This window comes from Perognathus longimembris, chromosome 11 (genome assembly GCF_023159225.1).
Source record: "Perognathus longimembris pacificus isolate PPM17 chromosome 11, ASM2315922v1, whole genome shotgun sequence".
Taxonomy (NCBI): Eukaryota; Metazoa; Chordata; class Mammalia; order Rodentia; family Heteromyidae; genus Perognathus; species Perognathus longimembris.
The window spans coordinates 45,015,678-45,159,856 of record NC_063171.1 but is presented as its reverse complement, the minus strand read 5'-3'; the positions used below and the strand labels follow the sequence as shown (position 1 = coordinate 45,159,856).

Genomic DNA, 144,179 nt, shown 5'->3' with positions numbered 1-144,179 from the left:
CTTAACTAGATTTTGTTTGTTTGTTTGTTTGTTTGTTTTGGCCAGTCCTGGGCCTTGGACTCAGGGCCTGAGCACCATCCCTGGCTTCTTCCCGCTCAAGGCTAGCACTCTGCCACCTGAGCCACAGCGCCCCTTCTGGCCGTTTTCCATATATGTGGTGCTGGGGAATCGAACCCAGAGCTTCATGTGTAGGAGGCAAGCACTCTTGCCACTAGGCCATATTCCCAGCCCCATAAATTTCGTTTTTTGATTCTAGACTTTTGTAACATTGCCCCTGGAAGTGACCTGTTGGATCCATAGTTTGAATGTTTTTCAAAGACCAACGTGTGAAAGGACTTGTCTTCCGTGTAGCACTAGTGGAAAGTGATTGAACTTTTAGGAGGTAGGGACTAGTGGGAAGTCTTTAAGTCATTGTAGAGGTTGTACCTTGAAAGGAGATCATAGGACCCCAGTCCCCTCCTCTCTCTTTTTATTCTCTGGGTTTTTATGTAAGTAGTTTTCTTCTACCTTGTATTCCTGCCATGTTTTGCTGTTCCACCAGAAGTCCAAAGCCACAGAGCCTACAGAATGAATCCTCCCAAACTATGAAGGTAAAATGCACCTTTATCTTTGAAGTTAGTGATCTCAGGAAATTATCATAGGGGTGAAAAGCTGACTACCACACCTGTGTTCGTGAAGTAGATAGGTGTAGCTAAAGTGTGCCTATGTAAGAGGCTGTGTTCTGCCTTTCTTCTGCTCCTGTCCAGTAAGTCCAAATGAGAGTATTGGACATTGCAAGCCCACTGGGTATTTGTACCCTGAACTGCCAATGCTACCACTGGTTTATAGTGCAGGATCCAGTGGTCCCAGAATGTGCAGAATGAGCATCTTTGTCCCCAGCAAGTTCTACTTTATCACAGGGACTCGCCTTTTATAGCTCCTATCTGCAGAGTCTTCATCCTTTTATGTTGCTCCTTATCCAAGAGCCTGGCACAAATACAGCTCAGATCTTAAAAACTGACTTCCTCATGATCCAGCTCAGCAGACAGTCCTAAACGTAGTTATCATCAATAAGGGCCCCAGGAAGAATACCCTCCTCAGAAATCCTTCAGGTTTGCTCATTAATATAATTTTATGGGTGATTATTTTGTTTTAAAAATTCAACAAAATTAAGGAATTGAGAAAGCTGTCCCTAGCAGGAAGAAGTCATCAAATAAATTCAAAAGGAATAATGTATTTTGAAAACTAATATTGGCCATCATCACTACCACCACCACCACCACCACCATCATCATCATCAAAGTTGAAGGCCAGAACTAATCTGTGCATGCTGAAACTAATGAATGAAACTTGCAGGAGAGCATTTATGATCTTAAATATCTTCTCATGGATACATATTAATTACATATTAAATTTTATGAGATAAAGTAGTATTACTTTACATAGCAACATTGCCAGAGAGAAATTTGACAGATACCATCTTAATCAAATGATGGAAGTCCACATCACCAATGAGACAAGGACACAGCAGGTGACTCCCAATGGATTCACCCAGAAGAATCTCACACCCCTGAACACAATCTGAATGTGATTGCTGTGGAATAGGCAAAGCCCGATTAAGAAGAACTCTAAAAAACTTGGTCTATACTACAAGAAAATATCATCATCAAGAATATAGAGAGACCCAGTAACAGTTGCATGTTAAAGAAAATCAAATAGGTGCAACATTTAAACACACAGCCCTGAGCTTTAGTTTTCTATAAAGAAAAATTGGTAAAATTTGAATAGGTTCTAAATATTGTTAAAAACACACACACAAAAAAGCCAATGTCTGTCTGTCATACACCAATGTATTTAGGGGATGAGAGAGAAAAAATGTAGCAAAATGTTAAGGTTTAGGGCATTTGAGTGAATTGTCTATTCTATATTAATAACTTCTCTGCAAATGATGTCAAAATGAAATCTTAAAATGAATTTGAGCAGTTTCTGAAGTGTCTAAAGATGTGTTGGTTGCCAAACCCATCAGTGGGGAAAATGGTTATTTTCCAAGCAATAGCCAATTCTAGTTTTCTTAGTTATTAGACCACAGCTGGCTTCCCAGTCCTTTGGTAAGTAGAGAACCATCACATGACCTGAATCGGAGCCAGTTCTAAACCTTTCCATGGTTGTTTCAAAATGCTAGGAGAAAAAAAATGGTGATGAGGCAGGCAGAGGGAGCGTGGGGTGGGCTGTGCTTACATTTCAAAAACAACATATGCCCTGGACACTCTCGCCCAGGTTCCACATAGGATATTCTACATGGCTTCTAAGAGGAAGAGACTGGGAGGTCAAGAATCAAGAGCTCCATGAATTACTCTGAATCTGCTCAGTGACAGCTGAGTCAGAAGAAAGCAGAGGAACTGAATGCCTATAACCCTAAAAATAATTCAGAAGTAGCCTGAAGCATTAGACAGTCAGAGAACTCTCTGGCTGTCATCAGGAAGCTCAGAGAAATCTAATTAAACTTTTCTTCACCTTCTGTCTCTCAGAGCCCAGACTAGTGGAGAGGAATAATTCAGGTTCGGCGTGGGTATCTCCTGAGAGGTGAAAATGGTCACAAATGCCAGTAAGGGAGCAGAGGATGTGGAAAAGCCCTGCAATGCTGAGCACCCGAGGCTGGGATCCAGGAAGCACAGGCTTTTTCCCTCCCAGCCTTCTGTATCAGAAATGTCACACTCCAAGTCCATGCTTTTCTCTGAGTCTGCTCAGCAACTAGTGGAACTAATACAAAGCACCCTACTGAGTACCTGTTGTGTTCCAGGCAGGTATTCTAACCATCCTAATGAATGATCTCACCCTGTCTCCACAGCAACACACAGGGGACATTTTCTTTGTCCCATTTTAGAGTTGAAGATACTGAAGTATGAGAGGCAAAGCAATTTGCCAAGTGGTCTTTGAGAAAGAGGAAGAGCAATGGATGAAGTTTACACTCAAACAAGGAAGTCCAACATAACCACATTCATGTCTACTATGAAGTAGCAATAACAGCATCTGTGTTAGTCAGACTAGTCCTGGTGGCACAGTAATTCCTGTTACGGTGCCAAAAATGTCAGGAGGTTTGTTTCTGCTCACAGTATCAGATGTTTAAGTCCATGTGGCCAAATAGCCCTGTTGTTTTGAGTATGTAGTAGCATTGTACACTAAATTGGCATGTTAGCAGACAGGAAGAAGAGAGAGAGAGAGACAGAGATGGAGAGAGAGAGACAGAGACAGAGAGAGAGACAGAGAGAGACAGAGAAAGAGCCCTTATAAGGGCATGCCCTCAATGGTCTAACCTCTAGTTAGGCCCTACCTCCTAACAGCTTCACCATATCCCAGTAACACCATACTCTTGGGGTCCAAGGTTTTAGCCTACAGACTTTGAGGGAGCATATAATATCAGCATATAATATTGAGGACCTCATCTAATCCCAAAGCTCCAACCATCTCCTCTGTGACAGGATTCCTAGTCTCTAGCTCTTCAAGTGCTGCTACATGTGCCGGTAAATGCCCTCCTTTCAGCTGTTGCCTGTTATCTCCTCTGGGATGCCCTAGCTGAAGAGTACATTCAATCTGACCCAAATCTGGCTTGTCATTGCCTTTCTCCTCTTCCCAAAGGAATGCCACATCCAGACATCTCTATCTCTGGCCCTCCTGGGCTCCCTATTCTCCCAATACTGAGGCTTGAAATCTTGGGCTTTGTAATTCCTATCCCATTATTTGATGTCTCTTACACACTTTTTTCCCCTTCTTTTTTTTGCCAGTCCTTGAACTCAGGGCCTGAGAACTGTCCCTGGCTTCCTTTTGCTCAAGGCTAACACTCTACCACTTGAGCCACAGTACCACTTCTGGCTTTTTTTAATTTATGTGGTGCTGAGGAATCCAACCCAGGGCTTCATGCATGCAAGGCAAGCACTCTCCCACTAAGCCATATTCCCAGCCCCCTTTTTCCCCTTCTTTATCTTCCTGTTCTTTACCAGCTCCATAACTATTCCCTAGGTAAGAAAATCCCAGCTCAGAGAAATATACCAATCCTTCCATATCCATCCCTTAGGGCACACTCTACAAACTGTCAAGGGACAATCTGGGAGTTGAAGAATCTTGGTGTGGGTGGGTGGGGGGAGTCATGTTTTGGATACTCACCTTATATAAATCCAATTTTAATGGTTCGTATGAATACTTTTATTTTCAAACAAAGTGAGATGGAGTTAAGAAAATAGTATTTCTTCAGAATCTACCATGAATGGTGAGAGCCCATGCCACTTTCTTCCCTGAACATTATCTAGCTTAACTATTCTAATAACTTTGAAAGAAGTATCTGTAATATGAAATGCATCCTCTTTGCATGCCATATCCAGAGCCTTCTCATCTTCCCAAACTAAAATTCTGTCCCATCAAACATTAGCTCCTCATTTCCTTCCCTCCAGACATGTAACCATTATTCTACTTCCTGTTTCTAAATATAACTTCTTCAGACATGCCATGTAAGTGGTATGAGGACAGAGGAAGAGGTACAAAGTGAAGGAAGGGTGGGAACAGGCCTAACATGACCACTGAGGGAGCTACAAGAAGACAAGGCTAGGAACTTTTCCATCTGTGGGAGAGAGGCCCTAATCCAGGTAGAACAGGGGCCTAGCCATGGCTGTCTCATCTGAGGTAGGGCTTCACAGCCATGGTTACCTCCAGCCTACCTCCCACCGCTTACATCATCAGCTTTCTCAATTCTATGATCAGGAAAGTTCTGAGGCATGGCCTGTGAGACTCAGGTGCTCTTTGGCAGATGCTCCTGTGTCCTGTTTTTATAGATAACTCCAGGGTAGTATGTTTGAAACTGACCAAACCTTTCTGCTTACTCTGGTATTTACTCCCAACTTATTTCTCCCACAAAGTTTTCAGCATGAAGTAATTTCGAAATATGGAAAAAAAAAAAACTACCTGGCCAGAGACCTGTACTATTTCTTTTTCTTCTTTTTGTTGTCTTCGGGGATGATGAACAAAAATCTGTCATATCATTTATGGCAAAATGCTTTTCTCTCTCTTTCATTGACATTCAAAACTGGTCTTAAAAACCATGAAACATGCATGCCCTCCTCAAGGATTCTTCTTGGAAAGCTAGAATCCACTGTTATCTCCACATGACCAGGTGTCATTTTCAGGACCAAGAGATGTATTTTCCTTTTTGAAACAATGAATGAGGTTGAGCTCCAGATTTGTAGAGTAGCTGCTTTAGGCTGCCAACTCTATAGATATTCTCATCTTTGATTCAGGCTGGTATCTGTTTCAGAGCAAAACAGCCAGGAGCAAATACAGGAATAAAAGTACATGCCAAATGGGAACTTTGGCCAAGAAGGAAAATCTTATCTAACTTACAAGGCACTAGAGTGTATTCTTTCAGCAGACCAAATCTAAGGATAGTCTCGAAGTCAAGAAAAAAGGCTGGAGTAGCCTGGAAGCTATGCAGGCACCACCTCTGCTGTCGCATGGGTAGTGCCTGGAAGAGTTGTTTAGGACCAGGTTTATAGAGACACCAAGACAGCAAGAGGTTTGCAGGGAAAATGTCCAAAGGATGAAGGGAAGAAGGAAGGAGAGCCTTCAGACTATGATGAAAGACTGGTTCTTGCAGAGGACAATGGAACAAAGATGAGAGGTTAGGAACAAAAAAATCTTAGACTTCAACTCATTGAGTTTTGTGAACAAATGACTTGAAGCAGAAGAAAGGATCATCCAAAACTCCCAACTCCATACACAGTTGATTATAAGTTTGTGAGGCCTTGGATTTTGTGGCCATTGTCTGAGTTTAGGGTAGTCTTGTAGACCAGTGCCTTAAACTGGGGGGGGGGGGTGTCTTCCCTAACTCTAGGTACTTAGTGTTTGAGCTGAGTTAAATGCAGGATACTTGGATGTTCCTTGGAAAGGTTCAACTGAGGGTGATGAATACCAAAGCATTCATCAAAGGAATCCATCACCCAGAAATGGTCCTGCCTTCCTAACTGTATCTTCCTCAGTCATTAGGTGGGACTAGCTCTAGGGATACCTGGCCTGCAAAATGGTTGGAGAGTCCAGCTGGAACTTCCTGCAGTGGAGATCTGAATGGCACATCACTGTGGATGCCCAGGAACAGTTTGCAGAAAGCCATGCCTAAGGAATCCAGCAGTGACCCCTATGAAAATGCTCATGACTCAGGTACTAGCAACACTGAATCCTACTCGGACCAGTAGCAATGAATTCAGGGTGGATTTGAGTAGAAATTGGTCCTAGCTCTAGATCTGTGCCCGGTATGTTTTAAATTTTTTATTGCTATTATTAAAGGTGATATAAAGAGGGGTTACAGTTACATAAGTCAGGTAAAGAGTACATTTCTTTCTGGACAATGTCATCCCTTACCATGCTGTCTTCCACTTTTTCCCTCCCATCCCTACCCATCATTCATTTTCAACTTAGTGTCTAGCAAATATCACTGCTGCATTTGTTCACCCTTTGTGTCTCCCCTTACCCTCCCAAAGACATAAATGAATAAAGCAGTGCCACTTCTGACCCTAAATGTCTAAGTGCTTTCCTCACACCAACTAACACCCTAACTCTCCAGACACTGATTAGGAATCCCAAGTTTCAAAGCACTATGTAGAGTTAGAACAGTCTTCGGGGCTTAAATATCCACAAGAATACCCACCCCAACCTTGTAAAGCAGCCAACTGACCAACTGGCTAGTTTAATAATTTGCTACAATGGCTCACAGATCTTACATTGATGGATTTGCCATAATGGATACAGCACGGGAATAGCCAGGTGGGAGACATGCTTACCACATATAGGAAGGAGGACACAGCACCACTCCCTTCTCCATGCCCTACTTTCCCAGTGGTTCCCCATATATTCACTAAGCTGGACTCTCTCTGAAATGGAAATGCTATGATATACAATTGGCTGATGGTTAACTCAATCTTCAGCCCTCCTCCTCTTCCCAGACCACAGGAGATGTGTCTGAAAGTTGGGGCCTGCTAATCATCGTCCAACCTTTCTGATAACCAGTTCCTATCCTGAAGCTATCCGTGGACCAACCAAAGATTGTCTCCTTGGAACAGAAGACTCCGATCACACAGAGCATCCCAAGGGATTTAGGAGCTCTGTGCCAGGCACCAAGGGCAAAGAAGGAATATGGATTTTTTTTTTACAATATTACACACACACACACACACACACACACACACACACACACACACCAGTCAGAGCTCCATTAAGTTTATTGTGATAATAACAGTAATAGTAATCACTGTAACTTGCAAAGAACAGAAGTCCATTTTCAGGCTGGTGAAGTGTGAGTGTAATACTTTATTAAGAGAGGGACAGGGCAGCTAATAGCAACCTAGGAACTGGGAACAAACTCATTATTTAGTTATAAGAGTTATAAGAGAATACTTCTACTCAAAGGTCAGTCTGCAAATGGAAGGGCAAAAATCTGTCCCATGTTAACCTGATTCCAAACCCCATATTTTTCTGTATCTTTTAAAAACAAAAGAAGAAGCAATTTTGAGTGACCTTCGCTGCTTTTTCTGTGACATCAGACCAAATTCCCTGGCCTAGGATTCAAGGACTTCCACGGCTGCCTGTCTTCCTTTCTTGCACTCCCTGAGAGATAGCTTCCCCAAGGTTTCAGCCAGGAGCCTTGTCTCCTCCCCTTTCTATATTTCCCACCACCCCAGCTTCACCCTGGCTTATTTCTTCTCCCTGGTGGGGAGAGGAAAAACTAAGGCTTGGAGCATCACTGTAATAGTCATTCAAACCAGTGCATTACTAGTTAGCTTGCTGTAGTTGCTAGGACCTTTTAAGCACTAACAGAGTTGTCCTTACATTCTCTTTGTTCCTTCTCTTAGTAGAGAGCCATGCTGTGGACCTGCTAGATGCTTAGCACGTATGTACTGACCAGATCATTAACTCTGTGACTAAACACCTAGCCAAAGGATATTAAGTACATTTGCGATAGTGAATGCACCACAAAATCTGGTATGACACTACCTTAAACTAGAATTCTTCAATTATTAAGATCATGTCCTTCAACTAGACTAGCAGGGACTTAAGAGCAATAACAAATGTTAAAGTGAGCCACAATCATTTATCTGTGATTGTAATCCAAAAGGCTCTGAGAACAGATGTGGCTTTTCCCCAAAGTTTGAGGCAGGCTCCCCAGGCAACAAACTTGACCTGAACTGATGTGAGACTATTTATAGTCTTTGTTTATCCTCTCAGCATGAATATTCATATATTACACTGCAGAACTATTAATGAGTTGATTGCAGATTGCTGCCCTGCTCGCCACCAATAGCGTTACATAATGTACAGTATCAGAATTGAATTACCTTTCTTAAAGAAAATATATCTGAATTTGAAAACAGGCTTAGCTCTAGAGATTTTGAATAAGGTATTATGTTTTTGAGTTCTGCATCCATCAGTGTATTTCCAGATGGAAGCAACTGATTGATGCAACTGGCTTAAATAATGATCATTTTAAAAAGAATAGGTTGTCATAATATAACCAAGAACTCTAGAAATTATGTGACTTGGCAAGGCTTTATGCAGAATTACATACAATTTATTAAAGCCTTGTATTCTTCTCCTTCCATCCTTGTCTTTACTCTGTCTGTTGGATTCACCCTAGGTTTTCTTCAGTCACTGTAGCAAAGATAGTTGCACAGGGTCTTGTTTGCTTCTGCAGCATGCTTCAATGCTTTGAAACTATGCACTCAATAGTGCTCTTGAACCAAGCCTTTCTCCTATAGTCAGAATTTCTATTTTCCAAATAGAATTTCTATTTCCTAGTAGAAATCCAAGTGGTGACAGTGGAGAAAAGTCAGGAGAGCAGGAAGGGTAGAGAAGAAGTGGATGGAGGAAAAATGTTCTTATTACATATTTCTCACTGTTAAACTGTACAAAACCACTACACTTTGGATGATTTGGGGAACAAGAAATAGAAAACCTATATTGAACTGTCTTGAAGATATATTAGTTCACTAACTGAAAATTCTTGAGTCAGAGCAGACTTCAAAACTGATGAAAAACAGCATGGGAGTTGCTATATGTCTAATTTCTTTCATCTCTACTTTCCTCCTTGACTCCTCAAGACTAGTTTCCTCATGACAGGTAAATGGCTATAGCAGATCCAGGCATCTCATGTCTTTGCCATACCGTCTTGACTGCTGTCACTACTTGAAGTGAAAGGAGGCCAGGAAAGATGGTGTTGTGCTGTTCAATGGAAGCCAAGTTAAGATGTTCCTTAGGAACAGGGATGGGTTAACTTCTCCCTTAAAAGAATATCAATTTGCTACAGCTGCTGTGAGAAAGTGCCATATATTAGTGGCTTGCACAGTAGGAATTTACATGTCATAATTTTGAAGATGACTTGTTTTGGATTGTACAGGGGCTCACAGCTAAGAGTTTTCCCTGAGTGTCAGGGGAGACTTAGAATTTGAAGTTCTGAACACTGTTACTATGAAGACTTTAGAGGCTCTTGGAGATTCATTTGCATTATGAGATGGCCCTGCCCCTTTGGGGGCAAAGGGTAGGATATTATACTTTGATTATGAAAAGTCCCCCAGAGACTATTGAATTGAGACTATTCTATTGAATTCTTGGTCCCTAGCTGGTGTCATTATTTGGGAAGGTTAGTTCTACTTGGACAAAGTAGATCACCGATGCCTTTGAGATTATGTCTAATCCCCAGGCTGTTCTCTCTCAGCTTCCTGTCTACCATGAGCCTTACTCCTCCACATTCCATCATCCCCATCATGTTTTCCCTCATCACAAGGCCTACCATCAGTGGAGCCAAGGACTGAAATTCCTGAAACCATAAGCCAAATTAAGTAATTCTTCCCTGTAAAGTTGTTCTTTTGTGTCTTTTTGGTCACAGCTCAAGAACATAAACTAATATACAAGGTGGCCACAGAGTTGGTCTTTTCTGAGGACGTGAAGGGAAAATGCCTTCCAAGTCTCTTCCATGGTATGTACATGGAAGAATTTCTTTCTAGTACTTTGAGTCTATTTATGACTGATTCCATCTCCAAATGTCCTCTTTTTTATAAGAACACCAGACATATAGGGTTAGAGGTTCATTCTGTTTTAGGACGGCCTTATTGTGACTTAATCTTTTGCTTCTACCATGACCTTATTTCCAAGTTCACATTCTGAGATAATAGAGATTAAAACTTCAATATATGTCGGGGAGAGGGGTTACAATACAATCTGTAATATGTGCTTATTTTCTATGAATAAAGGGCCTCAGCTGGGCCCCTGTGGCTTATGACTGTAATCTTAGTGACTTGGTAGACTGAGATCTGAGTACTATGATTTGAGGCCAACCCTGGTAGGAAAACAATTGGTGAGGATCCTATTTCAAATTAACCATCAAAAGCCAAAAATGGAGGTGTAGCTCAAATGCTAGAGAACCAGCCTTGAGTGAAAAAGCTAAGGGACAGTATCCTGGCCCTGAGTTCAAGCCCTAGTACCTTCCTCCCACCCACCCACCCCACCCCCTAGCCAGCTTCTATGAGGTTTTTAAGTGTGGCTATGGTAGAAAATCATTTTCCCTCCTCCCAAACCACAGCAGATGTGAGATAGGAGCACAACAAGCCCTGAGACATTTTTCTCACCACAAGCTTATCCCTGTCTATGGTTTCCCTGGGTAGCCTCTGACCGTCATGTGCTATTAGCCCTGAAGATCCTCTGAGATTCCTCTGGACATTACCTTGTTAGCCCTCACGGCACCTGCTGGGAGGCAGGAATTTACTTAAAGAAGAAAGTCTCGGAGATTTATAGAAGAAATGCCCAGAAATGAGGACCTTGAATCTGCCCTGCTGTGCCAGGCATTTTTCTTGGCCCAGAATACTCAGCAGCGGAGAGTAGAGATGGTGTGTTTTACATTGGTGGTGTTTGGGTGCCCTAGTGGGAAGACCACCTCATTAGCAGGGTCTGGAAATGACAATGACCCTCCATACAAGCAGAGACACTTAACGTCATCGAAGACAGGGCTTGATGGAGTGCATGGGCCTGCGGGGCATGAAGTTAAGAGGCGTGCCCCCAATCAATGGATCTTCTTCAACTCAACAAAAAGAAAAGGCTGACCTTCAAGTACAAGTTCTGTAGAATTTCTCATGCAGAAGAAAGAACTTGAGATCAGGTATGACACAAGTGTCTGTTTCTTCATGTTGAAGAAGTCACCATCTATTCTAAGGGAAAGCTTTGTGGGGTACCTGCTTTGTTTTGTGGGGTACCTGCTTTGTTTTGTTTTTTAGCAACCCTATTGAGATATAGTTGACATATAATAAATTGCACTTATTTAAAGTAAAGTTTGATAACTACTGATATAAGTACACAAGTGTGACACTACCGCGATAATCAAGCTAATTAATATACCTTTCACCTCAGAGTTTTCTCTCCCCCACCCCCATGCTTAGACAGCCACCAATTTGCTTCTTTTTTGTGTTTATGCTGGTCCTGGGGCTTGAACTCAGAGGTTGGACACTGCCCCTAAGCTTTTGAGCTCAAGGCTCAAGGCTAGCACTCTACCATTTGAACCACAGCTACACTTCTGGGTTTGTTTGTTTGTTGGTGTTAATTGGAGATAAGAGTCTCATGGACTTTCCTGCCTGGACTGGCTTTGAACCAGGATCCTCAGATCTCAGCTTCCTGAGTAGCTAAGATGACAGTTATGAGCCATTGTGCCCTGCCAATCTGATTCTTGACACTATAGATTAGATGGTTTTTCAGGACTTCTTTATAAGTGAAATTGTATAATATATACTCTTTTGAGGGGTCCAGCTTTTTTCATATTAAGGTAGCTATGACATTGTGTGTACTAATAATTTATTCCTTTATATTATAGAGTAACAGTTAACTGCATGTCTATTAACTACTATTTATGCTCATATGTTAATGGATGTTTGGGTTATTTTCAGTTTGGAGCCACCATATGTAAAACAAGCTGCTATGAAAATGTGTGTTACATAAGATGATGTTAAGCGAAATGAACTCCAAGATTTGGAAACAAGTGTTATATCATTGTTGTCAGGTTTTTTTTTCAACATTCCATATAAAACTGTACCTTTATTTTTTCTCATGTTCCCTTCCCGTGGTTTTACCCCTGCTATCGTTGTAACTTATTTTAGTACCCTGGATACTGTATATATGTGTATTGGAACTAGGGAAGGGAAAGGGAATACCAAAACCAAGAGACAAAGGATAAAAAGACAAACCATTGCAACAGCAATACTTACAAAACCATATGGTATAAACCAGCTGTACAACTCATGAGGGAGAGGGAAATGAGGAAGCAGGGGGGAAAAGGAAGGAGGAGGAAAGAAGTTGGGTAAGAGATGTACTTATTTCCTTTCATATGAAACTGTAACCCCTCTGTACTTCACTTTGGCAATAAACAAGAAAAAATGTGTGTTAAAGTATTTCATTGAACAATGCACATGGCAATTGTAGCTCTTATGGTTTGACTCTCAAAGGCTGATGAGCCCTTTAAGAGGAGGGACTAAATGGGCAGTCTTTAGGTCAGTGGAGGCATGCCCATAAAAAGAGATTATGATATCATGAAAGAGATTATAATATCATGCCACTTCTTTTTTCCACTTCCTCTTTTCTACTTCCCAGGCATGAGGTGAGCAGTTGTTCTCAGTTATACACTCTTACCATGACGTACCGTCATAGGCTTCATGAATAAGGCCAACCAATCATGGACTGAAACCTCTAAAACTACAGGCCAAAATAATTTATAAAACTAAGTTACTAACCCCAGGTATTTCTCATAGAGATGGAAATCTAACCAGTGGTATATTCTCTTGGAGGGGATGGTTTTAATTCCTTCTGTAGGCATGTGGGGGCCACCCCAGAAAATTCTAATGTGTGGAAGAGATGCTTCTGGTAAGACTCCAGCACTGTGCTTGAAATCTCTAGGGTCTTCCTAAGAAGCTCTTCCCTGGTTTCTCCTTTTCCTAATCCCTTAGTTCTGCCGTAATTAGTAACAACACCAGAACTTAGGTGAAACAATCATCTGGGAAGAAGTGACTTTAATAGACCCGAATATTTATTTTCTTAAAATGGACTCTCTTTCTACCATCCACTGGTCTATACAATGCAGACATCAGAGCCAAGCAAAAGGACCACTGTTCTAGAATCTGTGACTAGCTCTCCTCCAGCCACACCCCACTCCACAGAACCAAAGCCTTTGTTACCCTTGTCCCCTTTCTGTGCCTGGGACCCTAGAATTGCTTGGTTAGATGACCTTAACCCATGTATAGGATGTTTAAGGGCTGTGCCTCATCTGTGAATTTCCTGAAAGATAAGATAGCTATGTGCAGTGTGGCCAAAGCTTCATATGTTCATGAGTATAGCTTCATGTGTGCACCCAAAGCTGCTGATACTGGGAGAGTCAGAAGGGAAAAGGGAACCTAGTATGGACCACAGTCTAGGGCCATGGAGTAGCTCTTTCCAGTCTCCTAGAAATAAATCTAAAGAGGATGTTGAATTCATATTTGGCCCGTGTACTCTTTGGAATGCCTATTTGCCAATAAGAGGTTCGGATCACTTTTATTTCACTGTGCCTTGGCTTGATGGAGAATGTTGTGCCTTAAGATGCTTGTACTCTTGCTTGGGCCCTGAAAATATTAGGGATATGCTGGAGTCACGCCCCTTCCTCCTGCATCTCATAGCTCTTATGTTGTGTGTTGTATTTTGATACTTTCTTTTCCCTTTCGGGGATATCCTTGATGTTCACTTTAATCTTTTTACAGCAGCAGGCGTATTGAGAGAAAGAAGAGTGAATTGGGTGGAGGATGGAGGGAGAAGGCACATGGTATGCTCTGCCCCCAGCCTTGCACATCTGGAGGCCATGGTTGCTACAAGTTCAGAGTAATGAGTTGATGCTTCTTGTCAAGATTATGGAAATCAAGGTAGAATGCTTTGAAGTTAGGCAGCTTGGTTTCCCACTGAAAAGCTACCTTGGGCATCACTGTGGAAGGCTGATTGTAGAAATGTCTCTAGTTATCTACTTTTCTCAATTGCAGTATGACTTTCCAGTTCCTCTCATTAAGAGATGAAGACTGTCCCTTCTGCCCCTTCTCCCTTTTTGGATCAAGGTGACCCTTGGACCTGCTGTGACTGGTAGACTATAGCAGAAATGGCAATCTTCCTGATCTAATTCTGGGACTTAAAAGGCTTCATTATGTTGTCTCTCTCTCCACCCACCTCTCAGATCCCTGCTACAACTATGAAAATATGTCTAGGATGGAGTGTTTTATGCAAGTTCACATAGAACAGAGCCTGGAACATTTCAGCTGAGATTGCCACCATATCATCCACCGAAACCTGAAGAAGTATGACTCAGCTTAGTTGAGTAAGCTAACTATGGCCCACACCATCAGAGCTATCTACTTGATATGTATTCCGAATGTGATCTGGGCACCAGAGGCTTATACCTATAATCTTAGCTATTCAGGAGGCTGAGATCTGAGGGTGTCAGTCTGAAGCCAGCCTAGACAGATAAATCACAGAGATTCTTCTCTGCAATTAACCAGTGAAAAGCTGGAAGTGGAGCTCTGGGTCAAGTGCTAAATCAGCAGCCCTGAAGTAAAAAGCCAAGTGAAAGTGCCTGCACCTTGAGTTCAAGTCCCAGTAGAAGCATAAAAAAGAAAGAAAAAGAAAAACAGAAGGAAAGAACATGGGAAACACAACAAATCTAGACTAGCAAACTGCCTTTAATGAGCACCAGTAACTGATGTCTGTAATCTTACTTGGCAGCTGAGATCAGGAGGGTTGTGGTTCAAGGCCAGCCCAGACACACATGCAAGATATCTTCTTAAGCAATAGCTGAATGTAGTCATGCATGCCTTCATACCAGTTCCCCGAGAGGCTGAGATTGGGAAGATTGTGGTTCCAAGCAAGTCCAGGCAGGAAAGTTCACAAGAACTGGAAAGAAGTTTAGCATGGGGGTGGGTGAGAAGCCCAAAAGAAGTGGACTGCAGTCCTGGTAGAAAGTAAAATCTTTGTTTTTCTCCATGTGCCAGTACTGGAGTGCATTACTCAGGGCCTAGGTGATGTCCCTTAGCTTTTACACTCAAGGCTAGTGTTATACCACTTGAGCCGCAGCTCTATCTGCTTCAGGCTTTTGGTAGTTAATTGAAGATAAGAGTTTCACAGACAACTAAAGGCAATTAAAAACAATACTCTATGTGTTTCATAGTGCAAAATAAGAAACAAATAGCTTAAAAGATACCAGTTACAGCAGGATCAGTTCAGACTCAAGAAGCTGCATAGAAAGTCATGCAACTAACAACTAAAAGACCCCAGAACCTCATTTCATAATGGTTTGCTTTACCAACACTGTGTTTGGGATCCATGAGGCAAAGGAAATAGAGAGGAGTCACTTTTAAATAATGCTGTTACTTAGTGCCTGGCATTTGGGCTAGCACTTAGGTGGATTACCACATCCAGATGTTTCCATTACAGGTTGATAAATCCGCAGATGTTTGGATCTGTGTTCTGTAATGGTGATGGTTAGAATCCCTGAAGAAAAAGACCTGGAAGAACTTTATTAGTTCTGTAACAAACACAAGTGCCAAACACACAGGTGATGAAATATTCAAAGTGAGAAATAGAAATATTGAAACCCATTATAGGAGCAATGCATAAATCTGTGCATGATCCCATGTAGAACTTCCACGAGAGGGAGGAGGAAGGTACATCAAGGGTTCATTCTGAACAACATCAGATGCAAATGATATATGCATATATTCACAGGGAATATGCAAACACATCTGCCTGGAGATCTGAATTGTATATTGAATGATGCTATAAAAATGGTGAATCTAATGAATTCCAGGCTGCCTAGTCTCATCTGCTTTCAGCCACAGGAAGAACTGTGCCAGCATTATTTTTGCCAGTCCTGGGGCTTGAACTCAAAGCCTGGGCACTGTCCTTGAGCTTCTTTTGTTCAAGGCTAGCATTCTACCACTTGAGCCACATTGGCACTTCCGGCTCTTTCTGTTTATGTGGTACTGAGGAATGGAACCCAGGGCTTCATGCATGCTAGACAAGCACTCTACCACTAAGCCACATTCCAAGCCAGAATTAAAAAATTATTTTGGAAATCATGGACACTGTGCAGATATACTTTAAAAAACAGCTATGGGTTTTTAAATAGTTTGATTATTTTTTAACATCTGATTGAAATTAATTAAAAATGAGAAGAATTGCATTAAATATGTAAATGTGTATGGACAAAGTATATGCAGTCAAAATGAAATTTTAACTTTAGATAAGTGGGGCTAATATAATTTGCCAGTACTATTAATTAAACTTACACAGGAATTCTAATAATGATTAAAGACCAACAGAGAAACATCTGTTTAGACTTAAGGAAAAGCTTTATCATTATTTGAAATCCTCAATATTATGAAGCTTCATTACATTATAGATCCATACACGTACTATCAGCCCATGCTATACTTTTTAATAGAAGGAAAAAGACATGCTAAATTTAAAGAATCATCTTACCCTTAAAATACAATTTAATCAAATTCTCTAAATTCTGACTAATAGTGAGAAAGTTTCTTCCAGGTAAGAAATATGAAAAGTTGGGAGAGGGTAACAAGTTGGATAAGAAATGTACTCACTGCCTTATATATGAAACTGTAACCCCTCTGTTCTTCACTTTGACAATAGAGAGGGGGATAAAAGAAATATGAAAAGTGGTTTTTTTTTTGCCTTTTGCTAGCACCTGGGGTAATGATTTTTATTAGCATATATTGTACAAACAGTTTCATTGTAACATTTCCACACAGGTATACAATGTACCCCAGTCGACCTCAGAGGGGTCTGTCACTCTCCTTCTTCTTTCTTCCTCCCTCTTCTTGGAACAATTTCCACATGTTCATTGTTCTAATTTTATACATGCATAAGTACTTTTACCCTATTCACTCTCTGTTGGCTCTTCTGCCCCACAAACAGAGCTTGTTTTACTTTTCTGTCTCTTGCTTTTCTTTTCTTTTTACTGTGTATTAATTGTACAAAGGGTTTTCCCCATGATATTTCACCATTGTATGTATTATAACTTATTCAGATTAACCCCTTCTATTGCTTCCTCCTCCCTCACCCCTCATTGTTCAATCGTTTTCAGTGCTTTTCCTTATGACATCTCTGTACAATCAAAACAATGTATTTCAATATTTGTCCCTTCACCTTTCCCTCCAGAGCTACTAAAATCTTAGGATTTATATGCAGCCATTTCAAGTATAAAATCTGATTTTTTTTCCTGGTCCTAGGGCTTAACCTCAGGCCTGGTCACTCTCCCTGAGCCTTTCTGTACTCAAGACTAGCACTCTACTACTCTACTATGTGAGCAAAGCACCACTTCCATCTTTTTCTTTCTTTTTTTTTTTTTCCCTTGCCAGTCCTGGGGCTTGAACTCAGGGCCTGAGCACTGTCCCTGGCTTTTTTTTTTTCTCTCAAGGCTAGCACTCTACCTCTTGAGCCACAGCGCCCCTTCTGGCTTTTCGAACCCAGGGCTTCATACATGCTAGGCAAGCATTCTACCACTAGACCATACTCTCAGCCCCTCTTCCGCTTTTTCTAAGTAGTTTATTGGAGATAAGTGTCTCATGAACTTTCCTGCCTGGGCTGGCTTCAAGCTGTGATCCTTAGATCTCAGCCTCCTGTGTAGCTAGGATTACAGGTATGAGCCACAGGCTCAAATATTTTCAAAAAGCAAGACTTTGTGTGTTCTCTAGTCATAAGTACATAGTATGAAGTATGCATCATCAGACCCATTTTTTGGTCAGCTGATGTCAGTTCCTCTGTCCCTTGGAATACACTCCCTTATTTCTGGAAATCCAGAGCTGTCTCACTTGGGCAGAGAAATCTGCTTTTCTCTGGAGCCCACTATATTTGCCAGTTGTGGCCACCGATGTAGTAGGAGAGCCCTCAGGGGGCCAAAGCAAGTGGCTATGCTCTCAACCACCATAAACTACAGATTCTATGGTCCAAGAAGGGCACTAAGTTCATGAGAACATTTTCCAAACTGTAGCTCACTGTTGTCTCTGTGTGCACTCAAAAGAGATCCTGAGCTCCAACTATAATTCTGAGCCTGATAGTGTGTGTGTGTGTGTGTGTGTGTGTGCATGTGTGTGCATGGCATGCAGAAAGAGAAAAAAGAAAGAGTACTTGCATAGAATGAGTGCAAATTTATTTTAAGGATACAACTTGGTGGATTTTAAAATACATATTTACTTGTGTTTTTATCACTCTGCCCAAAATGTAGAATATTTTCAGCTACCCAGAAGGCTAACCTTGCATCCCTTCACAGTTTCTCCCAAATAGTAATTGCTATTTTGGCCTGTTATTTCTAGAGGTTTGCTTGATTTTGAATGTCACCTAAACGGAGTCACATAGTGAACTTTCATTCAACATTGTTGAGTGGAACAGTACGTTATCTCTCATCCATTTTACTGTTGGTAGACAACAGAGTTGGTCTATTATGAATAAGAAGGTTGCAAGCAGGCTGGGAATGTGGCTTAGTGGTTAGAGTGTTTGCCTTGCATGCATGAAGCCCTGGGTTCGATTCCTCAGTACCACATATATAGAAAAGGCCAGAAGTGATGCTGTGGCTCAAGTGGTAGAGTGCTAGCCTTGAGCAAAAAGAAGCTCAGGGGCAGTGCTCAGACCCTGAGTTCAAGGCCCAGGACTAGCAAAAAAGAAGAAGAAGAAGAAGGTTGCAAGCATTAAGTAAATAGAATAAATGGTTCAGGACACTAACAGTGGCCACTGTCCACCACCACTACATGGCAAATAATTCCAGATAGTTCCTTCATGAGGTATCAGCCACCCTCAGGTGTCACTAATGCTTGCTGCTTCCTACCCATGAGGACCTGGGGGCAGGTTTTGCTTTATCTACCCACACTTAGGGTCTGGTGTGCAAAGCAGATGGGTACAGACCTTCTCAGACATGTTTCCACATGCCCACCTGTTGTCCTGCCTCACGTGACCACAATCATCTGTCTTTCTTTTTTTCCACCAGGCCATCATTTCCAGACATGGTTGTGATTATTTTAACCACCATAAAAGCCTCTTCAACAAAGGAGCACAGCAATTCATTTCCCCTTATCTGTGATTCGGTCATGATGAATTCCTCTAGGAAAGACTGGCTCTGGGTATTGAGGTGGAGGAAGGGTTTGAAAGCTTCCTTGTCATTTTTAATCCTTCTCAAACCAAGCTAAAGCCCATGGACAGGTATTTACTTGGAACTTGAAGTCAGTTGAGCCCAGGTTCCTCAGGCAGAATTACAATGGTGGTAATTATTCTACCATGCTTCAGTGTAATTTTCTTCTCCTCAGTATGTCTGCATGCAGGCAGGCCTAGAATGCAAATGATATGATTGCTTTCATTAAATCATCTTTTTATGACTGTATAATTTCAGTAATTAAAACCTTTACTAATGTATTCTACGAAGCAGTCAGAATGTTACACTAATGTATGGCCCTTATTAATTTTTGAAAAACAGGGGTGAAATCTGAATAACCTGCTTCCACACACTTAAGAGCGCTGAAAAGAAAAAAGTGCTGAATACAATTTTGATTAATGTAAGCTAATTAGCATTCATTGTTTTTTATTCCCTCTTCCCCACCTGAAAAGCCACCATAGAGTATTAGTATTGCCTAAAACATTAGTATTAGCATAAGCCTTGCCTAGTGCCTATTTCAAATCCTGTCTCATTGCTGGCATACTAGTGGGTTTGTTGCTAAAGGAGAACTGAGGGAGTCTGTAGGTCTTTAGTCATTATTACTGCAGAGTAAGGAACGTAAACATTAGTGGTTCTTAAGGACAGGACAAATTCCCCAGTTACTTCAACAGTCCTGTGTCTTTCTGTCCAAGGGAATTCTAGCAATTCTTGTCTTCCTCAGCTTCTCATTGTTGTTGCTTAAGGAAGTTTAGCTGTGAACGATTCTTTAATAAACCCATATATACTTGATCTTGCACAGCCAGCCCCACAGGACTTCACAGGCTCGACGGTGGTTGCTGTACTGAAAGATCAGGGGGAACTAAAAATCTGGTATACAAATGCTTTCAATGGACCTGAAAACAAGTCTCCTGAACTGTGCTCATCCTCCACAGAGCTAGAGAGGTCAGATGTTGCTACTTCATGGTGACAGCTTCCAAAACCACATTGCAACATATAGTGACTAAATGCCATTGAAATTTTGGTTTAAACAAAAAATAGGTTCCCTATTTGCAATACCTGGAGCAGTGCATTTCTTTTGAAAAGGAAAAAAGTTCCAATATGGAATTCAAATCCCTTCATGAGAAACTTCAAAGGGTATTCTTATGTTTCCAATATACACGTAAGTAATCAAGTATTTGGAGTTCATAAGTAGGTAGTTTTATCATACACATCTTTTTACTGGTGTGTGCTGGGATTTCGTACACATCATCTCAAATATCAGATTTTAAGTGTATTTTTTTCATTTTCAAATTTCAATTAATTGGGGCTAAAATTCTCATAGATTTTTCTATCTGGGCTAGCTCTGAACCATGATCCTCAGATCTCAGCCTCCTGAGTAGCTAGGATTATAGTCATAAGCTACCAGCACCCTGCTTATTTTTTTTTCAATTTCAACACATGTCAAGCTCCATTCTAAGCTCAGGATATACATCAATAGCTTCCTATTGCCTACAAAATACAGTCCATTTCTCTAAGTGCTCCAAGATCTGGCTCTGAGACAAGATCTTAACACTCTATTTGCTGTTCCTGATAACTTGTTGAACTTAACCAACTTTGTGCTTGCCAGTGTCATATCAGGACTTTGTGGACTTTGCCTGTCCAATTCTTTCCTCCATAATGCCCAGGAAAAATACCATCTCCTCTTTTTATTTTATGTGTGAGGGAGGGGTGGGTGAGATAAGGTTATCTGTATATTCCTATTTGTGTCTCACAGATACCTGTTGTATTTTGGAAATGAAAGATGTTTTATGCAAATGTTGGCTCTAAAACTGATCCGAATAAAATTAGTCCTACTTGATCCTTGCATAACATGGAGACTTGCCCTGCCCAGTCTTTGCCCATTACTTACCACTGCAAGTATGCATAATATGATGCACAGATGAGGCATATTGATTGTAAAGGTAGGTAATGAATCATAGAAAAAACAAGGATTTCATATGGTCAGTGATAATGGAGCTCGGACTGACCCACTGGTCTGAAACAGTTAGAGAGCAGAGTGCCAAAGAGGAGGAGAAAACCATGATGGAAGCTGGGCACTGGTGACTCACACCTATAATCCAAGCTACTCAGGAGGCTAGGATCTCAGGATTATGGTTGGAAGCCAGAGTGGGCAGGAAAGTCCACCAGACTCTTATCTCCAGTTTACCTCCAGAAAACTGGAGGAGGTACAGTGGCTCAAAGTGGTAGAGCACTAGCTTTGAGCAAAAAGCTCAGAGACAGCACCCAGGCCCTGAATTCAAGCCCCACGGCCAACAAAAAGCAAACAAGCAAGCGAGCATGCAAGCTATAAAGAAAGGAAACCAAGGTGGAGACACCAAACAATTAGAGTCTTGGAAAACTAAGGAGGCTTCCAAACTTAAGGCAGGTTCCTAAAAGTCAACAGTGAAGAAGGTTGTCTTATGCAAAATTTAGTTTTATCTGATAATTATACAGAGAAGAGGGGAAAAAACCCTCTCTAATCAACTCTGGTTTCAGTTTTCATTCATTCTAAAAATCAGAGAAAGTTACAATTATCATTTAAATTGTGTTAAATCAAAGAAAAAAATAATCTTATTCAAAACATTTTACTTTGACTTTTCTGACAAAATGCCAATCAAAGTGCTTTCACACTATTTATCAGCAAATACTCCCATTTCTATTGCTCACCTTTTTTCATTGACTCATGACTAGAGCTCTAGTACTTGAATCACACCCCAGGCCAGACTTTTGCTGGTTAATTAGAGATAGAGTCTCATGAACTTTTCTGCCCAAGCTGGCCTCGATTCACTCTCCTTACATGTTGGTCTCTTGAGTAGCTAGGATTCAAGTAGTAAGCTACCATGGTCTAGCAATAGGCTTTTCTTAGACCCGTTTCTCCTGAATCCCTATTCTGAGGATGTTTCTTCCTTCTCTGAATGACCATAGCTTTCCATCTGCACCTTTTATCTCTCAGTATATGTCCTAGTTACACATCCCTCTTATGAACCAATGTTATCTCCCCACACTCTACTGAGGAGAGATCTGTCCTTTGTTTATTGGATCAGGCTGTCTAGAAAGAAGTCTCAGCTCGACTTCCTTCAAGCTATGTGACCTTGGGTGAGCTCTTTACCCTTCCTGTTCCTCATCTGTAAAATAGAGACAATAAAACTACATACCTGATGAAACTAGTTTACAAAGTAAAGTATGTAATAGGCATGAAAGTACTTGTAATCATGCTTAATGCTGTCATTTGGATATGAAATGTCCCCCAAAAGTCCATTGTGTACTAAAGGGTTGGTCCTCAGCCTGAAATGTATTGAGCGGTGGTGGAAGCTTGAGGGTTAGGGCTTAGTAGGAGGCAGTTAGGTCACTGGAGGTGTGTCTTCAAATCCACTTGAAAGGGGAATGTTGAGACCCCAACTTGTTTCTGTCTTCCCCTTTGCCTCCCATCCTCCATGTGGTAGAAGTTTTGTTCCACCACACACTCACCATTATATGCTGCTTACCACAGGCCCCGAAACAATGGGCCACCAACCAATAAACCTTTCCCCCTATTAAGCCGGTTGTCTCAAATATTTGTCACAACAACAGAAAGCCAACTAACATACCTAGGATATGTTGCTTCTCAATGTTCACTATTTTTTATTGTTACTGTAAAGGTGGTGTACAAAGGGGTTACAGTTACTTAAGTCAGGAAATGGGTATACTATTTTTAATTCTATTATTTCCATCTCCTGAAGTGCCATGGGGAAAATTATATTTAACTGTTCCTGAAGTTTTCTCTTAGATGAAGACATGAGACAACTGTTCTCTCCTCTCTCTGCCTGGCTTAACCCTGGGCAGAAGATGTGACTTTATTTGGTTGTGAATTGGGAAAAAAAATAAATGGGTATGAAATAAGTGGGTATGAATTTTGTTGATGTTCCTCTCTCTCTCTCTCTCTCTCTCTCTCTCTCTCTCTCTCTCTCTCAGTGTGTGTGTATGTGTGTGTGTGTGCACGCCAATACTGAAGCTTGAACTCAGGGACTGGGCACTCAAGGTTGTATTCTACCACTTGAGTCATACCTTCTCTGTCTGTTTTTTAGTTGTTAATTAGCATTCAGGACTCACAGACTTTTCCTGCTGGGCTTGCTTCAAACAGTGGTCCTTAGATCTCAGCCTCCCAATTACAGGATTACAGGCATGAGTCCTTAGCACATTGCTTGGGTAAAACATTCTTAATCCTCTTGGGAACCAGGGTACTTACTCTTTCTGTGCCTAGTAAGAGGCATGGCATCCAGCATTTCTGTGACTGGTTGATTGAAAACCAGTTTGCTCTTACTTCAAGCTGTGCTTTTTAAACCAAGCCTCGAGCAGTACTAATTATGATATTTCAGTCTCCATCTGCCGAATCCTTGTCTTTTTTCAGTTAGTTTAGAACCTGAATGCATTTATTTTTCTATTTACTGTGCACAGGATCTCCTATAGAATTCAGTGAGTCTTTCCTGGACAAATGAATATATAATGCTATGAACTCTAGGTCTCAGTTATTCCTTTGGAAAACATTGTTTTTAGGTAAGAAGGACTGGAGTGTAGCAACCAAAACTCTGACAGTATTTAGGCCTAGTGAATTCTATTAAAGGAGTAGCAGATCATCTATCAAACACTCACATAGGATTGCCTAAAGGGAAAAATTGTGATACTGAAAATGTAGTAGCTGGTCCCCGGATCCCTGCCCTAATTCCATTTTAACTCAAAAACGTAAAGTTTCTCATCTTCATCTGTTGTTCCAAAAATGCCAGCTCTGAGCATATGACAGGCTCCTCTCTGACCTTTTCTGGCCAGGAATTTGCTTTGGGAATAAAAGAGACAGGTGAAATGGCTAGCCCCTACTCATGGGTTGATCACTATTGACATTTTGTGACTGTGAAACTTTCTTCTCTCTGCGGGAACTTTCCTTTCCCCCAAATTAGCCTTGTTTCTCTCTCAGACAAGAGATGATTCTTCACACAGCACCCCCATCCCACCTATTGCACCTTATTTCCCATGGTCCCTGTGCCAATCTCCTGACACCCTGAAGGCAATGTGGAAAGAGCACCCCATCTCTCCTCCCGGGGTATTATGGGCACTTGTACTTCTAGACACTGGCCCACTCCTCCCCTTTGCCTTGCTCTCAATCCTCCTGCACATCTACTTCCATTTTGGCTCACTGAACTTCCAAACCCTGTCTGGCCCACCACTGACTCCTATTATCTGACTCCTGAAGTCACTGCTTGCTCTGTTCCCTCCGTGTCTTCAGATCCTGGGGCTCACTACACCCTTGTCCTAATGGGTTCTCCTTTCTGCCTAGACTCACCCATATAGGTGTCTCTCTAGAGCAAATGGCTCCTAAGTCCAGTGGTGCATCTCAGAATGGCCACCGTGCCCACCCTCTCCACCCACACCTCATCCTTAGGCATTTAAGAGAATAAACTGTTTTAATCTCTTTCACCTCTACCTGGGTCAGTATGATGGCACCTCCCCCTTCCTTAGTAGGACAGAATCCATTAGCAATCTCATCTCAGTGCCCAAGAGACTAACATTACTCCTACTGGTGCCAGACTCAAACCTTGAGCCTGAACCTCAAGAGTTTTCCCAATCATGGAACTTTTCACTTTTCCCTCCCTAGTTCTGTCTGGGCCCTTGTCTACATATGACAAGTAAGTGCCATAGGCCAACCTTTATCCACTGATACCAGCTGTCTAGAACGTAATGTGAAAACTATGATTGATTAGGAGTAGCAGTGGGAGGGGTAGTCTGTATGCTGAGTATTTGTCATCCATTTAACAGAGCTTTTACCTCAGTTTTCCTTAATAGTTCTGATTCTAAGGTCCAATGTGGTCTCTAGTTTCCCAAATCCTTATTATCTCCCCTGGGAAAGGAGACCTAAGTGCTTAGTCCTTCTCCCTCTGAAGTCTACAGAAGACTAATGTCTTGGAACTATGCTACCAGCCCCTTGCTGCCCACCCTCAAGGATTGTGGCATCATCAACTCCTGCCATCATCTCTTACCTACAACACTATATACTGGCCCAAAGCACTCATGAGATGCTAATTCATGACCTCCAAACTCAGTCACACCTTATCCTTTCTCTGACACACATGTGACCCTCAGCAGCTTTGGTTGGAATTTTGGCCATCTTCCTTCTATTTGACAGTGCTCCTGAGGCATGGTCCCTGCCCAGCTCGGGCTCCATGCTTCCACACACTTAATTCCCAGTGTCCTGTTGCTATTTCCCATTTGTTCTGATTCCTCTTAGCACTGCTCTTTCAAAGAGGCCTCTGCTGCTGATAGTTTGAAGAGAATGAAAAAATATTGTCAGAGTCAAAGCTGGAAAGATGGTATGAAGTGTTAAGAGGTGCAGGAAAAACTTGACACTTCCATTCCAGAGGCAGCAACTACACACTTGGTGTGTTTTGAGTTCTTGGGACCTTCATGCCCAGGTAAATATTTGGCTGGCCTGAAAATCTTGTAGTAGGAAGAGTATAGACCTTTAGTAGAGGTACTAAATAAGCCTAATTGTCTCTACAGAGCTTAAAGAGTTCTTCCCATTCAGACTCCAGGAGCCTGGTGAAGCTCAGGGATATAAGGCAGCCATAGACACCATCATCTTTACAATAGAGTTGCAGTGTGTCATCCCTGGCCTCAATACCCAGGCAAATGACCTGATCCGATAAGAACAAATCCTTCCCCACACCTTACAAGTGCATCAAATTCACAGGCAACTGAGCCTTCTTGAGAGAACAGTGATGAATGAAACAGGCTCAGCATGACCTTACCCAGCCATTCCCATGCTGGTAACAAAGGGTGGAACTCAAAGATACAGGCTGAGGCCCACTCCTGAAAGCCATCTGCAAGGCCCTCCCCCCTTCTTCCCTCATTCCTGTCCCCTACCCTATCTATTGCATCTTCATCTATCCATGAATTGGGGCCATTCCACCATCTTCTACAAACTGACTTCTGCTCATCCCCACTATGGCTTCCCCATAGACACTCCTTAAGGAACAACTTGGCCCACAGAATTCTTCCTGCAGATTTGAACTGGGATAGAATCACGCATGTGGCAGCTCAGCAGACCCTGCTGTTTGCTGTCTGAAAGCTGTGTCTATTCCTCTTATATCCACATCACCTGGAGTTATTATTATTATTATTACCCAGTTTTTACATTGGTAAATCAGGATTATATTCCCATGGCTGCAACAAAAGAACTTTGAAATCGTTTTCTCCCTGTCTCTTCCTGCAAGGCAAATCTGCTCTGTCTCACTTCTACAGTGGCTTCTCCTATGCCAGCACTCACTCTAAGGCATATCTGCCGTGGCTGGGCAGGATGGACAAAGGAACCATGTAGAAGCTTAGCTATAACTTAGAAGTATTACAGAGTAGTTCAGTGCAGAGAAAGAAAGACACCTCTTTGGGTGGGCCAAGACAGCAAGGCATCCCCTGCAAGAAGATCTTTCAGGATATTCCCCATGGACTGGGCAGTAAGGGGTACAGTCTCCCCGAGGCACTGGGCTTGGCATGGCAAGCAGCCAGAGGTCACCTTATGTCTTACAGTGTGTTCTTAAGGTAGAAGGCAAGGTGTTCTAGACTTCTACCTGTCTTTTGCCAACTCTACAAGTCTTCTAACCATGGAGGTTTGTTACTTATGGGCCTCAGAGATGTGTGGCTTATGGTAAAGAATAGCAGAGTTAACTAGTATGTTTTCATAAGAAACAACTTATTGATTATTCAAAGAACTGTCCAAAGCTGCGAGCCTAATTAGGTTTAATATCCTCTTCAAGGCAAAAAAATAAAAGCCTATTGTGAAAACATAGACACATTGAGGGAAACACATTTAGTTAATTAGCCTTGCATAAACAATGCTCTTCGCTTCTGCTCTGGCTTCCAGGTTCCTTCACTTGGCAGCCAGAGCCATTGCTACCTGGGGAGAGCCAAGGCCCTGGGCTCTGATGAGGAGGGGAAGCTCTCTGAGGGCTGCCTGCCATTCACAGGCCCAGAGGCTGTAATAGTGGGGAAATCATAGAGCCAGGACTGGAAGAGCCATTATGAGGAGTCTAGAACCCTTCCCTTAATTTGATTTCATCTGTCTGTCTGTCTGTCTGTCTGTCTGCCTGCCTACCTACCATCTATCTCTCTAACTAACATCTATCTAGCTATCTAACATTTATCTACCTACCTATCTTTATTGCAATAATACTATACCTAACATAAAATTTACCATTTAGGGGAAGATGTTGGGAATTGAACCCAAGGCCTGATACACTCTAAGAACACCTCTACCACTGAGCTACACTCCTAGCCTAGATTTACTCTTTTAACTATATTTAAGTGAGCAGGTCAGTGTTATTAAAGACATTCATGTTGTTGTCTAGAACACTTTCACACTCCCCAAATGAGATTCTGTACCCATTCAACACTAATTACCTATTACCTACTGTTGAAATCCCATCTCTTCTTACACCTAGCTGGTGTTAATCACTATTCTACTCTATGTTTCTGCCTACTCCAATATCTCATACAAGTGAACTCATACAATAAGTGTCTGTGACTGACTTATTTCACCTGCAATAATGCCTCCAAGGCTTGTGGTTGTGATCACTGTCAGCATTCCTTCCCTCCTAAAGCTGTTTGTCTATCCATTAGTTGTGAGTAGATATTTGGATTGTGTCCATTTTCTGCTCATGTAAATAAGGCTGCTGGGAACATGAGTTTGCAAGTTGATTATCTTCTTCCAGATATGTATATGGATGTTGTATTATAAACAAACTGAAATACACTATATGTGTGTGTGTTTCCAAGCTACTTTTCAAACTGCAACATTCCATGTTTCCCTTCTCCTCTTTGAAATAGTTTACAGATAATTTGATTGATTTATCAATCAATAGGTGAATAGATATAAATATATTGATATTATTAGGTGGTTTTAAAGACTCCATTTAAATCCATCTTACAGAAGGTTATTCTATCTACCACTGAGCCACATCATCACTGAAGCATTGTCATGTAATTGAATGGTTTCCTAGTGTTGTTAGACACTTAGTTTATTTCCAATGTTTTGCTACAATAAGCAGTATTATGGTATATACTTGCAGCTGAGTTTCTGTGCATAGAGCCTTATTCTCTTATGAGATTTTTTTTTTTTTTGCCAGTCCTAGGCCGTGAACTCAGGGCCTGAGCACTGTCCCTGGCTTCTTTTTTGCTCAAGGCTAGCACTCTGCCACTTGAGCCACAGTGCCACTTCTGGCCATTTTCTGTATATGTGGTGCTGAGGAATCGAACCCAGGGCCTCATGTATATGAGGCAAGCACTCTTGCCACTAGGCCATATTCCCAGCCCTCCTTATTCTCTTTGTATAAATTCCTTAGAATAATTTCTAACTTCCTCACTTGAAAAATATGGAAACTGGGATCTAGTTTTTCAAAAGGAAACTGACACTCACTTCTACAATTTTGTCATTGTCCAGATAGCTCTTAGAATCCTGGAAAGGTGGGGCTGGAGATATGGCCTAGTGACAAGAGTGCCTGCCTCATATACATGAGGCCCTGGGTTCGATTCCCCAGCACCACATATACAGAAAATGGCCAGAAGGGGCGCTGTGGCTCAAGTGGCAGAGTGCTAGCCTTGAGCAAAAAGAAGCCAGGGACAGTGCTCAGGCCCTGAGTCCAAGGCCCAGGACTGGCCAAAAAAAAAAAAAAAAGAATCCTGGAAAGGTGGCATGGTATGTTTTCAGGCCCCTTTGGGGGACTACCAGGATCCAAAACCCTTCATTACTTAATGATTAGAGGTCTCCCACTGTGCTGACCCCCCTGACACACACAGCCCAGTCACCCACGATCCTCTTACCTAGGTGCCAGGATTTCTTTGCTGAGGTACTCATGGTTCCCAGGAGAGACAGCACTGAGTAAATGATGTTTGCACAATGCACATATGTAAGGATAGGATAAATGAACTTTGGACCTAGTACCTCAGGTGTTCTTATAGAGCTATGGGGATCAATAAATAGTTGTTAAAATAAAAAGGAAGGAAGGAAAGAAAGGAGGAAGGAAGAGAGAGAGGGAGAGAGTGGGGAGGGATGTTAGCATACTTCACTTCACATCCTTCCCAACTCTGTGTCATCCAGGCCCCCAGGAGCCTGCATTGTGTCATGTGACTCAGAGGCACTTCCTCTCGCTATAGCCCCCTTCCTACAGCCAGAAGTTCTTGGACCCTGGGCTGAAGGCACAATCTCCAATACAGTTACCACATCCTACTGGCTAGTGTGGTTTTGCTCTTCAATAGCCTCATCCTTTTTCCTTACTCAGATACCAGTTAGCTATCGCAGAGTCTCCTGTATTCCCATCAGACATGCTTGAGAGTTGCCTCCAGTAATGGGCATGGTTTAGGTTTAACCCAGACTTCTCTATCTATAGGCTCCTCCTCAGTGAGCTCAATGAAGGTCATGGCTTTAGATGGTATCTCTCAACTTTACAGTCTGATGATTTTTCCCTCAAGTCTAGTTCAACATAGCCTACTGTCTCCTCAACATCTCTAAGTGCCCCCAAGTGTTTGGGGGTAAGTAGAGATAAATAAGTGCTAACAGAATTACAGAGTGCCAGGATGACTGCTCATAACGACCTAGTAAGAATCAGAGGATTCCCATACATGAGGTGAAGGTCCAACCCAGGAGGCAGCCCCAATGGGATTCTGTGTTCCCAAGGGTCCTTAGCTCCCTCTTTTCCTCCATTCCTGACCCCAAGTAGTTTCTAAAGCTCAGTATTTCTCCACAACTCCACAAGGCTGCAGCCACAACCCAGCATCTTGCAGAATGTGTGTGTGTGTGTGTGTGTGTGTGTGTGTGTGTGTGGCTGTGGGAGGTGTTGCATGCATTGGTGGGTGAACAGTGTGTACATTGATTGCATGCATGGGTTTTGCATGAATGTGTTGGTTTGAGTGTATGTTTATGTGTATTCATGGAGAGTGTATGTAAGTGTGGTGGGATCTGAGATGTGTGATAGAAACCTGGTATGTGCACAAGTGCACACATGCATGTGCAGAAGTGGGTTTTAGGGGACGGAAGATGGCTATGAAGGGGCCTTTACAAGGGGTTTAACAGCAGCTCTGTGTGAAGGAGTCATTTGTAATTGTGGTCAGGTTTCATGAGTCAAACTATGAGAAGAGAAAGGAAAGGAGAGAGAGAAAAAAAAGGAAAATTAATGACACAAATAACTTGCTTATGTAGATATTTATTTTGCTCATTTGTACATTGTTTAGTCCTTAAGAGCTCTAAAAACATAAAACACAAGCACAGTATCAGGCCCAATTAGAGGCTTAGTAAGTATCTTTTGATGATGACAAATGGCAGCATGATAATGAGTCTGCTCGGCTCTACCTTCCCCTGCTCTGGTGTCTGACTCTTTCATTTGTAAGGCTCTGTTTGTAGCCAACCCCGGCCCCGCTGCAGAAGGCGCCCCTGTAGTCAGGGCGTCCTCAGACCTTTTCATCTTTGGGCACTGTATCGCATACCTATTAAGGTGCTGGCTTAGAAAAGGGGCTCACTGGAAGTTTCTGTCTTCACCCAATGAGCTCAGGACACTCCTGAAGAAAACTGCAATAGAGACAAAGTGCCTGACATGCTTATGTGTCTGTTCAGAGCATGGGCCTCGCCTCCATCAGCTCCCAGGAGCACCTCCCTCTCCGTGGAGAATCTCAGGGCTCGCATGGCACCCAAGCGTTAACAGAGCACTTTACCAGAACCCTTCACTGGGCACCCATTTTTGCAAAGTGTGCATCCAATCCCAACACTCTCCAGGGATGCTCAGTGTACCTAGAACAAAATCAGTTCTGCAAGGCTGCCTCCACAGCTCCCTCCAGACCTGGAGCCTCATTCTCTCAATTTTTGCCTTTCTCTCTTCAGTCTAAATCAGCTCCCAGCCCCGCAGTGTACAAGTCCTGCTCTTACCCAGCCATATTGGTCTTCACTCTCAGAATGGCATGGCACAGTCACTAGAATTAGGCTCCTGAGGACATCAGCTACCCCTTGTCCTAATATTTTTCCCCAGTCCTGGGATTTGATATCAGGGCCTCACAATTGCTCTCAATTGGTGCTCTGCCACTTGAGCCATATTTCTAGCCCAGCCTTTTGCTGGTTATTGTGGAGATGGGGTTTTGCAGACTTTTCTGCCCAGGCAGACTTTGAAATATGATTCTTTGGACCTCAGTTTCCTAAATGAATAGGATTACAGGCAAGGAGCACTAGCACTTGGCTATTGATTGATTGGTTTAAAATATAGGCCAGAAGAGTGCTTGACAAATAAAAACTGTGCTCCCAGAACAAAAGCACTGAAGGAACTTACATCTTCAACAACAGGTAATTTCACCCTCTTAAGGGCAAGATGCTCTTTTTATTAAATGAAATCAGGCCCTGTGGGAATTACTAGGGTGGAAAAGCCCTCGGGGGTTCTTGGATTGTGAGGAAAGGGTTCCTCTCCCCTTTCAGTGTGCCAGGTGTTGTACCCACCAGTGTGACACTCCTGTGCCAGGAGGACTGAGACTTCATTTGCATTTCAAAGGTGATGAGGATTATTAATTACACAGATGTTGTTCCCCTGCACTGTGGGTTTGTTTGGTTTTTTTTTTTTGAAAGGCTTATCTGCCCCCGGGGATGCAAAAAACTGAAGGGATGTGAAGTCTCTCATTATGCCAGCCCCGCCCACACCCTCCTCCCTGTCACACCTGGGTTGGCATCTCTGCAGATGGCCTTTGGTCTTCTTTCGTGGGAGGGTGCACTGAAGTATCTTCATCCCCACTGTCTGTGCACACTGTGGCCCACATCAAAGGCAAATATACCAGAGGCCTCGGAGGGAGCTGTGGGATCACGTGGGGGCAAAGCTCGCAACGGCCTGGCTGGTGGTTTAAGAGCCCCACACACTGTCAGAATGATGGCTGAAACCCCACAGTGCCTTGTGCTTGCCAGACACCTCCTCAGGGTCTTCTCCTCACCCCTCCTCTTACCCTAATTTGTTTGCACATCTGTCAGCACCACTTTTGTGATGCCTCTGGCTTCTCTCATCCCCTGGTCCCTCCTGTCACCACCTGGACCCTGCTGCCTGCATCTTACTTCCCCCATTCAAATCCACCCTGGGCATTCCTTTGACCCCCATGACCCCTGCTGTTCACTGTGCTCGGAGTATTGCATGCTTCTGCTTCCAGCCCAGCAGGTTCAGGCCACCACAATACTATCACAGACCAGGGCCCTAAGCAATCCAATTCATGCCTCATGGTTCTGGAGGCTGGAAGGCTACCATACAGGTAGCTCACTTGCATCTCTGCTTTCATCTTCACATGCAAGTGTGGCTGTCTGCCTTTGGATTCCCTCTTCTGAATGACTCTGGTTCTCTCTCTTAGGGCAGGACCCTTCCTATCCAAGTATGACCTTGTCCCAACTTAACTACTAGCATTTTCCACCATGTGTTCCAAGTAAGGTCATATTCTTAGGTCCTGGGAGTTCAAAGATCAACACATCAATTATAAGGAGAGACAATTTAACCTGTAAATACAGCTGTCCACAGATCTTTCAAAAGCCAGATTCTTTATGTGACATTGAAGGCTTCTATAATTTAGCCCAGATTTGTGTTTCCAGCTGTTTCCTGATTCTTCTCGACAGGCACATTTTCAGCACTCTTGGGATAGAGGTTTCTGAGGTTAGAGAGAGACAGGGTAAGCTGAGGAGGCAGGCTGGTGTGCACTGAATATTCCTTAAATGCTGTTCTCCATGATGGGCATTCTTCTATCATCCTCTAGTGATCTTATAACAGGTATTCTGCCCATTTTACAGAAGAGGAAACAGAGGCTCTGAGAGGCGGAGCCACTTGTTCATGATCATGGACGAGAAAGCCAGGATTCCTGTAGATGCCTATGAGACTCCAGAGCCTTGGCTTGTGCCACTCTGAGGAAAGGAGGTGCCTTTAGGAAAGCTCAAGGAAGGAAGGCGTGGGCTTGGAGGATGGAGCCTGGCTAAGAGCAGAGGACAGGTGGGGGTGCCTGCCAGTGACTGCCCATGTGAAAAGAAGGGGGAGCTGGTGCCGAAGCTGTAGAAAACAGCATGGTGATTCCTCAAAATCTAGACATAGAATTACCACATGAACCAGAAATGCCACTTCTATTTACACGAGAATTGAAAGCAGGGGCTCCCACAGATACCTATGTTATCTGTGGACACAGGCAGCATTATTCACAGTAGCCAAAAGACAGAAACAACCCAAATGTCCACTGGTCAGGAATGGATCCACAAAATGTGCTATGCCCATTCCATAGGATGTTATTCAGCCTTGGAAAAGAATGCAATTCTGATATATGCCACAGTGTGAATGAACTATGGGTCCCACTAAGGCCCGCATGTGTATGACCCCCTTGACCTGCAATGGGGGGTGTATAGTCTGCAACCAGAACACCGAGACTCAGCCTTGCAGGCACCTCTTGCTTCTCACAGTTCGTTACTTTATTTTCCTGAATGTCATAAAGTCCTGGGCCATGATATGGTATCGTGAGGATGATATGAGGGAAAGTGGTGCCAAAAGCTTGCCAGGTAGAAAAAAAAAAGGCTTCCATAAATATTGGTAAATAGTATACATTTCTGAATTGTTCAAGGGTAAAGAGATCCTATTAAATTTCATCAGCCATGGCAAGGGAATACAGAGATTTGTCAGAGCCATTTCCTGTCTTCAGGACTTCACAGTTCTATGGTTTTACAACTAAGAAGGCCATGAGAGAGCTATGAACACAATGTTGAAGGAATTCTAAGACAGGGTTTCCTGGGAATTAGGAGGAAAAAACCTAAAGGTGAATGGAGTTAGAACTCGCCCTGGTGAGACATGAAGTATTAGGTTGACCTCTCAAGACTACCTAATGATGTCCTTTACCTTTTCCAGTGAGATCTCATGCTTCAGTGGATTTAGAGCCTTCTCCTTCCCTCTCCCCCCCACCCCCAAGCCTCAAGTCATTGATAGTTCATTAAAAATTTCCCATGATCACCCCCTTTATTCATACCACAAACACAGCACACAGATGCGAAGTGCCTCACAAACACTCCTTCATTTCAACCTTCCCACAACCTGATAAGGAAGGTATTTATTATTGTTGTTTTGGTTTTACTGATCTAAAAAGAAATGAAGAAAGAAACGACACAAATCCACGAATAAATGAAAATGCCGTTTTTCTCTTATTTCCTATCAATGAAAGATGGTTTATTTTCTGAATAAAAACTTAAAATCAAACCTCAGAGAGGAAAAAAATATTAAAAACAGATTAAAGCAATATGCTTTCTGAATCATTCAGGAAAAGATGGAAATAGCTTTGTTATCCAGAGGTGGGGCAAATTCCAAAAGGCACACAGTGATTTTCGGAGCACTTAGTATTATTTTGCTGTACTGAATGAGTTACAACCTGAGGATCCAGTCTAATTGTCCTACATCATAAAGAAAAAGTAATGAAAAGGTAAGTCTCTGGGAAGAAAAAAAAAGATGCTAGTTGAGACTGAAGAACAAATTCTAAAATGATCACAACAGTGCTGGCATTTGGAGAAGTCACAGACTTGACGGAAACTCCCCAGAAGGTTTTTTTAGTGAACATTCCTGGGACCCAGAACAGACTTTGGCAATCTCTGTGGTTTGCAAGCTTCTTCCAGTCAATTTAAACAGCAGCAACGGGAACAATACATTCATCATCAGGAAGAAACAAAGATTATTCAAATAATACTTTTCTGGAAATGTGTCCAAAGTTATCCAATCAATAGCATCCCGAGGGATCAGCAATTGCATCTTTCTAGCAGGCAGAAGTCTAGGGGGGAAGAAAATGTTTCTGTTCTCTCCTCCAGACTAACCCTCTACTGTAGTGCTCTGCTAAAGACCTCCTGTTCTGGGGCTTCTCATCATAGTGGTCTCTCCAGAATTGGAGTTTGCTAGGTGTATACAGACTTCATCCTTAGTCTGGAAGCTCTTAAACAGCTGAGCCCTCCTCCCTGAGCTCCATTGTACAGCTGCTATTGAAGAAACAAAACCATGGGCGAGAGAGAAAAGACTACAAATGAGCACACACTCTTCTCTAGTGCTCAAGACATGCTCTCCCCCCAAGCAACCTGGAGACAGGTTTGATACAAGATTTCTCACATAGCCTTCCAATCACAAGTACATGGCAGGTGATAAAAGCCAAGGAGGAAAGAGGCAGAGGGGAAGGAAGGATGATGGAAGGCAAGGAATCCTCTCCTTCCTAAAGTCCAAGTTATGAAAAATAAGAGTTCTTTATAAGCAGAGATCAAATGCAAAACCAGGGGCACAGTTAAAATGAGCAATTTCTATTCTCTTTTCATTCTTTAGCGGGAAAGGAATTGACATACATTAAAAAAATATTTCCCAGGGTGCTGGGAATATGGCCTAGTGGCAAGAGTGCTTGCTTCATACACATGAAGCCCTGGGTTCGATTCCTCAGCACCACATATGTAGAAAATGGCCAGAAGTAGTGCTGTGGCTCTAGTGGCAGAGTGCTAGCCTTGAGCAAAAAGAAGCCAGAGACAATGCTCAGGCCCTGAGTTCAAGACCCAGGACTGGCAAAAATATTTTTTTTCCTATAAGCTTAAGTGCTCATATGTTCACAAAGTTTACTCAACAAGATGGTACAAGAAGCTAACTCACAGGCGACCCAATCCATCCCTTTCCTTACCAACTTCTTCCTCCAAAATATGCACTACAGTACTTTGAGGCTAATGGCCTCCCTGGCCAGATGTGGTTCCATTGCAAGTACCGCTGGTCATCAGGTGTCAGGGCATAGGACAGTGGCCCCAGCTCTCTTTTTCTCAGCCCAGGTGTGGGCAGCCACTGAAGCCCTTCTGGGTTGCCATCTTTGCTGGGGATCCAATCCGAATTGGAGACAGGTAAGTGAAGGAAGGTATGTGTTCTGCCAATGCATTCTTCACCTTGGGTCTTGTGGCATAAACTTTCATTTTGCAGATGCCTACCCCAGAGTCTGCAGTTTTCCTTATCTCAAAACAAGCTTCTGGAACATCTGTGGAAGTGGTTTGATGATTACAGCAGAAGGAAAAGAGGCCCTTCTCTTCCCACTGACAGCACAGAGTTCATGTTATTTAGGTCTCTGTTGCACAACTGGGCCTTGGAGGCAAATGGAGGAGAGTACTTAGAGATTTGCAGTGGCCCAGGAATGCCAAGCAGCCAGGTGCACCTGGAAGATTAATTCAAATGAGGGGCTGGCAAATTACAGCCTGCAGGCCAATCCAGCCCTCACTAAGGCTGTTTTCGCATGTGTGGTAAATTAACATTTGCTTTTACATTTTAAGGGATTATAAAGCAAGAAGAACATACAACAGAAACATCTATGTTCATATATCCTGAAGTAATCCTCTGGCCCTCTACACAATCAATTTCCCAGGCTCTGGTAAGTAGCACAAAAAAAAAAAAAAAAAAAAAAAAAAAAAGACCCATAAGGATCCCTGAGGTCAAACATCCATTTCCAGTTGCGAATGAAGTCATAAAAGCATGCTAGGCACTCCCCTCTCCACTGAACTTTGTCTGCTTGTAGGATATGAGGTGCTAAGGGGAGAAGTTTCCACGACAGAAAGAAATGGGAGGTGGTAGAATTTGGAGGGTCTGATGGTCAATGGGATGCTAACATGACTAGGTGTTACCCCCAGGCACTTGGTCAAGTGCATTCGTATTTTTTTTTTTTTTTTTTTTTGCCAGTCCTGGGCCTTGGACTCAGGGCCTGAGCACTGTCCCTGGCTTCTTCCCGCTCAAGGCTAGCACTCTGCCGCTTGAGCCACAGCACCGCTTCTGGCGGTTTTCTGTATATGTGGTGCTGGGGAATCGAACCTAGGGCCTCGTGTATCCGAGGCAGGCACTCTTGCCACTAGGCCATATCCCCAGCCCAAGTGCATTCGTATTTTAAGATAACATTTCAACCAGTAGATTTTAAGTAAAGCATTTAACTCTCCTGCTATGGTTTGAGCATCCCTCAAAGTTCCCTGTGTAGAAATCTAATTTCGTATGGTAAGATATCAAGAGGGTGGAAACCTAATCTGATGATAGTGTTTAGAGTGGGGCCTTTGGGATGTGATCAGGATTGGATAAGGTCCACGGGGAGTAAGAGAGGCTCATGTTTGTTTCCTAGAAGGTTTTATAAGAAAAGGGAGTGCAACTAGATAAACGCATATACACATGTATACATGTACTATATATACACTTCAGAACCATGAATCCAGGCAAGTTTCTTTTTTCATAAAGTTAGCTTGCTTCCAGTAATTCATTAGAGTAATGGAAAAATGGATTCATATATTTTCATAATGTGGTAGATCTAATCAATTAAAGGCCTAATTAGAACAAAGACTGAGGTCCCTTAATCAAGAAAGAATGCTGCTGGGTGAAGGCCTTCAAACCTCTTAATTTTCTATCACCAACTCTTTCCTGTGACTTCAGACTTTAGACTGTTATGCTATCCTGAAGATTTTCAACTTATCGGCACCTGCTTCTATCAGGAATATCGATTTCTAGCTATAAATCCCTCTTTCTTATAATACCTCACAGACTTTGTTCAGATTCTCTGGAGAATTCTGTCAGTTATGAAGGGGTGGAATCATTCACAAATTTTTGTAAGCTTCCTCTCTGACTAGAAGTAAGCCCAGTGTGGCTTTGTCCTGTGATGTCAGTGAGCGACTGGGCTCATAAAGAGCAAGTTAGACTAGACATTGCTTTCTGTGTTTTCCCTAAGCTCCCATAGGGCTGAGAACATTGCTGGAAGGAAACAGGGTGCTGGTACCTGCAATACTTACTTGCCCTAGACTCCTTCCATTTGTATGCATAGCTCCATGGCTCTCAATCAGTGCACGGCAGGGCTGTCATTTGAGAGTGGCTGGTAGGTCTCTGCTTCCTGCTTCCTGTCTTTCCTACTACTCAGCAGGCAGTGCCCTGATGCAGAGACCATGGCATGGGGTCCATCCCAGATTGGCTCCTGGGAAACAGACCAGGAGGGAGCTGAGCAGCAGGAGGGTTACTGGACAGTGTGCTGGGATCACATCACTTGGGTGGTGAGAAGGAAACAGTGTTGGGAAGAGGGAGGAGGTGAGCTGGGATGGAGTCTCAGCAGAAACAGCCTATCTGCTAGAACTTGCCAACAGAGCTGAAAGATGCCTCTTATCCATGATAACTGGAGGCCGCCCACTAAGAATGGTTCTAAGTGAACCATAACAATCAAGCCCAAGGTGACATGAAAGAAACTAGTGCCCTGTCACAGTAAATTTAACAAAAGGATAGGAGAAGCAAATGCATATTTTAGTGTGTCCCAATGTATAACTGGGTGACAGCTACAGAGCTCCTGATCACCCCTCAGTGCGACCTAGCTGGGATCTCAGTGGGATGACTAAGGACTGGATCCTTCCCCACTCTTTCCTTTAGCTGCGTACTCTGTGCTAGTGGGGCCTGGATGTCCTCGCTGTAAAATAGGGAACCTTCACTTCTAAGCCCAGCCCTCCCCTTCCACCCACTCACCCATCCCCTCTACCAGACCAGCTCTCCCAAGGAACCCCATGAGAATAAGTGGCTCCTAAATTGACATCACCTTTAGCTAGTTCGAAGACTACACCTAGAGAAAGCCCAACCACCAAACCTGCACGGTAACTCCTGGGAGGCACACATCCTTCCCTCTTACTGAGGCCTATTTATTCCACCACACGCGCTCCTGCTCCTGTGAAGAGGCTGATGGCCCATCTGGAGATGGCCTCCGCCGGGGAGGCCTGTGGCGCAGCAAATGTCTTCTAAAGGTCCCTTCTCGCTCTAAAATTTAATGAAACACATCTTTCCACAAAGTGATAGCAGCTTCCAGTGGGAGGTAAAGAGACTCCCCGGCAGCCATTAACCTTTCTGGATCAAATGGGGTGCTAAGAAAGCAGTTTGGAAAGAGGCCAAACCAAATCAAGAGCCCTGAGAGCTCTAGGGTGAGCCTGGCAAGCCCCAACATTCCAAAAGAACATTTCTCAGCAGTAAAGAGCCTCTCTGCTGGGGGCTGCCAGCCTGGAGCAGGAGGGGAGAAAGGGAGGGACAAGGGGCTGGCTAGACTAGACTGTCCCATGATACATCTCATCTAATCCTCTAACCACTTTAGAAAGACATTTATTCAGTTTTCCCACGTTACAGATAAGGAGGCCAAGGCCCAGAGAAGGCCTGTAACTGTTCCTGACAGCTGAGAGGCCAGTAATGGTTCCTGGGGGGGGTTGGGCTGGAAAGTTATATAAAGTTATGGTCTTACAAGTGGAGTAAGATCTGTAGATCTTCTTGCCCTGTTGTGACCATGATTGACAGTAAGGCCATGTGCATATGATAATATATGGAGAGAGCAGATCTCACGTAAAGTGATTTTCTTTTGTTGTTGTTTTGTGTTTTGTTTCATTTTCATTTTACTTTTGTGAGGCCTGTCCTGAGCCTGAGTGCTATCTCTGAGCTTTTTTGCTCAAGGCTAGTGCTCTACCACTTGAGCCACAGCTCCACTTCTGTTTTGTTTTGTTTTTATGGTTAATTGAAACTAAGAGTCTCATGGACTTTCCTGCCCAGGCTGGCTTTGAATTGCAACCCTCAGATCTCACCCTCTTGAGTAGCTTAGATTATAAGCATGAGCCACCAGAGCTTAGCTATGTTAAGTGTTTTTAACACACACACACACACACACACACACACACACACAGCAACATTTGGAGGTTCTAACTATGTTGATTGCCTTGATTGTAGTGATGGTAGCACAAGTGTACATGTATATACTCACAAATTCTATACAATAATAATGAGCAGTTATACCTCCATAGGGTACATCCAGAATCCAGCCACTAACTGTGAGAAGCCAGTGTACCATGGAGGTACATATCCTTCCCTCTTACTGAGGCCTATTTATTCCACAGCACAGGCACCTGCTGTGTACAGGGGCTCTGGTTGACAACCCTAGCTGAGGGCCCAGCCTCATAGCCTTCCAGGGGAGAGCAAGCAGGAACTACCAGCCATTTGAGCTGTTTGGGATGCTGAGCCCAGTCAAACCATCAGGGAAGTGGAGTTATAGGTGACCTCTCACAGAAGCCATGGAGAGTTTTCAAAACAAGAATTACCAAACACAGTCAACTCCAGAGTCATGAGAAATGATTAAAAGAACAAAACTGTGTGAACATTTTTGTGTGCTTGTTGGTACTGTGGCTTGAACTTGGGGCCTCTCACTGTCCCCTAGCCTTTATTTTGCTCAAAGATGATACTCTACCATTAGAGCCACACCTCCATTCCCAGCTTTTTGCTGGTTAATTGAAGAGTCTCTCAGAAGTGCCTGCCTGGACTAGTTTGGAGCCACAGTCGTCCGATCTCAGCCTTCTGAGTAGCTAGGATTACAGGGTTGAGGCTTTAGCTAAAGACAATATACTTTCATTTGTTGTGCTGAGGATTGAACCAAGTGCAAGGAAAAAATTCCAGAGATACCTTTCAGCCCAGCCACTAAGGCTTAGAGTGGTTTATTACCAGCAGAAGAAAACCAAAATCCATACTGAGTTTATAATAAATATAATAAGAAATGTGTGTATGTTTCATTCTATGCAAATTTCACCTTAATAAAAATGATTGTGAGAATACATTATAGTATATCATATAATGTTATATTATACATTATTATAGCATATTATACAATATTAAATTATATTGACTGGCATGGGACAAAAATTAAAGTGACACGAGATCAATAAACAATGCACAAATAGCTCCATAAATCTGAGGAAAATGGGTCTAAATAGTCCAGTAGACAGAGAGCTAAGAACAGGCCCTTCTTTAAGCTTTGTTCTATAGGGGTTAGTGGCATCTGGGAGTTGGAGTCTGTGTGAGACAGTTTGAACATGACCAGAGTTCCCACTGCATAAAGCAGCTGCTCCCGGATGGCCAGTCCCCTACACCATCTCATCCCTGCCTCCCTTAGGAGAGCAGCCTGACTCCATGTTACTTGGCCATCAGCGGAGCTCAAGGCTCTTGGCATCCTGTCTGTCCACCCTGCTGCTCCCTGGCTTTGACATCATAAAGAATGTGCAGTGGGGAGGAAACGACTAGAATGTCATGCTATGTAGGCCAATCTTCATGTGAGCTGGAAGGAGTCCGGGCATCTGGGTCCACACAACTGGTCTGCCCTGGACCGACAGTGTTTTCTCATTATTTTCTTTCTCTTTTCTCTATTAAAAAAATTCACTTATGTTCCATAATAGCTCGTGTGCCTGTGTTTAATCTCGTCATTATAAAGCCCTTATTCCATAAATATTTGCTTAATGATTTTTTTTTTTTTTGTAGAGCAAAGGAAGAAACCAGTTGGACCTAGGCAAACAGATGGTTCTGCAAGATGAGGAAGGAATATGCTCAAAGGAATGTATATCTAGAGTGTCTATGGTCCCAGAGAACCTGCCTGAGCCCTAAAACGTTCCCCACACAGCCAGAACCCCATAACGGATGAATCAACATGCTGGGCTATCACCCATGGAGCCCACGGAGGCTGTTCAAGGAAAATCCAGGCCTCCTCTCACCCAGGGGGACCACGTGGGACCTATCAGCGGCGGCGGCAGCAGCAGCAGCAGCAGCAGCAGCGGGTCAATAGTGCATGCCCCATTGAGGCCTCAGCAGCCAGAAGGTTCTTGGCAAAACTCTGAGAACAGATCAGTCCCAGGAATAACCCAGATGGCATCCCATCTAGGAATCTCCAGTGGCTCCTTGGCTGGTAGATGTGTGGCTTTTCCTGTGGCCCCTTCTTGAAGTAAGCCCAGATTTTCAGTTTCCTGGTGGTTTTCAAAATATCCTTACACGCTTAAAAAAAAAATTGACCCTCACATTTCCCTGGAAGCAGTCAGGCATTGGTGCCATTTTGTAGGTGAGTGAACCAGGACACTGAAAGCCGCATGGTCTAAAGTCACTGTGCCACATGCCTCCCAACCTTGTAGAACACCATGACTGAAGGCCCAGGTTCCTCTTAGGGAAGGGCCATTCTCTAGCCCTTCTCCTCCACCTAGAAAACTCAGTGTTATCCTAACTTCTCCCTAGTCACCACCTCCTACCCTTGACCAGACTATACTAAACATCTCCACAGGCCTCATCCTCCATGCTGTCCCCATGGCAACAAGCACACAGGGCCCTCCCTCATTCCCACCTGGGTTAATGCAACACCCTCCTTGCCATTCTCCACCAGACAGTCAGAACCCAGGCTGGCAATACTTCTTCCTGAGGAACCCTCCAGTAATTCCATGCCTGCAGAAGAAACCCCTCACTCCTGGCACTACCTTCAAGGCCCCTAAGGGCTACTAGTTGCTTTCTTCACATCACCAGCTGTGTACTCACTCCCAATCCAAGAACTCCAGTTCATGCTTTTCTCCAAGGACTGCTGGATTGCACAGCCAGTAGTACAGAATGTCGGGGGGGTGGAGGGAGAGAAGTATTAGGCTTATTAGGGAATGTGTCCCACTTCTTGGAGAAGGCAACATCTACAGAACATTAAGATAAATCAGGAGCTGCTTAATGAGCACTTTAGAAGGTAGTAGTTAGTCAGGGTTGGAGGAAGTCTGGAAAGGCTTTTCCCATTCTAAGTACCTCCTTTTTCTCCAGAGTTCTGCTGGCAGCTAGGCAAGATACAAGGAAGATCACACACATGTGTGCACACACACGCACGCACACGTGTGCTCATGCTTCCCCAAGGCCTGCCTACCATAGACCTCACTGAGCCTGACTGAGAGGAAATGCAAGACAACTGAGTGTCTGTGGGAGGGTCAGGCTACTATTTCTGAGTGAGTCATGAGTCCTCCGTGCCTGCTGGGAGCAGAGCCGCCGCCGCAGGGGGCAGTGAAGGACACACCGTGGCAGGGAGCAGTGCTGTACACCTTTGTTTTCTAGGCATGTGGTTTCCAGAGAGACCAGGACAGACATCTGAGTAAGCGTGCCATCTACACAGCTCAGGCAGGATTCATCCACGAGCGCTGCAAGAGAGGCCTCATCTCAGTGCCCATCATGAATAGGTGCGCAGGGAGGCTTCAAGTTCTACTCTGACCTGACACCCAAGTGGTGGCCGTGCACCCCCTAAAAGACAAGCACCAAGTTTCTCACCCCACTTGGTCCCTCCCGGACAAAAGGGAGTAGGCTTCTCTAGACATCCCTCCCTCCTCCCCTCCATTGCCTCCCCTCTCTGCATTTACTGCAGTCAGGTTTGATTTCCCCACTAGAGAGCTTTATAGCCCGAACAATGGGACTTCTCTTCGGGAGCTAGAAACACTTTACATATTATCTCCTTTGTCTCCCTAGCCTTTCTCTAAGGTGAAGACTTGACAGAAATAGCACAATGGGGAGTGAGAAGCATAAAGAGCCTTAATGGGGTTCAGTGCCATGCTGAAGAGACGTGGGATAGATGCTCCCCCAGGGTGCACTGAGCCAAGCATGTAAGGCTATATGTCTAGGCCTCCAACAAGCCCAGAAATGGAGGGCATAACAACTAGAGGGAGCACTGTGGAATCCACATGAAGAAAGGACAGGAAATAGCCAGGGCATCTGCTGTGAATGATAATGACATTTCTGCTCAGCCTTGAAGGGTTGGTTGGATCTTTTCAGTTGAGCTGAGAGGCACCCCGAGGTCTGGCTTGTTGGGGCTCATGGCAATGGATCATCTTGTGCCTCAGGAGCAATCGTGAGGCAGAGAGAAACAGAGAGCTTGAGGTCAGAGAACTCTCAGTTGCTGGCCAGTAGAGACTGGGGCAAGTGTGAAATCAGGGAAGGGCAGAGATGAGTTACTGATGGCCTTTCAGATGGCCCATGTTGCTGATGAGAGTCTGGATTAGGACATAGCTTGGGGAATAAAGACAGGATCCCACAGGCCTTGCCTGAGTCCAGAGGGACTGTGCCTTGTTCTTCACGCTTTGAACATACCAGTGCTCTGGCCATTGCTCTGAACAATGCCTTGTCCCCAATGAGCTCATCACCTGGCTAGGGAAATCAGTAGACATTCGTCAACTAGAAAGTAATTGCCTTAGAAGAAACACACCTGAGACCAACTGAAATAAATATCAGATAAAGGGTCAGATATGGATAAAGAAGTAAGAGTTAAATCAAGGGGTGTGAGGAAGACATTTAGAGAAGCAAAGAGGAAGGCAGATGAGTAGGACCAAGGATAAAGTGAGTGCATGCTGAGACCTCTGCCGTCAGCATCATGGCTATTCCCAGATGCCTTGCCCTTTACCATTGCCCTGCCTTCTCTTGTCCCACCCTGATCCACATGCTACTCTCCATCAGCAATTTGAGTAGAACATAAGAGAAGTTATTGTGTCCTTCTCACTTCTACTGTGGTTCCTTTTTTGGTGAAAGAGTAAGTCCTCCTCTCCCAAGGGACCTCCAAGAGCTTCCAAGATACCGGTCCTCACAATTAATTGTCAAATCAAGGAACAAATCAGTCCGAGCTCTTTTCTCTCCTTCCCCTTTCTCATGACAGGCAACTTGCTGTGGTCTGGTTTCATAGCATCTGGGGCCAAGAAAGGCAAGTGCTGATAATTTTAGAGAGAATGAAGGGATAGTGATAATAACCACCCTCAATTCAGGATGCACTGGAGGTGGTCTCCTTGTTGGTAATGATACCGCCATACCTCCTGGGTTAATGTAAAAGTCAAGGGTGATAGTAGGTGAGAAAATGACCTATATATTGAAGCACATACTCAGCATTCGAGGGACTTTTAACTTTTTTGGACCCTTTTTATTCTCCCCATTGGGATGAAGGCTTACCTCCACCTTGCTAGGTCTATTTTCATCCTGTCCAGAAGAGAGATAGTGTGTGTGTGTGTGTCTTTATTTTTATCGTTAAGTACTTATACAAAAGGGTTTCAATCTGACATGCTAATTTATGGAAACAACACATTTTGATCCATGTCTCCTCCTCCATCATTCTTCCCATGTCTCCCAACCCTACCCCTGTCCTCACATTGTCTGTTCCAATTTCACATACGTACATTGAATATCATGATTGTATGCCCCAACCTTTCCTCTATCCATTTGTCTATTCTCCTTCCCTTGACTCCCCCTCCAACACATGTTTCTGGTATTCATTTTGTTAGGTTACAAGAAATTGTTCATAGGAGGAATTACACCATTGGACCCATCTCCTGGTATAGCTTAGTCAATTTGTTTGTGTATATCTGCATATGAGCTTGGATATATTTCCACGTGTATTTATATGTAACTTTCACATATGAGAGAAAATATATACCCTTTGTCTCTCTGAGCCTGGTTTACTCCATTTAACATAATTTTCTCTAGGTCCATCCATTTCTCTGCAAATGATATAATATTATTAGGAAACAGGATTTTAATCTTGATCTATACCTGGAACAGGGCCATGTTCATTAGTAGAACTGAAAATTTACTTTCGATGTAGCCTGAATGATCCTTTGCTTTAGAGATAACACCTTAGTTGATAGACATAGGTATCTACGTCAACAAAGCCATTGTCCTGACTCTGACCTGTCTCAGACCAGGCAGGGAAATAACCTTGTCTTACACCTATGGCTAAGAGTGCACAGGCACTCTGAATGAACAAACAGCGCTCAGCAGTGTTCTGACCCAGTGCTCTACTTTAGGTATGTTTTTATGATCTCTCATTCAGCAGTTTATGCGGTGTTCCTCCACACTGAAGTGGAAGCTCAGGGAGGTGGTTAATAACACGGATGGCAATGGTATGGGTGATCGCCACTCTCAGTGAGCATTGAGTATAAGCCTGGCACTGTCTAAATGACCTATTCTATCACCAAATCTACAACAGGCCTATGAGATGGTTCAAATAGAATATCCATTTTAAAGATAAGGAAACCTAAAAAGAATGAAGTAATACATCAAGTTCACACATGTAAAGGAGGGAAAGAGAGGATGAATAGGCAGGGAGAGTATGTAAAGCCACCGAGAGGGAAGTTCCTTGATCTCCACCTTGCACAGGCCCCTTCCTGCAACAGAGGTCAACAAGGGGCTGTGCTTGGGCCCTGCCCCTCCTCCCCACTCCTCCACAGAGAATCAATGTGAATTCTCCAGGTGTCAAGTCCTCCCACCAGAGAACAACCTCCAACACAGAGCTCTAGCTCTCTAGATGATAAAGGGCTCTGGGAAGGACTCCCAGGGAGGAGAATTAATTAGTTCCTAGCAAACAGAGTAGGAGTCTGATTACTCGCACAGCAGGGAGTTGATGGCTTGGGCTAAAAGGCTAAGCTGGCCCAGGGAGTTCTGTCCTTTGCACCTGCGTAGGTGGGCATATAAGGAGCCTCTCCTTTCCCCAGGAACTAAGTCACAGCTCAAACAAACGGATGAAAAGGGTTTGAAGATCCTTCCTAACCACCCCATATAACTAGCAGCTAAATGAGAGCATCGGCCATATTCATGGAGGCCTTGACTTCACTCCATCAGTACAATGAACAGGAAAGAGGGCTGAGATGGCCATCATGTGTGGAGCTTCTCGCCCCTGTTCCATTGACTGAATACCCAGGAAGACTCATTTGGCTTCTCTTGAGTCTCAGGACTTCCTCTCTATAGTAGCAGCAGATGCCTAGTTCTGAGAAAACAGTGTAGATTGGAGTCATAGTGGTTTTTACTTACAGCTTAGTGACCTTGACTTCACTTCTTAACCTCTCTGAGCATCACTTTTATTATTTTTCAAAAGAAGGAAATAAAAGCCCAATGCTGTGAGAACTCAAAAAGATAATATATATAAATTACCCAACACAATATTATTCAAAGAGCATTCACTCCCTTCTCCTGCATAAAAATAGCACTCATGCTTCCTGCCTAAAGTATCCATTGTGAAGATATTGTGTGGCATGCTCTCTTTATCTGTATGGATCACAGCTTCCTGTTCTCGTGGGGAAAGTATGACATTGACCCCTCCCCCTGCCAGGACCTACAGGCCTCCTTGTGTAAATAAATGGTCAAGAGTCTGGCATGTTGATATTGTCACTCAGATCCAAAGCAAAGAGAGGTCCCTACCCCTCACTGACTAAGAGAGCAAAGATTTACTCTATCTTCTAGCAGAGCTCAGGAGAGGGAGGGGCCAGTCTCAGCTCTTGCAAGGAAAGACTGCGCTGTAAGACAGCAGCCGGGAAGAATGAGACATCCAGACCCATACTTAATGCACCATACTAGGGCACACATTGGGGTGTCCATAGGCCAAACATCCCAGTCAGGAGGCGGGGAGGTCCCAACCAGCATGTGGTGGTAGGCTGCAGAGCCAGCTGGAGCTGCAGGTAAGGGAACACTGGGAAAGGATGGCAGCTCACCTGGGTACCTTGGGTCTCTCACTGTGGTCACACTTGGGAATAGGTGGTCCAGAGATAAGTCCTTGGGAGGCTGGTGAACACAGGCAGGCTCAGCACGATGGAGATGAAATTAATATTCCTAGAAGACATGTGATGCTTGCCTAGTCCAGCTTTTTGTTTGGTTTAATTTCTCCACTCAAGCATACTGGCATTTTTACATTTAGTTGACTTTGCCTCATCTGTATCCAAAAAGAAGAAGGTAGAGACATGTAGGAAAATGGCTTCTACTGTGTCCCTCTCCCCTTCCCCCTTGGTCTGTGTCCTCTCCCAGGCAAAGAGGCAAGTCATCTGGAATGAGAGATATAATATGGACTAGAACCACACAATCCTATGCCAAAACCTTGGGTATAAAGACAAGGGCCATTCTGGGAGCTGTTGAATAAAAGGAAGACTGAGGCATGTGGCTAAGAGGGAAGCTGGTGTCAGAGACCAGAAACCAGAATCCTAGAGGACTTGAGAGCAGAGCAGAACCCAGGTCAGACAACTTTGCCTGCTTTCTCTCTCTCTCTCTCTCTCTCTCTCTCTCTCTCTCTCTCTCTCTCTCTCTCTCTCTCTCTCTCTCTCTCTCTCTCTGTGTATGTGTGTGTGTGTGTGTGTCTTCATTGTGACCTTGGGCAAAGGCACTTACCCATCCTTCCCCGTTCCATTTCCTCATTAGAAAGCCTAAGAAAACAGCAATTATCTGTTCATTTTCAGAAAGCCTTTAAATAATTAACATTTATGGGGAAGCTTTGAACTCCTCAGATATGAGCTACTGTGAAAATATTGTTATTGTTTTAAAAAATAATATGTCCCATCTCAAGCTGTTGCTGAAGAGTCTGTTATCTTATCCTTGGGGGTAGCTGTTTGAGAGCCAATTAATTAGAACTCAGTTTCTCTGACTTTTTAATTTAGATGTTAATAAATTCAATAATTTGTATCCATTTGTTGTTCTAGATAAGATCCTTTGGGAATAACTTCTCATTTTCGATAGTAACCTAGGCAAGAAGGCTTATAAACTACACAATAAAGGCCTTAGATATGAAATGATGAGCATTATGCGATGAATATAGTGATCTCATAGGCCTTCAGATTACCAGGCCCACTACTCCACCCAAACATCACAAATGAGCTGAATCAATATTCCTAAAAGAAATGTAATGCTTCTATAGTCCGATTTCTTTTGTTTAAATTTCCTGCCCAATTTTACTGGTTTTCTACATTTAGTTGACTTGCCTCAATCTTTATCCAAAGGAAAGAAGGTAGTGACTTATAGGGAAATGGCTTCCATTGTATCCCTCTCCTCTTCCCCTTTGGTCTGTCCCCTCTCCTAAGCTAACAGTCAGACCCTCTGGAAGGAGAGGGCTTCTGCTTTATCCAGGGGCACCATCCAGATAACCTCTAGCCTAGTAGACTCTCAGGAGGCTGGCTCAAGTCTTGGGACCTACCAGTAACATAGATCCATACTGGGCATTTTACTAGGGAGGGCATAATCTTCCTTAAAACCCCAATTTCAGACCCCTCTATGGATCCAGGACTCTTCAGAGAGGATGCCACAATCCCTCTAGATATGACTGTTGTTATAGTTTGGATCTTGAATGCTTCCCATAGTCCTGTGTGTTAAAGGCTTGGGCCCCCAGTTAAAGGCTACTGGGAGATGACAGAAACTTTAAGAGGCAGGACCTAGGAAGAAGTCATTGGGTTATTGGGGGTGTGCTCATGAAGAGGATTGTGAAAGATGCCTTGGTCTCTTTCTCCTTTCTTTTAGTTCCTGGCCTTTAAGTGAGTGGTTCCACTCCACCACATACACCCATCATGATGTGCTGCCTTGCCACAGGCCCAAAAGGCAACAGTGCCAGTTGGTTATGGGCTAAAACTTCCAATATCAGGAGGAAAAATAAACCATTTCTTTTTATAAGTTGTCTATCTCAGGTACTCATTATAGTGAGAGAAAGCTGACTACTACAACCGTCGAATTTGAAAGCCTCTGCAGGAAGCCATGGTCTGACCCTTCCTTCTCTTCTCTAGTCTTCTCCTTTTCTTTCACCAGGCTTAGGATTCTCTCTCTTCCTTCATCCCTCATTAACTTGCAGGCTCTCAGCCAGTCTGACTCCACATTCCTAGTAGACCACAATTACCTAATAAACAATAAAGATTTGCCACTGGCTGGGAAGGTGGCTTAGCAGTAGAATGCTTGCCTAGCATGCATGAAGCCCTGGGTTCGATTCCTTAGCACCACACAAACAGAAAAAGCCAGAAGTGGCACCATGGCTCAAGAGGTAGAGTGCTAGCGTTTAGCAAAAAGATGCCAGGGACAGTGCTCAGGCCCTGAGTTCAAATTCCAGGACTGGCAAAAAAAAAAAAGAAAAAGAAGTAAAGATTTGCCACTAACTGTGTTACTTGTGCAGAGACTCCAAAGGCACAGGTGTTATGATTGTAATGTGTGTAGGTGTTGGCTTTCTAATCTCCTTTCCCGTCATGCCTTCATAAGGGCACTACAAAATGAATATCATTCTACAAACACAGGCTGCTGGCATGCTGAAGGTGGGAGTCACACATACTCGGCCCTCATGGCAGGTAGATCATGGACTCAGTTCTTCCTTGGCTTCAGTTTTAGTGAGCAGACACAAACAGCACCTACAGACCCAGAATCAAACAGAATGGAGAGGGGGAGATTTGCCTTTGAAAGTGAGCAGCATAATCAGACCATCTGCCAGGCAGAGAGGTGAGAAAATAAATCCCCGTGGGATTGGACATGGAAAGCACAGTGAGCGTGTTTTGCAACAGACAGCTCCCAATCTCAGTCATATGGCAGCTTCCTTCTGGCTATGTATGCAGAGCCGGCTTCCTGGTGACATAAGATGACCCTAATAATACCTGCATGCTTAGACCACCACCTCAGACCCATGATTATTATTAGGCACATTTTAGGCAGGCAGGGGGAAGGGAGGGATGGGGGGGTGGAGGGGTGGGGTGAGGGGCTAAGGGGAAGGAAGAAAACTGAGCTAGGAGAACAGGCTTTCGAGGAACATGAAAACCTCCCCACCCCATGGGGACCGTTCCTCTCATGTCAACCTGTTTCCCACGTTGACAGATCTAATCATGCTACCTTTGAAGGCTCCAGTTTCTTGTGATAGAAACTGAACTCCATAATCAGGGAAGTGTAAACCTGTCAGGTCTGTCATTCTCTTCCCTCTCAGGTTCGTTCTTGCCATGGACCTCTAGGAGATGCCTAAGTATGTCACCTCAACATTGAAGCTCTCTCCTTTGCCTGCCCCTCTTTAGACAGTTCCTTCCTCGCCTCCTGTCCCTGGCTAATTGAAACCTCTCCTTCTACATTCCCCAGCTAGTCTCTTCCCCCACCCCGCTCCCCCACCCCGCCCCTGTCCCCGTCTCATGGGACTTCCCCCAAACCCTTCATGGGCCACTTCCATAGCTTTATGCTCCTCTTATGTGTGGCCCTCTCTCCAGGGTGAGCTCTGGGAGGCAGGGCTGTAACTCTTCCATCATATCTCTAAGAACTGACCCAGTGTAGGAATCCTATGGAGCTCCTTAGTTCATTTACTTTTCTTCACTTCTTACCCAACAGGGAGAGATATGATTTGGCTAAGGGGTGTGTGTGTATGTGTGTGTGTGTGTGTGTGTGTGTAAATTGTTTAGGATAGTGTCTGACACATATGAAGTGTGATGCATGCAGGCCTTTGCTGTCATTGTTAAGAGAATGCTTGAACCCCTTGAAGATAGGGGTTGTCCTCTACATTCCCAGGTCTCCACACACTTCCTGGGAAAACAATCTCATGGAAAAACTCAGGAGTGATACAAAGCTGATCTCAAATCCTGGCTGTGTGATTTGGAATGAGTTACACGTTAACCATGAAGCTCAATCTCATTATCTGACAAGCTTACAAGTTGGATGTGAGATTTGGAATCCCTTATTAGGGAAAAAGGATTTGTTTGTAAAGCCCTTATTAGTATCGTGTCTAGCCTCTGGTGGACACTGGATAAATGTAAACTCCAGTATTACTGCAGAATGAATGAGGTGACAGTGAATGGCAGACTCTTCAGGGTTGGAATTGCCTGAGTAAATCTTCAGGAACCCCGTATCCCTAAGGCCAGGTCCAGCTACATAAACTGCCAAGCCAAGGGCGAGTTTGAAAATTTGATTCCTTGTCAAAAATTTACCTAGAATTTCTGGACTGCAGCAGTGGGATGTTAATTTAAGTCCAAACCCTCCTCACTGCACAGCTCTAGCCTTTGGGTGTGAGCCATCTAGATTCCCAGAAGAGCAGGAGCGTTCCTGGGACTGTTGCTGGAGTCTGGCTGTCATTAGAGCAAACTTGGCATGAGCATTTCTGAGTTCTTGGCCTCACTCTGAAGAGCGATTTTAACAACAACAAAAAAAAATGACATTAGGCACCAGAATTCTCTTGGCAGGGACTCTTGTTTGACATCAACACTGCTCACATCCATGGCTAAAGTTTTGAGAGGTCTTCTAATGGAATTGTGGAATCTGCTGGGCAAAATGGTTCACACCTGTACTCCTAGCTAACTCAGGAGGCTGAGGTATGAGGATTGCAATTCAAAGCCAGCCCAGGCAGCAAGGTCCAGAACTTCAAGCCCCTGTCACTATGCAGAAAAACAAACAACAGCTCCCATCTCCATGATGGCTTCCAAAGCTAGCTCCAAGACTTCTTGTTGGCAGATCTGATCTATCCTCAAGGCTCTACAGACAAGGGAGTTCAGTAACAGGCTGCTGGAATTCATGAACAAACGAGAGTCCAAGAGTGAACTAGGCAGGCTCATCAGAAACTCTCCCCCAAAACTCCACTTTGTACTGTTTAGTTTCCAAATCTTTAATACCCTCACTAAAGGTCAGACCTCAGGGATACACATGGCTGGATTTCAAAGAACCCCATGGCCAATTCTGCAGATAAGTCTCCTTCCTTTGAATGATGCAAGCATGCTCTAGGAATCCCAGCCACCAGCACCATTTTAACATATCTACAACAACCAAAGCTATAATGAGCTGGAATAATGAAGAGGCAATTGAATTCCACATTGTGCTCCACATTTGTCTTTGGGAATATCAGACAGGTCACAGAACCTGAGTCTCGGGTAAGAGGGTTCTTGCTTCAGGATGCTTATTTCCAAAATCTAAATGACTAGAAATAAATTAAAGGATAAATATTCATGTGGTTAAAAAATACCTGGTTTACAAAATAACTTACTGTAATGATAGGAATTTCTAGACACTTGCCACTTGTCGAAACAGAAGAAACTCCAAAGGGTTAGGAGCTATTGTTAGCTGAGTTGTGAAAGCCAAGAAAGAATCTCAGAAATATTTATGAAATCTCTGGAGAATTAGTTTGAATCACACGCTGTTTCTAAGCAAGCAGGTTTTTTAAAATAAATGTTTCATATGGCATGGGGTGGTAAATTATCTCCAGGAGCCTGACAGGTACATTTTCTTTCTCTCTGGATGTTAATCTTGTAAGAAGGATAATTCTGTTTTCTGTATCAATTAGAACACTTTTTGGCTAATTACAGAACATGACAACTGAAAAGACTTAGACAATAAAGACATTTATTATCTCTAACATCAAGAAGTCAGGAAACAGCAAGTTCTCGGCTTTGTTAATTCCATGTAATGAAGTCAACAAGGACCTATTGCTTCTCACTGTCCCACTCTGCTGTCTTCATGTCACCTGATCCTCTCAAGTTGGCAAGATGGCTACTCTCCACCAGTCCTCACTCAATGGCATCAGAAACAAAAACAACTCCTCTTCTCATTTCTCTTTTTCTCAGAGAAAATCTTTCCCAGAAGGTCCCTGGAATGCTTTCTTTGCTAGATCTTTAATCAAGACTGTGCCACATGTGCACTCCCAGCTGTGAGGAAGCCTGATGGCATTTTCTGACTCTATCATGTATGATGTGCTCAACTAGAGAAGAAAGAGGTTGGGCAAGGTTGCTGGCTCAGCAAAGAAACATTAATCCTGCCACTTAACAGCTCTCTCCTGTAGCCACAAGTCAATGCTATGCATGCAAGAGGTGCGTAGCAGATACAAAGCTAAGAAATAAAGCATCCAAGAGCCAGTAGAGACCAGTGTTCATTCAGCTCAGTTTCCTTTGGGGACAATTCCAACTTTGATACAGTACTCTCCTTTGAAGGTACCATGAACCAGTTCCTATTCTGTCTTGGTCAAGAAACAGCTAGTGAGGCTGATATGGAAAACAAGTAGAGGAACGTTTCAGGTCTATCATTCTCTTGTTCTTAGGAACACCAGGACTGACTTGCCCAGGCAGTGGAAGCTTGGAGAAACCTGCAGAAGAAAAGCTACCAACAGACCAAAGCTGTCCCTGCAGAGATTCACATTCTTTCCTATGCTTGACCTCAGGTATGGAACGAGGAGGGCTTTGGTCATATTGCTGAGGAAATTGAGGAGAACACTCAGTTAAAACAGCCACTTCACACAGGTCCTTTGGAGGAGCTAAAGCAAATGACTTTCAAGAGGAGAGAGCCATAGTTCAAAGCCACAGGAAGTCACCCTGTCTGAGAGCTCCATCCCCAGCAGGGACTTATGCTTACAATGTGGATAAGGACTCACTAAGATGTCACAGCTTCTTCAACCTGCAATAAGGACAGATACAGATCCCTGCATGGATCCCAGGGGCCCTGTGGCTCCTGACTAGCATTCTTTCTATATACCCCTTGCTTCTTCCAAGAAACCAGAGACAAGTTGCCATGGAACACTTCATACAGGAGATCAGAACTGGACTTTACCCAAGATAGTTCTGAAGCGAATGCCAGGTGCTTCCTGTCAGGCTTTTAGACCATTTGAGCTAGGAGGAATTCAAAGCATACTTAAGTGAAACCAAGGCCTCTGAGAGAGAGACACAGGTTCTTTGGCTCATTGGAGAGGCTAATGAACCCATGCCCTACTCCTAATTAGTTGTATAAGCTTGGTCAAGTTAATAACCTCCTGGAATATTGGTTTCTCCATGGGTACATTCACTCAGTAGAGTTAATAGCATTGACCACTGGGCTATGGTGGAGAGCATCAGACAAGATGAGTTAGGTGGGGTGAGCCCTCCTTGTCTGTGTGACCACGCCCCCCATCCCACCTCCTCCCTCTGCCTTAGGACAGCAGTGGCCTTGGTACTATCACTGCATGGACATTCCTCCTCAACTCTGAGGCTGCTGGCTCAAAAAGAAAGAAAGAGAGAGAGAGAGAGAGAGAGAGAGAGAGAGAGGAGAGAGAGAGAGGGAGGGAGGGAGGGAGGGAGGGAGGGAGGGAGGGAGGGAAGGAGGGAGGGAGGGAGGGAAGGAGGGAAGGAAGGAAATAGGAGAATCCCCTTAGGAGTGCCCATCTTGACAGAGTGTCATCAGCCAGGAACTGGATGCTATGGTCTGGTGGTGAGTTAGAGCCCTGTGAGGAACTCACTCCTATTCAGATGCCATCTCTTCTTTGTTTGGGGACATCTCTTCTTTGTTCCCATTATAAATGGCAGCCGACCTCAAAGCCTTGGGGAAGATGACAGTGAGTGTTGGAATGCCCAAGGTTTGCTTCTCCTGCCTCTTCCAACCCCATCCTGAGCCTAATTTCTTCCAGATTCTATCACCCAGGAGCAGTTCTTTCCCTCAGGGATGGGGGAGACCATCCTCACCTACCTCTCACCTACCTCTAAAAGGTCCCGAGCAAGATGCACCTGCATTCCCATCATAGTGCCTAATTTCTGTTAAGCCTATGAATATTCAAATAGATCAATATTGCCGAAGGACTAGCCCAGTAGTAGGAGCACATTCTTAGCATGCACAAGACTCTGGGCACTACTGAGTGGAGAGAGAGAGATAGAGAAAGAGAAGGAGGGAGGAAGAAAAGAAGGTCGGTCATATGGGAAATGAAAATAGTCCACATGGGCCCTTCGGGAGGAGTGTCCTCATGAAAATGATTGTTCATAGAGATGAATTTTTCTGCCCTATAGCTTCTGCACTGGTGTCCAAAGCATGGTACACTAACCAATACTAGCTACCCTACTTCCAGTTATCTGTTCCCTGCACATTTCTCATTTGAATTGGAAATAACTCCTGCCGAAGAAGCTTCTAGAACAGACAGTGATATCCAGAGCCATGGGGAGCCCTGGAATGGCAGCCCAGATTCCTCCTTGCGACTCCTCATGGGACCTTAGTGCGCAGCATTATGCCTCCAGAACCTCCTGAGCCGGATACGCAGACATGATCTTCCCACAAGGGACTTGTGAAAAAATTACTAGAACAGCAGGTGTAAATGCAAAGCCCGTTGCAAAGGGCTGCATAAATAACTCCTCACTTAGGTGATTGGGTATATGAAATGCTATAGATGGCAGAAAAAAAACAATGTTTGCTTCAGGCAGACAACCATCTCCAAGGCAGAAACAGGTCACAAGGTAAGGCACCTGCCACGTAGTAAGAATGAGTCAGTGAAACCCTCTTTGTTCTTCATTTCCCTGTCATCTCAAACAGACAGAGGGGGATGGGAGCATCCCCGGAGTACTAAGAATCTCCAGCAGCAAATCCACTTAAAATATTAAAATAGCATTGATAGGGGATGTTTAGGTGACTCTGATCTACTGATTACTGTCTTTAATTTCTTTGAAAAGTGCATGAGTATAAGACATATGCATTATTTTGTGTTGTCTGGGTCTTTTTTTTTTCCTAACTCTTCTCTCACTAAGCACCTCTAGAGACTTCTAAAGAAGGAGTCATCTTCCTCTAATGAGCATGATGTGTTAGTGTGATACCATGAAGTGGAATAGCTCACGGCCAAATTCCCCTTCCTAACCCTTCCTCTCTCTCTCTCTCTCTCTCTCTCTCTCTCTCTCTCTCTCCTCTCTCCTCTCTCTCCTCTCTCTCTCTCTCCTCTCTCTCCTCTCTCTCTCTCTCTCTGGCAAGATATATAAGATATGAAATATACTGGGTGCTGATGGCTCAGGGGACTGAGACCTGAGGATCACAGTTCAAAGCCATCCCAGGCAGGAAAGTCCATGAGATTCTTATCTCCAATAAACTATTCAGAAAGCCAGAAATGGTGCTGTGGCTCAGGTGGTAGCGTGCTTGCCTTGAGCACAAAGAGGTTCAGAGATAGTCCTTAGGCCCTGAGTTCAAGCCCCAGGGTGAGAGAGAGAGATAGCAAGCGAGCGAGCGAGAGAGAGAGATACATAAGACATAAGATTATATATCTTCTCTCCATTTTGAAAGAGCAACATAGCAGCTTTTTTGAGATAGCTTTTATTCTTACTGTCATTAGAAATAGCTGGGGATGTTGAAGTGTCACATAGGAATAGGGGCATCAATGGAAAAGGAACTTCTACAAAGGATGTACCATTGGCCAAAAATCTGGCAGAGGAGCACACAGAGAAGACAGGCTGCTCCTTTTTTATCCCTAGCCCAGCAGGCCCAGTACCTAAAATTCGAGGAGCTTCAAACAGGATGTCCTAATTAAAGTGCTCAGGAAAAGGATGTATGTAAGGAAAATGTAATTAACAAGGGCCAAGCCACTTGGTCAAAACAGGAATCCTTCAGAAAAACCATTCTCTAAAGATTATCAGGAAGGAAACAAACTACTTTGATAAAAAGACACTTTTTTCCTCACATTGTGGAAATATATTTTTTTTAGAAGTACAATGTGATTGTGAAAAACTCACAGTCCTTAGGAGTTCTGACTCTAAGCTGAAAACAAACACTAAATGCCATGTTGGTGACCTGCCAACTCTATTCCAAAGTGAGGCAAATAATTCAGGCAGGCCAGAGCTTTGACATACTGATGACAAAGTACACAAGAACCTAGCAAAACTTGATCCAAAAGTAAGTATTACGGGAATAAAACACAGCATAACTGCAAATACAGGAGAGATTTAAGTCTCATAGGAAAATATATGAACAGTTTTGTGCCAACAGAGCTAAAAAGCTTAGACTAACTAAACCACTTCCTAAACAATTCATTTCATTGATTGAGAAAGAAATAGAATGTAGACTTTCACGTTTGAATAGTGTATTGAACAGGAGCATCTAATTTTCTTTCCCTAAGCCTCACTTAAACTACCATAAAGGATTATTTTTGAAGTTAAAAAGAAGTTGGAAATCAGGTGTCCACATGGTGACTAAGTCGGCAGTCCTATAAAGAATGAATGCTGCCAGATACTATGGCTCAGATTTGCAATCTTAGCTACTCAGGAGGCTGAGATCTGAGGATCACAGTTCAAAGTCAGCCAGGGAAGAAAAGTCTATATTTCAATTTTGATGAATATTTTGTTTTTGAAAGGTTTCAGGGGGAAAAAAAGGAATGTCTGCTTAGATTGAGAAAGAATTTGCTACCTCTTCAGATGCACATTTGTCCACTGGGTTAGAGTGCAGAATTAGAATTCAGAATAAGGTTCTCTGCCAAGGTGAAACATAATCCCAAGGACTTAGGGCTCTCCGTCAAAAGGCATCAGCACTAAAGGACACATCCCTATGCTAGGATTTATTTAGTCGAGGATGATATTGACAAGAACCCTCCTAAACTAGACTAGGCTGATATCTGGATTGTGTCCACAGGAAGTCCTTTGTTGATGGACAAGCTCTAAGTGACCCTCCCAGTCTTGATTGGTAGCCCAAGTCTTCTATCCTCTAAGGTACCCTTGTATTTCTTCCTTTTTAGGCACATATACACTTCCTAGATGTCTGTGTCCCATAGTTACCAAATGGAATCCCAGCTGACATCTTTAAAGCACCTACATCCCCCTTTAAAAGCTGCCATAGTTGTCAGCACTTTGGCTTGGGACCTATAGCAGCCTATGCTCCTTTTGCCATATCCAAACATTTGAACCAGAAGCAAAATAACTCAGGTTTTATTTCACATGGTGTCCCAGGTTTCTGAGCAGACAAAACTGCCCAACTGTGAGGAACTCTGTCATCTGTTAGCTGAACTAAACAAGATACCTAATTGGACTCAGAGTCTCCCACCAGCAACCCAAAGTTTAAAAGGTATTTCCTCAAATGGCATAAAGGTAGACCCAATGACTGAACAGAAAGAGTCCAAAACTATAATCACACAAATATTCATTTCTGACAGAGGTACAAAGTCAGGTGAAAGGAGAAAGAATAGTTTTTCAGGATAGTTTTTCTAAAATGCTGGCTATTCATATGCAAAAACCCCTATATCTACCTTGTATCTTATATAAAAATTAACTAGAAATGAATCACATAACTAATACCAAAACCTTATAAAGCTGCTAGAGAAAAACAGAAGAAACCAACCAAGAAGTTCCTAATTCTACCATGGAAAACATAACTCATAAAATACAAAACTGGTAAAGTAGACTTCATAATTATTAAAAACTTCTTGCCCAACAAAGGACACTGTTAAGAGAAGCTGTGGCTCATATAAATAGTAGAGTTGAAGCGCCAGTACTCATATAAAAACAAACAAAAACAACTCAAAGACCCTACCTCCTCAAAAAGTGAATTTTAGTTTATGGATACTTTGAAACAATTTCTTTAAAAATATCAACTAAAGGAAATTTTCACTAGAAAAAAAACTCATTCTCATATTTGTGAGTTTTCAATAAGATGCTGAATATAGCTTGCTTATAGTTAGTATTCAGTAAAGTTTTAACTGTGTGTTCTCCAGTGCTAACACCTTCACAGCCTGTAGCTTACAGTGCTCCACCAAGAGGTAAGGGTAAGACGTCTCTACAACATGGCTAAAGCCCACTGTCCTTTGACTAGACAGTAGTAAAGCTCACAGAAAGCAATTGGCTACAAAAGCCACACACAGGAGAATGCCCTCTACTGGAGGGGTGGAGAAACTTCATCATTAAAGACCTGGAACTGTTATATTACATTGTTATATTATAAGTAAACAAGTGTGAATTTGTGTGTGTATGTGTGTGCTAATACCAAGGCTTGAACTAACGACCAAGGTGTTCTTCCTTAGCTTTTTCACTCAAGGATGGCATTCTACCACTTAAGCTACAGCTTCAATTCCAGCTTTTTGCTTGTTAGTTGGAGATAAAAGTTTCATGGACTATTCTGCCCAGACTGGATTTCAAACCACTATTCTCAGATCTCAGCCTCCTGAGTCACTAGGATTACTGGCATAGATCTGAGTAGCTAGGAGTACAGGCACAAGCCACCAGCTCTTGTCTTCTGTTTGAAGTTCTATACAAATGTGGGAACTCTCCTCCGTACCAGTTCCCCTAAACTCCTAGCTCTCCACTTTCTGTGGACTCTGCTTTTCCAGCTGACCACAGGGTGATCAAGTTCCAGGACCAACTACTCAACTCAAGTCTTTGGCCTCCTCAAAACCAGTTTTCTTTTTTCATTCATTGACTTTCCTTTACTCCTAACAGTTTCCCCCCTAAAGCCTTCCATGTGGCCCTCCCCCAGAGAGAATGGGAAGCAGTCGGGGCATTCCATCAGCAAGAGAAGGAGGGGGCAGCATTGAAAGGAGACTGTCTCTGCAGTTGTCACTTAGTCCTCACAACTTGTAACTTATTTATCTTCCACTTTATTCCAGAAATGGGTTAAGCAGCCCTGGGAGACTACATAAAAGACCAAATAGCTTGAATGAAGAGCAGAAGTAAAAGAAGAAAGAGAAGTAATGGGGCACATAAACCAAAACTAAAGTGCAAAAAAATGTGCCATGTAAATTCCTTCTTCTGTAAGGGCTATAACAAGGTCTCTAAAATGTCTGAAGCCTGGTAGTTCTTGGAGGCCACCATTACCATGTCAGGTTCCCAGGGGAGGAAGAAGACCAGAAGTGGAATAGTTCAACAGCTGGTAGATGGATGAAGAGATTCAAAGCTTGGTTTGCCCACATAGAAGATGAATTCCAAGTCTTATATTTAGAGCTACTCCAGAAGCATGTCTCCATGTCTTCTAGGGACAGAGTTTCTTCCTGCCAGACGTGTCCATCAGCTTCCCAGAGCCCTCCTCCAGCCACAGTGGCATTGCCTAAGATGAAGACGAAAGAGAACCCGTGGCTATTTTGGCCCTGTCTCTCCTGGGAATGGAGGAAGAGGTCATGGCAGCAAGGGAAGCATGTTCCTCTCATATCTCTGTCCGAGTGAGAAGCAGAAACCAATCAATGTCTGGGATGGAAGGAGAAAAGGGGAAGCCCTTCAAGATGTCATACTCTCCTATGAGACTGCCTTGTTCCCTGTTTCACCCTGAAGGCAGCATGCAACTAATAGGCTTGTCATCTGGGGAGATAACATTATTCTCATCATTACGTTTTCCTAAATAAGTCATTTTGAATTAATTACACTGCACTCTGAAAGAATTAGCTCTGGTTGACTTTCCGTTCCTGCTGATTATTGACTTGGCAGAATTCATTAAGGCCTGTAGATGCACCAGAGTGTTTGTGTGTGTGCTGAGTATAGACGAGCTTGTGTTTCCTGCCATGTGGGTGCTGGAGGTCCACATGCATCCCGGGAAGCTCTATTCTGCGGTTAAGCAGCACAGCTTTGGGTCCATCTGTGGCTGCTCACAAGGCCGTGGCCCCTTAATACTAGACACTAGACTTGAAAATTATACACGAGGCTATGAAGAGCCTGTTCACTGGTTGGTTTTGTGCTTTGCTTTCTTCCTGAGTTCTGTTGGGAAATCATGTGAATTAGCATGTCGATTGTGTTCCTCTAGATTTGCCAAAGAACACTGGAGAAGCCAGGTGCTGGTGGCTCACACCTGTAATGCTAGCTACTCAAGAAGCTGAGATCTGAGCATTACAGTTCAAAGTTGGTCTGGGCAGGAAAGTCCGTAAGACTCTTTATCTCCAATTAATCAGGAGAAAAAGCCAGAAGTGAAGCTGTGGCTCAAGTGGTAGAGCTCTAGTCTTGAGCGAAAACAACTCAGGAACTACACCCAGGCCCAGAGTTCAGGCCCCAGGACTAGCAAAAAAGAAGAAAGAAAAGAAAAGAAAGTAAGGGAGGGAGGAAAGAAGGAAGGAAGGAAGGAAGGAAGGAACGAACGAACGAACGAACGAACGAAGGAACGAAGGGTTCAGGCCCCAGGACTAGCAAAAAAGAAGAAAGAAAAGAAAAGAAAGGAAGGGAGTGAGGGAAGAAGGAAGGAAGAAAGGAAGGAAGGAAGGAAGGAAGGAAGGAAGGAAGGAAGGAAGGAAGAAAGGAAGGGAGGGAGGGAGGGAGGGAGGGAGGGAGGGAGGGTGGGAGGGAGAGAGGGAGGGAGGAAGGAAGGAAGGGAGGGAAGGAGGGTAGGGAATCATGTTCTGAGGGCAGAAGGAGAAGCAAATTCTTGGGTCTGGATCTTATGTAAAGGAACATTCTGGCAATAATGGGAAGTATGAGAATCACATGGACAGTTACAGGCCTGGGGTCCACTTTGTCCATCTCTCCAAGCCTCAGTTTCTTCAGTGGCAAATGGGAATACTGATACCTCTTCCTAGTGTTAATAACTTAATTTTAATGGAGTGCTTTCCACATGTCAAGACACTATTCTGGACACATGAGCCCATTCATTTAATCATGAACTCTATGAACAACATGCAATAGTTATTATTATTCTCAGATACGAAAACTTAAGGACAAAAAGGTCAAAATAACCAACTGTGCTCAAGCCACACAGCTCAGAGAACCACACAGCCAGGAAAGGGGAGAGATGGGCTCTAAAACCACGTGGTCACCTCCACAATCTTAGCTCTTCTTTTCCTTCTTGGTTAAATGAGATAGCACACCAAACATGTAGAAAAAATTCCAACACTTAAGAAAAAATCCAACCGTCATTGGGTAATAGTGTCATGAATTATGCATGTTTCTGGAATGGAAAGGCCAGATTTGATTGGATGGGACCCTGCTACCCAGAATCCTCACCCAGGATCATGGTCATCAACACTACTTCAGAGCCTCACCTGCCATCAACACTAATAATCTTCCAAAGAAATATTCTAGAGTACTGGAAAACAAATCAGATATGATTTTCTAATTCAAATCCCTCTCATTACAGATGAAGAAATTAAGTCCTGCCAAAGTTATTGAACCAGTGAGAACAGAGCCTGCCAGTTTAGGGTTGTTCCTTCTCAGTAACCTCAATGTCCTACATTATTTTTTTCCAGCAATGGGAAATTCAACCTGGAGCCCTCATGCAGGCTTGGCAGGTGCTCTACCACTGAGCCACACCCACGTCCCAGGGTTTTATACTCTTATTGCATGTTGCTTTCCATACATTTGTATATTGGTCTCCAAGGGTTCTGAATGAAAAACCAAACAAAAGCATTTGTGGATGCTAAATTGAAGCTTAGTCATGAGTATTCTTGAAGTGTAGAAAAGAGCCCTAGGCTGCAAGAAAATGTCCTCTGAGGTCCTGGGAAGGGAGACTAGGAGGATAGGAGTGTGAACTGAGACCTCTCCATTCACAGTCAGGTGACTCTCTATGATTAAGGCAGTAAGTCACTCTGTGTTCAGCATGGCCCAGTAGCTACAAAGGGTCACTGGAAGAACCCTCCATGCAAGACCCACAACAGTTCTCCTTCATGGCACTGAAGCCCAGAGAACTAAAGACACTTCCCTGACAACACCGGACAGTCAATGACAGAACCAGGATGAGGCCCCATCATGACCCAGCCCCTACAATAATGGCCACCGTTAGAACCACTAAAGTGTAGTCTCTACCCTGTTTGGGCAGAAGAGCCTTAGGACAACCTCTCTGATGGCTCAGAAATGATCCCATGGAAAACCCAGAGATTATAAGGTGAAGAGGCTGGTCTTAAAGGCTATATGCACATATTTTGAGTGGTCCCTGGAACACATTCCTGGTACAAACAGGCCCCAACATGGTTAGAGGTGGAACATAGGGAAGGATAAAAATAAAAGTTCTGCAGAATCCCAAATGGGGAATAGAAGTCAATAGAGCATACTTACCCTGTCTAAGGGAAGAAGACCAGGCCTGAGGGCCTGGGAATAGCTGGGCTCTCTCTTCCAGAGTTCAAGGAAGACCAGGGATAAGAGAAAAATAAGCACACGGCCAGTGAAGTGGAAGAACCCTGGGGAAGTGGGTCAATTAAAAAGAGTCTGGCTTGGAGACTCTAGGCACCAAGAACTCAGCAAAGGATTTTCTCCCTCTGGAGAGTAAATACTGATGTTCGAGACAGCCTGCAAGACATGTGTTCAATGTGTGATTCTATGAAAGGGCCTGCCCCATTCCGAAGTTCAAGCAAGTACCACCTTCTCCAAACACAGTAAGAGACAGAGTAGAAAACCATATTTTGCCTTGGACTAGAATTGTGTCTAAGGTGGACAGATGGGCTCTAATGGCTCAAGTCCAGCCCTTCAACTCTTTCTTTTCTCTCTGGTCAGTCCTAGCCTTCTCTCTCTCTACCAGGCTGGAAGTTCTTGTTGCACATTGGTATGTTGGGTTGGTGGCTCAAGTGGTAGAATACTTTCCTAGCATGTACAAGGCCCTGAGTTCAATCCCAGATACAAATCCTCTCCAAATACAATCATTTGCATATCCTATGTCATTACTACTTTTCATCCCTCAGATTAATCCTCTTAATGAATTAGAATGAAATCCTTTCATCATTATATAATCCTAGATGATTGAAATATTAAATACAAACAAACAAGCAAACAAATGTCAGCTCCAACCTTCTGTTGCTCCAGCCAAAAATATTGTCATCTTCTAGGATTCCTCCCTTCTGCTTCTGTAGACCCTAGGAACTCTTTTCAAAACATGTCCAGAATCCAACCACTTCTCACTTTATTGCCTCCACAAATTTGCACTGGTCCACACTAGTCCATACTTATCTACCCTCCTGACAATCTCTCTGCTGCTCCTCAACTCCATTCTCAACCAAGGTCCAGCCAGGCTGGTCCTTGATAAAGTACAGGCAGATGTTTGTCACTCTAGCTCAATTCCTCCAAAGACTTCTGTTCTACTCTGTGCTGTTATAACAAAACATATGAAACTAGATGATTTCTAAATAATAGGAAGTTACTTCTTAACCGAGTGCAAGTGGCTCACACCTGTAATCCTAGCTACTCGGGAAGCCAGCCTGGGCAGCAAAGTCTGTGAGACTCTTATCTCCACTTAGCCACCAAAAAGCTAGCCTTGAGCAAAACAAGCTCAAGGATGGTGCCCAGACCCTGAATTCATGCCCCAGGACCAAGCACATAAACACATACACACACACCCACCACCACCACCACCAACAACAACAACAGCAGCAGCAGCAATAATAATAATTACATCATAATTTCAAGCTTGTCCTTTTGCTTATAGGTGGTAGCTTCCTGGGTTGCTACCTTCATGATACTCTCAAGTATTCTTTTTAATCCATTCATGTGGATATAGTTATAAATTTATATCTAGTTAAATCTGGTACATTAAATGCTTTCTGCTTGAATAACTAGTACAGTTTCTGTCTACCCCTGGATATGGCAAACACGGACATTCAGGATGACCACCTACAGCCACCCTTACCTGAATATCTGCCTGTAACCCAGGCAAAGAGGAGTGAGTGGTCAGGGCTCCCCAGCCTTCATAGCCTGGGTCAGATTGGAAGTAACTCCTGTGTCATATTCCTCTGTCACACTTTACTTGAACCCCAAGATGGAGCTCATGACTCTTATGTCCTCACAGCTTTCTACCTGGCTCTGTCATTGTTCCTATTACCTCTCAGGGACACCACACATTTTCCCACGTCTCCCTCTTCAGATTGTGTTGATACGTCTGAGACAAGGCTCTTATTTTACTCTTCTTTGTTGCCCTAATACCTTGCATAACTCCCAGCACAGTAGATGCCTGATTATGTTCAATTGGGCCTAATAAGCATTTGATAACTTGGATATTCCAACGTGCTTATAAAAGCCCTCATTTTATTTTTTTAATTTAATTGTAAGGATGATATACAGAAAAAGCCCTAATTTTAATGTGTTGCCCAACATGATATAATTTTTAATAACTCTTTAATCATATGCACATATGGGGAATGAAAGGTAGCACCAAGCAGAGTGGGAAAAAAGAGCCAAGTATTCTCCATTTGCTCCCATGTCTGCTTGGCACAGTTCTGTGATCACACACACAGTGGGGTAGGTTGGGAAGTAGAATAAGGGATGGGAACGAAGACACAAAGGCAAGGGGGAGAGGCAGGGCTTGCAGTAGTCTCAATCAGTGGACTCCAACACAGATTCACTGAGTGCGAGGTCCCAGTACTGTTCAGCTCCATGCTTTTTGAAATGCTCTTGACCCATGTGCTCTGTGGGGCACTGTTTAAACTTCATCTCTCCAAAGCTCTAGTCCTTGGCTATACCCTCCCAAGCCAGTAGACATTTGTTGGTTTTCTTCACAGCTCTTGGTATCAGACTCCTCCTCCTCATCTCTCTTCATGTTCGACGTCTGTTCATCCCACTTTCTTCTGGGCATTGGGGTCCCCTTCACTACTACCATGTTGACATCCTGGTGCAGTACTACCACCCCCGGAAGGTACAGTTCTCCAGCACTGGCCTCAATCCACTTCTTGGCTACGTTGCTCAGATTTTGAACTCTATATACAGATATGTCTACCTTCTGTGAAATGTCTTCTTTTAAGCTTTTCTTATTTTCTTGACCTTTCTCTGTTGTGCTGTAAGTTTTCAGGCAGTGTTGGCCTCTTCTTTTTGCAATCTGAGCTCTACCATGAGCTTCTACCTCCGTAAGTTCTTGAACAGTTTCTATTCCTAATAATTGCATCAAATTAGAAATTCTCACATCAGGTCCAGCCTGATTTTGTTCTCCAGTAGTTCCTCCTGAGCTTCCCTCCTTGTTTGTCTCTAAAGTTTCTTCTGTTCCTTCCTGGTAAGATATACTCCCACAGGAACTGGTGTATCCTTGTCAACTGGAGGATTGAACTGGGCAGGATGTCCAACAAGATTCATGATTCCCAAATAAGCCTCTCTCTTGAGATTGTCTTCTGTAAGGTCAAAGCCATTGGGGATTATGTAAAAGTCTCACCACTCAATTTCAGGGATATTTCCTTCCTTTTGTTCCTTTTTAGGAGCAATGAGGGTGAGGCTAGTTGAAGCATAATTATTTTTAATCCAGGTGGCAGTAAGAAAAAAACAGAGAAAGAGGCAGGCAGAGAGAGAGAGAGAGGGAGAGATACAGAGATACAGAGAGACAGAGAGGCAGAGAGACAGAGAGAGAGAAAGAGAGGCTCTTTGAATAAAGAAGTCTTTGCTTTAATCACCACCATGCAAATTGGGACTTGCAGATGCGTAGATGAGCTAGTCCCCATGTGTCTCCCTCCCCATAACACTGGGCTATAATTATGCTTGCAGTAAGCGTGCATGTTATTATTTACATTTCAATGTTGGTGTTTGCACAGTTGGCACAGTTCCCAAGGAAGCCTTCCTATCTGAGCCCCGTGGAGACTGTGGTCCCCAGAAAGCAACCTTGCTCTGATACAAGGATCTTGCTTTCTCCATCTCGACCTGTCCATCGCTTTTCCTCCCTCTTCCCTCCCCTCTCTTCCTTCCTCTGCTCTCTCCTTTACCCTTTCCTCCCTCATTGCTGGTAGAGCATCTATTAGAATCACTTGCGCAATAGATAACAACCCCGTTATGGCTGCTAGTGCTTCCCCTGTGTAATTAGGAAGTGCATTGTTGTGTAATTCAGAAATTAATTAGCAGTAAATGCTTCAGGAATGCAGGTGGAAGTGGGAACCCACTGCGCTCCATCAGCCGTGCAGCTGGATTGCTTTCCAGAGCCTAAGGAACATTTCTGGGCTCACAAAGAACACAGCCCGGACCTCTGAGATACTAGGGGCCTGGTCCTCTCTTCACCATTCATGATGGGAATTTAGCTGCAAAGACCACACATGGACCACATATTAGGGCTCCTTGGTCACTGCTGGACAGCAATCATGAGAAATATCTCTCAGCTCTCCAAAGAGCTCTTGTGGTTCCAGCCCAGAGAATGAGTGGGATCTGGGTTTCTAAGCAACATGAACCTTGGGGAGTTCGAGAATCTCACCTTTGTGGAAAAAAGTTTGAAATTACTACCCACTGATGTAGGGGGGGGGGGGAAGTACCATGTTGTTTAACCTAGACAGAATCATGGATTGCAGGTAAGAATAAGCAAGGAAGTGGGCCTGACCCCTGGCCCAATCTGTTCTGAAACTTCCAGAAAGGCCAGGCCCTGTCCTTTCCAGTCCTCTTGCGTTCGCTCCTGCTGTTCTGTCTTTTTCTCTCATTTACCAGTGCTCACACAACATCTACACTACGTTTGATAACTAATATTTACTGAAAAAACAAATGAATAAACTTCCATCTGTCACAAGTAATGAGGGAGGTGAACTTAATCAAAATTCCTTATATTTATGTATCAGAATACCACAATGAAACACCTTTGTTCACTTTATATACACGAATAAAAAAAAAAATCCATCTGTCAAATTCCTACCTATCCTACTTGAAACTTGTTTCCTGAGGCAGCATTAAATTCTCTCTCTCTTCTTGGCTGGCCCATTTTGTACTTCTCTTACTTCACTTCTGTCATGCTGGTTTATTATTGCTACTCAAGTGTGAGTCTGTCTCCCCCACTGGACGGCAAAGACTTGCTTATTCATTCCTCTTGCAACTCCCTGGGCAACTGAGCCTGACATGTGGTGGGGTGAGGTGGTAGGGGGTGGGGTGGTGGTGGTGGTAAGAAATGTGTATTGGTTGAATTATTGAGCAGAATTGAGGGGATAATTCCATGCCTTGAGAACCCAATCTACTCCTCCCTCCCCTCCCCCCACTGGTGAGGGGCTTCCACTCACCATGGCTAGGAAGAGCCTGAGGATCAAGCTGGAGTGTCCTGTCACCACTGGGCAAGGCTACCCTGCAAATCTACTCGGGAGCATCTGTAGTGTTCTGGAACAGACTCCCTCGTAATCCCTTGCAGAGCATAAGCAGGATTATTTCAGCTACCGGATGGTTTTGGCTTGAATTTCATCACCAGATCATTGCTCTCATCTCATTGCATTCAACAAGCCTAAATTGAAGTCTTACAATATGGACAATCCTGGAGTGTTCCCATCTGCCTTGCTTAGCTTTTGTTAATGGAGCTGTTCCCGCCAGCTGAAACTCAGGAGGAGAATCGCTTTCGCTGGGCTCTTCCTCTGGGCCTGGTATCTTTAGAATCTGGGAAGACCAGAGGGGCACAACCCCACCCACACTGGGAGCAAGGAACATTTGCCGAGAGGGTTCTGAGAAGGATGCTGAAACTCTGGCGCCTCCATCTTGAAACTGATCAGAATGAAGCCCGGAGGCAAACCTCAAAATACAAAAGAGACACAAAAACTCTGCCTCTAACAATAACTACAAAAACAATAATAACAACTGATACCTATGGGACATTTTCCTGGGACATGCAGCACTGTTCTGTGTACTTTCTGGTCTCTGCTGATTTTCACAATTCTGTAAGGTGTGAATTTGTTATTATCCATTTTACAAATAAAGAAGCAGAGGCAAGGAATCAGACAGCAATGATCTAAGAAGTGTATATGAAATCTGTTTTAAAGTGGGGACAGTGATTAGGTGTGAGTGAGTGAATTAATGATGTGACATTTCAGCCCAATGAGTCTAAGATTGCAACCTTTGTCATCTCTTCACCACTGACCTGTTCCTTTAAGGTGTAATAATTCACTAAAGGTCTCAAGACCAGGCTGTTCTCTCTTGTGATTTCTCCTTCACATAGCAGTCAGCAGGTAGCTAGGCTGTGTTATCTGGCCTCAGAGGATGGCTAGGACAGAGATGGTCCTAGGGAAGTGGTCTAGGATTCTCCTTTTTTTGTTTTTAAAGAGGTGCTGGGGCTGGCACCCAAGGCCTGGTATATGATAGACAAACATTTTACCAATGAACTACCTCTGAGACCAGGGCTTTTCTTGTTTTGAAAGAACTGCAGGGACCACAGGAGAGAACAAGAAGCCATTGAGGAAGAAGGATTCAGGAGGGATTACTGGCAGCAGGAAGGCCATGCTTTCCCCTGGAGAGAGGCTCAGGGAAAGAAAAAGACATAATGTGGGGGTAGGTCAGGGGTTTTCAATCCAGACAGTCCTATAGGTCCAGAACCCATAGGTCCAGGAGCAGAGAACCACCTCCAAGGATGGGCAGGCTTGGGCAGCCACTGAAGCAGAGTGAAAATTAGACACCCTTTTCTCATTTTCCAGTGTCCTGTAACGCATTCTGCATGGCCCTGGAGACAGGGAGGAAGCTAGATAGAATGGGAACTCTGCGTGACATTTAATTAGACTGAGAAACAAGTAGAACAAATTCACAGTCAGTGTTCTTTTGAAAAAGTGCAAGTATTAATTATTTGATGGCATAGAAAAAAGAGGAAGATTGTTGTAGATTATGAAGTGTGAGGTGTTTCAATCACCATTCAAATAAACCAACTGTAAAAAAATAATGTTTAAGTCAATCAATGAAATTTGAATAAAGACTGGCTATTAGATGTTATTAAAGAATTACTGTTAATTAGGTTTAATAATGGTGCTGTGGCTGTATAACAAAACATCCTTTCATAGGGAAGCATAAAATAAAATAGATGTGTCTGTAATTCACATCAGCAAAAACTTTTTTAACATTGAAAAATAGGGCAAAATATTAACCATTGCTCAATCTATAGTTATATACTGTATAGACATCACTATACTGTTGTTTTATTTATGTCAGACTTACATAAATATAAATTTATATAAAATTCAAGGAGTAAATAATTTCTGCATCCATGCATGGTGGCATGTACCTGTAATCCATCCCTCAGGAGATAGCAGCAGAAGGATCATGAGTTCAAGACTAACTTAGGTTATATAGAAAGTTGCAGGCCAGTCTGGAATATACCTCAAGTCCCTTTCTCAAAACAAATCAAACAAATTAATGGTAATGACAATAACAATACTTTCAATAGACATGAATTTCCATAGAATTTCTGGAAGTCCCATTACTAGGGAAGCTGAGGCAGGAAGATCAGCAGTACAAGGCCAGCCTGAGCTACTTAAGGAGACCTGATCTCAAAAAAATAAATAAAAGACTGGGAAGATTGCTCAGTGACAGAACACTTCCCTAATCTGTGCAAGGTCCTGGGTTGAGGCTTGCCTAAAGTGAGACATCTAAAGCTAAAAAGAAAGAAAAGGAAAAACAAACAAACATGCAGGACATCTAAGAAGCTAGGCCAGTTGGGCTTGAAGCACAAAGAAAGTCTGAGTGATTTTAAGTCTCCTGAAGCAGAAAAGGCCCAGCTGATGAAGGAGAGAGACTCTGTTTTGAGGCCTGCTGCCCAAACTCACAAGAGCAGCTGGCATGGAGAGGAGCCAGGAGCCAGAGCAAGACCACCCAGGTGGGGCACGGGAGCCTCACTGCCAACTGACAGGATGTGATGCGTGCACAACCCTGCAGAGCCAGCCTGAAGATCCTCCCAGAGCCTGTGGATGGGCTGTCTGCCCGATCCTCCCAGCCCATGTTCCAAGCTGCTTCTGTGATTGTGCATAATTACAAAAAGCTCTGCCTGGGCAGGTGGATGTGAGGAGAAAACGAATCCATGATTCTCAGCAGGAAAGGGGAACTCACGAAAATGGTTCTGTTGCTGTGGAAGTACACAGAATAGTAGGTACACACTCCAACTGCTTCTCATCTAAAGCAGATATGTGCTTCTCTGTTACAGATCTCACAGCAGTCTGGGGGTTGCCTGGTGACCTGTGGTTCTTCACATTGACTGATGAAGAAACAACTGATGCTTCTAGGAGTGAATTGGCTCCCACGCTAGGGAGGACCAGAGTGCAGTAGAGGAAGACTAACCCAGCCCTCAGGGATATCTCTCCATGGTGACCTAAGCTCCCCACTGAGCTGCTTTATTTTCCTCACAGAAAGAGAGGAAATCTAGGGAGCTCCTAAAACCATGCACAAATCAAACTGGTAACATAGGGTCAGCTCACTGGGCCTTTACTTCCTTTTCCCAGGGGCATTGTGGAGTCCTGGCTTCAATGTGTCTACATAATAATAATGTCCCCACTGGCTTCCTTACTTTCATTCAGCACTATGTTGTCTGTGAGGAAACAGTGCAAACCGACCTCTCTACTGGAAAAACAAAGTGAAGCACCTGCTGTACAGAGCCTCCTGCTGTGGCAGGATGGAGTCTCCTGAGCTACAGCCAGGCTTAGGAGTGTTATTGTTTGATGTAAGTGGTGAATTCCAAAGGCACATCCTTTAAAGGCTTGGTCCCAGGGTAGTGCTATTGGGAGGTTGGGTGGGGCCTTATGGGAGGTCTTTCTTTCTTTCTTTCTTTCTTTCTTTCTTTCTTTCTTTCTTTCTTTCTTTCTTTCTTTCTTTTTTTGCCAGTCCTGGGCCTTGGACTCAGGGCCTGAGCACTGTCCCTGTCTTCTTTTTGCTCAAGGCTAGCACTCTGCCACTTGAGCCACAGCGCCACTTCTAGTCATTTTCTATATATGTGGTGCTGGGGAATCGAACCCAGGGCTTCATGTATACAAGGGCTTCGTGTATATGAGGCAAGCACTCTTGCCACTAGGCCATATCCCTAGCCCCTGGGAGATCTTTAAGTTGCTGGGTCTGTGCCTCAAAAAAGATTGTGGAGTTGGGTTGTAGTGGTGCAAGTTTGTTTACTGGAAAGGCTGAGGCGAAAAGATCATAAGCCTGAGACCAGCCTGGGCTACAGAACAAGACCTATATAAAAAAAATTAAAAAGGACTCTTTACATCTCACAATTAATATATACTAAAAATGGAATGGGAAGTTCTTTTTTATTAGCATATATTATTAGCTCATGACTATAATCCTAGCTACTCAGGAAGCTGAGATGTGAAAATCACCGTTTGAAGCTAGCCCAGGCAGGAAAGACTATAAGACTTAAAAAAAATTATTATAAAGGTGATGTACAGAGGGGTTACAGTTACATGATTCAGGGAATAAGCACATTTCCTTTTGAGCAGTGTCATCCCCTGCCTCATTAAGACTTTTATCTCTACTTAATCACCAAAAATCCAGAAACAGAGCTAAAGTAGTAAAGCACTAGCCTTGAGCAAAAACGCTCAGGTACAGCACCCAGTATTGGCAAGTATGTGTGCATGCGTGCACGCACGTGTGTGTACACACACATACACACACACTACCTTAAAAAGAAAAGGACTTTGGAATCCCCTCTCTCAAACACACACCTATCCTCTGTGTCCTGCTCAGGATATAATTGGTTTGCTTTGTCACATGCCTACACCATGGTATTCTGTTCTGTTCTCACCAGAGGTCCAAAGCTAATGGGACTCCCTGATCCTCTAGAATCGTGATCTAAATAAACTTCTCTTTCTAAATGTATTGTCTCATGCATTTCATTGTAGGGACAGGAAGTTGACAATACAAAGGGTAAGGAATAAACCATGCCTAAAAGCAACATTTCTTAATCTGGGAGAAAAGCAGAGAGAGGAAGCATAAAACAAACTACAGTTATTTGAGGCGATCTCTGTAGTTCTGGGGTCTCCAGCCTACTTTATGGCTCTATTGGAAAAGAGTGTGCAGGACAATCTTCCCCTGGATTCTAAGATGTCCTTCCCGCCTCCCACACACATACACATATACAACACAATGCCATTTCTCTAATAAGATATGTTATTACCTAAAACAGATTTAAAATAAAATAAAACTATGGGTTGTATATTGGTTATAATACAGAGAGTTCCCCTGTAAGGATGGTTCCTTTTATGTTTTTGGTTGACTAATGTTGTGAAAGCAGACATGCAATAGGAAGCATGCTTCCTCTTGAATTTTGGTCTTTTCCTAGGCTAGGTGTAATAGTCTCTTGTGATGCTGAGCAGTGGGGACAAGCTGCAGCCTCTTCCCAGACACCCAATCACAGCCAGGACTCCACAATACACTGTGTTACCTGTGGTTCTTGGACACAGCATTCAGTAAGTTCCATAAGATATTCACTGCTGTTCTGAAATAGGTTGTGTCAGGTGACCTTACCTGACGGTATGCTAATGTGAGCATTCTGAACACATTTAAGATATGCTAAAGAGACTGCAGTGTTTACTGGGTTAGGTCTCCTAAACACAGTTTTCTCTCTTATTTTTTTAATTTATTTTATTGTTATTGTAAAGGTGATGAACAGAGGGATTACAATTAGTCAGGTAATCAGTACATTTCCTTTCGTACAGTTTTTCCCATTTCCTCACTCTCTCTCAGTCCCTCCCTCCCATCTCCACCCACATGTTGTATAGCTCACTTTCATCAGTGTACAGTGAGCTCCACTGCTGCACTTTTGCATCCTTTTTTCCTCGAGTTCTTTACCTCTCCCCCACTCTCCCAAGGATATACACTTGAATACACCACGCATAAAGAAAAGAAGACAGGATTCTCAAACTGTTAAAATTTAAAAATGCATTAATACATTTTAAGATATGGGCTATTTCTACTAACTGATGTTTGTCAGGATTGGAACCCCAGCATAAATCAAGCAGCACCTCTATACTACTTTAAGTTTGTAGAGAATTGGGCTATAGCACTCTAGTTTTAAAGAATGGGATGGGTGAAATTTTTCACCTGGGGGCTGGGCATAAGAAGAGCACCAGTGGGCCCATGGGAGTAGGTAAGAGGTCTCTTCATGGACCCAGAAAGTTCTAGAGTCCTGGGTCCATGCTGTTGAGTAAGGACACTGGCCATGCCAGGGTCTCCGGGAACACTGATAAGCTGGAACCATATGAATAACAAGTAGGTGCCAATTGATCAATGTTTTCAAGACTATAAAGACGGTGAGAGGGGGAGTCAAAGGAGGAGATGGAGAATGTTGTCGATGTCCAAAACACTGGTCACACCAACACGCAGCACAGCCACTGGAAAAGAAAGGCAGACCAGTTGGTGGTGGTTTCTAGACAGCAGGGATCCTGTCCCCATATACATCTTCCTGTCCTGTGGTGTCACTTTTCGTATTTCCATCCTCTAGTAAGTGCCCTGCTTCACCCCGGGAAGTCACATGCATGACTTAAGTCCCTAAGCCAGAGCAGCACTAAAATGTGTCTTAGGAAAAAATTCTAGACCCAAAAGGGTTTCCAAAATTAGATGTGCGTATACAGTTGACCCTATACACCCACAAGTCCCGCATCTGTGCATGCAGCCAATCACAGATTGAAAATATTCAGAGAAATAATTGCATCTGTACTGAACTGGAACGGTTCTTTTTCTTCTTGTCATTTATTCACTAAACAACACAGTGTAACAACTATTTGCATAGCATTAACATTGTATTGGTATCGTAAATAAACTACAGGAGGATGTATGTAGGTTATATGCAAATACTGTGTCGTTTCATATAAGGGACTTGAGAGCTGTGGATTTTGATGTCTGAGAGGGTTTTGTAAACCACTCTCTGTTGATATTGAAGGACAATTGTATTCATATACATATACATATATATTTATATCTATACACATATATTCTATATGTTTCCATATATCTACATGCCTTATATTTTAATATATCTTTGCCTGTATTCCCACATATATATCTATATTTTTCTCATATGTGTATACATTCTTATAGACAATCAACATTTCAAGAAGATGCATATATATATATTCCTAAATATGTGTATATATTCTACATATACACTAATTTTAGGTTCCACACTATTGTTTAGATGTCTTCAGCAACCCACAGAGAGGATCCTAGGAAAGTATTTCCTAGATCACAGAAAGGGGATCAATAACATCGCCATTCAGGAGAAAGAAAGAAAATGGGTACATTTAGACAACCTAGCAGGGCCAGCAATAATCTAGTCCTCTAGCTCCCTTGCCTCAGAAGCAAAGGCCAATGCCCCTCATTGAGCTGGACCCCAGCGACATGTCCAGGCCTCCTGCTGTCCCTTGCAATGACTGTGGCTTCCACTGTCTAGAGCTGTACCCCTCCACAGAGAAATGACTGTGTGCTTTCTGTGTAAAGCACTATGTGACTTGTACACAGTCAAAACACTCCTGTCCTTTCTATCTTCATTCTACCTTGTTGCAATTTCATTTTTTGTTTTCGACGTCTGTCTATATGTCAACCCAATACACCAGGTCCTAGAAGTCAAACCTTTCAAATCATGCTGACTATTTGCAATTCCATCCAAATGAACAGAGGCTTGCATCTTTGAAATTACTTCATACATAGCTATAGCTTTATTTTAAGATGATAATAAATAAAATGTTCGACAGGCTGCTTGAAATACAATCAATTACTCCTTTCCTACACACATGCATGGTATTTACACTGAAATAAGATAGTCAATAGGAAGAAACAAGACTTAGCACCTATTTATTCCAAGAACCACAGGTCATTTACCTCAGCAAGAGAGAGCTGGACAGTGCCATCTTGATCCTTGTCCAAAAGCTTGAACAGTTCTGAAACACCAAAGAAGGAAAGAGATTAATCAGATCAGTTCCTGGACTTCGGAACAATCAGGGAGCTGCCTCTATCCAACCATCCCCATCCAGGACCCTCCCCTTTCTCCTAACATGCCCCTCCTCACTTCAGCTCTTCCTTGCCCCAGGGTTCTAATACAGCAATATCTAGATCTAGCAGCCAGAGTGACCTTTTGTGGCAGCTGATGTTGTTCCCCCAAACCCACTTAAATGGAACAACCCATTTGTCAGCAGAGATGGTCCCTTTGGCCTCTCCACCTCCACAGGCTTCCTGACCAAAACTTGCAATTATTTTGATGGAGGACTGAGTAAGGATAATCCAGTCCCTTAGCTGTCTCTTCCTACCTGATCTTTTCCCTCTAAAACTATCAACTTCCACACATCCCCACTGGGGGAAGGAAACCCTCTCCCTCAGTAAGCTATTGTTGATTATAAGCATTCCAAGGTGGAAGGTGAATACCTATTGCTTCCCAGACAGGGCTCCATCCCTTCCCCAAGCACAGACAGGTTCTAAATAGAGCCTTCTGGCAGCATAAATGTAAACAGCCATGATACCATCCAAAGACAGCATGGGGCTCATTCACTTTGGCCTATTGACTGCACACAGCCAGTGTTCTGTCATCTGCACAGTTGTTTTCCAAGTCTCCAACACAAGGCAGCTTCGGACTTCCTCAGCCTCCCATTGCCCCAACTTGCCCCCAAAGTCCCATCTATAGTTCTGTGGACTTCTGGGTCTCCCAAAGGTAATGTCTGGTCCACTCTGCTGGCCCTACCCCCATTACTCATGCATTTGGGGAGAAACAGGATGGGGATAAAGAAAACACTGGCTTACTGAAGAGGGTCTCCAGACGGATCATGCAAGCCACGAAGCCATCAAAGTCGATGAGGAGCTTGCTGCATGCATAGCGCATGGCAATGGTCTGCTGCACCTGGTTGTTGAGGGTGAAACCTGAGGGCAAAGAGGACCTGGGTCACAGGCAGGGTGGAGAATTCAGCACTGTTCCCAATAAAATACCAAGGGGCTGACAGCAAGGGCCTTCTGTGACTGTATAAATCTGCAAACAGAGCCTAGCTATGAGGTTTTCAGAAGGTGTCCTGTCATCTGGTCCCTCTCTTCTCCTCTCTGGCCCAACACTAACCCTAGCTCAGCCCTGACCACAGTGGCCACAGCAAGTAGAAGCAGAGTGGTCAAAGGCCTATGTGTCCCTTGGGCCCTGCTTGACTCTTTCAGAGACCCACCTCAGTAATTTCTATCACCTTCTCCATAAAGCAGAGTGCTTGGGAAAGTCCTAAAATACTGTTACAGAGAGGATCCAGTAGCTTCCTGTCCTTCCTGCATAGATACAGAGCTCAATAAAGCTCACTCTTCCTTCCTTTTTTCCTTCCTTCCTTCCTTCCTTCCTTCCTTCCTTTCCTTTCCTTTCTTCTTTAAGTCTAAATATCTTTATTCACCTTTTTCTTATTTTTATTAGTAAGTTAATTGTAGAAAGCAACAGGTTTTATTATGACATTTTATACATGTATATAATGTGCTTTGATCATAGTCACCTCCTTATTACCCTCTCTTATTCCCCTTCCTCCTGCCAATAGTCTCCTTCCTTTTCTCTTAGAGCCCCCCTCCACTTCCATATATTTAAAGAAACATCTTGTTTCTGCATATAGGAGAAGGCACACAATATTTGTCTTTCTGTGCCTGGCTTATTTCTCTTACTATAATGATCTTCTCCAATTCCATCCATTTTCCTGCAGTGACATAATTTTGTTGGTGTTCATGGCTGAATAATACTTTAATGTTTATATATACATAATTGAGTATAGATGCATATAATATATGTATATGTACATATATGCCCAATTGAGCATGTATGCATATATATATATGCATGTATCACATTTTATCACCTTTTTATCCACTCATCTTCTCAATAAAATGTTGATAACTCACTGATATCCACTCTGAGAGAACTCCCACTGACAGTCATTAGCAGTCATCATCTTGAGGAGAACCATGTTAAATGGGCACCTCTGGGCCTAGACACCTTGACAACAGGATGTGTCCTCACCTGACTTCTTGAGGGCTGTCCTCATCTCATGGGCATTGATGGCCCCTAAGTGGTTATGATCCATTTCCTTATAGAGCTCCTAAAGCCAGAGAGAAATTCTAGGTGAAAAAAAGTGGCTTGTAGCCCCCAAAGGCTATTTCTCTCCACTCTACTTCCCTTAGAATTCCATGGCACTTTCCAGAAAGGTTCCAGAATAAAGAGAAGAGCTTGAGCTGACATTTACTCTCTGAATGGGGCTTTCAGTGGAGGAGCTGGCAACAGCATCTCTCATTACCTTCTTGTTCCTTCTGGAGCAATGTATACAGGTTTTGATGGGGTTGACTATAATTAAGGGTCTGATTAGATTAGTGCCTAAAATAGGCCAGGAATGAGTGTCATAGAGGATTAGAATGGAGGAAAGGGGCCAGGGCTTGAAGGATGTTCGTGAGAGAAAGCACAATTACCAGATATTTCTGAATCTTCAGCCAGAGCGTCTTGAATTCCATGGGTGCCAAGGTACCTGTCTCGTTGCTCTAAGTATGTTAAGGGTCAGTGTGATAGAGCCCAAAGTCAACACACTTTATGGATGTCATTCTCTTGTGAGATTTCATGAGTCCCTCAAGGCCTTAGTGAACCTTCCATGTCTGCAGCAAGCAGAGTAATAGCAGTGGAGGGTGGAAAACAAATTCAAATAAAGATTTTTTTAAAAAGGTCAAATACTTAATAAGGCCCTCCTTTGCAGGCCAAGCACAGGAATAGAGACTAAAGTACAAGTTACCAGTCTAAAGACTCTGAGCAACATCACTAATTCATATTGAATGCCTTCCTCATCTTGAGTGATAGAATGGGTGGAGCTATATGACCTGTAAAAATTCATTTACTTTTCTGTGACTGACTATTGAAATTATGACAATTTGTTGTAAGGTCCACATGTTATCAGAAAAATTGGCAGGAGGAAGCAGGAGAGATTCTTAGCCACATGGTCTACACATAAGCCATAACAAAACCAGTACTTATGGAAGGATCATGTTGAAATTTCCATATCCTGCTTACGTTTTCTGCAAGAATATTTATTATTCCCTGGGCTAGCCTATAGGGATTTGATTTTGAACTATCCTTACCCTCATAAAGCTAAGTCACTTAGAAACGCTACCCTTTTCTCAGCCATCATAACTAATCAATAAAGGCAAGAATGATACAGCACATCAAATAATTCAGTGTCAAATTCTAGCATATCTTTCTCATGAAAGTCACACAGGATAGATATTGTTATTCCATTCCAGGAGAAGATTCCAAGCATTTAGTAGCTTGCCTCAATTTATACACCTAATAAGTAGTGGAGTCAGCACTTGGACCTCTGTGTGTTCCAAAGTCCTCATGTCCCAACACCTGTGGTCTTCAGTTCCAGGTCAGAGTCTTTAGGACACAAATGCAGCCAACTGTATTTTCAGCTTACATGGGTGAGGAAGAACTGGCACATGCCATAGTACTTGTGACATCATGCTAATGAAACAAGTCAGTCATAAAAGACCACTTGTTAGAGGAGTCTACTTATATGAATGTCCACAACAGAAAAGTGTATACAGGCCAGCACTGGCCCATAATACACTTACAATTCTAGCTATTCAAGAGGCTGTGGTTCAAAGCCAGCCCAAGCAGTAAAGTCTGTGAGACTCTTATCTCCAATAAACTACCAAAAAAAATGCCAGAAGTAGAGCTGTGTTAGAGTACTAGCCTTGAGCAAAGAAAGCTCAGGAACAGCACTCGAGGTCTAGTTGGAGACCTAGAACATGCAAAAGAAGAAAAGAAAAATGTATAGAGACAGAAAGTAGTTGCCAAGGCAGGAAGAGTGCTAATATAAATACGGGGTTTCTTTCTGGGGCAAAGAAATGTTCTAAATTGTGTGGTGATGGCTGCACAACTCATTGAATGTACCAAGAAAACCAATGAACTGTACTCTTTAGGTGGCTACCTTACTTGATATATGAATTATATCTTAAAGAAATTTGTTCCGCTGCATGCCATGACTCTGAGCCACTGTCCCTTACCATCTCTACTAGGAAACAAAATCTCTTGAGAGGCGGTCATAGCCCTCTTGGAGCCATGAGAGACACAAATTCCACTAGGAACCATGAATGGAGTGGTGGCAAAATTCTTATTCATCCCTCTTGAAAACTCTTACCCATCACTATGGACAGTTTATGTCTTCCTACATTCATATGTTGAACCCTCAGGAAGGAATTGAGTCAAGAGTGAAGTCTTCATGAACAGAATTGTACCCTTGTAAAAGGGACCCCTGAGAACTCTCTTATCCCTTTCACCTTAGGAAGTTGGAGCCATGAACCAGGAAGGAGGCACAGAATATGTCCATGCCTTCATCCAAGACTTGCTAGCCTCTCAAACTGTAAGGAATACATTTTTTTGCTACATACAAGCCACTTGTTTAATGGTATTCTGGTATAGTAACCAGAACAAACTCAATAGCCGTTTTTTTCAGTAGGAAAGAAGAATTAAATTAGATCTGAAAGAATGAATACGTTTTATTACATGTGGTCATTCTAAGCTATTGGCTGTAGTTATCCAAGCTCCACGCTAAGATTCTGAAACAAAGGCCACACCGCAGAGGAGAGTCAGGGAGGGGCTGAGGGTAGCGGCAGGATGGTGAGGATGGTTTTTAGCAGGAGGATCACTGGGACTAACAGTGTGGAGCAGAAGGAGGGATACAAATGTTGCATTCTTTCTCTCTCAAAATAATATGACTTTAGACAAGCCACTTCAGCATGGCAGGCCTCAATTTTCTTCCTATAAAATAAGGGTATGATTCCTAATGTATGCTCAATAAATGTTTCTTTCCCTTCTCCCATTCTCCCCTTTTTCTCTCCTGCTTTCTCTTCTTACCAGATTCTATAATCACATTTAAAGGATACATCCAACAGGCTGATCATTTCCCGGCAAGTGTTGATATTGAATCCATCAAATTTTATGTCTGTTTCTAGATATTCAAGTAGAAATGAGGGTGTGAATCAGAATTGTTTAATGACAGAAGAAATAGATGACTTCTACAGTAGGAGGGCATCTAAGAGAACATGGGCTCCACACAAAAGAAAGAGCACTACAGCGAGCTCAGGGCTAACACTCCAAATCTCCTGGTGCCCCAGATACAGTATGGACAAGTACCAGCATGGCCGTTCAACCTCTGAACCTTGGCTTTGCTACCTTGGAGCACAGCCTTGGGAGTATTAATATTTCTGAACCTTAGTTTTCATTTCTATCTAAATGAGAACAAAAATTAAAATAATGACAATATTTACCCTGAGGACTGACTGGTTGGGATTTAATTGAGACAATACACACAAAGTCTTAGCCCAGGACATGATAAAGCCTTCATAAAACAGTGAACTTATTATGAGCAAAGCACTGTTCAAAGGCTTGTACATCTACTTTTCAGAATAACTCCATTTGACAAATGCTACCAGTGTCCCCACTTTGTAGATAAAGAAACTGAGATGCAAAGTGGTCATCTAGGTAGCTCAAAGTCATACCACCAATACTGGACAAGGCTGGGATTCAAACACAAGCCATGTGGCTCCACATCTGTGCTTTTCACAACACACAATGTCTTCCTGATGGCTGTCATCCTTGTTTGCTAAATTCCAGGTATCTCCCTGGAGTTCCTGTCACCCTTGGGCTTAACCCTCATCTTCTATCCACCTAGGAGCCAAGGCAGGTACCAAAGAGACTGAAGCCCTCTCCTGTTTGCTCTGTTATTCTTGTCAACCACAGGATCAAGAGAAAAGTAGAGAATGGAAGAGCCATCCTGGGCCAGGCCCAAGACTCAGAACCCTCCAACCACGTGTCCAGCTCTGAGAGAGGGAAACTAGGCCATGCCCACCTCCCTCTTTGTCACTGTAGGACCTGCTGCAGTAGATGAATGAGAGCCTGGAGAACTGGAGGACTAAGCTTGGCCCATCCCTGTATTAGAAGCAAAACCAACTCCCGGCCCCTCCCATAGCACTAAGGCTTAAAGGGGAAGTAAGAAGCCTTCCTCCAGGGGCAGTTTGACCCCCAGGAAGCCCTTGAGGCTTGCTGAAGTCTGAAGACTTTGGGAGCCAAATACAAGCCCAGGCAGTCAGACATCCCTCCCACCCCCACTTCCCTAAAGAAGCACGACAGACCTGCAACCTGCAGAGGTTTCTTCAGAACTGATACTATCAATTTTGTATGAAAGTGTTACACAAGTCATCCTCAGCCCAGTTTCATTACTCCCAGAAAATGACTACATTTGAAATGATGGCTTCTTGGTAGTGGACAATGTGACTAGTCCCCAGTGCCACCCTAGCCTCTGCCCATCACCCTCTTCATAGACTCTCCTGCCTTCTAGCTCCTACTTTGCAGGCCAGAATGAGGACTCCTGGTGTCAGAGGCCAAAGCCACTTCTCACCTTGAGTGCTTTTGGCAACTTCCGTTGCTCCCTTGCTCAAAGGTAGCCCATCAGCTTTCTGAGAGTCCCCACCCCCACCCCTATCCGCCCCCCCCCCCCCCCCCCCGGGGAACTTACGTTTGGATAACATTCCATTCAGAACTCTCTTGAGCTGATTGGCACCTATTTCAGACTCCTAGAAAAAGGAACCCAAATGCAAACATGTCAGAACTTAACCTTGCCTATCCCTACCCAGACATTGATTTCAAGGTGTTAGATGAATGCAGCACTTCCTCCATACTCAGATACTACTCCCAATGGCCCTGTGACTTTAAAAGCATGTGACCTCTTGGGCTGGAGGTATGACACAGTGGTAAAGTGTTTGCCTAGCATGCACATGTCCCTGGGTTCAATTCCTAGTAGCAAGGGAAAGGAGGGAGAGAAAGCAGAAACAGAGAAAGGGAAGAAGGAAGGAAGGAAGGAAGGAAGGAAGGAAGGAAGGAAGGAAGGAAGGAAGGAAGGAAGGAAGGAAGGAAGGAAGGGAGGGAGGGAGGGAGGGAGGGAGGGAGCGAGGGAGGGAGGGAGGGAGGGAGGGAGGGAGGGAAAAAGAAAGAGAATGGGAGGGAAGGGGAGGGAGAGAGGGGTGGGGGAAAAGGAAGGAAGGAAAAGGCATATGACACCTTGAAAATGTCAAAGTCTCTGTTTCTTCTGAGGTCCCTAGTGGCCTGGCTGGGTGTGTGCTAACACCACAAATGCAGTACCCAGCAGCACAGGGGCCTGCCCTAGGCTGTCCCTCATGGGGTTTTGCTCAGAGAAGAAAGTATGACAAATAGCAATGATTGGAGCCATCCCAGGTGTGCCATACACTCAGTGTGTAAATCCTTCATACAACTCTCCATGTGAGCTACAGCTGATGAAAGATGACTGGGTAAACTGTGAAATGCCTTATACCTTCGCCATGTCCCTTGCCACTTCCTGTTATAACAATTCGGGGTTCCCAGCTACCAAGTGCAGAGCTGTGACTGCCTCACTCCAGAGTGCCACGTTCCCCACTGCACCTATGGGGTTTGCTATTCCATACAGGAGCCCACTTCAGACTGGAGTGGGCCTTGGGGAAAGGTAGGATAGCCCGTATGTATTGGGAATAAATACCCACCCCAACCCTGAGAGAACATCCATGCCCTGACCATGAACAGAAGACGGACCTCAGGCAAAATGGCGAATGAGGTTCAGAGAAGGAGCACTGGACTGAGCTGGGCTCCTGTCTGGACTCATCCTTGGCCTTGGTCAGGTTGCTCTCCATTCTCCCACCCTGCCAGGCCTCAGCACTAGGAGGGGAGACCAGAGCTGCACCCAGACCCATCTCTTGCAAGAACCTTTGGACTCATTTGGGCACAAGTCAGTCATAACAACCTCTCATAACACCTGAGGTCCCTCTGGGAAGCCTCCAGGGTACTTGTGTCTGCCAGGAAAGAAATTGGGATAGTGAATGGACATTTGGACCTTGGCCCTGACCTTCACAAAGCCCTTGACCAGCTCTTTAACTTCTCTGTGCCCTGTCACTTCATGACTAGAGCTCTAAGGTGACAGGTGCTGTTTCGTTGGCAGTAAGGGGCAAAGGAAAAACAAGAAGAGATTCAATCACAGGCGATAAATAGGATCTTTTCTTTTCTATCCTTTGGAAGCACTAAATAAAATACAGCCATTTGTTCAGCTAAGGAAACAGCACTGGCCTGAGCCTTCTCTTAACACACACTGACTGGTTTTCAGGTGCTCTCTCGAATGGCAGTGCAGAAGAATTGTTCAAGGGCTCTCTTTTCTGCAAAGGTTTCTGATGGGTTTGCTTCTATTCCTCTCATTTTTTATGTTCCCTTTTTGAGCAAGGTCTTATCATATTACCTAGGCTGGCCTTGAACTCCTGGGTGCAAGTAATCTTTCTCCCTCAACCTCTCTAATAGCTGGAACTACAGATGTTCACCACCACACCCAGCTTCTATTCCAACCTTCAGTCTAGAAAGTCTCCCACTGGGGAGTAGAGAGCCCTTTTCAGGGTTTTTTGGCATTTCATCAACCTCTACCCTCAAAAAAGCAACACCAGTCAGTATTTATAGGGCCAGGGGAGACACATTGAATCCTAGGTGAACTCTAGCACATAGCTACCAAAATGAGCCCCAGCCAGCAGGTCAGGGGGCCGAGGAGAAACAAGCAGCGTGATGCACACAGGTGGCGCACTTATCCCCAAACCAAGCTTGGATTCATCAGGGTGAGCAGCGTGAGAACGTAGCCAGCCCGGGTGCCTTTCCAATCCCTTGCCAGGTTAACTGAGCTGCCGCCTGCTGAAGCTGGGCCATTCCACCTCTGAAGGATATCGATTTAGAGAGCTTTTGCTGCCCTGGCATTCTAGTCAGAGGCTCCATCTATCAGGGCCAATTTACAAACAGAAAGGCTTCTGGCAGGATCTGGAGATTCGGCTTTTCTATTTTCTCAAGTCAGTCAACACAGCAAGAAAAGTGGCCTCGGGGTGATGATTACTGTTTCCCAGCGGTGCAGGAAAGACCCCACTATCTTCAGACAGGATGAAGTGACAAATGGCAGGCACCGAAGTGGGGGGACCCCAGAGAAAGCAGCCTCCCCCTCCGTAGTCCATGAGACCAAAAGGAATACAGGCTTCCATGACCTGAGCATTGAGTGTGCTCTGGCCCAGCATGGAAGCTGCAGCTGTTCACCCCCCCACCTCCACCCCTACCCCCCCCCACTCACCCCACTCACCTGCCCTGCCAACTCCTCAAACAGGCTCCAGAACTGCTCATCTTCTTGATCCACTTCACTGGCATGTGGCTAAGAGAAAAGACAGTGGCAAAATTAAAGCTGGAATTGTTAAATGAAAGACACACACTTCATCCATCCATCCATTAGCATCTATTGTCTGGACTATAGGCTACATGGGAGCTTAGGGTGGAAGACAAGAGAGCCATCTAAGGTCCTTGCCTGGAGCCTTATAATCCAGCAGGGATACAGTTCCAGGGCCAGGATTCCTCTAGGAATGTGAGGGGACATGAGCCCTGTCATACCTGTATTTCTAATTTCAACACTGACTCACTTGCAGAGGACAATAGAAACACCCACACAAAGGTGTCTCAAGTCCAGTTCCATAGACTTCTCAACAATGACCTTTCACAAAGTCCATGAGCTCCAGAAATTGCATGAAAACTGGAGGTCATGTTTATATGCATTTCCCTAGCTTGGATCAAATTCTCAAAGAACAATATGATTTAAAGAAGTAGTTAAGAACAGAGACACAGGGCTGGGGATATGGCCTAGTGGCAAGAGTGCTTGCCTCCCATATATGAAGCCCTGGGTTCAATTCCCCAGCACCACACATACAGAAAATGACCAGAAGTGGCGCTGTGGCTCAAGTGGCAGAGTGCCAGCCTTGAGCAAAAGGAAGCCAGGGACAGTGCTCAGGCCCTGAGTCCAAGGCCCAAGACCGGCAAAAAAAAAAAAAAAAAAGAAAAGAACAGAGACACATAGCTAGATCCAGGGCTGATCTCGCAGATGAACCACTCACTGGATCCCAAAGGGCTCTGCATATCCATTGCCTCAAATCTAATATTAAAATTAACTAGACCAGTTTCATGTGGTCATTTTGAGCATCAAATGAGAGCAAATCTGTGTCAAAGTCTTTTGAAAATTACAAGCTATTATACAAATGCCTTTAACCAGAGGCTTGTTGATAGAACAAGGGACTTCAGCCAAAATAAAGGGATTCTCTTCTCCTCCCCCTGGTCCCTGCAACTGTCATCAAAGGAGAGGACACAGAAAAGTCACAGCTTTCCCAGATGGCTCAAAGAGTTTCCAAAAACCCAGGTCAAATTCTTCCAAAATCATCCCTAAGATAAATCTAAAAGGCATGAGCTAGTCCAAGGCTGCTTACTAATATAAGTAACTATTTAATGTACCGATGAGCTCAGCTACTGGGGTGCTGTGTTTGGCATCTTCATCCAGAGATACACTAGTCCATTTGGGTGGAACATAGAGGGATCTCAGGCCTGAGCCCCCTAAAGATGGTTCTCCCATACTCCTGAGTCCTGGACCACAGACCCTTGTCTATAGACATGGTATGATAGCAATGTGAAGAGCCCTCACACATCATCAGAAGAAAATGACAACTCTCCTAGGTCTACACACACACACAGGCTTAGGAAAAGTGTTGCTTTCCTCTTCTTTTCTCATATGCTCCTATCGTTGGTTCTCCAAAAGATTGGAGATCAATCCAAAAACAAACACTGGATCTATTTCCCCCATTGACTACCCTGCACTGAACATCATGCCCACAGTGAGTGCTTTCTATGGGGGTCTCCTGACTGGCAATGGGAGATACTAAGTTCCCTTCTCCTCCAGGGGTGGGGATGTTTTACAAAGGTTGCATTCCAGTGCTGCTTCTAATTCATCTTCATCAGGAAGAGCCAAGACCTAGAAAATAATGTGGTCTGACAGATAAAAGGTTACCATTCTTAATACATAGAAAACTCAAACAAATCCACTCAAAACAAAACCTGAAAGAACTACCAAACAATAGTGTCAGAGCTGGGCACACTAAGAGACTGCATACCTCGTGTGGGTTTCCAGCTACAACATCTCCAATTTCCCTGAAATGCAAAGAAAGAATGAAAGCAGACATCAGACAGTAAAAAGTTCAACCAATGGCACGGTGCTTTTCGGAAGTTTTGGCCATACTGGGAACTGACCTGCCCCCTACAAGATGTGCAGCTCTGACAAACGTCATGAACGGACTCCCTCCCTTCACTCCCCAGTTCTCACCTCAACCTGAATGTTTCATCAGAGACAAAAGCTTCAAGGGCAGTAGAGCTCCGGTGGGTTCTAGAATGTTTAGCTTGCCAAACTCTGGGGAACCTGTCACCACCTTACCTCAGTTGCCACTCTTCTCTTTCCCTGAGAACCTCACTACAAGCACCCCTGTGGAAATGGCCTCCTGCAGAATGAGCCAGTTCTTAAGCTCTTAAGCACTCCCATGTATACAGTGTGTGCTGCTGTGAATATGCATGATGTAACCTGTGTGTAGAGTGGGAGATAGGCTATATGGTGGAGTATGTGGTGTTCTAGAACTCACATGGCAGTTGGGTAGTGTGTGATGAGTCTGGTGTATGTGTTTGGGTATACTATGTACAGGTATGTAGTGTGTATTACAATGTTTGTGGTATGTGGTGTGTAGTATGTAGGGCATGTGATATATGTGTATGATATACATTGGATATGTATGTTGTGTGGTATGAGTATATCACTGATGTATGAGCACATGGCATATATATATATGTTGCATATGTGATTATGTATTGTATATGTATGGTGAGTGGTGAGTGTGTATGTGTGTGGCATGTTATGTGTGTTATGTATGTACTGTGTTTCATGGGTAGTATGTATGGTATGTAAGTTGTGTGTAGTGTGGTATGTTCCTGGTGTGTAGTATGTGTGAGACAGTATTAATGGGGTGTGTATGAGGGGAGATGGTATGGCTTTACCCTAGACCCTGTTCTATGGCTTCTTGTGCCCCTGCTGGATGGTAGAACCCCTCTAACCAAGTGGCTCCCTATGCCTTTTCTCCCAACCTTAGCTTTTCTGTGTAGGGAACTTTCTTTCTGAGCAAAGTGAAAGGGGCAGCAGGGAAGGGACTAGGGGCCTGTGGTATTTCACAAACTCCCCATGGACACATCAGCTGCAAGCCAAGGGCTAGTCACTTGGGGACAGGGCCCAGCACTTCCACCTGGCCATTTCCCTCTGCTCTGTATGAACTCAACAACCATCCCTGATAACAAGAGTGAAAGGAGACGCACAAGGCCTTGGCCTTCTTCTCTGAAAAGACTCTCAAGCAGAAGTCGCCATCCTTGAAGGGTTCAAAGGTAGATGGTACCACCAGGTACTGCCCAGGTGGCAGCTGGGCCCTGCCCGACACCTCCCGCAGGTTCATGTAGGTGCTGGAACGGGTGGAGGGCTGGTGGCACAGGAAGAAGTCCCAGCCCAGGTGCACATCTGTATGACACTCCAGCTGCACAAAGGAAAAGACAGATCAGTTTCTCCCCAAACCCTGAATGGTAAGAGCCAAGCATTCACATGTTTTTCTGTTAATTCAGGGGTCATTCATTGTTACCAGTGTGCCAATGATCAGGAGGCCTGGGTTTTTGCCATGAAGTCACTGTGTCAGTCATCAAGTGTATTTTGAGCATCTTTGAGGCAATGACCTTGATATGTAGCTTTGGCCAGACCATTTGCTTCCCTGATTAAAAGAAGGGTTGAGCCCAGTCCTCTAGTGTGGCTTGTTTCTCTTCAAGATATTTTCCTCATGATTCCAACAAACTCTTAAGCTGCAGCTCTCCCTACAGTTGTGACATTGACCTTCTCTGTACACACCTGAGGCTGGAGATATGAATGCCTGTAAAAGCCATCAGAAGGGCAACTTGCTCTGAAAGGGTAACCAAAGTGGTCAGGCTGCTCTGAAGGAGACAGGCAGCAGCTCTGAAGGAGATACACAAAGGAGGCAGCTATAGTCAGGTCCAGTTCAAGGCCTCCCTTGGCCTCCTCAGGGCCTTGACTCCCTTCTGAAAAGTGGGGGGTGATGATCCCATCACCCATCAACTTGTGGGGAAAGAGGAAGCTGTTGCTGTGGGACACAGGCTAATCAGTGACTGCAGAGGGCTTTGAAAACACATGTGCCCACATCGTTATGGCTATAATGAGCCCTCCCACCCCCTAGCACTGTCTCACTACCATCCATCTCCATCATGATGCCTATGACAGGTGCTGCCAAGCTATGACTTTTGTGTGGCCCAGTGAAGACAGAATTCCCATCCACATATGATCACCAGACCTTCTTTGGCTCATAGTTCTACTGGTCAGAGGAGGAAAGCAAGACTACCTGTGTCCTCCCACCCCTCCACCACCATTGCTCTGCCAAGACTCCCCAGGGACTCCCCCAAGCAACTCTTGCTCACCCAGCCACTTGGGCAGCCACAGAGCTTGGGATTCATCCTGAAGATGTTTATACTCTAAACACAAAAAAAACAAGCCAGCTGGGTCATAGCCAAGACCTGAGTGCCATGAGTTCAATATTATTCCTGTTATTCCTGATTTTAGCAAGAGGAGGACAGAGTCCTAGTGGGAGAAAGTACTTGGTATGATCAAAATGGCACTGCAAGCTTAAATTTGGATTTGACTAGAAAAGGGGCAAGTCAGGTTCCAGCAAGAATCCTGGGGTGGTGCAGAGGAGAGAAACTCTGAGATGCCAAAGAGGGGACTAAAGGCACCAAGGCAAGTGCTATATCTTCTCTGCTCCACCAGATACCCACATGGGTCCGAGGCCCTCACATCTTCCGTTGACATGACTCCATGACAGGATGGGGATCAGTGTGGGCCTAGGAGCTATATGGGGCAGGACAGAACCAGAACTGTTAAGCAACCTGTTTCTCTAAGCCCTCCATAGGATTCTGAGGCAAATTCAAGTTTGCCAAGGACTGACCAAAGAGTCCCTGATGATAGAAAAACAGCCCACGGGGACATGCTGAGGGCACCACAAAGTGCTTTTGGGAGAGTTCCACAGTGAGTGCATCTAATCCCTCATATAAATGGAGCCTCTGTGATGGGAACCACCATGAACTGGATTTAACCCTGGTTTGGCTTAAAATACTTTCATGTAGTCCCTCAACAATAATATGCACTTGAAAATCAAGGCAAGATAGACAGTTATGTACAGTAGCCTTGGCATACAACATTAGTCTGAGCCTGTGAATTGGTCCTATTGACATATGCTACACCACTTGTCAAGCCAGAAAACCTGGGAAAATAGGGAAAGGCTGCAGTCAGGAAGATGCATGACTATGTGGTTAGTCCAGTTGATTCTAGCTGCTGGAAGCCACACTGAGTACAATGTTTCTCAATCATGGCTGAAATTAGAGTCATCTGGGTTGTTTACAGACCTATGATGCTGGGGTCCTCTTACTCTAATGGTTCAGTTACAATGGAGATGGGATATAGACTGGCTTTGATTCATTCTAAATACTCTCTAGGTTGTAGCCAAGGAGATAGCCACTTGGCTGGCAAACAGTGGGGCTTCATTTTGTGCTGGCTGTGCTCTTGTGGCCAGCCATGCAGCTCCAACTGCCACAGAGGCTCCAACTTTAACCAACTGAGATACAGGTAAGTGTAACCGTGTACGTGTGAGAGTAACCCTATGACTCCCTAACCCAGTCATACATCACTGAGGAGAGCAAGAAATTTTCTTATCAGAACATCCTTTGTTGGCCTACACTGTGTTTTAATCACCTTGTTCAGATCAGATCACTAGGCACTTAGGTAGGGGAAAGGATGATGCACGTTCCCCGCCTTTGAGGCCTGACAGATGAAACTTGGGCTTGTCTTCATCAGCTCTCACCACTCTACAGAGTCCACAGGAAAACAAGCTTCTATCACAGGAAGTAGATGGTATCAAGAGCTTGTCCCAAAGACAGTCAAGCTCTTACCAAAGGAAGACATCTCTTAGCGTAAGACTCACGTACCTCTTTGGGAACCTGCAGGACAAAAGGCAAAAGCAGGTTACCCCAGAGTTTAAGGTCCCCCATTTGTGCTTGTGCATCCCTCCATGCCTAGCAGACAGATTGCAATCAAGTCTGAAGAGAAATTTCATGCTAAAGAGAGAAAATAATATTTCTGAAATGAGGAAGTCACTGATGAATTACAAGGCCATCTGAGGCCTGAATCCCAGAGATCCAGGAGTAGAAAATTCTACTTTTTTCCCTTTGTTTTTGAATGGTATAGTCTACCAAAATCCACAATCCCTCCAGAGTGAGAATGTTGGCTCCCATTACAGATGAGCTCAGACATGCAGAGTGGCAGCCCTACCATGCCCAAGGCTCCTGTGTCAGGCTCCAATCCCCACTGTACCCTTCTCCCTCCTCTGATCCTGTCACAGAGCCTGTTTGAACCCAAAAAACAAGAAAGGCAAGCTGGTGGTTTAAATCAGTGGACAACTGCCTATAACCCCGAGAAACAACTAATTTCAGGGAAGTTAAGATCAGTGGGCATCCTTGTCGTGGAAGCAGAATAGTCTAGGATCACTGAGTTTAAATCAAATTTACCCATGTAGAGGACCTGGCTGACTGTTAAGCAAAAACCTGGCAGGAGCCTTCCTCTCTGTGCAGGCTTACCTAACTACCTTGGCTGTTTTTCCACCAACAACACGACCACCATCCCGTGGTCAATATGTTCTGAGTCCACCCTGCCAAGAGTCACCAAGGAACCAGACAAGAACAGAGTGGCAGGAAAGTGGGCCTTAGTGACTGCCCATGGAGAGAGGGGAAGGGCAGTCAAGTACGAAATGCAAGATCCTAAGTGCAAATGACAGGCTGCCTGCCGCACAGAAGCCTGCTGTCGCTACAGGAAGATAAAGGGGAGAGGAGGGAGGCCAGACAAGGAGAGCACTTTAGCCTTCAGAGGTTATGGCTGCTTCCCAGAGACAGATTTTCAATCTCCAACTGGACTCCAGTTCCAGACAGGGAGAGCTGAGGAGGGAGTCACAGGGAGACGAGTATGGTAACCCTACTTCCTTAGCTTCTCTTTATACCCCCAGCTGTCCCCTAGAGCTTCATATGCTTGCTATACCCCAGTGGCCCTCTATATCCCAGCGGCTCCTAACACTTCACTGTTTCCCATACCCCAGATGCTCCCTATAGCCCTAACTGTTGCCTACAACCTCAGCTACTCCCTTCACCCTAGCTTCTCCCTAGGGTATACTCCATATACTCCAGCTCTAGATAGTACCTCTACCCCAGCTTTTTCCTACTGTTCCAGTTACTCCCAAAACTCCAGCTTCTCCCTGCAATTCCTGCTCTTCCATATAAACCAACTCCAGCTACTCTCCACACCTAGCTTCTCCCCACTGTTCCAGCTCCTGCCTGAACCTCAGCTTCTCCCTACTATTCCTGCTCTTCTATATACCCCAGCTCCAGCTGTTCCCTATACTCCAGCTTCTCCTTACTACTCTAGCTATGCCCTGTACCTAAGCTCCTCCTAATACCTTCAACTATTCTTTTTTTTTTTTTTTTTGGGCCAGTCCTGGGCCTTGGACTCAGGGCCTGAGCACTGTCCCTGGCTTCTTCCCGCTCAAGGCTAGCACTCTGCCACTTGAGACACAGCACCGCTTCTGGCCGTTTTCTGTATATGTGGTGCTGGGGAATAGAACCTAGGGCCTCGGGTATACCGAGGCAGGCACTCTTGCCACTAGGCTATATCCCCAGCCCCCCTTCAACTATTCTTGACAGCTCTGACTACTAGCTACATTCATTCACTCAACTTAACTTTAAAACAGCTAGTATTCACAGATGTCAAGTTCTGAATGACATGCTCCTGGCCATAAGAAGGACCACAGATTGCACACACACTGGAGCAACTTTGATAACTGAAAACCTGATGCATTTTAGATATTATTTATAAACTCAAATACCATGCCACACAAAAGTTATTTCAAGAGAATGCCTGGTTGATCTGTCTGTATCCGATAGACCTGATGAATGAAGAACTGGTACCACTGTCCCTGAGTCAACCTGCTCTGCTGCCAGGTTGGCCCACTGCCTCTCTCCAAAACGGTCACCTACTTTCAAGTATCAAGAGGCACATGGAACCCTTGGGAGGGATTGCTTTCTCCCTCCACTTTTGAGATCTAAGTCATCATCTGAACCTCTGGTCAGTCTCCCTGCCATGGAGCTGAGATACCCAGCCCACTCTAGCTGTCTCATTATGGCAAACCTGCCCTTCCCTGTGGTCAGGTGAGTGTGTCTGATTTCCCCATCTCTATCATGAACACACTGAGAACTGTGACTGTGGGACATTTTTCTGTCCTGCTAACTCTCAGAACCATACCTAGCACATAGTAGATGCGTATTAAAATTTGTATATTGATATCTACACACAAAAGTTCGCCTCAGGATTTTATGCCTATAAGCTGTAAGCCTATGCTGGATCATTTATAATCTAGATAGAACTGGAATTGCTAAACTGGAGTTCAATTGGGCCTTATTTATTTTAAATTTGTTTCTTCTACCATGAAGTTCCTTACCAATTCCTTACCAATTTTTATCCTTATTTATTTGTTTGTTTGTTTTTGTGTCAGTCTTGGGACTTGAACACAGGGCCTGGGCACTGTCCCAGAGCATTTTTTACTCAAGCCTAGTACTCTACCACTTGAGCCACAGTTCCATTTCCAGATTTTTATTGGTGGTTAATTAGAGAGAAGAATCTCATGTATTTTTCTACTCAGGCTGACTCTGAACCATGGTTCTCAGATACCAGCCCCCTGAGTAACTAGGATTACAGGTGTGACCTACTAGTGCCTGGTCCCCAACTCCTATTCTTTAACATAACACACACACACACATACACACTTACCTCTCAAGGCCTGAGTTCAAGGCTGTAACAAGCAAAGGAACAGAAGGAAGATGGCAAAAACTTGGAAACTGTGCCTTTCCATCTTGTTTTCTTATTACAATGCTTCCTTTTCAGAGATTAATTTACACTGATATGTTAAGCCTCCAGTCAGCTCTTGGTCTTCCTAACTAGAACTGTATATTTTTGCCTCAAGATATTCTTTTCTTTTTTTTTTTTTTTTTTTTTGCCAGTCCTGGGGCTTGAACTCAGGGCCTGAGCATTGTCCCTAGCTTCTTTTTGCTCAAGGCTAGCACTCTGTCACTTGAGCCACAGGGCCACTTCCAGCTTTTTTTCTTTATGTGGTGCTGAGGAATTGAACCCAGGGCTTCATGATTACCAAGCAAGCACTCTACCATTAGGCCACATTTCCAGCCCAAGAAACTCATTTTTAATAAAAATTTAAATAAAAACTTCACCATGAACCCCTCTGTTATCAATCTTTGCTTGTAGAAAGTAGACTCTAATTTATTCCTGGCTAGCCTGTGAAGACCTGAAGGTCTTGCTTTAACTCATAACTTACCGGTGAGACAAGTCATTGGATGAGAACTCACCAGGAACAACTACCATACTGGGCCAGGGACTTAAACCTGAGACTAGAACTCAGTCCAGAGACACCAAGACCAAAACTGCCCTCGTGGATTCCCTCACCCTGTCTCGTGCCCTCTGTGTTCCAAGGGCCTCAAAGTTGTTCATGGAGACATGAACATGAACATGGCTGCCATATCCAGCCCCAGTCCCCTTGCCCACTCTGAAATGCCACAAATCACTCAAAGGGCTTTTGCCACTGCTCTTGGCTCCTGTCCCCCTGAGACACCTCTACTTGACAAATCATCTGTTCCATGCATTTGCTGCAGCTCTTAACAACAGGCAAAATGTCACAAATGGCACATCTCACTGTTGACAGCAGAGACTGTGTCGTGGGAATGAATCTCTAATCATGAAATTAGATCTCAGATGGCCATTAGGAGAGGCATTTAGAGGAGCAAGGACAACACTTGACCAGGAGTATTCAAGCACGGGAAAGATGCACTCCAATAACTACCCAAAACCTTCAGACACGAGTACACAATAGAGGAGGAACGCAGCTCAGCAGTACCTGGTAGACAGCATAGCCGATACTGAGCATTCCCTGTCCCAGCCTCCGCTGTCGCCTGCGGTTCTTCTGCATCAGACCGAGTAGCACCGTGCAGCAGGGTTCAGCAATGCCCTCTTCTTGGTCCTCATCCGCCTCATCCAAATGGATTTTGAACTGGGGATTGGTCCAGTATGTGGCTGGAATTCCCCAGTGATGCATTTCCCCATGGGTGGGGGCCAAGGGGAAAAAGAGGATGAGGAAGAACAAAATAGAAGAGAAGACCTCAATTATCCTAATAAAAGCATCTCTGGCTAAACTGCATGATGAGCAGGCCTTGGAAAATGATCCACCTGTCTCCCTGTCCCCCCCCCTACACACACACACACAGCCCATAGCACTTGCAAAGTTAACACTTGTCCACTTCATGACCAATCAGGAGCCTACAAGCTGTGATTAGGGAGAGATCTCCTGGATAAATGGAGTCTCTGTCCCTGTTCTCAGCTGGAGAGCACCAAGTAAGAGGAGGGAGATTGCTGAACGAAAGTGTGTCCCTGGGACACAATCTCAAAAGAGTCTAGGTACCAAGGAAGCCTGATAGGCTAGAAACCCCCATGATTGACATATGTTCTGTCTCAGGGAGGCAACCCAAGCAGCCCAGAAAATCAATCCTCTGCCTACTGCCCTGGGGCTTCACATGATGAGACCAGTGTTTCACACTCGGGGTGGTGGGGGGGGGGCGGGGGAGACACATTTCCTTCCAGACAAGTCATTTAATAACACATGAGGAATCATAATGATCGTGAAGCCACATCCCTGCACCACCTAGGAAAGACTCCTTCATTTCATGCCATCCTTTGAAAGACAATCTCTGAAGGAGTTCTGGCATGAGCAGAGGCACAGAGATGTCCAAAGGAGGATATGAAGGCACACAGCAATTCTGTGACAAAGTTGAAGAGCAGACCTGATGGAAGAAAACGAGCTTGACAGACTGTTCCCTGCTAGGACCTCAACAATGTCAATAATGATGGGGGGGGGTGGAGGAAAGGGCTGGGAAAGGGAATTCAGATTTTTCCTTTTTTGGAGAGTTGTTTTTATTGTTTGTTTGTTTATTTACATCCTCTAAGTAAGGGCTCCACTCTATGCGATAACAGTCTCCTTTGCAGGTGACCAAGAGCCACTGGTGGTTCACAATAGGATTACTTATTCAATTCTGCTTTTCCAGAATCTCCACTTCCAGATTTCTTTTCTTTTTTAACTGTAAGGCTCAAGTGTAGGATTTTAAAGCCAAGTGTCTATGGATTCCAGGAGAGACAAGAGAATGTGGTAATCTTCGGTACTTACATCATTACCCAAAGGCAAGAGAGTTCCATTTCTTCCTGACAGCTCGCTGGCAGCACAGATGGGATTATGATTTGGTGCACACAGGTACCTTGGCCTCCTCCCCCTACAGCTTTGAGCTCCCAGAATGATCCATGCAAATTTCCTCTGCCTTTTCTAAGAGCTTGCTAATGATGAGCATATTTTAATTTCTCCCAAATGCCGCATTACAGCAAATCCCTACATTTTTTTTGTTTATTTCTTAACAGTACCAGAGGAAGAGAATGGGCCATAAAGATAATACAACCCATTTGTATAACCCTGCACAGTTTACAAAGTGCTTCCCTATGCACTCCATATTACAATGCTCACTGAGACCCCGTGAGGTGAGAAGGTAAGAATTAAGTACCCTGTACTGAGGGCTGGGAAACTGAAGCTTAGGGAAGGGAGCTGTCCCTTGGGTCTCACAGCCTGCTAAACTAAGCATCAGGACATGAGCTCCCCTTTCCGTCTGTCACAATCTGCTCCCCGCTGCTGGATGGGGGTGGAGAAGATCCCAGCACTGCACCCACATAGGATTTCAGGATGATTCAACTTCCACAGTGTTGAGCACAGCCCTGCCAGAAACTAGGACTAAGAGGAGTGTGGCGGGCCCCACCCTTGCCTCCACACAAATCCACAACCCAGATCTACAACAGAAATCAGCAGAGCCTACAGCAAACCAGCTGGGAGTGTGCAGATGGAGAGAGAGGTAGAAAGTGGAGAGAGCAGGTTTTGCTTCCTCCTGAGAGAGGTTGGGTCATTTTACCGAACTGCTTCTTCAGGTCCTGCCTCAGGACAGTCAACCTAGGAGGAGCCTATTGATGTACATACTAGTGACCTTTCATGACCTCTACTTGCCTTTGATGAGGTGATGAGTCAAAGTTAGCACAGTGGCCACGGTTCACGTCAGAATAGATCCCAAGGCCTGAGCCTTGAGTGTGCCATCCCAACCCCCTCCATCCTTGACTCAGTGTACACACAACGCCAAAGGGTTGCCATGCTGGGTTCTGTCTTTAGAAGTAGCCAATGTTGTCCTCCAGCACACCATTAGCCAGCCACTCTGTCCCCAAGCTCAACAGGATAGTGTCAGCTAGATGGCTCAAACAGGCCAAGAGAAGAACAGGAGCCCTTAGCAGGTCATAAGACACATGTCTCTTGGGAGTAAGGATAGGTGGGTAAAGTCGGGGTGCTTTGAACATAAGAGCTGATAGCAGGCCTCAAGCAGTTAACTGCAATGCCCCCATTCACCTGTCCTTCCTCCTACCCAGGAGAGGGAGGGAAAGCAGGGCCTCAAGTTCAAAGGCATTATCTGAAGATTAGCATGCAATGTCCCCAGCTCAAGGACAGCCAGGCAGCCCTTCACCTCACCTGGGTAGTTCTGGCAGCCCCCAGCAGTGGAGCCCCGTGTCCAGCGGCCATTGAAAAGCACCAGATTCCATTTGTGCACTTCTTCACTGCTCAGAGAGTCTGGAGATAGGTTGCAGATCTCCAGGCGAGAGAATTGCTTCAAGAAATCTGAAAATGACATCCTGGGGATGAAGGGAAAGGGGGAGGGGGACCAGAGGCTGTCAGACAAGGGGACTGGGCAAAAAGGTGACTCAAGGCACACCTGTGAGACACAGGAACTAACCCTGTGAGTAGCCTCAAAGCTGACTTGAAGAAATCTGTTCTCACCCACTGATTCAAGCAGGCAGAGGCTATGGTCCAAATTCCTCTCTGTGATTAGCTTCTTGGGCCCTCCAGAAGCCTCCTCCTATTTCTGAACTGTAACCTGGAGAAGACCCCAGGAGGTGATATGCACCCAGCCCCTTCCCTTAGGCTGGGTTAAATCTAAGCCCATAGAAGTTTCTGGTCCTGGGATTCTCAAACATGTCCAACCTACAGAAGTCTAAGCTTTCCTATGTTCAAGATGTACCATGAATCTTCTTCCTGATTGCTTCTAGTATAGGAAGGTAGCCTGGGTAGATGGGAAGGTAAGTCTCAGGCCTAAAGAAATAGAAGTAGTGTTCTGGGCTCATTAGAAAGGCACGTAGGTAAATGGCTAAGCCACAATAAGGGCCCAGATACTTGGTTTTCAGTACTTTAGACATGAGTAGAAAGGTAGAATTATAGCAGAAGATATAAGAGATCTTGTCACAAGAAAGGCAAAAAATAAATTTAAAAAGAGGCGGAGGTGGGGGAGAGAAGAATGAAAGTTGTCATGCTTGGGACCTATGCTGCATTTCTGGATGTCCTGGAGTCTGGGCACACACACACACACACACACACACACACACACACACACACACACACACACACCCCAGCACCTGGGCCAGTCTTGGCACAAAGCAGCATCAGCGTCTCACCAGAACTCGCCATCCTCAGCCTTCTTGTCCAGCTCTTCCTTCCTCCTGGGATCTACGTAATTCCATTCAGGGGCACTGGGAAATTGAAGTGAAGGTGGTCATTCCTGAAGAGCAAGCTAAATGCTCCCCCCCCCATATCCACGAAAAAAAAGCCAGAAATAAGATGCCCCCCAAATCAGCAGGTAGAAAGCAGGCTAGAGTGGGCATGTGGAACTGCCCAGGGGGATGAGAGGATGGGACTGAGGACATGGGCACTGCAGGGTGACCCAGAATATGCAACAGAGACATAATGGCCTGATCTCATTATCACTTTCTGGGCAAGTTTTCCATTTCCAATCAAGACTCCCTGGCCCCTGACCACAGGAATGAGGAAGCTGAGGAGAGAAGATGTAAGAGATCCTGTCACAAGAAGGACAGGTATTCCAATGTCAATTAGTAAGTTGTCATTCCCATTGGTTTGTCAGTCTGTGGAGACTCTATTATGAGAGATTCTGACCGGCACTAGGTACATAGACACAGTCCACTTCCTGAGCATGCAAGGAAAACCATAAGGCCCAGTTTTATGGCAATTTCCTTATAATAATGCCCCCTGTGTGGCTACCCGCTAGTAGCCTTTCTGTTGCAATAGCCATGTCCATTGTTTAAATGCCATCTTGAGCTACCTGACCTTTGCAACATTAGATTTTCCTGAAATACGTGCCCAATGTCTAAATAATGGAGCTGTATTAAGATCCATCTTTAAAAAAAAATAGAAAGGCAAACCTTGGGGCTGGGGATATGGCCTAGTGGCAAGAGTGCTTGCCTCGTATACATGAAGCCCTGGGTTCAATTCCCCAGCACCACATATACAGAAAACGGCCAGAAGTGGCGCTGTGGCTCAAGTGGCAGAGTGCTAGCCTTGAGCAAAAAGAAGCCAGGGACAGTGCTCAGGCCCTGAGTCCAAGCCCCAGGACTGGCAAAAAAAAGAAAAGAAAGAAAGAAAGAAAAGAAAGAAAGAAAGAAAGAAAGAAAGAGAAAGAAGAAGAAAGAAAGAAAGAAAGAAAGAAAGAAAGAAAGAAAGAAAGAAAGAAAGAAAGAAAGAAAGAAAGAAAGAAAGAAAGAAAGAAAGAAAGGCAAACCTTGCTCTGAACACTTTCAGCAAAGCCCAAACTCTCCTTCTCCATCATAGAAGCAGGCATACCCAAGTCCAGTTTACCCAGCTATAGCTGGCTTCTAGGAGCCCCAGATTTCATGAAAGAGTTCAGAGGACTTTATTTTAATTCATTGAAACATTTGTTTAATCAGAACTGAATCTCAGCATAAGCTTGTTCTAAACAAGGATTAGGGGACACATTAGAGAATTTGAGATCTAACCTAGTCTTGTGTTTGATTGTTTTCAAGATAAAACAGAGAGAGAGAGAGAGAGAGAGAGAGAGAGAGAGAGAGAGAGAGAGAGAGAACAGTTACTTGAGAAGAATTAACAGGAGGATCATGGTTCAAGGCTAGCCCAGACAAAAGTTGGTGAGATTTTATCCCCCACAAAAAACAAAAAACAACCTGGGTATGGTAGTTGATGTATATAATCCCAGGCAGAGGTAGCTGACAAAAGCAAAAGGACAGATAGGTCTGAAAAATAAGATAAAAGCAGAAAGACTGGGAGCATGGCTAAAGTGACAAAGCACCTTGTCTAGCATGTGTGAGAGTGTGAGGTCCTGAGTTTAATTCCCAAGAGAAAGGAAATCTAGCTAGACATTAGCTGAACTACCAGGTCGGCACCTCAGACATTAAGCACCCTGCTTCTTCAGTAGCCAGGATGTAAATATCCCGGACTTGACTCTGTCCCCCTCACCAGGCTTTGTTTTACACCTAGGTCCTTCCCAGTCTAAGAAGGACCTGGGTAGCATCATCACAGAGAGGAGATAAAGTCAAACAAATCCTTTTGCAGTTGCAAAAATTGCTATCGGTAAAATAATAATAATAATAATAATAATAATAATAATAATGGCCAAAACCTGGGGTTTAAACTTCATTTGGCCATGTTATCCTTTTAGGAATATCCTTTTAGGAGGTTCAGAGTTTTGCTCAATCTTAGGCAGTGGAATGAAAAGTCCATCCAGGTATCATAGCTATGGTTCCAATGGCACAGGTTTTTTTCTGACAGAAACCAGGAGATTTTTGTGGGAGTTCCAGGCAGTAACAAGCAGTAATGATGCCGTCATGCAATTGTGGTCAAGTTCTCCTCGGAGGCCCTGGAGATGCCACAGGGGATCGATGAACAGAGCTTAAGTTTTGACTGTCGAAAGCTTAAAGATGTGGGAGAGGAGCACTATAATGGCCATCGTCATTTCCAGTGCCTGTCGATCAGTAAAACTGGTGCATTGCAACTCCAACCCTGGTACCAATCAACCTCCCTTGGGCCAGCTGTGGGACTGGGATGGAAACGACTTCATGCCCTCCCCATCCTCCTTCATCCGGGCACGTCATTTCCAGGGCATAGGTGTCTCAGGACATCACCACCTCTGACTGAGTTAACCTCACCAGTACAGAGGGTGTCCAAGAATTTCCTCTCCAGCAAATGATCAATAACCACTCAGTCATGAGCTCATGGAGTGAACAACATCCCTATTCATGGCTGCCTGCCGGACCCCAACCTATGATCTCAGTACCATGGAGAAGTTCAGCCTTTGCCAAAGGAAGCAGTGTTTATTGAGTGGGAGGAGCAGATCCTGAGTGATGGATTTGACCTTTGGACTACCACTGTGTGGTAGATGGAAAACAACAGGTGAACCCTCTGTGCTAAATAAAATTCAAAGGAACTGCCACATTTTCAAAGGCAGAGACAGAAATCCAGAATTAGAGAGTATAGCTAAAGGGTTTTATTTTGCTTTAGAAGTATTTAATAACCTTTCGTGAACAGGCTGTGTAGTCTGTGAACAGGAAGTACTGCAAAATGTGCTAGGATGTAGGACTCATTGCCGCATGTGTTACCAGACACCTTTCTCCAACGCCAGGAGCAGAGAGAACTGGGAAGGTGAAGAGGAACCTACTCATCACTCCAGGCTCCGGACCACTCCACTTCACCCCATGGGTTCCTGAGTCTGATCAGCTTCTCTGGGCAGCCATGGAACTCCACCTGCAAGTTACACACACACACACACACACACACACACACACACACACACACACACACTAAATAAACATCTGCCTTGTGCTCATGTCTCACCTGACAGCAATGCGTTCTAGGTGTCTGCAGAATTCTATGTCCCTGAATGATGGCACTTCTATTTCTTTTTCTTTCTTTTCTTTTTTACTGTTGGTCATGGGGCTTGAACTCAGACCCTGGGTGCTGTCCCTGAGTTCTTTTGCTCAAGACTAGTCCTCTACCACTTTGAGCCACAGCTCTACTTCTGAGTTTTGAGTGGTTAATTGGAGATAAGAGTCTCACAGGGACTTTTCTGCCTGGACTGGCTTCAAACCTCAGATCCCTGAGCTCAGATCTCAGCCTCCTGAGTAGCTAGGATTACAGGCATGAGCCACTGCTGTCCAGCTCACTGCTATTTTTTTAACCCACCTTTTTCAGATTTTGATCCAGTGCTCTATTTTTCATGATTAGTTTGATTAACTGAAGAATAAGTTTAATACAAAAACAAGTTTGTCTGCATTAACTACTATTTAAATTTCATAGTCAACCACATTTGACTTAAATTTTTCCCCTGTTCAAGACTGGTGCTTTACCATTTGAGCCACAACTCCACTCTCCAGCTTTTTGTTGGTTAGTTGAAGATGAATGTCTCACAAAGTGTTCTTCTTGGGCTGGCTGTGAACCCCGATCCTCAGATCTCAGCCTCCTGAGTAGCTAGGACTACAGGTGTGAGCCACCAGTGCCCAGCAAGACTCCAATATCTGAGGCATTGTAATAAAAGTGTTCCAAACAAATGCCAGTTTCTCAGCAATCAGCATTTATTGAAGATATACTAGACACTAGGCTTGTGATAAGCATTTCAAATGTATTATTGCCTCACTTAAACCTCACAAAAGTTCAACAAGTCAGGCATTATTATTACCTTTATTTTACAGATCAAAAGTCAGAGACTCCGGAACTTTCCTGGCCATTCCACAATTACCTAGTTAGTACATTTGCCATATGGTGAGTGCAGGATGGGAATCCAGACAGTCTCCAAAGCTTAAACCTGTAAGGACCCACACTGACTGCTGAAGTTTACATACAACTTGTCCCCTCTCAGACTCATATTGACATTTGTTCTCCACTGCGGCAGTGTTTGGAGGTAGAGCCTTCAAGAGAGCCTCAGCTTATAATGAAGAATCGATGCCTTTTGAAGGGACTGGGTTAATTGTCACAGTAGTGAGTTCTCACTCTCTCAGAACTTGTCTCTTTTCCGAATGTGCCCACCTATTCTTTCCATGTCTGCCATGTTACAAAGTAGCATAAATATTTCTCAACCATTCAGTCTTGGACTTCCCATCCTCCATATCCATGTGTTCAATAAATCTCTTTTCTTTATAAACTACACAGTCTCGGGTTATCTGTTATAGGAACAGAAAACAAGCTAGGATTTTTACCTTACACTACAATTTATTGAACACTCAAGTAGGAGCTGCCATCTACCTCCATACACATGATTGCATTCCCATACACACCCAAACACAATAACCTATTAGGCTTATCATTTTAATTTCCTTTGTAGTTTTCCCTATGATTTAGCTCAGTGTTCTCACATGCATATTCAAGTTGTATTTCTGGAACTGTCTCAATTTTAAAAACACATTCACGCCTGGCACCAGTGGCTCATGCCTGGAATTCTAGGAGACTGAGATCTGAAGAGTGTGGTTTGAAGCCAGCCAGGGCAGAAAAGTGCTCATGAGACACATACCTCCAGTTAACAACTAAAAAGCCAGAAGTGGTGCTGCGGTGCACAGTGGTGGAGTGCTAGCCTTGAGCAAAAGAAGCTCAGGGACAGTGCCCAGGCCCTGAGTTCAAGCCCCACAACTAAAAACAAAACAACAACAACAAAAAAAACCACATACATGGACTAGAAGTACATAAAATGGGGGGCTGGGGATATAGCCTAGTGGCAAGACTGCCTGCCTCAGATACACGAGGCCCTAGGTTCGATTCCCCAGCACCTCATATACAGAAAACGGCCAGAAGCAACGCTGTGGCTCAAGTGGCAGAGTGCTAGCCTTGAGTGGGAAGAAGCCAGGGACAGTGCTCAGGCCCTGAGTCCAAGGCCCAGGACTGGCCAAAAAAAAAAAAAAGAAGTACATAAAATGAGTATTCATGTCATTACAACAAACAAAAAGAGCTGGAATATCCACAGCACTTCTCTTTTTGTGTTGGCCACTGGGAAACCAATGTAAAAACCAAAGTAAAATTAATTTCTCAGTTGTAACACTGCCTTTAGCCTAGATTGATAAATTTTACCTTAGCTGTATGCTCTGATTGCATCTATACATTTGATTGTAAACTACCTTAAATCTGTTTGGCTGAATATAGGTTATAAAAAATAATGAAAATTATAGGGCATGCTTTAGCTTAGAATAAATGATTACCTACATACTTCTTGTTATTATATATTATCCTGAAAGTTGGGGAAGGAATTTACCATTTATCTTCTGAGGACTCCTATAAGTTTCCACTGCCTTATCTGTACAGCATATTTTTGGGGGATATGTATGTATAAATGTAACCAACAAACTTTCCTGGCCATACCTTGGAAGAAAACTTGCATTTAATTAGACTCAGAGAGCTAGAGTTCAAAGGGGTTAGGTAACCCAACTCTGACAGGCTGAGAATTAGCGCCATATCTGTCCATGGCTCTGTGCAGTCAGAGGCTGAACTCTGAACCTCTTAGTGGTGATCTCCTCTCTTTCAGGAGTGCCCTAAATTTGTGGTGTTAGCACTTCATATTGCCCACCCCCCATCTCCTGCCTAATTTTACCTCTTCAACTCCAGTGACAGAGTAGGCGTGACTTTTAACCAGCTTCTGGCTGGTGATAGCTTCTGCTTCCACTGCACTGGAAACCTGAGTCAAAAAGAAAGTTCACTTTGGGCCCAGCTCTATGAGACTTTGCAAAGACATATCACACAGTGGGAGGGGGAGGGGTTAGGGAGGAGGGAGAACTTTGCAAAGACACACCACACAGGTGCAGCAATAAATTACAAACAAATAGAGCCTTCTCCATTTAACCCTCTTTATCAGGCCAGACAGGTGCTGAGTGGTTGCCAAGCCTAGAGCATGGCTCAACTAACCAACCTTTGAAAATGCCACCAGACATTTATTCTCTGAGCCTGACCCCTGATACCTACTCAGTGAAAGAAGATTATCTGAAATGACAGCAACAGAGGAAAAGAGAGCAATCAGAGGGACAGGTTAACAGTGGACCTGTGGGGATGGTGGCCTCCAGCCTCCCGTCTCCACAAACACATTAGAGTTCCATATATCTATCCCTTCCTATCAGGCCATGACTCTGCCTGGCTGCAGAACCTCTTCCCTTTCCTTTAGGAATCTCCACATCCATGTTTGATTTCCAAAATCCCAAGATTATTTAGCAAAAAGAGGTAAAGCCCCAGATCCAGGAAGCAAGGTGTATTCTCAGTGCAATTCTAGCCTTATGATAGGGACTCTAACAGTTTGAAGGAAATTGGGGCTCCTACACTGCAACTAATCCCAATTCCTATCCACTTGTGAGATCTTAACCAGCTCCTACACACTGAGGGCCAATATGTCACCAGATTTTCCCATCAAGTCCTAGATAGCTTACCAAAAGCCTTCCCAGGCCTCTTTCCTCTATCTCATCCCTCCCCTACCACACCTGAGGCAAAGAGACAAAGAGATATATCCTGGCTCACATCAATGGAGCAGCCCAGCAGAGATCCTGCACGGAGGGCCTTCCGGATGATATGGAATAGATTGCCTGGTGCCTTCTTCAGATCATAAAACTCAGAGATGCCACCTGTGAAATCTTCAAACCCTTCTATTGTGGAGCCTCCAGCAAGAGCCTCATAGGAACCATTGAGCCTGTTGGAAAAGAAAGGAAATATGCACTACCCTCTGCCATTAGCAACCAAGGGACTATCCTAGAATATGGTCTAGGAGGTCAAGGAGAGCCTTTTGCTAATTTTGACTTCAGGCCTGGAACATGCTTAGGCTACTATTTCACACATCCAGCTCAGTATATTACTGGACTGTTTGCAGACACCCTCCCACAAGTGGTCTGAGTTTCTGGGGGTTACAGGCACAAGTAGGGATGTTAGGGATCCTCTCTCAAGGCTGAGAGACCTTGGCTGAGGCTTGCTTTAGAAATAGGTCTAGAAAGGAACTGAGTTTCAGTAAAGATTATCCATAAGCAACACTAATTCAAAGAACCAGAAAGAAACCTTTGACTATGAAATGCCAACAAGAAGAAACTTTGTTGAGTTTGGGATTGTAGCACATTTGTTTTCTTCTTCATTAACATCACTTTTAAGAATTTACAATGTCCTCAGAATTATGTTGGGCTATGAAAGGGTGAAAAGCTAAAGCCCAAAGAGTCAGGTGAATTGCCTGCCATCCACATATTCATATGGTGCAGAGCTGAGATCTTAAAACTCCCAGCACAAGTTGTGATGTCTCTTCCTTCCTAAAGGATGCTTTCTCTCTAGACTGTCCAGTACTGCAAAAGCTTGGTTATACCACCCTGAGTTGGGGTGGGGAGCCAGGTGTGGAAAGGGGTAGGGAAAGCCTTCGGGAAGCCCCTGGAGTCACCTAGCTCCCAGATTGCCCCACTTACTTGGCATAGGCTTTCTCCAGCAAAGCACTCCAAAATTCGCTGCCTTCTTCCGAGTGGAGGAACAGCAGCTGTCCATTCTTGGTGGGTAGCCTGTCATCAATGACCACCTCCACCCACTCTCCAAACTGCCAGAACTAGGGATGGGAAAACACAGGGCTGTTCACATGAGGAAAGAGGGGGAATCCTTGCACAGGCCCTCCGTGGGGTCTCGGTGTTATCAGGGGCCAAGTCTTCTATGAACTTCAGGTTCCTTAAGGATCTATGCCTCATCTGTGAACACAGAGCTGCCACATGTACCAGGAAACATCTGACCCAGTCTCTTGGGTTTGTGGATAAGAACATGCTCTCCAACATCACCCCAAGGCGACACTAGGTGACTCAGACCACTTCTTCTGACCCTAAAATACAAGGTGCTTTCCTCTCAACCATGTAGCCTAGGGGAGACAGGAGGGGGATAGATATAGGGATGATGGGAAGGATGCACTCCAGTGTGCATCAGAATCACCTGAAGGGGTGGTTGAACCCAGATTACACAGATTAGCCTCACCACCACCACCACCACCACCACCACCACCACCACCACCACCCCGGAGTTTCTGATTCAGCAGACCTGGGGATGGGACTTAAGATTGGGAATGTAGTAACAAAGACCATTATGTAGTAACATAGACCATATAACATCGACCACATGTAGACCATACTGTAGTCACAAAGGCCTAATACCTGGAAATGAAAGATGCCTGCATAGTTCTTCTGGAAGCTCTGGTCCTTGGGGACTACTCTGTAAAGCAGCTTCTCATTCAAGGTGAGGGAGGCAATGGCCGCCAGAAGCCAGCAGTCACCTGTAGAGCATCATAGGAGACACACGTTGGTCAGACCTGGCCCTCACTCTCCTGGGTCCTTCATGTCTGACTTCATCCTTCCTTGTTGCTATACCAAAGTTCCTAAGGCTGAGTTGCTTATAAAGAATACCATTTTAGAGGGAGGGGGTATGAGGGACAAGGTAACAAACTGTACAAGAAATGTATCCAGTGCCTAACGTATGAAACTGTAATCTTTCTGTACATCAGTTTGATAATAAAAATTTGGAAAAAAAAAAAGAAATAAAAGAATACCATTTTACTTCTCACAGTTCTGGAAGTCAAGGTCAAGGCAACAACAGATTCCGTATCTGGTGAGTTTCTCTCTGTTTCCAAGATGGTACCTATTGCTGTCTCACATGACAAAGAGTGGAGGGAGAAAAGGGCTTCCTGATGCCTTGAAGCCTCTTTGTAAGGGCACTAATCCCATTCAGGAAGGTGGAACCTTTATGACTTACTCAGATCCTAAGGCCTCATCTCTTAATGCTATTGTATTGTGTCTTGGGTTCCAACCTATGAATCTGTGGGGGACACATACATTTACGCTACAGTAACACTCTGCTAACCAAGTGAACAGATTCTCTTCCTCTTGTGTATGAAATGCATAGGCAGCAATCAGCTCCAGAGGACTCACTGTTTTTCTGGGCAATTTCCGGGGGGGGGGTGGTTCTTGGTTGTTATTATTGGTTATTGGTTTTGGGGTTTTTTTGTGTTTTTTTTTTGCCAGTCCTGGGGCTTGGACTCAGGGCCTGAGCACTGTCCCTGGCTTCTTTTTTTTTGCTCAAGGCTAGCACTCTGCCACTTGAGCCACAGCGCCACTTCTGGCCATTTTCTGTATATGTGGTGCTGGGGAATCGAACCCAGGGCCTCATGTATATGAGGCAGGCACTCTTGCCACTAGGCCATATCCCCAGCCCCATTATTATTGTTTTTTAATCGAGAGATACAAAATTCTCCATACCTCCCTACTTCCACTCCTTCCTGGCATGCCTGCTAGGCACTCAATCAATGGAGTTGAAATTGGGGAAATTAGTCTCTTTATTGGCAACTAATAAATCTGATTGAAGGAGTGTGTGGGGTGTGTGTGTGTGTGTGTGTGTGTGTGTGTGTGTGTGTGTGTGTGTGTCCTTGATCCTGTGGCCTTGGATAAAAATCATGGTCTCAGTGTGATCTGCTTAGAGTATGAGAGATCCCAGTGAAAGTCTCTATGCCTCATTGCTTATAATCCCCTGGAGGTACTAATTAACATCAAATCATCATAATATGAAGCAGAAGAAATAAAAGTCAAGAGGTTAAAAACTCTTGGGCCTCAGTGTTGATCACTTTGGATATTCAACTAAATTCAGAAGCAAACAGAAGATCTTCATCTGTGGGAATCAGACCTCACAGACCACTGCCACTGAATGCTATTTCCTGGGATGTCATTGTCATGCTTCAGTGTCCATATCGACGAGTGACATAGGCACCAGGCACCACTGGCTTTAACTTCTGCTTAGGTGCTGCCATCTTGGACGTGACATGACTTTGCTCATATTCAGGTCTTTGCTCTTGGCACAGCATCCTCAAAGAACATCATGTGAAGGAATATTTCCTCTTGCTGCCTAACATTGCCTCTTTCCAGGTGCACTGCAGATCTCTCTCACCCTGAGTCTACTAGGATTTGGGGAAATCCCTGTTTCTCTTATTCATTTGCTTTATGTGACTCCAGAATCCTGCCTGTGCAGTCTTCATCTTTCCCATTAAGAAGAAGCCTGAACATTTTCAATGTGTCTTCAGAGAGAAAGTCCTACTAGGCCATCCAAGGTTCTTATCTAACTCTATTTTCTTTTTGCCTACTAGACAAAGTTGCACACACAATCCAGGTGTGAGTATATTATACTTTCCACTGATCCAGTTGTTTAAGCAAGTGGTTAGCAAACTATGACCCAGGACCAACATCAGAGGATCAGCCATCGCCTGCAACAGCTCTGTCAGGGAGTTTCTTATTTTTCTCAACAAAGAGGCCCATGTTTGGTCTCAAACTACGTTTTTTCTCTGACCATCACACACTCTCTCTTTCTCTCTCTCTCTCTCTTTCTCTCTCTCACACACACACACACACACACACCACCACCACCACCACCACCACCACCCCACACACTCACACATTTACTTTTTGAAGAATTTTTCTGATTCAGAAAGCATTGTGTTCAAGTTCAGCAGTGTGTCTCATGCCTTTAATCCTGCTATTTGGGAGGCTGGGGTCAGAATGATCATAGTCCACGGCTAGCCTGCAGGTGGGGGGGGGGGAATTCAAAAGACCCTATTTTGACCAATTAAAAATCTAGATCCAATAATTCACACCTGTCATCCCAGCTATGTGGGAAGAGTGCCAAGATCATGATCCAGGTTGGCTTGGGCAAAATAAAAATCATTTTTCAAATGATGAAAGCAAAAAAAGCTGGGGGAGTGGGAATGATTCAAGTGATAGAGTTAGGCCCTGAGATTAAACCCCAGGACCAATGAGTCAACCAATGAAAAGGAAAAGAAAGCAGACTATTCCTCACCTCCCTGGTCACCAGGCCCACATCACCTGCAAACACCATGCTTCAGGTCATACCAGGTCTTCAACGTGAGGTTCAAGATGAGACTAGAGCTAGGTGGTATGGATGGCAAGCATAGGCCAAGCCACTCCCAAAGAATGGGTGAAACAAGAGCTCCCACTTCCCATTCGGCTTCTCTCACCCCAGCTTTCTTCCTATGAACACCTATGATGACATCTTTGCTCAGCTCAAAGCCTGCAACTGTCCTGCATTGATTAGAAATGAAATAAAACCCCCTTGCAGGCAGGGCATCAAGACCCTTCATAACATGACACCAGCCTACATCCATGGTCCTTCTCCTGTAATACCCCCAACATGAGTCTAATCTTCTAGTCAAACTTGATTATGCACCCCAAGAGCCCTCACCTTTTACTGCCAGTCTTTTCATCACCTATTGCCTGTGTTTGCACAGTCCTTGCTTCAGTATTGCCACCTGAACCTTCCCCTTCTCCATGAAGTTATCCTAACCATCACCCTGTAGTCAGAAGTCACCTCTTATTTTCTGTGTGTCCTAAAGGCCTCCTTTAGCCTTCTCTCGCATACTTTTCACAAGCAGCCACTGACCACAGTTAGAATACAGCCTCGACTCCATTCTCATTCCCACTCCTCCATTAGTACCTTCCTGGAGCCTCCCCTGGCCTGCCTCAGAGCCTCAAGCCCTCCCTTCTCTGGAGGAGGGGACAGCACTTCCCCAGGCCACTTGATAGTATCTGTCTCTCCCCTCCATTTCTCTCTGATCTCTTCCTGAAGAGCAGAGATGTGGAACACTCTCTCTGTGGGGTCCTCAGTAGATGGCTGACACATGGTGGTGGGCAGTACATTTTTTATAAACAGAAACAGGCAAATGACGAAACAAATTAATGAATCATTTTGTTCTTCCTCAAAACTCCAATAACACATTCCCTACATTTCATGTCTAAATCTTCCAGGTCTAGGGCAAAGTAGGGTCCAACAATGGTACATATTGGACCTGCTAGAGTCCTCCTCTACCAGCAGCAGGGTCGTTGCTGTCTAAAGCTCTATAGTGGGAGAGATAAACAGGCAGGATGAACTCAGACACAGTCCTCTGGGAGGGGACAGGGTGATCACTCTGCTATGTCTCTGAAGCAGGTGGCTTCTCAAAGAGACCAGAGTGGCTGCACAGCCCTCACTACAGGTCCCTTCTGATGTGAATTTCTTGCTCCCAACCTGAGCTCCTTCACAGCTCACACACAGCCAACCTTACATTATAATGAGGTCCGTCAACAGGACAGCCATCAATTGCTGACATCAAATAGGTCTGCCCAGCCAGGGGAGGGTTTAATTTTCTCTTCATCTGCTTTACTTCTGACATTTTACTCAGTCACTGCAGCAAACCCAGAGGCTCTGAGGAGATTCCATGGGTGGAAAGACATCTGGATTTCTGCCAGTTCATGTGTCTGTTGAAATGCTGTGACAATGATGCTTTTTCTAGGGGAACATGGACAAATGAATGTCATCCCTTTCTAAAAGCCTTCTTGGAAGGAGAGACATGGACTTTATTGCTCAAAAATATTTTAGAACCTACTGCTTCAAACCCTATGGTGCATTTATGTGGGCTTTTCTCAGCAAGGACATATAGCCTTGATCCACAAACAGTTTTAGTTTATAAATATAGTCAAGAGGCTGTTGGACCCATATAAAATGATGAATAAGAATAAACAGAAAGATGCTGGATGCTCGTGGCACATACCTGTAATCCCAGCAACTTGGGAAATTGAGGTCTGCATTATCACAGTTCAAAGCCAACCCAAGCAGAAAACTCTATGAGACTCAATCTCCAAAGTATCATCAAAAGGCCAGATGGAAGGCATGGAACAACAATTGCAAGAAAGAAAACCAAGTGAGAGTCCATGATCCTGAGTTCAAGCTCAAATACTAGCACACAAAAAAGATGAGAAGAGAGAGGGAGGGGAGGAGAAGAATGAAAAAGAGAGGATAGGAGGAGAAGGGAGGGGTAGGAAGAGGAAGAGAGGGGAGAGGAGGGGAGAGAGGGAAGGGGAGGGGAGGAGAGGGGACGGGAAAGGAGAGACTTTTAGAACCTTTTCAGATTAACTGCAGTGAAACAATATAATCCTTTACTGGAAAAAATCAAGTAAGATATAGGTTAGAATTCTGCCTCTGGCATTGACTAGCTGTGTGCACTTGAGGAGAACGCTGCCTCTGCACCTTGACTCAGAGCCTGTATGAAAGGACTAATAACAGTATCTACTGAACAGGTACTGTTCAATCAAATGGGTCAATAACAGCTACAACACAATGGATGATAATTGAATTACAGTTCCTGCTGCAAAAAAAACCAATGGCTGGCAAGTGGTAACCACTGGGGTAGGGAGCAAGCCTCTCCCAGTGTGGGCTTCTGGAAACCAAGAAAAGAGTAGATTAGAATAGATTGGTCAGCTGAGGAAGATATTGCACAGAGATCCAAGAAAATGAGGACTGAAAGCTGATTTAGGAATGTGGAGATCCCTAACTATGGTAGCATATGGTGTAGCTACTCACTCATTGCCAAATTCAAGTGCTCCTTGTCTATCTCAGCCCCGTTGCAGGGCTATGTGACTCCTCCTGGCCTTTATTGTCAGTGAAGGATGAGTTTGGCTCCTAGGACAATGTATTTAAGATCCAGTGTGCACGCTTTCAGCTCTCTAGTCTTTGAGGCTGTGATCCAGATGTCTAGTGCAGAGGTGGTGTGCTAGCTTCATGTGTGCACTGACTGACTGTGTAAGGCCTAATGTCAGCAGCACTGCCCAGCACTCAGGTGAAACTGAGTCAACCCAGAAGTTCCAGTGCACCCTGATGGAGAAGGAAAAGAGAGCACACAATTCATAAAGCATGTGTCCAGAGGGTCAGTGCCCAGCTGCTCAGACTACCTGGCCCTTCCCCTACTACCAGGATAGTTTTCACCTTCCTTATATCCAGGCAGCATCTTGGGGAAGTGGAAGAGCAATCCTTTCAGAGGTGAAGAGCCATCTGCCTCAGTCTATTAGGGCTGCTATCACAAAATAGTATCTGCTCAGTGGCTTATAAGCAACAAATCTATTTCTCACAGCTCCAGAGGCTGGAAGTCCAACATTAGAATGTTGGCAAATGCATGTCTGTTGAGAGCTCTCTTTCTGGTTTGTAGATGAGAATTTCTCACTGTGACCTCATAGGGTGGAAAGCACAAGAGAGCTCTCCAGAGTGTCTTTTATAAGGGCACTAATCTCACATTTGTGAGGGCTCCATCCTTCTGACCTAATCACCTCCCCAAATCTTTACCTCCTAATACCATCACATTGGGTATCAGGACTTCAAATATGAATTGTAGCAGGACATAGTCTGTAGCATCACTCACATGGAGTAATCGAATGAGGAACTTTATCTAAAAGAAATGAGAACCTGAAACAGACAGAGTTGAGATACCTTTGACTGGGTAGTTTACAGTTCCATCCCATTCATGATTAATGGAAATTGGGGCTCCCTAGCCAGTTGAAAGTAGTTGAGAAAAATAAACCAATTTTCAGTGATTGTCCATCTAAACATAAAGAATTTGACCTTGTGAATAAATGGTTGTAATTTTAAAAATTCATCCTCAATATTTTATCATAGCCAAGGCATACTTTGCCTGCTTTCCCCTGTAATAAAATCCAAGAAGCTTTTTTTTGTGTGTGTCCCAGTCCTGGGCCTTGGACTCAGAGCCTGAGCACTGTCCCTGGCTTCTTTTTGCTCAAGGCTAGAACTCTGCCACTTGAGTCACAGTGCCACTTCTGGCTGTTTCCTATATATGTGGTGCTGGGGAATCAAACTCAGGGCTTCATGTATGGGAGGCAAGCACTTTTGCCACTAGGCCATATTCCCAGCCCCTCAAGAAGCTTTTATGTGCAGGGCATTTATTTAGCTCTGCACCTACTGCGAAGCAATCATGAAGCCTCCTTTCCACCCTCCTGTTGGTGAACAGGCCTTCTCAAGCACTCAGCATGGAATCCATACCATTTGGATGGCATTGAAGCTTAGTTGACAATCACAGTCTCTGGGTAGACTGGAAGCTGACTGGAGACAGATTGTGGGCTTCATGCTTCTCACAAATACAAAGTGTTTACTGGATAAATTCACCTCAAAATAAATTTGTCAGACATGATTTCAAAACATATACTTTCATTACCATCAAGAATATATTATGATCTTGCCCATTTAGTAGCTGGTATCTCAAACCGGGAACGATAAGGCTGTATATATTAATATTATTATATAAGGCTAGAGCAAGGCATTGAACTTAAAGCTACTCTCTTGGTGAATCAAAGTCTTACAGCATAGAGGTAATGAGCTAGAACAAGGTTCCTCAGCCCTGGCACTGCTGTATTCAGAATAGCTAATATTTTTATTGTGTAGTCTGCCCTCTGTGACATGGATGTTGAGTAGTGTTCCTGGCCTCTACCATCTAGATGTCAGTAGAAAACACCTTCCCCAATATGATAACCAAAAATGTGTCATTGCCTAATGTCCCATGCCTAAGGGAGGGAAAAGCACACACACACACACATAAAAATAAGTACAAATGGCAAAAAAAAAAAACCCACAAAGAAATTTTCAACATTCTTAACCATAAAAAAATAAAATGCAAACATAAAAAATGGAGACTCCATCTCACCCCAGTTAGAGTGGCAACCATCAAATAAATAAACAACAACAAATTCTGGGGAAGATTCAGGAAAAAGAAAACTTTCTCCTCTGTTGTTGGGAATGTAAGGCAGTGCAACCAATAAGGAAATCAGCACTGGGATTCCTCAAAAAGCTAAAAACAGAATTACTGTATGATGTCTTGGATACATAGGAGAAGGAATGTAAGTTAGCATACTCTAGAGGCAGCTGCACACCCTGGTTTATAAAAGCACAGTTCACAATAGCCAAGTTGTGAGATGAGCCTAGGTGCCCAACAAGCACTCAAAAGATAAAGAAACTGTGCCACATATCCACAAGGGAGTATTATTCAGTAATAGATAAGAATGAAATGATGTCATTTGCCAGATAATGGATAAAACATGGGATCATTATGTTAAGCAAGATAAGCCAAACTCAGAAAGACAAATTTGGGGTGTTTTCATCCAAGAATCTAGACAGAAGAAGAGAAAAAGAAAGAGGGGGTGGGGGGAGGAAGAGGAGGCGGAGGAAAGAAAGATGCCATGATTATAAAATGGGGACTTCTTGGGAGAGGAAAAGAGGAAAGAGTTACAAAATGAATATAATATAAATCTATATATGTGTGTACTGTGCATATATATTTGCATATGTATCATCATAAAATTCACCTAAAACTGTTAAAAGGGGCTTATGACAGGGGAGTTAAAAAATAATATAGATGGGATAAATTTGATCAAAGTACATTATATGCATGTATGTAGGTATAACACTGAAGCCCCTTTATACAACTAACACTACTAAAAATTTTTAAATAATAAGTCTATGACACCAAACTATTGGTTTGCACTATAAATGTCACTGAATTTGTCAATTGCTATTAGAGGTTTGAGAGACCTACCTTCTGCTTCCCTTTCCTTCTCTCTTTTTTCTTTTTCTTTTTTCCAGTCCTGGGGCTTGGACTCAGGGCCTGAGCACTGTCCCTGGCTTCTTCTTGCTCAAGGCTAGCACTCTACCACTTGAGCCACAGTGTCATTTCCAACTTTTTCTGTATATGTGGTGCTGAGGAATTGAACCCAGGACTTCATGAATGCAAAGCAAGTACTCTACCACTAGGCCATATTCCCAGTCCCCTTTCCTTCTCTTATATCTGCTTATTTGGGCTAAAAGAGATCATGGTAGTCAAACGCAGATTTGCCTTGTTCCTCGTTGGGCACATGTGCCAGATATGAGTTTCATCTCAGCCAGCTCCCAATAATCATTCCTCTGAAGATCCCTAGCACACAACATCTGACTCAGGTTACCTGAACTCTTGGCCTCCTACAGGCCCTTTAAGCCATACAATTATACCATTCCCTGTTCCTTCCTAATCACCCTGATGTCAGCCCTTATGCCTATAAATACAGACAAAGCTAGACATTACTAAGCTTAGGTGACATTAACTCAATTAGGTCCTTTATATCCCTGGCCTGCAGGTCTTTCATCCAAGGTGCAGTGGGCCCTGACACCTGGCTCAGCTCTGCTGAAGCCATTTATAACCTCTAGAGCTACTGTTGACTCTGAGATCATTCTTACCTGGCCCTCCAAGGCATGTCACCACCTGGTATGAGTGCTTGCTTGTAAGAGAGCTCCCAACTTCCTATCCATGAACATCGTAAGCATTTGCCTCCATTTAAATTCCTCCATTTAAATGATCCTCCCAGGATCATTTGCCAAGGCCTCCTCATCTCCCATCATCCTCCAACCATCTGCAGAAAACATGTGCTGTGGATTTCCCTCCTTTCAGACTTATGAAGTCACTCTGGAAGTCTTCATCACTTATCAGCACTGAGCCAGTGTCCTTGTGAGCAAGACAGCCTGGACATGGCAACAAGAGAGCTCATGAAGAACACGGGTCCTACCCTTGAGAAACTTACAAGTTTGGACACATAGAAAACAGCACAACCTTTGGGCTTAAGAGCCTGTGTTCACATCCCCAGATTCTTGCTTTCTATGGGACCTACAGAAGTCACTGAGCTCCTGGTCTTCAGCTTTTCCATCTAAGAAGTGAGTCTGCACCTCACAGCTTGATGTACAAGATCATTTGATATGGAGCAAAAAAAAAAAAAAAAGGTTTGTAACAAGAGAAACACTTAGATATATAGATTCATAATCAAGTACTACATCATGACATTCTGGTTGATATTCCATTTGATATGGAGCAAGATCATTCAATATAGAGCAAAAGAGCGATTTGTAACAAGAGAAATGCTTAAATATATAGATTTATAATCAAGTACTACATAATGACATTCTGGCTGGCCATGGACTGCATATATAATGGAGTCTCATACAATTACAGCACAACTGGGAAATTCTCATCACTTAGTAACACTGTAGGCACTGTGAGTCCTCATTCACCCATTACGCATGTGTTTATGATAAGGCTGATGTAAACATACTGCATTTCCAGGTTTATATAAGTACAACACATGTGATCATGTGTAATAAATAACACTTGGTAATGACAACAAATGACTATGTTGCCAGTTGATGTGTTTATTACCGTTTGATTCCTGGAATGTGCTTCTTCTTATTTACAAAAAGCCATGTATTGTAAAGCAGTATTGCATGTTAAAGCAGCAGCAGTCCCACTCATCTTGTGTTTACCTCATCTCTTGACGGCATCAAAAGGCCCCACCAAGGGGCTGGGAATATGGCCTAGTGGCAAGAGTGCTTGCCTCGTATACATGAGGCCCTGGGTTCGATTCCTCAGCACCACATATATAGAAAATGGCCAGAAGTGGCGCTGTGGCTCAAGTGGCAGAGTGCTAGCCTTGAGCAAAAAAGAAGCCAGGGACAGTGCTCAGGCCCTGAGTTCATGACCTAGGACTGGCCAAAAAAAAAAAAAAAAAATGCCCCACCAAAGGATTGGCTTATCTCATTTGTTTGGTGTAAGATGCTGGTATATCAACACATTTTCCAGAAATTCTCTCCATTACTAAGTGATGCATGACAGTATATATAGGCTTCAGTTGGGTAGAGAGGCATAAAAGATATAAACGATACACAGGAGTGTAAATGATAACAGCAGGTGTGATATCTTTAAATATTTCTTGAGTATCTTGATTAATAAATATTCCCCCATAAGTGGCCAGCCTTTCACTCCCAAACCTCATCTGCCAGTACAACTCTAAGGAAGTGAGACATAGAAGAAGAGTGACATGTGGGCTTTGAAAGCCCAAGCAAGGATGAGTGGGCCAAACAGACTGAGGTGAGCACAGAGGACTGAGGGCCTCTTGGCCTCTTCCCAAATGGGACTCAGAGAAAATCAGTATGGAAAGAAGCTCTGTGTAGGGCTGAAAATGTGGCTTAATGGTAAAGTGCTTGCCTAGTATGCACAAAGCCCTGGGTCCGATTCCTCAGTACCACATACATGGAAAAAGCCAGAGTGGCACTGTGGTTCAAGAGGTAGAGTGCTAGCCTTGAGCAAAAAGAAGTCTGGGACAGTGCTCAGGCCCTGAGTTCCAAGCCCCAAGGCTAGGCAAATGAAGATGAAGACAAAGATGAAGACGACGACGACAATGAAGAAGAAGAAGAAGAAGAAGAAGAAGAAGAAGAAGAAGAAGAAGAAGAAGAAGAAGAAGAAGAAGAAGAAGAAGAAGAAGAAGAAGAAGAAGAAGAAGAAGAAGAAGAAGAAGAAGAAGAGGAAGAAGAAGAAGAAGAAGAAGAAGAAGAAGAAGAAGAAGAAGAAGAAGAGGAAGAAGAAGAAGAAGAGGAAGAAGAAGAAGAAGAGGAAGAAGAAGAAGAAGAAGAAGAAGAAGAAGAAGAAGAAGAAGAAGAAGAAGAAGAAGAAGAAGAAGAAGAAGAAGAAGAAGAAGAAGAAGAAGAAGAGGAAGAAGAAGAAGAGAAGAAGAAGAAGAAGAAGAAGAAGAAGAAGAAGAAGAAGAAGAAGAAGAAGAAGAAGAAGAAGAAGAAGAAGAAGAAGAAGAAGAAGAAGCAGCTCTACTTGGACACAGGCAGGTACATGTGGCCAAAAAGGTGGCAAATAACAGAGAGAAGCGAGGGAAGGGGTGACATTGTCCAAAAAGAAAATGTATTCTTTACCTGATTTATATCATTGTAACCCCTCTGTACATCACCTTTATAATAACAATAAAAACAATTCTTAAGTGGCAAAACAGAGATGCCTTGCTGTCTCTTCAAAACCCCACTAGTTCCTTTGCGGCCTCAACAGAAAAAAAGATAGGACAGCTTCAGCGAGATGTCAGCAGGGAACACAATAAAAAGGCCCATGGTAAGAACTTGGCCAACCTTATCTTGGTAGATAGGGCCAGTCTACAAGTGACTACAGACCCACCCAGTGCCATCTTGAAATGAGAGAGACTGGAAGGATAGGAGGAGCTGGACAGTCACCTCAAAAAAGACTGAGTTATGCTGGAAAGACCATTTCAAACATTGATTTGGACACAGTTATAAGCTGGGTTGGACTAAATTTAGTTCCCCACTTCCTTGGCCAGGCTTCTGAGGAAGATAAAAGCATTTTTAGATCTGAGACTTGCTCAGTACCAAAGAAGGGGCAGGTGGAACTCATCAGAGTTGTACTTAAGTAGCTTCAGTGAAGTCTCCCCAATAAGGGACCATATCTCTGTTCACTTTGGGAAATTCCTTTGTCTCCCTGTGTCCGGGACAAAGCAGGACCTTCATGGAATCGTAGATGGAGCTTCCGCCAGGGCCTCTAGCTATCTACAGAGGCCTCCTACATCAAAGTGCCAAAAGAAGTGTTTCTGTGAGCCACAGCTCATGGTAGCGAACCAGAAACCCCTAAGCTGGGGACTGCTCTGCCCTCCGTCATCACCCTGTCACCACCCTCCCAGTAAGTCAGGTTTAAATTGTCCTTTCTTTGCACTCCCTTTGAGCCTGCAAATATCCTTGAGGTTAAAAGACCTTGTACATCTGAACACTTTCACATGACAGAGCCCTCTAAAGGAAAATTTAAGTAGGTTAAGCCAATGGTTTCTGGACACGATGAATTCCTACAAAATGATGAGAAAGAGAAAAAAATCGTTTTAGGTTCAGTCCTTCACCCACAAAGTTTTCTTTGGAATCACATAAGTGGCACCCCCATTAATATCATGCACACAGCGACTGTCTTCCCATGTCTGAATCTTCCAGTGCTTGGCAGACATGAAGTGTGTATATAATAGCTATTTGCCAGATAGATAAAGTGGAAGCTCTGAGCAATCTAGTGATCTCCTATGGTCAGACAGTCAGTCCAGGATTATTTCCCCCAATGATGAGTTTGCTGCCTCTCCCATACCCTTCAGTGGGACCCAGAAGCTCATACAACATGATATTACGATTTAAAATATATAGTCTATAGCCAGGCACTGGTAGCTAATGCCTGTAATCCTAGCTACTGAGGAGGCTAAGATCTGAGGATTTCAGTTCAAAGCCAGCCTGGGGAAGGAAAGTCCATGAGACACTTATCTCCAATTAACCATCAGAAAAGAAGAAGTGGAGCTGTGGCTCAAAGTGGTAAAAGTGCTAGCCTTGAGCAAAAGAGCTCAGGAGCAGTGCCCAGGACAGGACGAGCCCCCTACTACACGCACATACGTCCGTGTGTGTATGTGTGTGTGTGTGTGTGTGTGTGTGTGTGTGTGTGTGTGTATTATATGCCTCATATATACATATATGTTGTACATATATATGTATATATAGAGAGAGAGAGAGAGAAAGAGAGAGAGAGAGAGAGCCTACAAATGTCATCATTAGAAATCCATGTCCCCCTTCCAAGCAGAGGGAAATTTCAGGAATGGTGCCTCCTCCTTCAATCCCCACATACCTTCTGAGCTCCCCTCATCCTCACTGCCCACCTGTTTCCAAACACACCCTCTCCACATTCCCTTGTTAACACTGAGTTCACCTTCTGTCTACCTCACCTAATAGCACTTAATTACATAGCAATCACTAGACTAGTCACTACTTCTTAGAGTTGTTATGAAGATAAAAATTAGACCTGTAGTACTTGGCTCAGTGGCTGCCACATAGAAAGCCTTCGATAAACTTCTTTATTAACAGCTATTACCATCCAACACACAATTAACTCAAAACACAGGGGAATCCAAACAAGAGACTCAGCAGACGTTCACTGAGTTCTACTACATATAAAAAAAAAAAAAGCAGAACCAGTAATGACAATAGGACGTTGTTCGTGTGTCCTCCATGCCACCACAGATATCTTTCTCCCAGCCACCTGCCCCTACTCCAGCTCTCGTCCCTTTCACATGGACACCACTGGTTTCTCTGTTGTGAAAATCTGGGAGCCATTCTTTTCCCCTGTCCTACCCATATCCAACTGCTTCCCAAATGCATTAGAGTTTATTCCTAACTAGCCCTAGAATCCCTCCTGTTCTTCCAACACTACTGCCATTGTCTCCTCTCCTGCTAAGACTGTAAGTGACTCTTCTTTCTTCAAATATTCATTATCCAGGGACCCTAATTAAAAGGTTGCAGAAAGAAGCACAATTATGACACAAAAATATTGATGAGTTTGCAGTCCAAACATCCATTTCTACTTAGCATCAGTAAATCTCATAACTACCAAGCATATCAACCAAATACACCATGTACAAAAAGTGATTGTTACTTTTCTTTTCTTTTTACTTTTATGCCTTCACCCAGGCATGTGGTAGAGGAGAAAATTCATGTTCTTCTGGAATATAAATTGATAATATGTAGAAGATCTAAAAATATGTGTTAGTTTATTTAATTTTATTGACAACAATTAGTTGTACAAGGAGGCTTAATTTTAACAAGTCCATTCATGCCTACAATGTTCTTGATCATAAATATCCCTCTACCTTTCTTACCCCTCCCCCTTTCAAAACCAGTCTCATCAAATTGCCTTATTCCATTTTAATAAGTGTATATAAAATATTTTGTTTATATTCATAGTCCCTTTTCCTTTGCCATTTGTCTTCTCCCTTCCACTAATATCTACACCCCAGATAATAAGTGTTTCAACTTCCTAATATTCCTTTCACTAAAGTGTGTGTTAGTTGTTCAAAGAGTTTCTGCATAGTTTTTCACACATGCATGCAATTTTGTCAGACTAATCATATAGGTGTATGTGGGCATACATATACACATACATGTGATACCACATATGCATATGTACATAATAGGTCCATCATCCACATATGAGAAAGTAAAACATGCATTCTTTGTCTATCCATCATTTAATATGATGGTTTTCAGGCCCATCCATTTCCCTACAAATGATATAACTTCACTCTTCCTATGCCAGAATAATATTGTGTATCTATGGCACATTTCTTGATCCATTCCTCAATCCATTCCTCACTTGTAAGACATCTGGGTTGTTTCCATAGGAGGCTATTGTGAACAGCACTGCAATGAACGTGAGTGTTCAGGTTCATCCATTATATCCTGACTGATGTTCCTTTTGACAAATGCTCATGAATGGTATTAGTGGATCTATTTTTAGCCTTGTGAGGATGCTCCATACTAATTTCCATCATGGTTGCATGGGTTTACAATCCTATCAATAGCCTATTGGTTTGTTCTTTGCCACATCGTCATGAGCATTTGTTGTTCTTTGTGTTGTTGATGATGGCCATTCTGGATGAAGTAAGGAAGAATTTCAATGATGTTTTGATTTTAATTTTCTTTATGGCCAGGGATGTTGATCATTTCTTCATATATTTGTTGGTCACTTGTACGTCTTTCAAGAAGTGCCAGTTCCATTCATTTGCCTGTTTCTTAATTGGGTGCCTGACTCTTTAGGGGTTTAGATTTTTTAAGCTCCTTGTATATTCTGGTTATTAGATCCTTGTCAGATGCAATGCTGGAAAAGATCTTTTCTCCTCCTGTAGGCTGTCTTTTCAGCTTACTGACTACATCCTTCACTGTGCCGAAGCTTTTTAATTTGATGGAATCCCATTTGTCAATCCTTTCTTATTTGCTGAGCCACTGTAGTTCTAGTCAGGAAGTATCTGCCTAGGTCAATTATGTTCTAGTCTCCCCTACTCTTGCCTGTACTAGTTGCGAAGTTCCAGGTCTTACATTGGCATCATTAATCCACTTTGGATTGATGTTAGTACAGGATGAGGAACCGATTCACTTTAAGCCTTCTCAATGTGAATATCCTGTTTTCCAGCACATTTGTTGAAGAGGCTATATTTTTTCCAAGATATTTTTAGCTTCCTTGTCAAAGACCAGACGACTGTAGGTATATGGGTTCATTTCTGGTTCTTCTAGCCTGTCCCATTGCTCTTCAGGCCTGTTTTAGTGCTAGTATCTATTTTTGTTGCTATGGCTCTGTAGTATATTTTGAAGTCTGGGATTATGATACCTTCAGCATTTTCCCCCCTTGGGATTGCGTTGGCTATTTAGGTTCTTTTGTGCTTTCCATATGAATTTTAAAATTAATTTGTGAAGTATGATATTGATATCTTGATGGGTATTGCATTGAATTTATAAATTATTTTTAGCTGCACAGCTATTTTCAGAATATTAAATCTGTAAATCCATGAATATAGAGGACTTTACTTTTTTATTATCATCTTAATTTATTTCATCAAGGATGTATAGTTTTCATTGTAGAGGTCCTTCACCTTGGTTAGGTTTATTTTTTAGGTCTGAGTTTTTCTTATTGAGGCTATGTAAATAAAATTATTCTAACATTTCTCTCATTATGTTCAGTTTATACAGAAGAGCTACTTGGTTTTGTGGGTTTGTTTTACATTCTGTTATATTGCCAAAGGTGTTTATCAGCTCTAGGAGCTTGGAGTTTTGTTTAGTTGGTTAGTTTGACTTTTTCATTCCTTTTTAGATCTCTTATTTTCTTTCTCTTCCTTATTGCTGTACATATAAATTCCAGAGAACACAGGCATACTCTTCTTATTCCTGATTTTGTAGGAAATGACTCTGGGTTTTCACTATTTATGATGATGATGGCTAGAAGTTTATCATGAATAGCCTTTATTATGTTGGGTACATTTCTTCTATTCCTAGCTTATTCACTTCCTTTTATCATGAGATAATGTTGAATTTGTCAAAGGCGTTTTCAGCATCAAATAAGATGGTCGTATGATTCCTGTCCTTGATTTATGTATATTGATCCAGTCTTGTATGTTTGCAATGAAATTTACTTGACTGTGTTGTAAAATACTTTTTATTAGCTGATGGATTTGGTTAGCAAGCATGTTATTGAGGATATTTGCATCTATTTTCATCAATGAAGTTAGTCTATAGCTCTCTTTTTTTGGCTGTGTCCCTATGTGGTTTGGGGGTAAGTAATTCTGGATTCATCAAATAAGTTTGGTAGTGACTCCTCCCTTTCCATTTCATGAAAAAGTTTGGGGTGTATTGGTGTTAGTTCTCCTTTAAAGGTCTTATAGAATTCTGTTGGGCCCTGAACTTTTCTTTGGGCCCTGAAATTCTTTGTTTTGTCTTAATTTCGTTGGCTGTTACAGATCTTTTAAGTGGCTTATTTTCTGTTAGTTCAATATTGGTAAGTTGAAGCTCTCTAGAAATGCATCCATTTCTAATAGATTTTCCAGTTTATTTGAATAAAGGTATGTAAAGTATTTCTCATAAGCATCTAAATTTTGTTCCTGATTATTATAATATCCTATTTTTATCTCTAATTTTATTTACTGGGTGATTTATCTTCTTCTTTTGTTCAGATTCGATTAGATTTCATCAATTTTTATTATCTTTTCTAGGAACCAACTTTTCATTTCCTTGATTTATTTCCTAATCTTTATTATTTCTTTCCATCCACTAGTTTGAGGTTTAATTTGTTCTTGTTTTTATAAGTGTTTGAGGTGTATCATTAGAGTAATAATTTGAAATCTCTCTGTTTTACTGGTATAGGTGCTCATAACTATAAGCTTTCTTCTTAGAATTGCCTTTGCTATATCCCAAAGGTTCTGGTAGGTTGTGTTATCATTGGATTCTAGGAACCTTTGAATTTCCTTTGTCTCTTTAATGACCCATTCATCAGTTGGCAATGAACATTATTCAGACTATGAGTTTGAATATTTTCTTTAATTTCTTTTTATGTTAATCTCTAATCTTATTCTATTGTAGTCTAACAGGATACAGGGGTTACATCTATTTTTTAATGTTTGCTGAGACTTGCTTTATGTTGTAGAGTATAATCTGCTTAGAGAACATTCTATGGAATACTGAGAAGAATGTATATTGTGCAGCTGTTGAGTGAAATGTTCTGTAGATGTCTGTAAGGTCCAATTGGTCTATGGTGACATTTAAATCTGCAATTTCTTTTTGAGTTTTTGCCAAGATGACCTAGCTTCTGGTGAGAGTGGGGTATTGAAATCTCCCACTGTTGTTGTGTTATGCATCTATCTATGTGGTTTATTGTTGTTGTTTGTTGGTCATGGGCCTTCAACTCTGGGCCTGGGCACAGTCCTTGAGCTCTTCAGCTAGCACTCTACCACTTGAACCACAGCACCACTTCTGGTTTCCTGGTAGTTAATTGGATATCAGAGTCTCACAGACTTCCTGCCTGGGCTGGCTTTGAACTGCAATCCTCAGATCTCAGCCTCCTAAGTAGCTAAGATTACAGGTGTAAGCATTGAAGATGGATATTGTCTTATTGTTAGTACTCCCTCCAAACCTCAAATTCTAATTGAGTATTAGGAGAAGATTAAGTGATCACACACACACACACACACACACACACACACACGATTAGCTGACATCTTAAACGTGGCTGACAGAAGGAAGTTGCCTTCCATTATCCCCTTCCATCTATCACCATGTTGAGGACATATCTGTCCCCTCTATAGAACATAACAGCCAGGCATTGCTTTTGAGGTGAGACAGAAAACCTGAAATACCATGATTCTGGACTTCCCAGCCTTCAGAGCTGTAAAATATAAATTTCCATGACTTGGATATTACTCAGTGTGTGTTATTTCATCATAAAATGGCCTGAGCCAATAACACTGAACATTTTTTTAAAATCTCAAGATTTCATAAAGTTAATGGAAGTGACATTAGAGATGTTATTAACCAAGGAGAACTTGGCAAAGTTAAAACAGTATGGGTGAAGAAGAGAGTATGTCATGACTCTAGCAAGATTAATATTTGAAAAGGAAATGGTCTGAGCACCTACAACTTGAGAAAGCTCTTGAGAAAACTTAAGGAGCCTTTGAATATTTTCATGACTCTGCATGATAGTCAAGCAAGAAGTAGGAAAACTTTATCCTTCTGTATTGTAATATTTTCAGACAAAGCTCACCTCTCAGAAAGTAACCAACTGATTCATCTTTGTTATGAGAGCTACCTCATAGCTACAATTATTACAGAAGTGTGATGGAATATAAGACATTTTCCAATAGTTTTGTATCAGTGATATAATGTGTGCCTTGCAATGTAAAGCTCTGAGTTCAATCCCCAGTAGTGATATAATGTGTGCCTTGCAATGTAAAGCTCTGAGTTCAATCCCCAGTACCATTAATTAATTCATTAATTTTCTTGTATGATTTGCAAAGTAATATATTAAATATTTTAAAAAATAGGTACCATGATATTTATGTAGTTTCAAAATATCTTCTACAAATTGCTTTGTAATTACACAGGTGTAAATGGTTGATAGTGTGAAGAACTGATCAACAGCACCTTCATCCAGCAGTCAGAGCAAACATGATTGCACCAGTATTGAGAGAAACAGACACTATGTGCTTCCTGCTACTTAACTGTTATTTCCAGATGAAGTTCATATAACTAAATCTTTTTAAAGAAACATTTACTAAGAAATAGTTCTTCCAGAAAGAAGGAACAAAAAAAGCAAAGGAAGGAAGGGAGGGAGAGAGGGAGGGAGGGAGGGAGGAAAGAAGGAAGGAGTTCTATTTTACTTGTTTGCCCCAGTTATCCTCAAATAATGAAGGTCTCTAGTCTTGCCTGGGGTTGCTATCCCACCCCACCCCCCCACACACACTCTCTATTTAAATGATCTTTTATGGTTTTCCCACTGTCTTTAGGACTAGAGACTAGAGTTCAGGGTTCTATGGAATCTAGTCATTACTCTAGATCTGTTGCCTTGTTTGGCCCCTTCTTTCTCTCATATCTCCACTTCCTGGTGCCCTCTCTTCTTCCCATTTCTACCAGGAAAGAAGAGACCAGGCCTACCTGTTTACCATTGTCTCTTGTCACAGGAAGAGCCTTTATAAATGTTTAAATAAATGAAAGAGATGTAATAGTTCTTCCTGACTCTGTCAAATAGGTTTTTCAGATAAGCCACATGTTCCTTTACTTTTAGAAGCATCTCAACACCAGCCTGAATCCACCACTGTTCAATACCTTCTACTGTGACTGTGAATGAATCTAGCGCTCCTTTCTGAATACCATCTGGTTTTGTGGTTGCATTATAGCAAAATATCATTGTTCTAGAAGCAAGATTTGACAGTATATCAGTTTTATGCACTACACATCTAGGAATTCATCAGAACCCAAGGTGCCATGTTCTAAGGAGGATGCAAAGAATTGGGCTCACCCTTGGAAGAAAGTTATAAGTATAATATCAAAGATTAGACCCAAGTCTTACTGCTAGTTTTCTGAGCAATGGCAATGTGACTCACTTAAGGCAACTATAATTTTTATGTCCTCAAAATAACGATGACTGTAGTACATGTAATAATAAAATACACTAAATGATCCACTTCTGTTGCCCCCCACAGGTCAGCTCGCACCTCCAACTCCTGGTTCCCATGGTGACCCAGGAGGGGCCTCTCAGACTTGACAGCAGATCCCACAGCAGTGCGGGCAGCTCAGCCAGGAGGGCAGCTATAACACGTCATGACATTTGCCCAGGGACAATTTTGAGCTAGGGGTCTGCATTTTCCAGGAACTACAGAGCACCCCCAGAGAGTTAATGAACTTTAAGTGAAAAGAAGAAAAAAAGAACATGAATAAAAGTTTGGCAGGTCATCTCTGAATCAGAACTATCTTGCTTTATGTGTTAGCAATGGAGAAGAAAAGAAAAGGAAAGGAGGAGAGTGGAGAGAAGAAGATAGAGCAAGGCAGAGGAGGGAGGGGAAGGGAGAAGAAGAGGGAAAAGGGGAGGGGAGGAGAGAGAAGAGAGGACAGGGGAGGGGGGAAGAGAGGAGAGGAGAGGGGATGGGAGGGGAGGGGAGGGGAGGGGAGGGGAGGGGAGGGGAGGGGAGGGGAGGAGGGAAGAGGGGAGGGAGGGAAGAGAGGAGAGGAGAGGAGAGGAGAGGAGAGGAGAGGAGAGGAGAGGAGAGGAGAGGAGAGGAGAGGAGAAGAGAGTTCATAGCCAAGAGAACTTATTCTAATTATCTCATAATTTCCTGGGAACTTATTCTGTCAGTATTTCCTCTGGTATGTATGTGTATATATGTATATGTAGCCCTCCACACCAATGCTAACCTGATTCCTGTTATTGTTGAAGAAAGTAAAAAAGTAGACTCAGTGGCATGAAGCTAAAGGATTTGTCTTTCTCTTCCCTACTCCCAGGTTTAGATCAAACTTTTAACGCTGTTTTGAAGGGAAGAATTTTCTGGTACATTATAAAAATGGAATTGATCCACCAAAGAGAGAAAAATCACTAAGTAAACACATCCGGGCCTTATGTAAATACAACTCAGAGCCAGGTTCAAGGGAAAGGGATTGGCTTGCTTACTGGGTTTAATTATAATACCTTTTGGATTAAAAAACAAAGACAAAATGCCAGAAGCCAGGTCTAATAGAGGAAAAAAATGAAAAGATGAGAAGTACAACTCACTGATCAGATCCAGGCATTCCTGAAATTCACATGGCAAGACACAAAAATGGAGCATTGTTATATGTGTTGAGTATAGTAGTAAAATGACTAGGAAGTTTATGATTCCTTTAAGTGATAGGAATATGCAGTGCTAGGAATATTGAGGCTTCCAAATGCCCATTAGGGTTCTTGAAGTACACAGAAATATTAAACACAGGGTAACCGAAAGCCCCCACAGCAAGCTAAGGAGACTGTTTAACCCCAAACATGCTGACATGAAGAAAAGTCAGCTCAGATGCAAAATGCAAGAGCACCTTTAGGAGAACTATTATGAGCAGAAAACAAGGCATTTTTAGGCTAGGAAAATATCCTGAATGTGATGTGTAAGAGCAGAAAGAACGCAAGGAGAAAGGAAAGAACATTTTTGAAGGAGTGGTAGAGGCAACTCTAGTTATCAGGGAAACTACAGAGAAAATAATATCAGCCAGTAGCCAATGCAGGTATGCTGAAGGTGCATCCACTAATGATTTCCTTTATGAGCTGAGCAGACACAGTTGTGTAGGCCTGTAATCCCAGCAATCAGGAGACTGGGTAGACACATCTCAAGTTTGAGGTCAGCCTGGGCTATGGAGTAAAAGTCTGCCTCCAAAAGAATTTTTTTCTTCTATGAATTCATGCTCATATTGAACATATACCAAGTATGATTGCAGGCCCCAAGGATCCAACAGAAGAAAAAATTCTTTGAGTGCACATTTTAGTGAGAAATACAATAAATAAATGTATGTGCCACTGGTGATAAATGCCATGAAGAAAGTAAAGTAGAAGCCAGGCACTAGTGGCTCACTCCTGTAATCTTAGCTTCTCAGGATGCTGAGATCTGAGGATTGAGGTTCAAACCAGCCCAGGCAGGAAAGTCCATGAGACTCTTACCACCAATTAACCACCAAAAATCTGGTAGGGACAAGGCCTAGGCCCTGAATTTAAGCCTTAGTCCCCCTCCCTGACCCCCATCCCCCACACACATACACAAAATCAGACACCCTGTGGAATTCGATTTGTAGAAACAAACTTAGGGCTGCGAAGTGAGACAGAACTCAGAACAGTCCCCTGTTCTGGGGCTACCACCTCTTCCTGAGGTTAATGGGATGGCTCCCTGCAGACCCAGAGACTCACGTGTGCCTTCTCTTACAAACTAAGGAATAGGTGGGCTCTTCTGCAATTTGAACACGTAAAATTGAATAGGAGCCCACTGACAAAAATCCCCTTCTGCAAAAGAAACATCTGCCCAGCAGATAGACAACAGCTTGATGTGCTTACAGGGCAGAACTCTTCACTTTCCACGTGCTGGCTCCCTGGGACAGTTCAGGATCTGATCTCAAAATAGTGCTTCTGAATGGATAAGATTTTAAAATAAGACTATAAAAAAATAAATCAAATGAGACTTATTTTTAAAGGCCTTTAAAAGTTGTCATAAATACTTGTGGTTCTTCACTAATACAAAAGATTTGGGAGAAAGGTCCAATAAAGATACATACTGATGAGATAGTAGTGAGCAGAAGTCATGTTTTGTTTTGTTTTCTGCCAGTCCTGGGGCTTGAACTCAGGGCCTGAGCACTGTCCCTGGCTTCTTTTTGCTCAAGGATAGCACTCTACCACTTGAGCCACAGTGCCACTTTCAGCTTTTTCTATATATGTGGTGCTGAGGGATCGAACCCAGGGCTTCATGTATATGAGGCGAGCACTTTACCACTAGGCCATATTCCCAGCCCCCAGAAGTCGTGTTTTGTAATGACTGTTTTGTGATATGAAGGTAATATAATTTCACTGCTTATATTTGTACCAGAAAGAAACAAGTTAGTGAGGGTTAGTGGAACTAACAATGTAGAATTCTTTCATGCTCTTAACATACTGCTCAATAGGCAAATCCTCTTGTAACACACTGTATTCAATTCACACGAAAGCTTATAGGTTGTAGAGAGTGCCTTGGATCAGAGTAGAAAGGACAAAGGTAATTGCAGAACAGAACTTGAGAGCACCAAGTGCTCTCAAAAGAGAAGAGAGAGACAAGAGATGGGGGGGGGGGCACTGAAGAGAGGAAAATACCCCAGCAAATCAAACTTTCCCCACGTCACAATGAAGCCCACTGGGTCACACAGAGCTGCATATATGTGTTCCCTGCCTCCCAGAAGTCTGACCCCGTACTCTCCAGAATCGATGAGCCGATTTGGCCCTTTATGTTCTCTGGGGCTTCCCTGATTGCTTATTAAAAGTAAGCATCCAGTTCTAGTGAATTGATTTACTTCACTCCAGTCCTTGAAGGATGCTACAGATCAAAAGGTATCTGGAAAAGCACTCTTAAGGATGCTGACATTACTCCCAATTACTGAGCATGTGCACCAGGCCCTGTTCCAGGAGTCCGGGCCCTGCTCCATAGGGGAGTGCCGGCTTATGGAGGAAAATCAATGTGAGGGATGCATACAAGAAGGCAATGAATTTAGGTCAGTGCTATTGGTTCTTTGTCTTTAGGGATATGTGAACTAGTCTAGTCACTCTCTTTTCAAAACAGGAATACAGAGTCTAAAACACTATTTGATAAATATAACAAAAGATGGAAAAGCATCAGTTCCACAGAGGTGAAGAGAAAAATGAGGCCAATAGAAAAAAATGAGTGAGAAGAGGTAAGATAAATACATGTAAGCACAGACACACTGAGCATAAGACTGAGAGGGAAAACCAGAGAAGGCAGGACAGAGGAGAAATCTCTTTACTTACCAAGTCCTTCAAAGTAGAACACAGCCCCCTTAAGGAAAATAAACCATGCAAAGGGCTGCCCTGGGGGTTTAACTCACTGATAGAGCACCTGCCTACCATGCAGGAGTCCCCAGGTTTGATACTCTAATGAGAGGAAGAAAAGAAAGACAAAGAGGAAGGGAAGGAGTGAGGAAGGGAGACAGGGAGAGAGGGAGGAAGGGAGGGAGAGAGGGAGGGAGGGAGGCCATCCAATAGATAAAAAACTTGGATAAACATTATAGTGTGTGATTCTGAAAATAATCTAATTTCTATCTGCATTCATCAAACCTCACTTACCAGAGACCAAGTCTTCTACTTTTGTAGAAGACATGTGACCTTGGGACCCACTGACACCTAAAGGCATTTCAAGTTCTGTTGCATTTTCGCAACCATAGATACAAATGATACCACATCTTAGTATTTCCCTGCCTGCAGATGAGCAAAGGTAAGAACTGGAGTCTGGTGGCAGATAGACTTCACAGTTACTGCTGAGCTTCAAGACACAGGCCAGCTCTTAGAATGCCAGTAGGGACCATAGGATCTAGTGAGCAGTTACGTAAGGGCTTCTCTCTGTGCCTTTCTCCACAGCTGCCATTAAGGGTCCATTTAGGGTCTATTTCTAGAACAATTGTCCATTATTGAGGGTCAGTAAGCATCTTGAAACACCTTTGTATTCCTCCTCAGCAGTGTCAGCATGCTGGGAACAGAGCAATGCGGACAAGTGGTTTGTCTGCATGACACTTAGTAAGTAGTTCAGGTTATATTTACTCTAGATGCCTAATGCAGCCTGCTTATCAAGAGTAGAACTCATAAGCAAGAAAGAAAAACACAAGCAGCCCCTGATTTAGGATCTACTCAAGCATCTTAATAATTATATATAAGGCAGAGAGTGTAGGCCCATAGATCAAAGTGCACAAGAGGCCTGAAGCATGGCTCACAGAGTAAAGGGTTTTCCCATCAGTTCTACCTTAAGTACCAACACCTAAAGAAAAGTATACCAAACCTGGTGTGGTAACACATGCTGTAATCCCAGCACTCAGGAGGCTGAGACAGGAGGATCTTGAGCGCCAGACTAGTTTGGCCAACCTAGTCCTTTTCTTTTTTTGGTCTCAACCAAACCAAACAAAGCAAAAAGAACAAAGGTCTTTATAGATAGATATGGAAAGATATTTGCTAAAATGAAACAATAGCAAATAGTGGTGCAAACAATACTTCTAGTATGCTACTTCAATGTAAGAAAGGGATATAAATTAGAATATATGCATCTATTTACATTAATTTACATAAAGAAGCACTGGAGGAATGGTTGAAAAGCAGTTACAAGGCAGTTACAATGAAGCAGATGGAGACCAGAAGGAGACAGGTGAGAAGTATATTTTTTCACTAGGTACATTTCAGTTGTTTTAATTTTCATACTCTAAATAATAAAATAATAATGTAGAACTCTGTGGAAAAATGACATCATTTACCTTCTTCATTATATAGCTCATTGCTAAAAATAATAATAAAATTAAATTTAAAACCTGGAGTAGCCACCGTGAAGCTGAGGTGAACTTTGAAAAGCCAACAAAGTATAAACCAACCATTAATGCAAGCCCTACCCTAATTCAACAATTGCTGCTTGTTGAGGCCCCTTGTTCTTCCAGAACCCCCTCCTCATCTCTGTATAAGGCACGCCTTGTTCAGGACCAGCCGTGGCTCAGATCTCACAGGTCACGCAGATAGTGGCCACTCAGCCATGTCTTCTCCCTGCTCCCCAGGACTGAGTTGTGAGCACTCCCTACTTCTCTGCCTGCTGAGGTTTGATCTGCTGAACTTGGCTCAGACTCTGTCCAAGCACCAGGTCCTTCTCAGAGAGTCAACAGCCCAATTCTGCTCCACTCAGTTTTCTACCATAGTGGTGGCTGCCTCACTGGCTTGGATGTGAGGGGGATTCTGAGAATTAGGCTCATTTCCTGCTCTTCTGGCCTTGGTTTCCATCCACCATGCACACTCTCCATGATAACACTCCTCTGCCCCGCCCCTTCTGGGGCGCCCTCAGATCTCTTCCGTTTAAAACTATCCAAAGGACAATCCCTCCCTGTCAATCAATGAAAAAGCACTTATTAAAAGCCTTCCCAAAGTTACATCTCTCCAAGTAGATATTACAAGCAGACATTCGAAGTTGTGTCTCCCTGAGACATGTGCTAAATGAGGTGAACTGTTTAACTTAAAGTGAAAAGGCACTGCACACTCACCCAGAACAGGAAAGGTCAGAATTCTACCGCTCTGTGAGCCCTTAGAGCTTGGGAGATGAAGGCCGTGGCTTATGGGGGGCAGGTCACACACCCCAAATTGTTCTCTGTGATTTGCAGCCATACTCCGTGAGCTTTGACTAGGGGAACATTTGCTATACTCTCTGTGAGACAGAACACTGGAAGTACTTAAAATACTACTTTCAGAGTCATAATGGCTTTCAACAGGCTGAAGAGAAAAGGGTTTTGGGGGGCTGGAAAAGGAGGAAAGAGAAGGAAGGGACACTTCCTAAGAAAGAAAAGGTTACGGGGTGAGCATGAGTGCTGAGATTTCTATTTGTTGGTGGCTTTTTGCCAGTTAAATTCCATTTATTCCTTCCCTTCATCTCCAGCCCTATTTTTAAAAATATTTTTATTAGTATCTATTAATTGTACAAGAGGAGTTTCATTGTGACAATTCCATGGGTGCATACAAAGTACCATGATCAAACAAACTTACCCCCTCTGTCACTTTCCCGTATCTCTCCTCTCCCCTTCTTAAAACAATTGCAACCGATTTTATTGTTCTAGTTACATGCACGTTAAGGACTTCAACCATGCAGTGGTAAGTAAACAGCAATGGAAGCCCATCAAATTCAACTCAGGGTCATGTTGTCCAATAAAATGCAAAGAACTGCTCAACTCTGTATAGAAACTCTCACCTGTGAGATAGTTAAGAGATCAGCAAAGTCAATTTGACATCAAGGATGTCACATTTGTGACAATTGAGTCTTATACTTATCAAAATGAAATTATTTCCTAAGCTCAATTCTACCTGACTTGAAAAAGAATATGATAGCTTGAGAAATAATGAGGGGTTTTTTCCTCTCCTGTTTTTGTGAGCTCATTTTTTGTACTGAGGGTTAAATTCAGGGCCTCATACTTGCTAAGTATATGCTCTACCACTAAGATATATCCTTAGTCCCCTTCTGGATTCCAGGATCCTAGCTCTGTGAAAGAACGTTTGACTACAAAACTCACATTTTTATTTTCTTACTAATTATAGCTTTCTACTCTGACCATCTACAATTACATAGACACAGTCACTTCATAGGTACCTATGTCTGCTTAAGGACAACTGTGAAAAAGACCACACATCATAGTTTATAGTGATCTGCTCTGTGTATCTAGTCCTGGCTTCTTGCTCTAACATGAAAGAGTCTGAATAAGCTGGCAGAAAAATCTCTGTTGAAGGAGAACCAGAAGTTGGTTGAAGTATTCAGCTCCATAGTGACCGATACAGCCTCAAAAACCACAGTCTTACATGGCCAAACCACCTGTGGAATTTAGCTAGTCAAGGCTAACATCTTAATCTGATGTTGCTCATTACACATTCTCACCTGTCCTCTGCCAGAACAAATAAGACTCACCCCAGTTACTCACCTAGACCACCCTGACGGATGTCTGTGCGTGTGGCTCCACCAATGATAAACTGAGGGTTTGGACACAATTCCTGAAAGTAATATAGGACAAAACAAAAATCATGAGATGCCCCAGTGATAACAGAGGCTGTCTGGGTGAAGAATATCAGAGGCATGGAATTCAGAGCAGGAAAAAGAAAACAATGCTGGGAGGTAAGTTTATCACAAATGCATTTTATTGCAGAGACCCCAATGTGGGTCCCTGAAGCCCAGAGACTGGCCAGAATCGCACAACTAGAACTCCCCAGAGCAGGAACTGGAGCCCAGAGCCCCTGCTGTGACCAGTATTTTTATTACTCTGTGGGTGTGGAAAGATGGTAGGGTGTGGGGGATATAGGAGAAAGGCAAAGGCTGAGATAATAATACAATGAAATATGATTCAGACAACACCCCTATTTACACAGAGAGATGATTAGAGTAATGTTCATCAAAATGCTACGCACCCTGTGGACACTCATTAAATACTTGATTAAGGAATAATGATCCCATTGCTGATGAGATCATGGAGGTGTCAGGAAGCAGAGAACTCATCTCTGAGAGCCACGTGTCTGACCTGCACTTCCTCCACTCACCTGCCTCCAACTGGGCATCTGCCCACAGGCAAGGTCACACCCCAGACTCTGTGCAGGAACAAGATGCTTTAGGCTCTGTGTGTGTGTGTGTGTGTGTGTGTGTGTGTGTGTGTGTGTGTGTGTGTTTTACTGGGATTTGAACTCAGGGCTTTATACTTGCTAGGCAAGGGCTTTACCAGTTGAGCCATGCTCCAGCCCTTACCTCATTCTTTCTTTGTCTACCCAACAAGGGTTTACTAACTCTCCATTCCACACCTGGTACTGCTGGGAGAGAGGAACAACAAGGAAGGAAAGAAAGAAAGAAAGAAAGAAAGAAAGAAAGAAGAAAGAAAGAAAGAAAGAAAGAAAGAAAGAAAGAAAGAAGAAGAAAGAAAGAAAGAAAGAAAGAAAGAAAGAAAGAAAGAGAGAGAGAAAGAGAGAAAGAAAGAAAGAAAGAAAGAGAGAGAAAGAGACAAAGAGAGAAAGAGAGAGAGAAAGAGAGAGAGAAAGAGAGAAAGAGAGAGAGAAAGAGAGAAAGAAAGAGAAAGAAAGAGAGAAAGAGAGAAAGAAAGAAAGAAAGAAAGAAAGAGAAAGAAAGAGAGAAAGAAAGAAAGAAAGAAAGAAAAGAGAGAGAAAGAGAAAAAGAGAGAAAGAAAGAAAGAAAGGAAGGAAGGAAGGAAGGAAGGAAGGAAGGAGAGAGGAAGGAAGGAAAGGAAATGAAAAGGAAAGGAAGAAAGGAGGGAGGGAGGGAAGAAAGAGAGAGAAATTCTCTAGAATTTCCACTTCAGCTACTGCTCACCATCACCAGCAGGTGCTGGTAAGGGATCTTTATGGCGCTTCAGTAGTCAGGGAGAGACAAGTAAAGACTTATATCCAAAGAGGAGTTTTAGTTAGTTTAGAACTTCCATTCTTCTGCATCCTTTTTTTTTTTTTTTTGCCAGTCCTGGGGCTTGAACTCAGGGCCTGAGCACTGTCCCTGGCTTCTTTTTGCTCAAGGTTAGCACTCTACCACTTGAGTCACAGTGCCACTTCCAGCTTTTTCTGCTTATGTGGCACTGAGTAACTGAACCCGGGGCTTCATGCATGCTAGGCAAGCACTCTACCACTAAGCCACATTCCCTGCATCCTTTTCTTAACTTCCCAGTTATTCATCCTTTCCACATGCCTCTCATCTTCAGTCTTTATTGTGCATCTGGCATGGCCTCACTCCTATCTCTCTGTATTTCTCCTGAGGATCAATAAGCTGCTTAATTAAAAAGAAAGAAAGTACACCTTAGACCGAGAAGAATATCACTGAGGAGGCTGCACCAAGCCCTCTAGCACATTACTCACATCTTCAGAACAGGGTTGGGTACTGACGCAGCGTGGTGGGGGGAAGGGGGGAGCAAGGAAATGAGGAAGCTGAGTTGCAGGTGCTAAGAGCATTTCCAGATCTACACAGCCAGGCACCGACTGTGATAGGACTACAGCTCTGGGCCAATACAAGTGGACAGAAACTGTCTTCAGATTTTGAATCACAAATAAAGCTCATCTTGAGAACCCAGGTTTGACCTCGACCCTTCTGTTTTGCAACTTGAAGAATAAATAGAAACAATTATGCCATTCCTGCGTATACATCGAAGAGAATGAACGCCATCTCCTAAGTGAGATACTGAGCTCTGACAGTACAGCACTATTTTTTTTTTTTTTTTTTTTTTTTTTTTTTTTTTTTTTTTTTGGCCAGTCGTGGGCCTTGGACTCAGGGCCTGAGCACTGTCCCTGGCTTCTTCCCACTCAAGGCTAGCACTCTGCCACTTGAGCCACAGCGCCTCTTCTGGCCGTTTTCTGTATACGTGGTGCTGGGGAATCGAACCTAGGGCCTCGTGTATCCGAGGCAGGCACTCTTGCCACTAGGCTACATCCCCAGCCCCAGTACAGCACTATTTATAATAGCAAAGTTACGGAATCAGCCTAAGTGCCAATCAACGGGTAGATGAAGAAAATGTGGCATAGATGCATCGTGACACCCTATCCAGCCATAAAGTATGAAAATCTGTCCTTTGCAGGAAAATGTATTACTAAATAAACCAGACTTAGAAAGCCAATGATAGCAAGTTTTCTCTCATATATGGAATCTAGAGGTGAGAAAAAAAGACTATTTGAGTACAGAAGAGGAAAATAAGGTGACAGGAAAAAATAAGAGAGAATAGTGCAATGCATGTATAGCAAAGACACAATGAAATCCATTATTTTGTACAGCTAATATACACTAATAAAAATAAGCAGAGTAACAGGTGCCCATGGCTCATGCCTATAATCATAATGACTCAAGAGGCTGAGATCTGAGGATCAGTGTTTGAAGACATAAGAGTCTTATCTCCAATTAACCACCAAAAAGCTGGAAGTAGAGCTGTGGCTGAAGTGGAGTATCAGTCTTAAGGGAAAAAGCTAAAGACAGTACTTAGGCTCTAAGTTTAAGCCCCAGGACACACATACTCTCTCTCTCTCTCTCTCTCTTTCACACACACATGCGCGCTCACACACATACACACACACACACACACACACACACACACCAGTTAAGAAGTTGATGGTAAATTTTGTATTTTCTATATTTTACCACAATTTTTGAATACATACATACAAGCAGTGAAGGCATTTGTAATGCCTATTCTCCATCTGTTGGTCGGGCCCTGAGAAGCTTCGTGGTGAGAAAAATCAAAGTATTTAGGAATGGGTTCACTTTCTCAGGATCTGAGGCACATCCCCAGCAGAGACAGAACCAGAATGCTTGCTGACTCGGGAGTCTATTTAACATTCTGCAAGACTAGAGGGGACAAGGCTGTGTCCTGTAGTGAGTCTTTGTGGAACACCAGCGTGAGTGTGGCTGAAAGCAACCCTGAGATCATGGGGCATGGAGAGGTTAAGTTTTGACACACATTTATTTAACAGGCAGTTGAAAACTCCAACAAGGAATCATTCAGTTCCATGTTAATCAGCTTTCCATGCCTTAACCTCTGAATGTTATTACCCCTGTTGACAGGCACAAATCAGCCCGTAGTCTAAAATTACCTATCTAGGCAGTGAGACCATGTAAAGACAGGGATGAAGCAGAGGGAATAATGTGGTGAGGTTATAAGCTCTGTGAATGTCAAAGGAAGTAAAGAAAATAGCCAAATGTTAACTGATACCTAAATTAGATCATGCAATGACCCACCAGCCTTGATGGAACACGGACCCCCCTATGACCTTAAGCAATCTTACACTTTTCAGCAAAGATGTTAGCATAGCTTACCCAGGGCTGACGGTGACCAGCATTGATTTGTTGCTGTGTATAATTGCCTGGCCCTATGCAATGATAACTACCATGAATTCTGTGCCTCTGATATGCTGGCCATGACACCCTGGGATTTGTCTCTAGTTCTCACACTAACTAAAAAATACTATCAGCAGTAGCACTTTCCAGATGAGAAAACTGAGGCTCACAGAGATTAAGCTACTGCCTAAGGCTACTTCATCAGAACCAGTATTCATATGAAACTTGCCCCATTTCAAAGCATTGCATAGTCTTTGTCTAAAAATAGAAAGCAAAGGGAGAAGAGGCTGAAATATAGGATCCAGAAATACAACCCACCACCAAGATTTCTTCAACGTCTTCCTTAACTCCATCCTGTGTGATAGCCAGCCATAAGCCCACCTCCTTACCGTGGGTCGCTTCCAGACAATGCCTTGAGTTTGGAGGGAGCCTGGTCCCAGATCCTTGTAGCCCAAGGCTGATGGACATGCGGGGAATTCTGGGTCTTTAAATAGGACCCCTGAGTCCAAGCACTGTTTCTTCAACGCTTCAAAATCCTGGCTCAGGTATTTCACAGCTTTCTGGTGGGAGCCAAGGCCTTCAGCAGCTGCTCGCTGCTTGGATAGCCTAGCCGCCAGGGCTGCCATGGCTGTGGGCTCTGTGGGGTGACTAGGAAGGCAGAACTGCTCCGAACTCTGCCACTTGTCCCACTGGGAGGGGAGCTGGGAGGCAGCATGAGGCAGGTGGAACAGGTAAACATTTTGCCTGAGGCCTTCTTCAGAGGAAAGTGAGTCAGCCAGGACCACATATGTACTCAGGGAGTAAATGAGTTTGCCACACCTTCTGCTGCTTTTCGCAGTCTGTACCCTGGGAACCTTCTAGTGTCTGTCCTAGGCTATTAGCCTAAGAAATTCATTAGGACCTAGGTCATGCCCTCCCTCTTCAAAGCCTACTCAGGCTGCAATTGGGTCCTTGGCTGAGATGAGATCTCTTGGTGAGGCTAAAATTCACCAAGAAACTAGAGAAGTCATCCTGAGCAAAGGGGAGGAACAGTGGCTACAGAGGTCTCTCTTTCTGCTAGAAAACTTGAGCTCCATATTTTCTAGAAGGGCAAAAAAAACATCAGAGAAGAGCGATTCATGAAGTAGATTTGTAGTAAGCCCAATTAGAGGTTGTTCTACTCATGAATGAAGGTTTGGCCTCTGACTGAGTTTCTATCCTGGCTCCACCAGTAATTAGCTCTGCCACCTTGAGCAAGTTATTTAACCTCTTTTCTCCCCTCTTAATTTCCTCATCTGTACAATGGCAGATAATCAGAGAACTGACCTTATGTGGTCATTTGGAAGAATGATGAGGTTGTAGATGGGATTTGCATGAAAATCTTTCAGTAGATGTCAGAGAGCATCATTCCTCAGAGCCAGAACCAAAAAAAAAAAAAGAGCTAGAAGCCTGGAAGTCTTGGTTCTTGCTTCAGAAGTGAATTTCAGGCTGTGTTACCTTAGATACATGACTGTCTCTGGGCTCCAATCTCCTATGCTTGTCTACCTGAAGAATGTAGATGGTGTTAATGACTTGAACACTGGTGGGTGTGGTGACTGGAAAAGGAATCCCCAAAGATTCCAGGTCCTAATCTTTAGAACTTGCAAATATTACCTTATTTGAGAAAAGATTGTTTGCTAATATAATGAAATGAAGGAACTTGACGTGGGGAGATTATCATGGCCCTAAGGAAGCACAAATGTGCTCATAAGAAGGTGGCAGAGGGGCTGGGAATATGGCCTAGTGGCAAGCGTGCTTGCCCCATATACATGAAGCCCTGGGTTCAATTCCCCAGCACTACATATACAGAAAATGGCCACAAGCGGCGCTGTGACTCAAGTGGCAGAGTGCTAGCCTTGAGCAAAAAGAAGCCAGGGACAGTGCTCAGGCCCTGAGTCCAAGGCCCGGGACTGGCAGAAAAAAAAAAAAAAGAAGAAGAAGGTGGCAGAGGCCTGGCACTGGTGGCTCACACCTATAAATCTTAGGTGAGATCAGAGAATCACATTTCAGAGTGAGCCCAGGCAGACAAATCCAAGAAACTCTTCTTTTCAACTTGTTACAGCAGCCATATAGTTTGCATAATAAGGTTTGCATAGTAGTCCCTTCCCCCACTCGCTTAAAATGCTAACTCCTTCCTAGACCCAACCACTGCTCTCATCCCCAAAACACAGATTTCCAATTCTGGAGCTCTGAGATGAGACCTGGAGCCTGGAGTTTTTAAACCATTATCCCATAGATGATGTGTATATAGGAGTCAAAAAACCACACTCTGGAGGCCATAGACCAGCTAGCTAACTTTCAAGGCCTAAGCCAGTAGCAGTCAGTGTACTCAGCACTTAGTTCAGTGGTAAGTCTGGGTCAGTAGAAATTGGGGGTCTTCTCTTCAGGTACAAGAGGGGGAAGTGTGGTTACCTAGAGTTCATCAAAAATACAAAATCAGGGCTGGGAATATGCCCTAGTGGCAAGAGTGCTTGTCTCGTATACATGAAGCCCTGGGTTCGACTCCCCAGCACCACATATATAAAAACGGCCAGAAGTGGCACTGTGGCTCAAGTGGCAGAGTGCTAGTCTTGAGCAAAAAGAAGACAGGGATAGTGCTCAGTCCCTGAGTCCAAGGCCCAGGACTGGCAAAAAACAAAAACAAAAGCAAAAACAAAAACAAAAAATACAAAATCAGAATGACCTTCAGAGGCTCAAGCTAGTATATGAAGGGCTTGGTACAGCCCCTACTCCTTGGAAATTCCTCTTTATTCCTTCAATGTCCCTTTTCCCTCTATCAGACATCTGCCTGCTATTAAGGTCATCCTCCATAGCCCACTAAATCATTTCTTTTGAATACTCTCTAATGTCAGCCTTCAGGGCCCTCCCTGCACCGACCCCTGCAATCAGTGAATTAATATTCCACCACATCAGGCTCTCAACTCTGTATGTTCATATTTGCTTTGCTCATCATTAAATCCCTGGATCCTACAAAGCTCCTAGAACACAGTAGGGCCTCAGTCAATGTGAAAAAGGAAGAGGCACTCATCCATCAAAGATGTCCAATGGCTGGACATATTTCAGTCAGATATGAGATACCCCTGCAGAGTCATTAATTCATCACTAAGTTCTTTATGGAATTGTTTCTCCTGACTGTTTCTTCACTATACCTCCCCAAAACATTCCCTCTAGACTCAAAAAGGAAGGAAGGGAAAAAGGAAGGAAGGAAGGAAGGAAGGAAGGAAGGAAGGAAGGAAGGAAGGAAGGAAGGAAGGAAGGAAGGGAGGGAGGGAGGGAGGAAGGGAGGAAGGGAGGAAGGGAGGAAGGGAGGAAGGGAGGAAGGAAGGAAGGAAGGAGGGAAGGAGGGAAGGAGGGAAGGAGGGAAGGAAGGAAGGAAGGAAGGAAGGAAGGAAGGAAGGAAGGAAGGAAGGAAGGAAGGAAGGGAATGAGCCCTTCCTCCTCCAACTGCAGAATAAGTGCAGCTGGTAATTTTCCCTTCCCCACAAGGGAATTCCTCTGGGGTTAGCAATCTCCTTCCTTCCAATCCCCACCTGCCTAAATTGTCTACCTTCTGCATCCAGATGCTTTTGCAAACAAGCCCTTCCTCATCTGGCAGGCAGGTCTGAACTGCTGCAAATAGAGACCTCATTTGCCCAGTCACGAAAAGAACAGTGAATGGAGCCGGGAGGCCTCTGCTCACCTGCCCCTTGTGAGCAGACAGCCAACATCTACCTGTTATCAGTCAGCCATCTGGGAGGAAGCAGCCTGCCCCCGCTGTCTCTGTCCACCTGGCCAGATGTCTCTCCCACCTCATGCTGTAGACACCTACAAGAGCTAGCACCAGCTCCCTGCCAGGAAGCCTCAGGATCCATCAGAGAGGTGACAAGGCCATGCAGACACATGCCTGGCAGCACCTATACAATAAGAACAACTCTTGGCAAACAGCCCAGTGAATGACGCTCAGTACCTCTCCCCTGAGCCAGAATGCTGGGCCTTCCTCACAGACAGTCCCTCTCCAGCTAGAAAGAGCCAGGCCTGAGCATCCCCTCAGCAAAAAAGAGAAATCACCATGGTATTACCTAAAGGCCCAAAGAGGCTTTTCAGGCAATTAAAGTTTGCAAAGCCGGGTGCTAGTGGCTCACACCAGAAATCCTAGCTATTCAAGAGGCTGAGATCTGAGGATTGTGGTTGAAAACCAGCCCAGCAGGTAAGTCTGTGAGACTTTTATCTCAAATTAATTCCCAGACAACTGGAAGGGGCACTGAGGCTCAAAGTAATAGAGCACTAACCTTGAGCAGAAGAGCTCAGGGACAGCTCCCAGGCCCTGAGTTCAAGCCCCACAATCGACAAAAAAATTAACACATAAATAAAGTTTGCAAAGCTTCAGAAAAGGGATGCATGGAAGCTGGCAGGGTTCTGCCTCCTGAGCCTTCCATGTTCTGAAGGCTAAGGCAAGCAGGGCCGGCGTCATTGTCAGAGTAATACAGAGTTCCCATGCAGCTGTAATCTGGCATGGCTGTCTTGGAAAACGGTCTGGTCAAAATGCTAAACATAGCATGGCAACTCCCGGTAGCATTCCACATTTAACAGGGAACTGAAACAAAATTGAAGACACATGACCACACAAAAAGGTGTACACAAACATTCTCAGCAGCATTACTTACAGTAGTTTAAAAAGCCAAAACAACCCCACATACATCAACGAATGAATGAATAAACAAAATGTGTTATACACGTGCAATAAAATAGTATTTCGCTATTAAAAGGAGTGAAATATCTGGGCATAATGGTTCATGTCTGTAATCCTAGCACTTGGCAGGATGATCTTAAGGTCAAGTCCGGCCTTGGCAACATACATAGAGAGATCCTTTCTCAAAAAGTCAATGGTGGGGGGCTGGGAATGTGGCTCAGTGGGAGAGTGCCTGCCTACCATGAATGAAGCCCTGGGTTCAATTCCTCAGTACCACATAAGCAGAAAAAGCCAGAGGTGGCCCTGTGGCTCAAGTGGTAGAGTGCTAGCCTTGAGCAAAAAGAAGCCAAGGACAGTGCCCAGGCTCTGAATTCAAGCCCCAGGACTGGCAAAAAAAAAAAAAAAAATCAATGGCTGAGGATATGGCTCAGAGTAAAGTGCTTGCCTACCATTCATTGCACAGGGTCCCTGGTTTGATCGTAGCAACATATGCATGCGCACACGCACACTGACAGATGATGTTTGGAAATGTTGTACAAATTAAATGAAGTTAATCACAAAAGGTAATTGTACTGCATTAGTTACTTGTGCACTGCTGGGACAAAATTTCTGACATAAATGGCTTAAAGAAGGATTTTTTTTCTGTGAGGTCAGAATCCAGTGTGTTGGACACAGCAGAGGCAAGTGTCAGCAAGTCCCTGCTGCTCCTGGCTTAGACTGGCTGCTGGTGCTGGTTCTGAGGCTGCCCCAGCCTCTCCCGGCTCTGCTATCTCAGCCCCTGGCACCAGCTCCACTGTGATTCCTGCTGCCACCAGCTCCACCGCAGTGGCTGTCCGCTGCCCCTTCCCCTACTGGCTTCAG

General features: G+C 43.7%; 1 protein-coding gene and 1 pseudogene across 1 annotated transcript; both read right to left on the bottom strand.

Moving 5' to 3' along the window:
* Window positions 1-65,572: 65,572 nt before the first annotated feature.
* On the bottom strand, window positions 65,573-66,638 carry LOC125360209 (annotated as a pseudogene).
* A 7,557-nt stretch (window positions 66,639-74,195) lies between these two features.
* Capn8 (calpain 8) lies at window positions 74,196-139,259 on the bottom strand. Its single transcript, XM_048356821.1, has 21 exons — window positions 139,021-139,259; window positions 134,748-134,817; window positions 107,195-107,313; window positions 106,472-106,605; window positions 105,552-105,720; window positions 104,641-104,724; window positions 101,728-101,813; window positions 98,702-98,776; window positions 97,725-97,885; window positions 95,019-95,194; window positions 91,000-91,011; window positions 88,285-88,496; window positions 87,045-87,081; window positions 85,202-85,270; window positions 82,571-82,628; window positions 80,940-81,004; window positions 78,477-78,545; window positions 78,034-78,112; window positions 76,803-76,919; window positions 75,891-75,949; window positions 74,196-74,404 (listed from the first exon to the last, which is right to left on the bottom strand). Exons 1-21 carry the CDS (start codon window positions 139,255-139,257, stop codon window positions 74,381-74,383), a joined length of 2,112 nt encoding a protein of 703 aa, XP_048212778.1. The 5' UTR covers window positions 139,258-139,259; the 3' UTR covers window positions 74,196-74,380.
* Window positions 139,260-144,179: the final 4,920 nt, after the last annotated feature.

Excerpts from the sequence above, each read along its gene's own strand:
- Capn8 (XM_048356821.1), bottom strand. The coding sequence starts at position 139,257 with ATGGCAGCCCTGGCGGCTAGGCTATCCAAGCAGCGAGCAGCTGCTGAA. Across the intron at positions 107,314-134,747 it reads CATCCGTCAGGGTGGTCTAG|GTGACTGCTGGCTTCTGGCG; the intron begins GTGAGTAACTGG and ends GATGCTCTACAG. Across the intron at positions 78,113-78,476 it reads TGAAGATTCAGAAATATCTG|GAGCTCTATAAGGAAATGGA; the intron begins GTAATTGTGCTT and ends CTCTGGCTTTAG.